The 144,179-nt window shown below is 39.8% G+C and overlaps 9 protein-coding genes and 1 long non-coding RNA gene across 18 annotated transcripts; 6 read left to right on the forward strand and 4 right to left on the reverse strand.

Annotated features, from left to right (window-relative positions):
- Positions 1–1,411: 1,411 nt before the first annotated feature.
- On the forward strand, positions 1,412–9,221 carry gpr55a (G protein-coupled receptor 55a). 3 transcript variants are annotated; one of them, XM_088617192.1, is made up of 3 exons: positions 1,412–1,786; positions 4,456–5,388; positions 9,038–9,221. In XM_088617192.1, the coding sequence occupies exons 1-3, from the start codon at positions 1,782–1,784 to the stop codon at positions 9,057–9,059; spliced, it is 960 nt and encodes a 319-aa protein (XP_088473318.1). In that variant the 5' UTR covers positions 1,412–1,781; the 3' UTR covers positions 9,060–9,221. The 3 variants fall into 3 exon arrangements, with proteins under 3 accessions (XP_088473318.1, XP_088473327.1, XP_088473337.1); XM_088617201.1 differs by having other exon boundaries at positions 1,416–1,786; positions 4,451–5,388; positions 9,038–9,219; XM_088617211.1 differs by lacking the exon at positions 9,038–9,221 and having other exon boundaries at positions 1,418–1,786; positions 4,456–5,643.
- A 2,651-nt stretch (positions 9,222–11,872) lies between these two features.
- Positions 11,873–14,668, forward strand: lpar5b (lysophosphatidic acid receptor 5b). Its single transcript, XM_088617245.1, has one exon. It carries the CDS (start codon positions 12,120–12,122, stop codon positions 13,014–13,016), a length of 897 nt encoding a protein of 298 aa, XP_088473371.1. The 5' UTR covers positions 11,873–12,119; the 3' UTR covers positions 13,017–14,668.
- A 1,515-nt stretch (positions 14,669–16,183) lies between these two features.
- LOC148677059 (uncharacterized) lies at positions 16,184–38,557 on the reverse strand. Its single transcript, XR_015929625.1, has 2 exons — positions 38,430–38,557; positions 16,184–17,391 (listed from the first exon to the last, which is right to left on the reverse strand). It is a non-coding gene; the product is annotated as an uncharacterized LOC148677059 (long non-coding RNA).
- LOC148677060 (lysophosphatidic acid receptor 4-like) lies at positions 22,543–26,728 on the forward strand. Its single transcript, XM_088617235.1, has one exon. It carries the CDS (start codon positions 24,691–24,693, stop codon positions 25,603–25,605), a length of 915 nt encoding a protein of 304 aa, XP_088473361.1. The 5' UTR covers positions 22,543–24,690; the 3' UTR covers positions 25,606–26,728.
- On the forward strand, positions 38,267–41,337 carry lpar5a (lysophosphatidic acid receptor 5a). The gene is made up of 2 exons (XM_088617222.1): positions 38,267–40,335; positions 40,754–41,337. The coding sequence occupies exon 1, from the start codon at positions 38,346–38,348 to the stop codon at positions 39,291–39,293; it is 948 nt and encodes a 315-aa protein (XP_088473348.1). The 5' UTR covers positions 38,267–38,345; the 3' UTR covers positions 39,294–40,335; positions 40,754–41,337.
- Positions 41,338–47,218: 5,881 nt separating this feature from the next.
- On the reverse strand, positions 47,219–64,198 carry LOC148677062 (integral membrane protein 2C-like). Its single transcript, XM_088617290.1, has 6 exons — positions 63,924–64,198; positions 52,646–52,783; positions 52,042–52,230; positions 51,188–51,298; positions 50,204–50,354; positions 47,219–49,054 (listed from the first exon to the last, which is right to left on the reverse strand). The coding sequence occupies exons 1-6, from the start codon at positions 64,017–64,019 to the stop codon at positions 48,963–48,965; spliced, it is 777 nt and encodes a 258-aa protein (XP_088473416.1). The 5' UTR covers positions 64,020–64,198; the 3' UTR covers positions 47,219–48,962.
- A 2,030-nt stretch (positions 64,199–66,228) lies between these two features.
- Positions 66,229–94,632, reverse strand: cab39 (calcium binding protein 39). 2 transcript variants are annotated; one of them, XM_088617272.1, is made up of 9 exons: positions 94,496–94,632; positions 73,757–73,911; positions 72,409–72,573; positions 71,409–71,527; positions 70,530–70,698; positions 70,311–70,370; positions 69,932–69,997; positions 68,922–69,065; positions 66,229–68,354 (listed from the first exon to the last, which is right to left on the reverse strand). In XM_088617272.1, exons 1-9 carry the CDS (start codon positions 94,533–94,535, stop codon positions 68,166–68,168), a joined length of 1,107 nt encoding a protein of 368 aa, XP_088473398.1. In that variant the 5' UTR covers positions 94,536–94,632; the 3' UTR covers positions 66,229–68,165. The 2 variants fall into 2 exon arrangements, with proteins under 2 accessions (XP_088473398.1, XP_088473406.1); XM_088617280.1 differs by lacking the exon at positions 94,496–94,632 and adding an exon at positions 81,169–81,390.
- On the forward strand, positions 90,618–93,625 carry her8.2 (hairy-related 8.2). The gene is made up of 4 exons (XM_088617258.1): positions 90,618–90,906; positions 91,021–91,116; positions 91,214–91,292; positions 91,869–93,625. Exons 1-4 carry the CDS (start codon positions 90,844–90,846, stop codon positions 92,243–92,245), a joined length of 615 nt encoding a protein of 204 aa, XP_088473384.1. The 5' UTR covers positions 90,618–90,843; the 3' UTR covers positions 92,246–93,625.
- A 3,248-nt stretch (positions 94,633–97,880) lies between the features above and the next one.
- her13 (hairy-related 13) lies at positions 97,881–100,050 on the forward strand. The gene is made up of 4 exons (XM_088617303.1): positions 97,881–98,172; positions 98,271–98,357; positions 98,491–98,572; positions 98,710–100,050. The coding sequence occupies exons 1-4, from the start codon at positions 98,092–98,094 to the stop codon at positions 99,165–99,167; spliced, it is 708 nt and encodes a 235-aa protein (XP_088473429.1). The 5' UTR covers positions 97,881–98,091; the 3' UTR covers positions 99,168–100,050.
- An 11,322-nt stretch (positions 100,051–111,372) lies between these two features.
- Positions 111,373–139,365, reverse strand: per2 (period circadian clock 2). 6 transcript variants are annotated; one of them, XM_088617331.1, is made up of 24 exons: positions 139,193–139,365; positions 130,387–130,860; positions 128,077–128,175; positions 127,674–127,828; positions 127,185–127,306; positions 126,660–126,861; positions 126,183–126,234; positions 125,381–125,523; positions 125,035–125,113; positions 124,470–124,576; positions 124,172–124,325; positions 123,888–123,996; positions 123,599–123,730; positions 123,120–123,225; positions 122,849–123,011; positions 122,091–122,218; positions 121,163–121,366; positions 118,850–119,104; positions 117,453–118,267; positions 116,832–116,999; positions 114,798–114,984; positions 113,937–114,138; positions 113,444–113,594; positions 111,373–113,081 (listed from the first exon to the last, which is right to left on the reverse strand). In XM_088617331.1, the coding sequence occupies exons 2-24, from the start codon at positions 130,749–130,751 to the stop codon at positions 112,878–112,880; spliced, it is 4,302 nt and encodes a 1,433-aa protein (XP_088473457.1). In that variant the 5' UTR covers positions 130,752–130,860; positions 139,193–139,365; the 3' UTR covers positions 111,373–112,877. The 6 variants fall into 6 exon arrangements, with proteins under 6 accessions (XP_088473457.1, XP_088473467.1, XP_088473439.1 ...); XM_088617341.1 differs by having other exon boundaries at positions 121,163–121,363; positions 122,849–123,014; XM_088617313.1 differs by having other exon boundaries at positions 122,849–123,014.
- Positions 139,366–144,179: the final 4,814 nt, after the last annotated feature.

Here is a 144,179-nt window from a genome sequence, read left to right on the forward strand (position 1 = left end):
AGAAGAGACAACAAACAGTAATAAAGGGAAAAAAGTAATGCAGAGCAATGTCATCCATGCCCTTATGAAAGTTTTAAAGGGTGAACTTATCAGAGACATTCTGCAATTTTGGTTAGCTTTCCCAATAGCAAAGGTTTTTGATAGGTTATTAATAGGTCTTCACAGTGCTTTGCTACACCAGACTGTAATGGGAATGGGGATATCACTAAACGTTCTCTACACATTTTTCTCACTGTATCCCTGGGCACAGTGTGTAGAGCACAATGAAGGCAAAGAAGGAAAAACACAAAACACCATTATCAAATCAATGGTTAAATCTTTAAAATCTGTGAAAATGTTTTGACAAATTCATAATATTAAGCTTTTATAATAGTTGTTGAGCTATTGGCTGAGAAAAAAAAGGAAGAGAAAACCAAATGACTTGCAAAAGTATACGCAGTCTACTTGCATGAAATACTTTTCAGCACTCAGAACTGCTTGTGAAAGAGCTAAACATCGACCTGTCTGTATTTTTGTCTTTTTGCCATCTCAAGAAGAGTCATTACCTTCAGTTCAGGCAAATAATATTTATAGTCTTACTTATAGTCAAAGCTCTACAGTAATTCAGTTGTCCCCTTACAAACAAAACAGAAGACATACAGTATATTCTAATACTAGGAGAAAGACAATGATTCATTCCATTATGTATGTATCACTGCACTTTCCCCAAAAAAATAAGCATGGATGAAGATATCCACGATATCTTCATCAAAGTTCATCATATAAGACATCCTTTTGATGAATATCATTTATCATTCAAGCGATTGACCGGTCTGAAAGACCATAAGCATTTTCCTTTAGGAAAACTATTATTTGCTTTTTGAAAATTACATGAGATAGGTCATTTTTTTTCTTATTTTTCAGCCTTTCAGACAGAAAAATGACTTTGAGAGAAACACAAGTTCCAGTTTGCTAATCTATACATTCCTTCTGTCTGTTACATCCAAAGTAATTTGACTTAATTACTGTAGTTTAATCACAGTAACGTTTTTGAAGAACTAGGGACATCAAAACACGTGCTTTGCAGCATGTGTAGCTTTCAGGTCTACTGTTAACCATACCTTAGGTTGCAGTGAATTATGGGCTCAATGTTGCCATTGTTGCTTGGTCAGACAATGCAAACATGCTAATGAAGTCTGTAAGGTAAGGTAGATGAAACAAATGTATTAGAAAAAGAAAGTATTGATTAAGGGTAATTTTTATACATCTGCTAGCTACCTCATTGATTCAAGAGACTTCTTTTCTTTTTGAAAAAAGCTCAGAGATGTAAATTTGTGTGCTATCTTACCTGTTTAAGAGAAATGTCTCACTGAATTGCTACATTAGTAAAGCTGGGCTAAGTAATGTTCACCTTCTATGCATGCATATTTCTAAAAATAGTGATGGTCCTGCATGTTGCATTTACTTAAAATACCGTTTGATGAGAATAGAAACCATGTTTCTATTCATCACCTCTGCAAGCTTTTTCAAAAAATGAATGCATGTTGTAACCTTTGGTACGTATAAAAGCAGAGATGTGAAACCTTGAAGCAGAACCAAAACCACAGAAAAAAGCTTTGCATATCATTATGTTTGCATATCATGTTGCAGTAGCACATTTATCTTTAACAGAAGGAAGTTGAACTTGCAATGCTGAATTTACGTAACTGAAAACAATTTACAATTGTGTGTGTGTTTTTCTCAATATGCCTTTCTGCAAGGACTGGTATCTGTTTTAGAACTGCAAGCCTGTCTACACTTCTATGAAGTAAGTAAATATTTCACATTGAAATCTATTTGATTTTAGAATAAATTAAATATGATGTCTCAGACTTAAGGTATTTTCTGTATCCATTTCTTTTTAAAAATTCAAGTATGTTCATTAAATCAGCTTGAAAGGTTAAAGAGCAAGTAGTCAATTACACAAAACCATACAAAGAATGTAAAGGTTTACAAAGTTTTCAAATGTCTCATTGTACTTGTACTTTAGTGTATAGGGAGTTAGAAGTAACTTGAGTGGTTTGTGAAGTTAATCAACAAATGGAAGACTTCCATCAAATTAAAGTGTGTCATAATGTGCACTGTGTGGGGCTTAGAAACGATATTTTTAAAAAGGAGAAAAGGCCAACAATGTTAATTAATAAGCTAGTTCTAAAATTAAGATTTCGTGATGAGGCATTTCTAAGTAAAGATTATATTATATTGTGCATTCTTCAGCGTTATTGGGACAAATGTGTTACTGAAAAGATGTGGAGAAGAGATATTTAAGAAATTACAAATAAGCATCTACAGTATGTTGTTTGGTTGGAAGAAAATAATTTGCTGATCACATAATAGCAATGCTTGAAGAGCTACTTATTACAAAGATTTAGAATATCTTTTAGACATTATGAGGTAGCATTAATGGAAGTCAAACAATTGTGTGATATATAGCTGGAACAAGATACCCAGCCATGTTATTGAATCTGATACCCTAGCTTCCTTAATGAGACAGTAGAGTGAGATCTTTGATCAATTAGCTACTAGCAACCCAGTAAACCTGAAGGACTGAATGACCTCTTCTTAAGGGTAACGCTTCTTGTGTTCTTATTTTCTGTGTTCCCTGAGCTAATACTATTTAACTGGATTTTGAACTTGAACTCTATTGCCATATGTAACCGGTGCATGTACTGGTACAATGGAATTCTTACTGACAGAAAGTAGACAATGTACAAGTAAACAAGTAGACAGTTCGGGTCTAAACAATGCAGAAATGTAAACAATGACTGCAGATGTGCAATAAATACAATTATAATGAGGTAGATGGTGTAGGTGTGGTCCGATGAGCATGGCCAAATGTGTTTGCTAATCACACTGCTTGAGAGCAGAAGCTATTAAAGAATCTGGTGGCAAGTGTCCGTATGGTCTGAAGAGTTCATGCCCGGGATGGTGACTGTCCTTTGTGATGTCCAGAATTCAACCATGGCAGCGGTCCTCATAGAGCTGTTTAATCTCTGTGAGACCACCGCCGATGATCTTCTGGGCCACATAAAATACATAGAACTACTGAAATGTTATTGTAACATATTAGCCTTTTTCCTTTCATTGGCTCCACATTTCCTACTTTTAACTCTGAGATATCTTGCTCTCTTTCTAAACAAGGTCATATGTGTCTGTATTTCCACAAACTAGCAGACACCTGTGAAGAGTTTCACATGTCAACCAGGCTCAGAAGGACATCACTCACAGTCAGAACATCACTTGTACATGTAGACATTTCTGAATAATTAACAATAAGTAACACACTGCTCATTGAGGAAGATCCTATCCACTTGATAAATGGCCTATGAGGATTTCCACACATTAAACTTGATTAATGTAGGAACAGGTGCACTGTGAATGGGGCCAGCCTGAACAATCCCAGTCCAGCCATGCGGTCAGGGCCAGCTTTACAGGTGGGCAGCTCCCCCACCAGAGCACCATGACAAAGAGAGCATTCAAAGAAAAAAAATTCAATTAAAAATGAAAAGAGTTGGAGTGCAAATGCATACGTCAGAATGGGAGAATGATTGGGGCAAAGGAAAGGATATGTGTTCATCTCAGTTAACAACGGCTTACATATTAAATAAATAGGCTGGCGAAGAGGAGTGCAACAGTAAAAAAAAATCAGATGTAAAAAAAAAACGTTTTTTAGGAGATGGAGTTTTCCCAAAGTTGAATTTTTGTTTTCCTTGTAGGACTTGTAGGACCTTGTAGAATTTTTGTAGGACACTACCCACAGCAGCCCATGGCTATCATCATGGGTGCAGTTTTCGCTGGGCATAATTTGCCCTAAAGCCATCCCTGTAAGAAGATACCCTTGGACACTCAGTTAAAGTACAGCCATCGGTCATGTCACTCTGCAACTCACAGCTGGCAGCCCACTGAAGCTCAGCGGGTGTGAGCCTGGTCAGTACCTGGATGGGAGACCTCCCGGGAAAAACTAAGGCTGCTGCTGGAAGAGGTGTTAGTGGGGCCAGCAGGGGGCGCTCACCCCGCACTCCACGTGGGTCCTAATGCCCCAGTATAGTGACGGGGACACTATACTTTGAACAGGCACCGTCCTTCGGATGAGACGTAAAACCGAGGTCCAGACTCTCTGCGGTCATTAAAAATTTCCCATTGGCCCTTACCAATCATGGCCTCCTAATAATCCCCATCTATGAATTGGCTTCATTACTCTGCTCTCAACCCCACTGATAGCTGATCTGTGGTGAGTGTTCTGGTGCACTATGGCCGAAGTTGCATCATCCAGGTGGGGCTGCACATTGGTGGTGGTGGAGGGGAGTCCCCATTACCTGTAAAGCGCTTTGAGTTGAGTGTCCAGAAAAGCGCTATATAAGTGTAATTATTATTATTATTATGTTACCAATGTTTGCTCTAGGAGCTCTCACGTGAACGTTTTCTCTTTCAGCACAGAATGTCTGGCGATGGAGAGTGCAGCTTGGTGTGCTGGATCCAATGGATAGTCTACATCCCAACATTTGTTGTAGGCCTTGTATTCAATCTATCTGCACTTTGGATTCTGCTTTTTAAAATACGAAAATGCACGGAATCCACAGTTTATCTGGCAAATCTCATTTTAAATGACTCCTTTTTGCTATTCTCCCTGCCTTTTAAGATCCATTCTTACAAATACAACTGGGTACTGGGGAACACCCTGTGCTCGTTCTTGGAGAGCCTGCTCTATGTGAACATGTACGGGAGCATTCTGCTCATAACATGCATTTCAGTTGATCGCTACATCGCCTTAAGACATCCTTTCCTGGCAAAAACCCTCCGTTCACCTCAAAAGGCTGCCGTCGCCTGTTTCACAATATGGATTGTCATTTTTGGAGCAAGCGTGGAAGTATACAACCTTCACGAAAAGAACGCCACCTACTGTTTCCGAGGTTTTTCAAATAGAACCTGGGAAAAAGTACACATAGTGGTCGTGATGGAGACCGTGTACACTGCCAGTGCCCTCATCATGATCTTCTGTTCGATCCAGGTCATCAGAACTTTAAGAACAATGAGGAAAAGGAAAGCAGAGGTCCAGACATTAAAGAATAACAAATCAGTTAAAATTGTTCTCTCTAACCTTGTGACGTTCTTGGTATGTTTCACACCATATCATATTGCAGCACTTGTGTATTTCATTGCAAAGAATAAAGTTACGGAATCGATTCAACCTCTCCGGGACTTCGTTCACCTTAGCATTTGTCTAACAAGCATCAACTGCCTATTTGATGCAATATGCTATTACTTTATTTTTAAAGAGAACTGGATATCTACTAAACAGGCAAATGAACAGGAACAACAATGCATGAAGAAGTCAGAAAACATTCCTACTGTCATTGCACAAACTACCAGGTAAGCCCACAGTGGTTAAGGACAACTATTAAGGACAGACCAAAGACTACATTTGTTTGGCTACTAGATAAACTAACGGTGGCGAATCCAAATAATGGAATGATGCCACAGATTCTTATTTTTCCACTAAAGTGATAACTGACATTTTACAATGAAGATGATTGTGTGTGGATTTGAACATGACAGTGCATGAATGCAAAAAACAGCAGCAGTGAAAAACGAGAAAAAGAACAATAAAGGGTATTTTCTCACCGGTCTCATCTACAGTCTGTGCTTCCTAACTGCTGTGTTTTAGGTATGATGCTGAGTAAAAGTACATTAATGGGCTTTTCATTTAAACATGTTTTGTTTCCCGTTGTGTAACCATAACTCCGCAACACTTCTCACGAATCATTTGTTACGCATCCTTAAATACAACTTGAAACAATGCAGCCCACTTCCTTTTTGCCGAATAAGCAGAGCAGGGAGGAACAGAAATCTGAAGGTCCATTCACACTAAAACATCTTGCATCACAAACTACCTTGGCAGGCAATTTCCATTTAACTTATTATTTTAGAACATGTAAAACCAAGATTTGCTGAAAAAGGAAAATACTGTTCTATAAGTATAGAATTTGTTACCAGAAAATTCTATTTTACCAGAATAGCTCTTCTCAGGTCCTCAATGAAAAACCTAAATTAAAATTCTTGGTGGAAAGGGGTTATTTATGCTTAAACTATTTTATTTAATTTGTATAGGAACATGAAACAGGGATGTTCCTTGTTACAGAAATTAACACTACATAATCATTGACCTCATTTGAATTTTAGCAGATAAGAAATATCTGTCTGGCCCAGTGTCACACGCTTTTCTGTTAAAAAATACATTTCCAGGGAGATTTCCAAATTATTTTACTACTTTTCCATTATGGCTCTGGCTCTGGAAGCTGTGTAGCTTACAGAAGTAGTTGTTCTAGGGCTCAGGACTCTTGATGTTTTAATCCCATTCACAAATACTGCTGTTTGTATCACTGAAAAAGTCGTGTACCCCTGGGCTCTGTCGTTCACCCAGCTGTGTGTGGGAGCATCAGGATTGCTGTTTTCCAGGAATAGGACTGACCTATTCACGGTGAGAAACTGAGTAAACTGTCAGCTTTACTTTGGTAAAAAAAAAACAAAGTAAACTCTTTAATTGTGTCTCATTTTGCAGGCCTATACTATCTCTGTTGCATGACATTACTGCTGTAGTCAGATGCATTTATAACTGGTCTTCTGTGCACTTTCTCTAAAGCTCCTGTGTGCTGTATAATGCAAAGTGTGACTCAAATACCTAGTCTGCGTGCTGTTGTAAATAATCATCCCCAACCACAACTCGGTCAGTTGCTCGCACGCCTTTTTCTCGTCCCTTTCGGGGAACAGCAGTGCAAGCCAGACCCTAGACTTGGTCTTTCCTGTTTGCCCGCCCTACTGTACTTCCTTTTTTCTTAATTTACAGGCGGGCTGCCTGTAAACAACAGAGGCTGCTACCCTTCAAGAACTTTCCCTGCTTCCCTGCTTTCAGAAGAAACCCCTCTGCTCCGTGATGTCTCTGTTCGTTCTAGGCGTCTCCCTACTTCCAGGCACCACGCCCTGAAATCCCAAACCTTCCTGTAATACCCAGATGTTGCAATTATTTTCTCACTGTTGAGCCTGACTGCGAGGGTCTACCCCAAACCTGCGCAGACAACCTCCGTCCGGCTCCTGAACCTTTAGAGCCGTGGTTCTCAAACTTTTTCGATGACAGAACCCTTTTCTTTCTAAGATAATGTCGTGGATCCCCAGCAACATTTTTCTTACTTTTCAGGATTAGCTATGGTGGTGTTCTGCAAAAAGCATTCAAGGACTGCTATTCAGAGGCAATTTAGCCAATTATTAAGGAAGAAACTATCGATTGCTTTTGTTTTAACTGTAACCATTGTATGAGTCCATTGAGTTTATTTCAACTAGCAGCCATATCAACAACCCATTGAAGCTAAGCAGAGCTGAGCCTAGTCAGTACCTGGTTGGAGACCTCCTGGGAAAACCTGTGGTTGTTGCTCGAAGTAGTGCTAGTGGGACAAGCGGGGGGTGCCCACCCTTCGGTCTGTGTGGGTCCTAATGCAATATGTATACTGACAGGGACACTATACTAATGGTGTGAAGCAGTGGCTCTGTGGCCAAGGATCTGTGCCTGTGGCTAGAAGGTTGCCAGTTCAAATCCCACGGCCTGCAGAGGAATCGTACTCTGTTGGGCTCCTGAGCAAGGCCCTTAAACCCAGCTGCTCCAGGGGCGCTGTACAATGGCTGACCCTGCCCTCTGATCCCAAGCTTCTCTCCCTGTCTGTGTGTCTCATGGAGAGCAAGCTGGGGTATGCGAAAAGATGAATTCCTAATGCAAGAAACTGTATATGGCTAATAAAGTGATCTTATATTATACTGTAGTGGGCGCCGTCTTTCGGATGAGACGTTAAACCAAGGTTCTGACTCTCATTGGTCATTAAAGATCCCCAGGCATTTCTCGAGAAGAGTAGGGAGGTATCCCGGTGTCTGGGCCAAATTTCCCCCCTCAGCCCTTACTGTGGCCTCCAAATTGTCCCCATGTGTATGATTAGCTTGCACTTGCCCTGCGATGGAGTGGCGCCCTCTCCAGGGGGTACCCTGCCTTGCACTCGTTGCTTGCGGCTTCACCACGACCCTCACCAGGAAAGGCGGAAGTGAAAACGGATGGATTCATCACATGATAACCTTTCTACGATTAGCACACCTACAGTTCAATAAAGCTTAATCACTGAAATACTCGTTGAGAATAAAAGAATCAAAGTTCTAACAGCCGGTTCAACCAAATTAGAAGAAAACTCGAAAGCATTCCTTCTGATTTGAAAACTTTTATTTTTTTTGCATTGTTAACAAAGGAAAAAAAACTAATAGATTTACAGAAACAGACGACACTTTATGTGGTCGAACCCTGCGCAAATAGGAAAGGTTGGCAGCAAAATGACTAAAACAAAGCGAGACAGCAATGTACTGATGTACTGGAACAAGTTATAGGTTTATTCCATGCTGAAAAAAAGATGAAAGAGAACACAACGTTTCGGCCGTGGAATAAACCTTCAGCATGGAATAAACCTATAACTTGTTCCTTTGCAACCTACGCATGCTGACGCAGCTACCCACCTGAACATGTACTGATCATGTTTAATCAACCAATTTACCTTACTAAACCCGCAGAAACAGAACAATCTTGGTGTGATGAGTGAGTTTACCTCCTATTTCTACATTTCTTGGAGTTATGGATGTGAGTTGCAGTCTCCTGTTCGACTCCGCATCCAAACTGTTGCGATACTTTGTTTTTGTGGACACGTACGACGAAAATCCGGTTTCACACAGATAAGTGGTCACAAAGAACAGCAAGAGCTTTCTCTGATAATACTGGATATTCGTTTTTGGTGCTGCACCAAAACACTGCCAACTGCACTCATTAAAAGCTGTTTGTACGGAAGAGGCTGAAATCAGGTCATTGAACTTCTCAGCTTCTTGTGACGTGAAGTCGCAAAGTCTTTTAATTGTTTTTCACATTTTTTTTCTCTCGTGGTTGCAGCAATTTCTAAGCGATCTTTCTACCTAGTAACACGCCATTTTCTCTCATCACTAGAGTCTTGAGAGCTGCCGGGTAGCGAAATGGCAAACATTTTTATCTACAAACAAGATAGAAGAGCAGAAGAGGAAATTTCATCCGACACCTTTGAGGAGCCTTCTGGCTCAAGCAGCGAAAGTACAGAAATTTATCCAGAGTTAATTTGAAGATGACGTTTCAGAAGATATGCTTAATGTTTCGTAACACATTTTTTTATTAATAGCGAATGAGAACTCACACAGAACACAATTTGAGAACCACTGTTTACAAACCAGTTCACACAGATGAACAGATGAAACCGATTCCCCAATACCATAGTGCAAAATTATATATTCAAATAAGCCGCCCTCTAGTGACCTAACCCAGTTTTGTCACTGACGCTGATCCCGCTGCTCTGTTACACCGAGTTATCATTACTGCTCTGAAACTGTTTTCTCTCTGAGGTATCTGCCTGTGAATTCCACGTTACTGTTTTAATCTGATTCTTGGTCTCAAGACATTCAATTCAATTCAACTTTATTATCATTAAACTTACACAGGTGCATAGTATAATGAAAAGTGTTTCTCATTAGTCACTCAGGTGCAGGATATAAATAGGACAGAAGATAAGACAATAGACAGTTACATAATAGCAATAACAGTAACATGTAATAACATAACATAAATAACGTGATGGGTCATAAGCACAAATTGATAATGTAGACGAATTCGGGTTCAGCGAGGAATGGAACAGGCATGGGACTCAGGGAATGGGGTTGAACAACACATTTGTTAACTCACACCAGAGAAAGGTACACACACAGCGACAGGGGCTTACAGCGCTAGACCTAAACTAGCACACACACGAAGGGAAGAGACTGTCTCCCAGCCCCACGTGGCCCTACAATAATATTTCATCAATAACCAACACTGAACATTGGGAAAAGACCACCGTAAAAAATAAGGTCTGACGGTACAAAAATAATTTTTGTTGTTTGCCTCATTCACAAATATTGCTGCTTGTGTCACTGAAGAAGGTGCTGTACCCCTGGACTCCCTCGAAAATGTTTAAGTATGTGTAGACCACATTCAAATGTTTAATTGTCTGAAAAGAATAATTAAAAAGTACGTCCGCTATCATGTGTCTACTGTCCAGTGGTGAACTGGAAAGATAGTTGAGTTAACTATAATCTGTACCCAACAAAAACCACCCAATTAATCCATAACATCCAACCTGTTTTACTGCAAAACAAAATCTCACAAAAGTTAAAAAAAAATGTCTCACAACACAATATAAATCACTCCTTGAGATTGGCAATAAAAGTTTCGGAAAGGGCCCTTATCAACAAGTCTCTGAGCTCTTTTCTGAACTTCTTAAGTTATAGATTTTCTAATTTTTTAACAAAATAAACTTTATTTCCCCAAAGTGTACAATTCTTTCAATGAGTACAACTCTAAATATGAAATCTCTATCAAATAAAAAATGTCTTGAAGGGCAATCGTCCGTTCCCAATCAATTCATTCTGCAAGTGATTGTGGGGCTGGATTTGTACACTAAAAGAGTCCCTCCAAGCCCTTCCACTTGCTTTAGTCCAAGTCGCTTTTTGCCTGTCCTGGCTCTGAAACTGGGGGTGTCCAGTCCCCCCCAGGTGCTCAGAAGAGCAGGGTTTTTCTTCCCTTCCCTGTTTGGTTGCTAGCAGGTGATCGATCCAAGGATCACATCCAAGTATTTCTTCAAGAAAATTGGAATTTCAGCTTCGGCAGGTTTTGAGCTGCAATGGGCCATAGACAAGGACATTTAAGATAAGATCACTTTATTAGCCATATACAATTTCTTGCATTAGGAATTTGTCTTTTTTTGCATACCCCAGCTTGTTCTCCATGAGACACCCAGGCACACAGAAGCTTAGGGTCAGAGCACATGGTCAGCCATTTATACAGCACCCCTGGAGAAGCTAGGGTTAAGGGCCTTACTTAGGGGCCCAACAGAGTAGGATTCCTCTGTCAGCCGCAGGATTTAAACCAGCAACCTTCCAGCCACAGGCACAGACCCTTAGCCACAGTGCCACCACTCCGCCTTTAGAAATGATATTTCAGACTTCGGCCTGCTTCAGACTGCACTTCAAGTAACTAATTCTTCCACAATTTGAAATGTTCTGCTCCTCCTTGATTTGACTCAGAATGGGATGTTTTGTAGAATTTTTCAAAGATAACTAATGGTTTATTTGAACAAAGTGGATTTATTTATATACCCATTGTGTTGTAACACTTTTCATTATATTTTTGCATGAACTGCATGCAAGAATGTGGATGGTATTAAAATTACTTTTTTACTTTTCTCCAAGTTTTATTGGTTGGAACTTTGGAGTCTGTGTTTTTGGCTTCTTTCTGCAGTCAAAGATTTAATGTATTCTTTAATATGGGGAATGACATTTTGATGGACATTTCTCCTGATGTGTTCATGAAGAGCTGTCTCAATAATATTACATATGTGTATAATGTAAGTGGTTGTTCAGGTGGGTAGCTGTCTCAGCATGCACAGGCTGCAAAGGAACAAGTAATAGGTTTATTCCATGCTGAAAGGAGAAGTAAGAAAACAACGTTTCATTTGTGCAGCCTTCTTCAGGTGTGAGCGTGTAATGTAAGCAGTGTAAACATCAAGAATGTGAAAAAAATAGATTCCATTTCTAAGCAGAGGTGTATGGTTTTGCATTTAGTGTACAATCATCAGTTGAGAAACATATGACAATGCATAAAATCCTTGAACTGAAGTTAAATTTATTGGTGGCAGTGTTGTGTAAAATCAGGTTATAAATTTTCAAATTAATTTATAAAACCCAATCTAATTTTCTTATAGCACAGCACAAGTAATTCTTGTATAAAAAGAAAATTGAACACAGATGGTTAAAAAAAGGTGTTTGGGATTTTTTTTTCTCATTGAGAACATCAAACAGAAGTGGTTGGCAGCTGAAAAAGAAGGTAGTTATAACGTACCGCAGTGTAGTGTGCTTGTACTCAAATAGAAACTTACCACTGCAAAAGGAAGAAGTGACATTATTTCATATTCATCAGCTGTGTCTGAACTTTGCCGTTTGCACAACCATTTTGAAAGACAAGAGAAATGAACAACACGACCTGCAGTGTGAATGGGACAGCACCTTACCAATACATTTTCACTGCAGTTTATACTGGAGTGATGGTTATTGGTCTGCCGTTCAACGGGATCTCTCTCTGGATTTTCTTGAGGAGACATGGGATGAGGTCTCCGCCTGCTGTTTTCATGACCAATCTGGCTACTGCTGACCTTCTCTTTGTCCTGTCTTTGCCTCTGAGGATCTATTACTATGCCACTTCGAAATGGCCCTTTGGAAAAGTCATGTGTACGATCAGCGAGATGTTGTTCCGATCTAATATTTATTCCAGCGCTTTCTTCATTACCCTGATCAGCGTGGATCGCTTCCTGGCTGTGGTTTATCCTCTGAGGTCCCGGGCAATTCGCACTGTGAGGATAGCTGGCACGACATGCTTAGCAGTCTGGGTTTTCACCATGATCCTTATCGCCATCTGGGCAAAAAAACACTATAAAAGACTGGCTAAAAATTGTGGTTGTTTTGAGAGCCATTCGGCGCGGAACAAAACAAATATATCACCAATGCCTTTGGTATTAGCCATTTTTGTATTTCTTCTGCTTATATGTAACGTATTCTGCACAGTGATGGTTTTGAAAACTCTGCACAAGACACTGACTGGTCAGCTCCTGGCTGAGAAGAAGAAGCTTATGTGGATGTTTTTTCTGAACGTCTTCATGTTTGCTGTATTTTTTGCACCATTTAGCATTGTACTGTTTTTAGCTTTCTATCAAGGCACTGTCAGCAGATTGACTTTGAGGTTTGTAACATGCTTTACCAGTATCAACTTCTGTCTAGATCCAGTCATCTATTATTTCTCTCTAGAGTCTTTCTGGGAAAAGAAAGAAAGTGTGGAGATGGACACAACTCGCACTCAAGATGACATGTGAAGATTCATATACTACACACAGCTACTTGAGACAAATGAATGATTCTGTACGTTTAGTTAGACTTCTTTAATTTAAAATGACTAAAAAGAATGCAAAACAAGGCAGGCTTTATGTGTGCAATTTTTTCATTTTCAATATGCAGATACATAGACTACATAGTATGATTTAGGATTCTTTATTTCCAAATAACTTTTTTACTGACAAAAATACTTGTGAAATGTATACTTTTCCTCACTTCAAATGTTCACATTTATTGTAAAATTATTTTGCTATGTGGATATAACTTTATAACTGACTTCCATTTGCTTAATAGAATTGCCTTGAAATGATAGAAGATCAAGATCACATTAAATTAATTTATATTTGTCTTTGACTGGATGGTTTAGCTTATGTGCAGCTTAAAGTGCATTACATGTTCCATTAAAACATTTTTGGTAAAAAAAAACATGCTTGTAACAGCATTCTATTATTCTTTAAATTAAAAAATGCAAATGCATGAGTCAAGAATTTGAGATTCAGTATATTTTTGTATGCATCTGTGCTACTAGTGCTACTTCTACTAATATATATCTATTGCTTAAGGATATCTTTATATATAGTTACAGGTAGAGGTAGGTGACAAAGATAAATTGTGTAACACCTTGCAGTGTATTCATTTCCAATTCAAGGGGTGGTTGGCTGAGAGGTAAGGGTCTGTCATATTAATATTAATAATAATAAACTTTATTATACTGTATATATATATTGCCTCTGAAAGTGCCTCTTAAAGCACTTTACAGAACAATAACAAAGTAAAAAACACATTAAGAGGAGATAGTAGATTGGGGTATGGAAAAAATAGGAATTCCAAGGGGATCAAAAAAACAGTTAAATAAAAGCCCTTCTAAAAAAGAAGGTTTTGAGTCTGAATTCAAAAGAGCTGAGGGAAGGTGACTCTCTGATGTCAGGAGACCAGAATTTGATGAGCAAAGATTGAGAGGTGGGGAGTAGGACAATAGTAACTCAGACAGGTACTGAGGTGCCAAGCCATACAGAGCATTGTAGGTGAGCATCAGGATATTGAGATTGACATGAAACATGACAGGAATCTAGTGAATCCTAGACCTGGTCAGGATTCTGGCTGCCGAACATATTGTAGTTTGTTAAATGTGGATTTAGATACCCTAGTGAGTAGGGTGTTTCAGTAGTCAATATAAGAAAAAAACTTCAGCAACAGTTGATGTTTTGACAACATGTTGTACATATCATATATCATATATATACACATATCATTGCCTAATTCTGCCCTGAGAAACACCAAACTTAACAAAGTCCAGTTTTCTAGCTAAAGTCAGCAAAAGAGACAAAGTGACAACAAATGGTGAGGTAAGACTTGAACCATTGAAGAGCAGTGTCAGTAACTGAGGTCAAAAAGAATAAGAAAAGGAACAGAACCAGAATCAGAAACCAGAAGAAGCCATTAGTGACTTTAACCAGGGCAGTATCTGTGCTGTGAAGTTTAACTGTAGATTGTATAGCATTTAGTTTAAAAGGCAGCTTAAAATGCCTTGTCTGTATATACTGTATACATTGTAACTTGTGTGTTGTATGTTTATGTTGTGTGTAGTGTAGTGTGTGTCACTGTTATTGTTAATAAATATTTGTGTAACCAAGTGTGCCTCTTTTCACCAAAGTTGTGCCTGAGAACAAATAATTCATATGCCTCTAACTATATCAACCATTCAGGTATTTACTGGCATCTTCGGAAAGTTGGGGATAATGATCATTTATATTACGTATTGAATAATTCATTCAGACAGATCCTGATATTTCATATTTTTGTAACCCTAACTTAGACCTTCACAGTGGATCCCTTTTTTTCTCTTAAAGATTTGTAAGTGTGTACAGCTACAGCGCTAATGGGCTTTTATCGAAAATACATTCACATTTGTCCAGCTGGAGATTCTACTAGAGCAATCGGAGTAGTTTGTAGTTTCAAATGCAGCTTCTCCAAACTGCTGCACCAAGGCAGGAAATAACAAATCATGCAACGGAAATTGCACAAATCAAATTTGTGAATTTGTCTAGATAGTAAATGTAACAGGATATGAAAATAGATTTAACAATAATGCTCAGAATTAATGTGGGTCACATTTTGAGATGAGTGAGGCTAACAGGCTATTATGGACGTTTTTTTATATTTTTAAAACAAAAGCCCATTAAGTGTACAATGCTTTCATAAAGCATCACCAGAAAGTGAAATTGGTTGAATTTGACAAAGTAATATTAAAGCTATTAATTGATCTTGGAATTGGTTTGTTTGAGGATTACGAGATACATCCAAGCCCAGCAGGGTTCAAAGGTGTGAAAATAAAATTGACTGATAAAACATTTTTCATCTTTTAATCACTACAGAGGTAGTTGGCCCTCCACCAGCAGCAACGTACAATTGGCAACCCACTGAAGCTAAGCAGGTGTGAGCCTGGTCAGTACCTGAATGCGATACCTCCTGGGAAAAACTAAGGCTGCTGCTGGAAGAGGTGTTAGTGGGGCCAGCAGGGGGCGCTCACCCTGCACTCCATGTGGCTCCTAATGCCCCAGTATAGTGACGGAGACTCTATGCTGTAAACAAGCGCCGTCTTTCGGATGAGAGGTAAAACCGAGGTCCTGACTCTCTGTGGTCATTAAAAATCCCAGGGTGTTTCTCTAAAAGAGTCGGGGTGTAACCCCGGCGTCCTGGCCAAATTTCCCATGCCTCCTAATAATCCCCTCTATGAATTGGCTACATTACTTTGTTCTCCTCCCCCCCCCCCCCCGACGGCAGGCGGAGCGACGCGCCGGTTGGAATATTCTCGGTCGCATTTAATGGCGACGTCGGCTCAAAGATTTGGTTCAAACCACCAAATGGAGACAAGCATGTCGACAACGCTAGGATGAGAGAGAGAGATAGTTGGCCTCCTTTATAAACTCACTACTAATTTTTATAGAAAGAAAATAGTCAAAGAAAGTAATAATATCCTAATGTATTCTCTTTTTACTAGGAAAGTAAAAAGAGAATACATTCTAAAAGCAAGGTGTGTGTGTTGTCAGGTAAATATAACACCTATTTCCGCTTCTAATTATTTTAAAACATTCTGCTAATGGATAATCTAATTGTTCAGATGCTGTGACCAACTGTAGATAATACCAAGATTTGACAAATGCTTGTTTTATGTAAAACAAAAACAGAATTCACATGAATTAGCAATAACCGATACAGCAATAGCAGATAAAGCTAAGTAGGAAGAAACTTGGTATCTACATAGGTCATGTTCACAGGTGTAGGCCACAGAGGAATGCAATTTCTTTAGAAGTAGAAGTTTTGGCTGTGTGACACCTCTGGCTTTTTCTTCGATTAGTTCAGACCCCAACAGTCTTGCCAACTTCACACTCCAGGCAGTCGAATTTCAGTTTTCAGGCAAAGAGCCTCCTCTCTGAAGAGCTTGTCTATTTGTGCTGTTTATGGCAACAAATGGGCCAATCCAGAGCTAGAGGCCTGTGTGTGTAAAATTCAGAAGGTTCCTGCAGTGAAGTTTTTCACCACTCATTCAGTCAACGACACAACACACAGTGGACTGCCTTCTGTTTGAACTAAATATCCAGCAGTCATATCACCCTGCAACTCACAGCTGGCAGCCCAGTGAAGCTCAGCAGGTGTGAGCCTGGTCAGTAGCTGGATGGGAAACCTCCTAGGAAAGCTAAGGTTGCTGGTGTAAGTGGTGTAAATGGGGCAGGAGGTGGTGCTCACCCTGAGGTCTGTGTTTGTCCTAATGCCCCAATATAGTGACAGGAACACTATGCTGTAAAAAGGTGCTGTCCTCCAGATGAGATGTAAAACCAAGATCCTGACTTTCTGTGGTCATTAAAAATCCCAGGGTGTTTCTTGAAAACAGTAGGTGTGTTACTCCGGCATCCTGGCCAAATTTCCCATTGGCCTTTACCAATCATGGCTTCCTAATAATCCCCATCTCTGAACTGGCTTCATCACTCTGTTCTCCTCCCCACTGAGAGCTGGTGTGTGGTGAGTGTACTGGAGCTCTATGGCTGTCGTCACATCACATCCAGGTGGATGCTGCACATCTGTGATGGAGGAGGGGATCCCCATTACCTGTAAAGCACTTTGAGCAGAGCGTCCAGAAAAGTGCTATATATTGTAAATGAAAGGAATTCTTCTTAATAATAATATCATAAAATTATTCATTTTAAATAGCTCACCCTGAGGAAACTACAGTCACAACATGTCAGGTGTGAGGTTAAAAATCCCAGAACAGGCTTTTCTGTTTCAGTAAACATTTTAAACAGACAGACCTGAGGTAAATGTCTGCACACTGGACTCCCATCAAGTGCAGAGTAGTCCCTAGAATAAGACAAAAGATTAGAAGCCTGGTAAACCATTGTGTGCTGGGTGAACAGACCCCGAGCCTGGGACAGGCCCAAGTCAGGGGACTTGGGATTAACATTTCATATTCAGAATTGTCATTTTATGAATTTAACGTCTGTGTCACGGACGTCCAAAGGGACTAACCGTGGGGAGCAGGAGAGCGGAAAAAGACCCATATGCGTAGCGGCGAGACGGGAAAAAGGCCCGGGCTCATTAGTGCAAAGAGTTCAGGAATGCCGTATAGAAACCTATGCCCTCAGGGAGCAGACGTGGGGTGCCCTGGTGCTAGGCGGGTCTCAGGACATCCGAACAACAATGCTGAGCAAGGACAGAGTCAAAACCCGGAAATATATAGCCCAAGGGAAAGAGAGGGACAGGAAGGACAGCAGACCGGAAACTAGGGACAGGACAGAGAAGGAGCGCCCTCTGGCTGCAGAGGGCGTGACAGTCTGTTGACATCATTGATGTTAGCTATACTGTGAACATATGTAAAAGGTCAAAGCTTGTATCGCTGATAGTGTTTTTTTATGTTTATTGCCCTGAGGACAGTATCATTATAGTATATGAATTCCTAAAACTGTAGAGAAGCTACTGAGATACATTTTCTGAGGGTATACTTAGGAAAAATTGTAACTTTGTGAAACATCCAGCTATTACAGTCTGTATCACAAAGGAGGCAAAGTTAATCAGACTCTAAGAAAATGTATTATAAGACTGATATCAAGGTTTAAAAAAGCAAAGCTCTAACCTAAGTGAATGTCGTTTACATAACTCCTGAGCCACAATACAACTCGTTAGGCATATTAATACATAGCAAAAGTAATACGTGTTGTGGCAATATTTAAGATCAAATTTAAATATCATGTTGTCTATTGTTTTGACTCATTTTTTGTTGTTAGAATTGTAGATAGTATTTCAAAACGTGTGTGTGGTTTGTTTAAACGTATCAAGCTCTGCCAAAATAATTCATTTCCTGATTGTTGATTGTTAACAATTAGTCACCAAATCATCTCAAAAGTAAGCTGGTGCCTTTCAATTAAAAAACACATTATATAATTTTCAAATTAAATTGGGAAAACATGCACACAGTGGTCATAAAATAAATCACTCACATCATGATCTTCTCTTCAAACCAAGTGTCCAGCATTTAAAAAAAAAAGTATAGAGGTATGCAGATAAATAATCATCTACTGGCCTTCCCAGTGTCATTATTGATACATTAGTAACATTATATTGATACATAGTAGCATTATTGATACATTTTACATTTTAGAGGAGATTGTAAACTACTTTTTACAGTAAATACAGCATTGCTAACAATTTTGTGTTGTGTTATATGATTCTGTATGTTTAGATTCTCTTATCTGAACATACTTTTGCATATGCAGTATATGCCCAGTGCATAGTGTGCAAAGATTTGGGATGAGTCTCAGTCACTGGAAGTTTATTTGTATTATAATAAATGCTGATTTTTTTACTTGTCATGTAAAAAAATGTTCTTACTATTGTTTGTTACTATTCCAGGTATCTAGAATAAAAACAGAAACCTGTAACCTGTCATTTAAAAAATTATTTCCAGGGGAGCAGCCGTTAGTTAAAGATCAGATAACCAAAGCTTATCGGAAAAGATGCACAGAAGTCTGGAGTTTTTATAGCTTTCTTCTCTTGTTTGCGCCAAATGCTAAATGCTAAAAAGAGATACCTCAAAGAGTTGCAGGATGTTAGATGTCAGATAAGTGGATGCTTAGCTAAAAGGCAATGCAGAAGGACAGTTTTTTTTACTTTCATAATAAAAAAGGAAATCATCTGTTTTACTATAAGTGTAGTGTTTTCTTATGACTGACATTTTGATTGCATCTTCTTCTTCTTCTTTTTCACAGCCTTAGTCCCAGACTGTCCTGGGGTCAGCTGCTTTGGTTGCTCTTCTCCATTTGTCTCTGTCGAGCACATCTTCCTCACTCACTTCACATACCTCCATATCTTTTCTCACACAATCTATCCATCTCTTTCTAGGCCTGCCTCTTCCTCTGTTACCTTCCACCTCAAATTCCATTACCCTCTTTGTTACTTCCTCAACGTCCCTCCTCATGATATGTCCATACCACCGTAACCTCGCTTCTCGCATCTTCTCAACCACATCCACCACCCTACATCGTCTACGGATTTCTTCATTTCTGATCTTATCCTTCATTGAAATCTGCAGAATCCATCTCAACATCCTCATTTCAGTTCTTCTCATCAAGTTCTCTTCCCTCTTTCCAACTGCCAAGCATTCAGCTCCATATAGTAATACAGGTCTAATCACAGTCTTGTACATTTTGCACTTTAACTTTCTGGGAATTTTCCTGTCACAGATTATTCCAGTTATTTCTCTCCACTTGTTCCATCCAGCTTTCACTCTTTGTTTTACTGCCTCCAGTGTTTCTCCTCCCTTTACCAGTTTTGATCCAAGGTATTTAAAGTCATCAACTTGTTTCAGTTTTCCTCCATTTGTCTCCTCAACATTGGTCATAGTATCTCCTCTTCTCTCCATTACCATTATTTCAGATTTTTCTGCATTCATTTTCAGTCCACCCTTTTCCAGACTCCTCTGCCATTTGAACACTTTCTCCTGTAGTTCTACTTCTGAGTCTGCCATCAGTGCCACATCATCAGCAAAGATGAGTTCCCAAGGCACTTCTGTTCTTACCTCCTCTGTCAGTGTGTCAATAATGTTTATGAAAAGGAAAGGACTTAGTGCTGATCCTTGGTGTACTCCAACTGTGATTTCAAACTCTTTTGTCTCTCCCTGTTGTGTTATCATCTTTGTAGTTGTATCTCTATAGGTTGCTTGAACTAACTTCACCATGCTTTCTGGTACTCCTTTCTTCCTCAAGCACCAATACACCACCTCTCTGGGCACACGGTCATATGCCTTCTCCAAGTCCAGAAAGGCCACATACAGCTTTTTCCCTTTCTCTAGTGTCTTCTCCTGTAACTGTCTCATCACAAAAATGGCATCTGTTGTGCTTTTCCCCGCTGAGAATCCAAATTGTGAGTTGTGGATCCTGATTATCTTCCTGAGTCTCTTGTCCAGAATTTTTTCCAGGATTTTCAATCCATGTTCCAGAAGTTTTATTCCTCTATAGTTTTTACACTCCATTGGGTCTCCTTTCTCCTTGTAGATTGCATGCTGAACAAAAATGTTTCTTTAAAGGTTATTATTTAATTACAACCTAAAAGGTGTATGCTGCACATTGGTGGTGGTGGAGGGGATGCCCATTACCTGTAAAGCGCTTTGAGTGGAGGGTCCAGAAAAGCGCTATATAAGTGTAAGCAATTATTATTATTAATTATTATTAAAACAACAATGTTCCTTTTTAAGGGAATGAATATTGTGCAGCCTAATGAGCCTAGTGTCACGACTGTAGTCCCTCCCCCCTTAAGGGCGCTCCAGCCCTTTCACTTTGGACTTGATTTTGTGCACCTGTCTCCAGTTCCCAGTCCACCTTAAAAGCCAGGCGCTGACATTAATCCCGGCTCTGCACCTGATCTCCGTATCGTGCGAGTCCAGGACCTGGATGCGCCCGGTCCCCGTTTTTATCTTGTCGGTTTTTGGATGGACCTCCCGGTTTTGGACTTTTGCTTTCGTTTTGGATTCCTACTGGATTGTTTGCCCCGGACGCACCCCCCTGAACACTAGCGCACCAAGGACACGCCCCCCACTGTTTTGATCCCTGTTTCCTGCATGGCTTTTCCCCCAGTGTTTCCTCACTATTCCGAATTGTGTCGTCCGCGTAGGGGTCTGGAAAGAACTGTTCGTTACACATAGCTCTTTGAACATACAACATTTCATTCATATGGTGAATATTGTAACGCAACGGGGGTTCAGGCGGGCGACCTTGCTGCATTAGGTCGGCCCCCCACCGTCGGGGGGAGCGACGCGGGAGTCTGGTTTGAGCCCCCGACGGTGGGGGGCCGACATAATGCGAAAAGGGCGCCCGCCTGAGCCCCCGTTGCTTTACAATATAAAGGATCCAGGTGTTTAACTACATGATAGTTTGAATACTGTTTCATTGCCAATGACATTCCTGAATTTGAATTAATTGTTCTGCTACTTGCCTCATGTTTCACTAAATTAAACCACTAGGGTCTTTGTTATATACTACCTATATCACAAGAGGTACACATATAATACCTGGTGCCATATAAAGAATGTAGTAATAACAATACTCTCAGTAGTCTCATCTGTCCAGGACTACAGAGGTTCGGTTTCTTTAGCCCTTCCAAGACTTTCCTTTAAGACTATAAAAGCTATGAAGTGTGGTAACCACATTTATACACAGTATTCTAAATGAAGACTTATTTTTAAACTGTGAATTTCTAGCCTTTCATACATTTTCTCTCTCAAAATACATTTTACCCAGGAGGTAAAATACTTGCTCTTGTACAAAATCAGGAGGCTGCAAACAACGTCTGACGTAGCTTTTGAGAAAGGGAAAAAAAAGTCCATAACAAGCGTCCATAGAACCTTAGAAGCAGACTATTTCTTCTGCAAAACACTGTTCTTTATTATCAAAACCACGTGGACATTAATGAGTCATTATTCTGTGCATCTACACACATGTAGATCATGACTATTTTAGTCACTAAGAGCGCATGGCCACATTAGACAATTACAAGTTGGAGATGAGCAAAATACGTTTCACGTCCAGTAGAGCTGTACCACAGGATTGTCAGGTTGGTATATCAAATAATTTCATTTTGAAAGATAACATCAGCTCATTGGTTTGCATTTTAACTGTCCAGTTTAAAAGTGGTTCAGGTGGGTAGCTACATTAGCATGGGTAGGCTGCAAAGGAATAAGTAATAGGTTTATTCCATGCTGAAAAGAGAAGAAAGAGAACACAATTAGAAGAAAACAAGTCTCTTGTTGAGAGAAGGGGGAAGGTGTGAACCAAGTCTCAGGATAATTTTAGCTTCTGATGTAATTCTGCTATGGGAGTTAAGAAACCCAACTTTGAGAATGCAGATGGAGAGATCAGTGTGATCGTGTCCGTTAGAGGTGAAATGAGAAACTGTGGGCTTGGAGAAATTTTTAACCTTCACAGCCCTAACATGTTCTCTGAAGCGGTCTCTGAGTCTCCTTCCTGTTTCCCCAGTGTAGATGGCTGGGCATTTACTGCAATAGATACAGTAAATAAGGTTGCTGGAGGTACAAGATGTCATCTAGGTGATCCGGAATTGTCCTGAGGGGCCTTGAATGAGTGTGCTGTTGGATGTGTACTTGCAGGTGATAAATTGAGCTCTGTTGCAGGGGAAAGTGTCTGGATGATTGCTGAGGGCGGTCAAGAAGGTTAAGCGGATTAGGTGGTCGGCGATATGAGGTGATAGGTCAAGAAATGGTCAATTAAAAAGGAACCAATGAAGGGATCATCCTGTAGGATAGGAAAGTTGTCGGTCCTGGGGATAGAGAGCGTGTAAGGGTGGTAGGGAAGCACCAAAGGAATGTGGTTGTTAGGCCAGGAGTTCCTAATCGAGTTGGTAGTCCAAGGGCTGTTTTTGGCTCAGGTAAGGGCCCTGTCAATAACATGGGTGGGCTATCCTCTGTTGATGAAGAAAGAGTGCATTTTGAGTGCTTGCTTCTGGAAATCAATCTTATCATTGCAGAGATGTCATAGCGGAAGGAACTGTGAAAAGGGAAGAGAGTTTTTAGTGTGTTTGTGGTGAAATGATCTGTATAGAAGATAGCTGTGTACAGCTATCTGAGTCTATGGGTATGTAATAGACCGAAGTAGAGAATCCGGGATGGTTAATGGATAGGTTTATGTCAAGAAACGGAAGACTAGCAGAGAACATGTAAACTGTAAAATTTGAGAGACAGGTTGGTGAAGTTGGTGAAGTGATGCAGAAAGTGCTCTAGCTGGTCATTAGAGCATGTGGCGGCATAACACAGTCATCAAGGTATCGCTTGTAGAGGTCCAGGACAAAGCCTGGGAGTGCCTGAGTTTCACCTTAGGTGAGGTTAGACCTGTGTTTACTGGGTATAGAAAGGGTCTTGGGAGCTTGATTGATGCATTAGTTAATGAAATAATCGACTGGTAGAAAACAGCCAGAGGGGGGAGTCCAACAGCTCTGTTTAGGATTAATATTGTTAATTGCATCAATAACCGGGTTGTTGTCAGCTGCCTGTGAGGAGTCATCAGAAAAATGTGTTCCGAAATGAATCCTGCAGTAAAAGTGGTGAGGTCGACTTGGGTTTGGGGGATTTCCAGCTTCTTGGGGACTGGTACAAACCTGAGGCCTCTCCTAAGAGATCGTTTAACTTTTTAAAGTGAAAGGTCAGAGGGTATAGTAATGAAAAGGTTAGGATTGGAGGTGGTAGGGGTGTTGGTGGGTGAGGGATCTGATGAGGTTATGTGATCGTCGCAGTTCCGCACAGGCTCGTGCCCCCCACCGCCCGTTCCGACCCACACACCTGGGGCGTGAACCTGGGTCTCTGGTGTAGTGCAACAGGGAACCAACCGTGTGAGCTAAAGGAGACCTCCACCAGCCCAGGCAGCTGAGGTCCCTGGTACGTGCAGTGAGGGCGCTGACGTCACCACACTAGCTCCGCTACAGTTAGTTATAAAGGGAAGATGATGTGGAGCTATTAGCGATAAAAAGTCCTTGGCTTCTTTGTTGTTGTCAGAAAGGGTAATCTGTTATTTGAGGGAGAAAATGGTAGAAGTTATTAGTTTCTTAGAAAATTGTTGTAGAAGTCTCTGAGTGATACTCTGGGTGGTGTAGGAATCAAAAGAAAAAGTGTTAAATTTCAGGCGAAATCCTTTAGGAATCATATTATAACGAAGATATCTGTAAAGAATAGGAGGTGGTGAGAAAGCCTCGTCTTGGAACAGATCGCTGTGAAGAGACAGAATGCTGGTTTAGCAAGTAGGGTGGCAAGTAGCCCAGGGAGGAAGAGAAGGAACAATGAAGAGATCAAGAAAAAGACTTAGAGGAAGGCATAGTGTTTTCTTTCTTCTGTTTTCAGCATGGAATAAACCTATTACTTGTTCCTTTGCAGTTTAAAAGTGGTTTGAAAGTGGTTTCAACTTGAGTCTAAGAGATAAGGGAAGCAGATGGTGGCCGTTGATAAACTTTGTTCTGAAGTGTGTTACAAGCTACAAGTCTGATTACATATATCACACAATTTTATGTCTTAGATTTTATTTAAGAAGCTGTTAATTGATTTATATATCTGTCAGCCACATCTGAACTTTGCCGTTTGCACAACCATTTTGAAAGACAAGAGAAATGAACAACACGACCTGCAGTGTGAATGGGACAGCACCTTACCAATACATTTTCACTGCAGTTTATACTGTTGTGATGGTTATTGGTCTGCTGTTCAACGGGATCTCTCTATGGATTTTCTTGAGAAGATATGGGATGAGGTCTCCTCCTGCTGTTTTCATGACCAATCTGGCTACTGCTGACCTTCTCTTTGTCCTGTCTTTGCCTCTGAGGATCTATTACTATGCCACTTCGAAATGGATCTTTGGAAAAGTCATGTGTATGATCATCGAGATGTTGTTCCGGTCTAATATTTATTCCAGCACTTTCTTCATTACCCTGATCAGCGTGGATCGCTTCCTGGCTGTGGTTTATCCTCTGAGGTCCCGGGCAATTCGCACTGTGAGGATAGCTGGCACGACATGCTTAGCAGTCTGGGTTTTCACCATGATCCTCATCACCATCTGGGCAAAAAAACACTATGAAAGACTGGCTAAAAATTGTGGTTGTTTTGAGAGCCATTCGGAGCAGAACAAAACAAATATATCACCAATGCCTTTGGTGTTAGCCATTTTTGTATTTCTTCTGCTTATCTGTAACGTATTCTGCACAGTGATGGTTTTGAAAACTCTGCACAAGACACTGACTGGTCAGCTCCTGGCTGAGAAGAAGAAGCTTATGTGGATGTTTTTTCTAAACGTCTTCATGTTTGCTGTATTTTTTGCACCATTTAGCATTGTACTGTTTTTAGCTTTCTATCAAGGCACTGTCAGCAGATTGACTTTGAGGTTTGTAACATGCTTTACCAGTATCAACTTCTGTCTAGATCCAGTCATCTATTATTTCTCTCTAGAGTCTTTCTGGGAAAAGAAAGAAAGTGTGGAGATGGATACAACTCGCACTCAAAATGACGTGAAGATTCACACAGTTACTTGAGACAAATGAATGATTCTGTACGTTTAGTTAGACTTTTTTAAAACAAAAGGACTAAAAATGATGCAAAGTAAGACAATAGTGTGATTTTGGTATCTTTAATGCCAAATAATACGAATTTATAAGGCATGACATCTTATTTTTTATGTCAAAAATCCATGTTAAATGTGTATTTTTCCTTATTTCAAATTTTCACATACATACTGCATACCGTTAAATGATTTTGAAACATTAATTATTTATAATTAATCTTCCAAGAAGATCATGATCTAATTCGATTAACAATTCTACATTTATATTTGTCTTTGACTAGATGATTTAGGTTGTAAATGTAAGTGTGTTATATGTTTCCTCAAAATGTAGCATATTATTGTAGTTTCAAATAAAAATGAAAATGTATGAGACAAGACTTACTTTTTTCTAGAATTTGTGATTTAAAACATTTTTTGATGCAACTGAAGAACATTTTTTAAACAGAAATGGGAACATTTCTTTGTCTTAGACTAAGAACATTCTTCTGAATCATTAAACATTTGAATATTTGTAAGAATTTATTTCTATAAGAAAGAGAAACCTTCTGCTAAGGAACCAATATTAAAAATGTTATTTTTATTTATCGTTTTTTGTTTATTTTTGTTTTCCAGAAACTGTTTTTTACTAGCTTCTTCTACTACTCTATAACAATTGCTGTATCCTCACAGATTTTTTGCTTAATCTAGTCATCTACTATTTCTCTATAAAGTATTTCTGCAAAATGAGAAGATGTGCAGTTGGACATAAGTTCCATACAAGAATAGACGATAGATGGGTTATATTAGGCTCCTTTAATGCCATACGACTGAATACTTCACAAATTAAGGCAAACATTTGCATACAATTTATTTTTTTAATGTATTTTCTTCATTTCATATATCAAAAGTTAGCACGTCATTTAATGATTTGTTCATGTAACTGTCAATATATTTACTGGATTTTTTCTAAAGCATAAAAGAACAGCAAAGGATAAATGTTTTATTATGTGTACTGTATCTATGGGCATTTTATGTAACTTAATGTATTTACATCAAGGGTATGACCAAGGATGGTTTTGTTTTAAACAGATTAAATAAATATTATTTTCAAAGAAGTTTTGAGTTTCTTTACAGTATATTCACATGAAGTACATAAAAAGCAAAGCAAAACAAAGCTTTGTCTTCCTAGAAAAATTACATATCTTGTAAGAAAGGTGTTTTTAACATTTCAACTGCTACTGCTGTTAAATTTGTACTACTGATGTTTGCTAATCCAGTCGACAGATTTATCAGATTCTAAATACAGACTGATCATTAACAGTAGATATACTGTACCGAAGGAATCAGTATGTGCTGTATGTGCTGGGAGTGATGTTTAGCACACACAAGTGATCAGTCAGGAAGTATGGAAGTATTTTTATTTGCTGAAGTAAATATCAGCTGAAAGTATTAAAAAAGTGGGTTAAACTTTTCGATATTCACCTCAGAGCAGGCTGGCTGTAAACACTGCTGTAGGGTGGAAACACCCAGTCTTACTTCCTGTGCTGTTGTGGTCACAAAAACACACAGAGTGAGGTGGCTGTAGAATCAAAATGTAACAGTTCTTTAGTTTTAAGTCACTATGATGATACACCATTATACATTATAGTGTGCATGTAGTCACCAATACAATAAGTAATGGGAAAAATTACTTTTAAAAAGTAATCATTTAAAGTTACTTGTGCACGGAATTACTTCTGGTAAAATGGTAAGAAGTTAGGAAAATACTTTAAGAGGTAAATTACTTTGTTGGTAAACACATATTACATAATGTTTCAATAATCTCACAGTCGTTCCAGATATTTCATTCACTGTTGGCTTCACAGTGGCATGTCTAACCAAGATTCTTTGCCTTGTGTGGAAGGGTGGCCTGATCTAGCCCTCCTGTTATGTAAAAGACAGCTTTCTACTTTTGATATTCATGCCCAAAATTGGGCGGCTCATTATAACTGTTTATAGAGCAATTATAAAAAAACATTATCACCTAATGTTGTGTTACACCTTTTAACCAACTTCATTCTTCATCATTATAACAAGTTCTGCATTTCTTTTTGGAACTTATGGTATATAGACCTCATTTACCTGAAGTTATACTACTGGTTTTTGAGTAAAATAAGCACAATGTATGTGTTATTTTGACTACAGTAAAGACCAGAGGAAAACATGTTGAGTGATTATAAAAGTGTAGCCAAGATACTTGTTTTGAAACCATTTCAAATTTTGCAATGGTGCCACATGAACACCAGAAACACATCCGTTGTGTGTCTGGTCAAAACTAACCAAATGATTTTATTTGCAAAGAACAGACACAGAGTAACAAATTTGTGTTCAATGACCATTTATTTTACAAACATCACAAATTCAATCAGGTTATAAGATAAAATGAACAGTTCCATTTGTGTGTGTTTTTGTGTGTGTGTTCATGCACATGAGTGGCAGTGTGTGGTAATGATGGCGCTTGCCTTGCAAATGTCATGTCAAGTCATTTGCCGAACGCTTTATATCATACGGTGTCGCAGGAAGCCAGAGTCTACCTGGCAAGCAACGAGCGCAAGGCAGGGTACACCCTGGACAGGGCGCCAGTCCATCGCCGGGCCAGTGCAAGCCGATCATACATGGGGACAATTTGGAGGCCACAGTAAAGGCCGAGGGGGGAAATTTGGCCAAGATCTTATTGTGAATTGCCCGGGGATCTTTAATGACCACTGAGAGTCAGGACCTCGGTTTAACGGCTCATCCGAAAGACTGCACCCACTACGGTAGAGTGTCCCCGCCACTATCAAGGGGGTTTAGGACCAAGCAGCTGCTGGGGAGGTAGAGCCTTCCTGTACATCCCTCACCAAACTGGCAGAGGCTGGTGTGTGGGAACACGTTAAAAATGTCCTGCTTTGCAACAGCTAAAATTAAACAGACCATTAGAATTATACATGGTTGTCGGTGAAGAAAAAAAACGTAACAGTTCCAAACGGGGTGCAATGCTGCCACCTATTGACAATAGTTGTACAATGACATGCTGCCTGGGCATTTAATCTTCTCACATAACCATAAGATCCCGAATAAAACAACCCACTTGAAAGGTGTTGAACTTACTGTGGCAATAAAACCACAGAAAACAGAAGAGTGAAATGAATGGTCAATAGAAAGTATAGAAGTCTCTAAACCAGTATGAAGCCAGGTCTCTGCACCATGAGGCATTTTTGATCAAACATTGCAAATAAACAGACTCACTTAAACAGCATATGAAAAACCTCCGTCTAAAACATTTTTTAACTTGTGATAGAAAATGTAAATTGTGCTCTTATTGTGAAAAAAAACAATAAACTTACTTTTCTAATTCCATCATGAAAACTGCCAAGAAATAAAATCTCTTTCCGTTGCAAGCATAATTAAAACCCCCAGGAGTGCCAGAGTTCCATACTGGTTTCAGATCTGTAAACTTCAGTTGGTTTCTTTTACTTTTCTCTGTCCTCAAAGTTCACCCACAGGGAATTATTCATGGTTTGAATCACACGTGCTTAAATGCCATCTTTCACTTCATCTAATAGCTGTCTATAGGCCCCAAGGTTCTTATTCATCCTTAACAGTAAAGTTTATAGATTTCATATTATAGTTAACTCCCGGTTAGGAATTGTTCCTATACCGGGAGATGTAAACATACATGTTGATGTGGAAAATGACCCCCTTGGTCATTTTCATTACTGTGTATCTTGAGACTGATGTTTCAATCAACAAACCTTAGGTCAAACACACCCTTAAAGTCATGCAGTGACCTAGTTATTACACTAGACTGGCACACAGCACTGTACTATTAGTCAGCTGACTGTTATGACTCTCAAACCACTTATATCAGGCCATTATCTTATTAGGTTTGAATTGCAATAGCCCTTTTTGACCAACAATCAAGTAAAATACATCAGTACATGACTAAACATTCTGTCCATGGTTTAATGACATGAAAGGCTCACGCAAATTAGACTGCCAGAGTTCTGAATGTAAATGGAGAGTGACCATGTTTAAAGTTTTTAAATTGCTCGGACTTGAAAGCACCATGAAGAATAAACAAATTGTATTTTCACCCTTCTCAGTTTACCATTCAGAGAACTGATAACTTGAAAAAAATCCACAATTTCTATACAGTCCTATTAATAATCTTACACATAAATGATTGGATATACTATCACCTGTCAATTCAAATATTATTTTTATAACTTTATGGACTATTTTTGCAAATATCAGGAAGCAAATACTAACAGAAAGTCGTGCTCCCGGGATGAGAAAAGCTAACTACTACTCGCTGCCATTCCTTCATTCTATCCTTCAAAATGGCGCCGATCCAATGGGTGCGTCTCGCATGTAGTTCTCGTTTGTTATTTTCGTGTTACGTGTGCGACCGATAAACAGTCCTAGACCTGAGATTTAGAGCCCTAGATTTCAATTCAGTGGAACTGAAAATACACAGCTTTGCTTCTCAAGCACAGAGCCAACAAGGCCACGAACGCAAGAGGAAGCGGGGTAAGAGAAGTAGCTTGTTAGCCTGCCGGCCCCCTCTCCACAGCATCTTGCTGCCAAATGTACAATGAGATGGACGACCTTCACTGTCGCATCAATACACAGCGCGCCGTGAGAGGCTGGTGCGTCATCTGTTTCGCTGAAACCCAGCATTCCCGATGCCGGTGGATTCACGATTTACAGAGCGGACCGCACAGCTCATTCTTCCGGAGAGGAGAAAGGAGATGGTGCACTCACGTAGAAGTTCTCTACAGATTTGCTAATCTAATCTGGAATACCTCACTATGAAATGTCGCATTTTTTAACTTTGTTTTCTACCGAGGGAATTTACGCCTGTTATTACGACCGCTGTGTACGTTTACCCGCAAGCTAATGGTGAAGCAGCACTCGGCGAGTTGTACAGCGTCATCAGCAAATATGACAACGTGCTTCCGGGAGCTGTTTCTATCGCGGCAGGGGACTTTAACCACTGCAAACTTAAAAAAGGTACTACGAAAGTACTTTCAACACGTCTCCATTCCCACTAGAGGCAGCGACACTGGATAACTGTTACACCAAAATTAAATGAGCATACCGCTCCATTTCATGGTCGCTCCTTCTTCTTGTCTACAAGAGCGCCACCTGCAGTAAAGGCCATGCTGGTCAGACACTGCTGACCAAGAACTCGCAGGCTGTTTTGAAATGACTGGTAATAATAATAATAATAATAAGAAGAAGAAGAATATCTTACACTTACACATGTAGCACTTTTCTGGATACTCCACTCAAGGAGCTTTACAAGTAATGGGGACTCCCCTCCACCACCACCAATGTGCAGCCCCACCTGGATGATGCGACAGCAGCCATAGTGCGCCAGAACGCTCACCACACACCAGCTATCCGTGGGGAGGAGAGCAGAGTAATGAAGCCAATTCATAGATGGGGATTATTAGGAGGCCATGATTGGTAAGGGCCAATGGGAAATTTGGCCGGAGTAATACCCCTACTCTTTTCGAGAAACACCCTGGGATTTTTAATGACTACAGAGAGTCAGGACCTCGGTTTTACGTCTCATCCGAATGACGGCACCTGTTTACAGTATAGTGTCCCTGTCACTATACTGGGGCATTAGGACCCACATGGATTGCAGGGTGAGCGCCCCCTGCTGGCCCCACTAACACCTCTTCCAGCAGCAGCCTTAGTTTTTCCTGGGAGGTCTCCCATTCAGGTACTGACCAGGCTCACACCTGCTTAGCTTCAGTGGGCTGCCAGCTGTGAGTTGCAGAGTGATATGGCTGCTGGCATTACATGAAATGACTGGTGTGTATTCAAGGATTATTCCACTGGCTCTGTGGCTCTGGCTGGAAGAGCCTTCCAACCTATGGCGGGAAGGTTGTCGGTTCAAATCCCGGCAACTTAAGGCGTATGGGGCAAGTCTTGCAGGCTATCACAAACTATGAAGGCAACACCAGTGGTATTTCCAGCATTGATGCATCTCTACCAGATGAGCTGAACACCTTTTATTTCCACTTTGAGGCTCAGAACACTATCAAGTGTTCTGAACACTATCAAGTGCTATCAAGGCTTCCAGTGAACCAGGGGACTTTGTGTAACAGCTCTCTAAACATGAGGTGTGTAGAGCCTTTAAGAGAGTGAAAACCCATAAAGCAGCCAGCCCAGGTGGGTCTCCCCTCGTGTCCTTAAAGCCTGTGCAGGTCAACTGGAGCTCCCCAAGGCTGCTGTCTCAGTCCTAGGCTGTACTCCTTGTTCACCTACGACTGTACAGCCACTTACAGCAGCAACCACATTATTACGTTTTCAGATGACAGCACTATTATTGGGCTGATCAACAACAACGATGAGTTCACATACTGTACAGAAGTGAGGTGGAGAATCTTACAAGATGGTGTCTGGAGAAAAATCTGGCCCTGAATATCTAAAAGACAAAAGAACTCATTGTGGACTTCAGGAGACCCAGCGGGAGTCACGCCCCAATCAGCATCAATGTCACAGCAGTGGAAACTGTCATCTGCTTCAGGTACCTCAGTCTGTTGCTCTCTACCAACTTGGTGTGGTCTTACAATGCTGTAGCCAGTGTGAGAGGAAATGCGCAAGTTCCTCATGAGCCTCATGAGGAAGTGTCTTTACTGGTAGTACTACTTCAATACAAGTCACCACAACTGCACTACAAAGGGTTGTGGAGATATCGGCACAGAGGGCTATAGGATGTGATTTGCCATCAATCGGTGAAATTCAAAGCATCCGCTGACGCAATAAAGCCCAGTCCATCATTCAGGATCCCAACCATCCTGGCAACAGACTGTTCTCCCCCTGCACTCTGGCAAGTAGTACGGCACTACTAAAGCCTACCAAAGCAGGGACCACTAAGACACTAGAAAACAGCAATGCCTCAGACTCAATACCCATCTGCACTCTGCACTTTTTGCATGGTCTACTACATATTTATTGTTGCACCACATATTTATTATTCCTGTTTTTATTATTTATTGTGTTTGTAATGTACTGTCGGTATTGTGTGGTGTTGGCTATTGTCCTGAGAGATCACGGTGAATAGGAATTCCAATGTTCATGTAAATATGACAATAAACTCCTCTATTCTATTAATCAATCAAAGTTTATTTATCAAATGCAAACAATACAGCGTGCAGCAGTAATTGCTGGCAATGAAATGTCTTTTCTGTGAGCTCAGCAGGGGGAATTAAAAAGCAAATAAAATTAAAAGTTACCGAATAATGTTACATAATAATAGTGCAATAAAAATTGAATTAAAAAAAAACTCAATATAAATAGAACTGCTACATATCCAGGGTGTACGCAGTACATTATATCCAAACAGTGCAATATACAGTGTGCCAAATACAATGGAAAACTGTATGTAACCTGACCACTTAACAAAGACCGTTGCTGAAGGTGACTGCAGCTTGGCTGTTCAGCAGTCTTATTGCCTGGAGGTAGAAGCTGTTCCGTAATCTGTTGGTCTTTGACTGAATGTTTCGATACTGTTTACCGGACGGTAGGAGAGAACACAGTTTGTGACTTGGATGACTGTGGGCCTTGAGAATAGACCTGGCCTTCTTAAGACATCTAGCTGAGTAGATATCCTGGATGTTTGGTAGCTCACAGCCCGTAATGAGCTGTGCTGACTTCACCACCCTCTGCAGTATTTTGCGATAGCCAGTCAGGATGCTCTCAATAGTGCACCTGTAGAAGTTGGTCTGGATATGTGATGGCATGCCAAACCTCTTTTCACCACGGTGTTGGTGTGATGAGACCAGATCAAGTGCTCGGTGATGTTAACTCCCAGGAACATAAAACTACCGACCCTCTCCACTGCAGTCCCGTTGATGTAGATAAGGTGTGTGACCTCCTCCCTGATGTTTCCTGTAATCCACAATCATCTACTTAGTCTTACTGATGTTCAGAGAGAGGTTGCTCTCCTGGAACCATGCTGTCAGGGTTTCAACCTCCTCCCTGTACACAGACTCTTCAAAATCTGTAAATTAGTCGTTCTAAAAACTTTACACACATCCGCATGATCAGTGGGTGTTCACCCTGGGTTACTGGAATCCTTCTGGCTGGATCTGTGTTATTGACCAGAAACCAAGCATGTACATATGGCAATAAACTCCTCTTCTACCCTACTAATTAGAATGCTGAATGATGTGCCTTTGTCTTTGGACACTGATGAAAGCACCATGTCCCCCAACAGGGACTGTTTTTCTCATTGCCAAAAAAGTTTGCCAATGTTCAGTTGATTGCCTCAAACTGTGGTCTTGTGCCCAGTCACAGTAACACATTTCCCATCTTCTGATATCCCTTCTGCCTGCACTGGGGTCATAATACTTTTCACACTGAGCACGCATGTCCTGACAAACTGTGACCTCAAGCTCAAGAATGCTTGTTCCAAGATGGCAGACCCAGAAAAGCTCAGCTGCTTCACAGAGATATCTCTGATGAAAGAGCTAGCAATGCAGGACCCCAACCTTTGATATCACAGAGGTTGTCCAAGATTTATTGTAACTAATGTGCCACTAAGTCATATCCTGGAGGGGATACAACCATCAGGCCCTAGAACCCTAGATGTACATTTGTTTTCCTCTCCTTCATACCCACTGCAACAATTCTGTAAAGTGCCCTGTAGCTAACGGTTGCAAAAGAGCTATAGCAACTAAAGTGATTGATTTCAATAATTCAAAATGAAACAAATCAAAACTGGGTTACATTGCCGTGTTAACAGATTGCAAAGTAAAGCAATTGAAAGGACATGGTGATAAACATCAATGGACAATGGAATTCGATTTGACAAACTTTGCAAATCTTTTTGCTTGACATGAGCAAAAACAGATCAATCGATCATATATAGAATCAGAAAATTTCTGTAAAAATATTAGGCATTTCATTGTCAAATATTAGCTATACCGAAAGATTGGCGTCATTTGGCTAGCTGTTGCCCTGGGAAACCGTCACAGTCTCACGAGGGCTCACGGTTTGCCAGTTCTCTGCTGCTCTGACCGGATCACTTTTCGTGATCCGTGTTAATTAGCTTATTATTCAATTCCCGCTTTTCTATATGCGTAAAGCCATGGGGCCGCTTTGATGGTACTTTGTCATTTTTTCCACGTCACCCCGAATATCACTAGTACGTCTGACACATTCTCCTATTTTTTTTCCTGCTGAGCTAGACAGTCCTTACTCTGCACATAAGCTGCAGTCTCAAGACTGCCCTGAAACCCATTTGGTCATTTTTGTTTATTTGGAGGTTGTGCGGCAGTTTTGGCCTCAAGCCTGCGTTTCACTCTGCGCAGCGGTTTCCCGCCCCAGCGTCGCCCCGTGCCCCAGTCTCTGCCGCCTCGCCCTGGTCGCTTCACCCTGTGCTGCAGCCTTCAGCCAGCCTTCACTCTGCTCATGTCTACAAAATGTCCATCGGCCTCAAGTCTGTCTTTCTAAGCCGTCCGGCTCCTTTCCCAGGAGACTCTCTCGTCCACGAGACCGTTTCCGACTGGCGTATTGTGTTTGGCAGCAGTCCTGGCTTCCAGCCTCGGCTCTCCGCATCGCCTGTGCACTAGCTTCAGCTCCTAGCCTGCGTCTTGCATCGCCTCAGATTCATCCCACACTTTCTCCTTTCTCTGGTCACTGCGTTGACCCTTGAATGTGCTGATCGGTACCCCTGGTACACCTGAGGGCTGCCCTTCTAAGCCTGGTCGGTTGCTTTTTCAGGGGTCGCGCTATCTGGGTTTTTTCCGTTCCCAAGATTCCCTCTTTCTGAAGGGCTGTGTTTAGCAGCCTTTTTTTCCACCAGGGCTGCAGTTAGCCTGGCTTTTCCTGGGATCATCATTTCCCTCCCATTACTGACTGGCCTGGGCTGATGAAGCCCTGCCAGCCAGTAACTCATTATTTCACTTTTCACCTTTCACTTTTCACTCCACGCTTGCACTTCTGACAAATCGCCACCTGTGCGGCTGTATCCAGTCACATCATTACAGGTACCTGAACAAAATGTTCCATTTAAAATGCTACAAAAAACAACCCTGTTCTCACAAAGCCATATTACTCATACTAGAACTATTGCCATTCCAACTACTGCTGTACAATCGTTGCAGCTGCAACTACAACTGTTTCTGTTCCTACTCTTACAATCACAGCTATGATGTTACTTTTATATACTGTAGGGTTTATATCCTGATGGAAACTGCTTTAGGGTTGAAGGAGGAGATCCTTAGGCATCCATCATTGAAGTACTGTGGGATTACTCTGTAATGGTACTTTTTGCCATCTATAGTCCAAAAGAAATGACAGGCCAGCACCAGTCTGTTGAGCTTCTGACAAGGCAGTTAGAGCACTGGCTGAGAACAATCTGCTTGAGAGAGCCACCAAGCAAAGACTCAGATGTTTTTTTTTTCTGGTTTGCATGACAATCTGATCAAAGGAAAACAAAAATCTTGTTTACGAATGCTATGGTAGTATCTGCAAGATGAGTGTAAAGAGTAAAGCACCTCAGGTGAAAATCGACAGAATGCCAGTACAGGAAAGACAAAATGTTTGGTCTGTTAATTAGAATTTCCTTCAGGTATTTGGGTTATTTTTGTGGGCTGCAATCTGCTAACATTTAAAATGCCTACATAAAGAACACCTGCGTACACAACGCTGAACATGTCTGCATTTATTTACGTTTAACAACCTTTCTGGATAAACAGGAACTTGTTAAAGAATTTAGAAAATTGATGGATATTTATTTCACACAAAAATCTTCTTACTCACAGTCATTCTGTGATGCTGGAGGTAAATGAGCTGCACATAATAATAACTACAGTAGTTACCCAACTATCTGCTGCTGAAACTGTCTGTTGCCAGTACTGTGGTCACACTGCAGTTATATAATCACATGCACTGCAGAAGTACATGATGTCCTCAAACAATATCGAAAAATATTTGATGTATCTGATATCTCCTTAACCCACGACATGGTAAATGATCCATCGGGATAAACAGTGTCTGCAAAACAGCCTGTTAAAGCATTTTTTGAAGTGTAAAAGAGAGGATGTGATGTGTTGGTGTGTGAAACGGCAGACTTGGTCAGCACAAAGCCAGGACAGTTATAACCATCCTTTGAGAAACCGCATTGAAAAGCATTCTCCGGTGGAAAGGGAATCCTTTTTATCCACATTTTTTTTTAAATTTAAAACCTATGGACTTGCACAACAGTCAAATTTTAACTTAAAAAAATGATATCACTGAAAACAAAACAAAATTATTTCCACACAACCTGCACTTACCAAGTACAAAATGTAGGGGACACTTCTGCTAGCTTTAGGTTGCAAGCCCCTGCATAATATTTACATCACACAATCAAAAATGACTGATCCTTGTAAATGAGAACATCACAATATTGATGGGAAAGTTTGGTGCTTACTTTAATGTTTCAGGGTTCTGAGAAACGAGAGCTGGAGTGATTCTACAGGGTCTAATCGTAAAATACATGTACAGATGACCATTTACATGGGTTTTTCTCATATGAGGACTGGATAAGAAGCCCTCTTTTCATTTATTCCATAAAACGTTTTTTTTACAACCGAACCCTTTTTAAATGATCAAACAACACATACACATGAAATACAAACATAAACTGCACGTTTACGGTATTTAAGCTGCTCAGTAAATGGGTGAAAAAGTGAGATGAGGGAAGAAACCTAGGGAAGTAATTACCCTGAACACAGAATATTTTGACAGTTTAAAGGAAATGCCACAAAGAATGTTAGATAAATAGCTTATAAAAAGAAATCCAGTAACATCACCGATAGTATATTTGTCAGGCACAGTGGACTAAAACATATAAGAAAGCAACAGGGACAGTAATTAGTTGTCAAATAATGCCAAGACTGTTTGATACATTCTTAGTCTGGCCAAATGTAGGGTGTCAGAAAAATCATCTCTGCTTGGTTGCAGCTCCCACACCCACCTTCTCTTGCAAGTAATGAAAGGCAGCAGGGTGGTGCACAGTAATGTACTTTTTATGAAAGTGTCTCAAAACCACTAGTAACTCCTCCACATTCGCAGAGTAAGACATTACTTTCCACTTCCTGCCACTGTAGTTGCCATATTACAAAAGGGGTTAATGTCTAGTTTTTCCGTTATCTGTCCTCTTAAAAACAATTGGGCTGCAGCACTTTCTTACATGAAGCTTAAAATGCAACCCGAAGAAACGCGTCTCTTGAAAAGTCAGTGTCACCTGGCATCTGAAAATGCCAGCTTTTATTGAATCGTTTAATCACAGCATCAGTTTTTGATATGATCCAAAATTCCAAAAGGTATAATGCCTCAGATATACAGTTTTATGCAAAAGTTTGGGCACCCCTGGCCAAATTCCATTTTGTTGATTTTCTTAGTGAAAAGAAGTTAACACAACCTCTGCAGTGAACAAACTTAAACATTTACATGTTTCTGCAGATTTTAATGCACTGTTACTATTCATTTGCTATAAATTCTCTTTTTATGCACTCCTGTTTTGGTTTCAGCTAAGCCCATATGCTCATCCTTGGTCATGTTACATAGTAATGCAACTTTTTCATTGCTGGAGATGTTTACTAACTGCATACGCTGAGAAAACTCACACACCATGAGAGGAAACCCCCCCTCTTTCTATTTAAGAGGAACACGGCTCGCAATATTTTTATACAGGCTTTGACCATGATTACGAAAAGACAACTTGAGAACGCAACATGCGTTTTAGATCCTTCACATTTCCGATACCCTCTATTTACAGTGACTTACAGTGCGGTGCTGGTCCTCGGCTTGCCGTTGAATGCTGTGTCCTTGTGGTGCCTCTTCAGGAGATTGAAGCTTCAGTCTGTTCCAGTCGTTTACATGACCAACCTGGCCATCTCGGACCTGCTCTTTGTCCTTTCTCTGCCTCTGAGGATTTACTACTTCAGCACAGCGACCTGGCCTTTTGGACAAATCCTCTGTATGGTACCAGGTACTCTGTTCTCCGTGAACATTTACTCCAGCTCTTTGTTCATTACTCTGATCAGTGTGGATCGCTTCTTGGCTGTTGTTTACCCTCTCAGGTCACGGGCGATTCGCACTACCAAGTTTGCAGCAATAGCTTGTGGATCAGTTTGGGTTTTCATCTTGGGGCTCAGCATCCCTGTTGCTCTGAACCACTCGACGAGCTATGACACGTGCCACAACATCACCCGCTGTTTTGAAAGCTTTTCTCCCAACAGCTGGTATTTTGGTTTCATTATTCTCTGTCTCATCACAGGAGTGGGGATTCTTATACCGTTCGTTATCATCGCAAGTTCGACACTTGTGGTGATATGGAAAATCAGAAATGAAACACACTGCTCAATGCCTGACAACAAAAAAAAGATCACCAGGATGTTTATAGCAAATCTGCTCATGTATGCCTTTTGCTTCATCCCATTTCATGCTGCATTCATTCTTTATGGTTTGTACAAACTGGACATCATTGCATATAACTTTTTAGACATCCAAACAATTACAATGTGCTTTGCTAGTGCAAACAGCTGTCTGGACCCCATCATTTATTATTTTGTTTTGAGAGCCTTTAAGAAACGAAAGGATGACAATTTGGAGCTGAGAACACTGCGAACCTCTGTGTTACAGAGGTAAGATGTGTTTGCTTGAAATCCAAGGCAGCTATTGGCACAATCAAGAGGAAAAGAAGAAAATACAGAGGACGTCATCTTCAAAAACAACATAGACTGGATGTAACACAACACCTAAAAGCTGAACTGCGGTGAGAGAACAAAAGACTTTATTCATACTGTGTCACTGAAACATAAAAGAGGAGCTACCTGCCCTTAGCTTCTGGTTTCAATGGGTCTTAAAAATTAGAAATCTGCATGAGATCTGCGCAAAGTAAGTGTCAGAAACTGAAGCTGTCACCACCCAAAACTAGGTCTTGTTCTTATAACTCACACTTCCTTTTTGTGGTTGACCTTAGTAAGAAATGCAGAATGTCTCTCAATCATTATAATGTTTTTAAAAAACTTTTTTTATCACTGTGGAAAGAAAACAGAGCCAAGCATTTCTGAGATTATTTCAGAGGTCATCTCATGTATGAACAATGATGCAAGAGTCCAGACAGAAATCCTGTGTAGGTTTAAAACAATTTTGGTTATTTTAAAAATAATTGAAGCTTGGAAGTTCACAACAATTCAAAACAGTACTTAAAACAGTAAGCCAGCAGCCATATCACCCTGCAACTCACAGCTGTCAGCCCACTGGAGCTCAACAGGTGTGAGCCTGGTTGGTACCTGGATGGGAGACCTCCAGGGAAAAACTAAGGTTGCTGCTGGAAGAGGTGTTAGTGGGGCCAGCAGGGGGCGCTCGCCCTGCGGTCCGTGTGGGTCCTAATGGCCCAGTATAGTGACGGGGACACTATACTGTAAACAGGTGCCGTCCTTTGGATGAGATGTAAAACCAAGGTCCTGACTCTCTGTGGTCATTAAAAATCCCAGGGTGTTTCTTGAAAAGAGTAGGAGTGTAACCCCGGTGTCCTGGCCAAATTTCCCCTTGGTCCTTGCCAATCATCCCCATCTATGAATTTACTTTATTACTCTGTTCTCCCCACTGATAGCTGATGTGTGGTGAGCGTACTGGCGCACTGGGGCTGCACATTGGTGGTGGTGGAGGGGAGTCCACATTACCTGTAGAGCACTTTGAGTGGAGTGTCCAGAAAATCCCTATATAAGTGTAAGCAATTATTAATTATTATTATTAATCAGTATATAACTATAATCCAACATATTAATGTTTTTTAGCTGTAACAAGTTTTAAAAATTGTATTGAAGTTTTTTTGCATCACAGTTTGTCAAACTGTGATGCAAAACTGTTTGTTTGCAAAACTGTTTGTTTTAACCATTATAAGGGATTTAATTATTTATTTCAAAATGATGCTGAGTCTAAAGTCTTCTTTCAGTGTTATTTTGCTGAAGATGATTTACATTAAAAAAAACCTGTGGAAATCCAATTAGTAAAATTGCAAAGTGAAATAAAAATTAGAATACAATGGAACAAGTAAAGGTTAATTCCATGCTGAAAAGAAACACAATGTTTCGGCTGTGGAGCATTCTACGGATGACCACAGCCGAAACATTGTGTTTCTTTTCTTTTCAGCATGGAATAAACCTTTACTTGTTATTTTGCAGCCTACGCATGCTGACACAGCTATTTACTTGAACTACATAGAATACAGTGTATCATTTACCAAGATACACACACACGTACTACAGAGACATTACTCTTGTACAGTAAACCTGGCTTGTAGGCTTGTACACAGCCTATTAGTGTAAAATAATGTAACATTTATTTTAAAGTCTTTTGAATTTCTTTTAAAATCTTTGTTTACTGTTCTACTGGCACATGAATTGTGTTCTGTCACTTTTATTAGAACTCCAATGCGGGTTAAATGTGTAGATGGCTGACATCTAAGACATGTTGTGCTCTTCACCTCGCATATTAAAGTTCTGAAGAAGGTTGGACAATCAACTCCTGTTTCAGTAAGAAGGGGCACATGAATTCAAACGCAGCATTTTGAAGATATGAGGTGGAAAGGTTGAGGTGGTGAAAATGTTACCTTTTATGTTCTGTTTTGGTCATCTCACATTTCCAGCCATGTTTGTGGAATAAAAAACAAGAATAGCTAAAAAAAGCATCTGTGTTTTTTGTAACCATGTGTATGGTGTTTTGCACCAATTACCTATGAAATAATAATAATAACAACTTTCAGTTCGCTTTATAGGTAATGGGGACTCCCCTCCAACCCCCAACCACACACCCCAGCTACAGACTGTATGACCCTCTACCATCTGGAAAACGGTACCGGAGCATTCGGGCCCAGACTACCAGACTCAGAGACAGTTTTTACCACCACACTATTAAACTATTAAACTCCCAGCCTCTCTCACCTACGATCTGAACCTCACAGTGCCTTCTTTCTTACCAAAAACTCAAACACACATTGAAATCTACCTCTACCTCACATGTCAAAAAGCTCACTCCCCATCATTTTCTATCCTTTATTTCATTCTGTTGATGCATGTGTTTGCACATCTGATGTTGTTTTGCACATTACCTGTTACCTTTTGTTGTTTTGCACACTGCCTGTTGTCTCTGTCTTTCTTTTATTATACAATTGTATTGTTGGTTTTTTTTGTACTACTTATCGTCTGAGAGCTAGCTAAATAGCATTTCGTTATACCATATACCTGTAAAGGAACAAGTAATAGGTTTATTCCATGCTGAAAAAAAGAAGAAAGAGAACACAACGTTTCGGCCGTGGAGCCTTCTTCAGGTGTGAGAGAGACGGGGCAGTAGCAAAGGTAAAGTAGCGGGAGAACAAAGGTTGAGAGGGAGGAGGAGTGAGAGGCGGGAGCAGGGGACAGAAAGAGAGGCCAATCAAGAGGTGTGAAGTCAGAATGGGTGCAGAGAGGTGTGAAATGAAACTTCCAATGAATGGAGAAAATTTAAAAGAACAGTAGTCTGTCGTTAAGGGAAGGGAGAATGTGTGATCCTAGCTGCAGAATAATTTTAGTTTCGGTGGTCTTTCTGATGTATGAGTTCGGAAAACCGTCTTTGAGAACACAGACGGAGAGATTAGAGTGGTCGTGGCCGTCAGAGGTGAAATGAGAAACAATGGGCTTGGAGAGATCTTTAATCTTCACAGCCCTGACGTGTTCTCTGAAGCGGTCTCCGAGTCTCCTTCCTGTTTCCCCAATGTAGATGGCTGGGCATTTACTGCAAGAGATACAGTAAATAAGGTTGCTGGAGGTACAAGATGCTGTCTGGGTGATCCGGAATTGTCCTGAGGGGCCTTGAATGAGTGTGGTGGTGGCTGTGTACTTTAGCTCCTTTAGCAGCAACCTTTAGCAGGTTTTTCCCAGGAGGTCTCCCATCCAGGTACTGACCAGGCTCACACCTGCTGAGTGTCAGTAGGTTGTCATTTGTGAGTAGCAGGATGATATGGCTGCTGGCTGTAAGCTCAAAATGCTTAGAAATGTAAGAAATAAAAATTAATACAGAATTCATGTCCTGAATCTTAAACATTTACTTTTTGTATTGTTAAGCTTTCCTCAGTTCAATATTTTATGCAAAGTGTTCTTTAAAAAAAACAGTTTGATACTGCAAGCAGACAATTAGAACATAAATGAATAGGCAAGGAGAAATGTTATCTCACTGCAAACAAAGACACCTCACTACCCCAATCGTTTCATATTATGACTTTGAAATGTACTTTTAAAAAAAATAGCATTTGTGTGTTAGACCAGAGTAAGATAGACTATCCACTGAGCAGTAATGCAGAATTGGCCTGAAGCAGGCAATGTCAAAGAGATGTCCATCATTTAAAAGTAAAGGATTCAGGGGCTAAACCAAGCGGTTTAACCAGATAAGATCCCTGTTCTCAGTGCTGGCTGTGACACTGTTCAACTGTTCGAGTGCTGTGAGGTGTGGTGGCTTGAAAAAGCCAGCATACCCTCAGCTCACTGTGGCCTACAACTGGCCAGATGCCTACAAGCTCGCAGTGCAGTCAGTGAGAGCTGCATAGTGTCTGCAATTAAAGCTGACACTCCTGTATAGCATGTCCAAGACGTGCGTTACATAAAACACCAAAGAGATCTTGGGTAAAGGTGTTTAATCTGAGTACAGGCTGGGCACTATAAACCGGACCTTGCATGTAAGTGCCTTGGTCATGTGATCAGCAATCCCCAAGAAGCAGCTCTGGGGGTCAGACTGTAATAAGTTGCCCAGGGCTCCTTGGCTCATGGTGACACATGGGGACCTCGTGGGGACCTGCTAGCATGCAGTTCAGTCCAAGTAGTGGAATCACTCAAACTGAGAACTGGCTGTTGATTTCTAACTGAGTAAAAGCATAAAGAAATGCTGTGTATACAGTACATATGTTTTTGATTACGTATAAAAATTTTGGATATTGATTCAATGCTTTTGGTGTCATTTTAATTATTCATAATGGACTCCAAAAATACTCAAGTGATTTTGTTGCATAAGCACTAAATCACCTCACTGGTGAGAGTTGCATGGGTACAGATGAAATCTACTAACCTACCGTATGTCATAGAAGGTGAAAAGAAAGCAAAATGCAGCAAGGAACCAGTATTCCCTGTTTATTAATACCTTCATGCTAATTGTATGTTGGAGGCCTCGTCTAAGGACTGTCACTTCCCATCTGGGGTTTTCACAGCTATCAATTTGTAACTGCCTAAAAACAACCTGTTAAAGATAGCCCATGATCTGAAAAATCACAAGTCCCACCAGCTTGCAGACTGCAATCTGATTTCCACCCTTCCTGCAGGCTCATTCTGATGTGAATACATGCTAGCTGGACAATATACATCATGTTGCAAGTGTAACGGTTGGCGGTGGCTCTGTGGCTAAGGATCTGCGCCTGTGGCGCAATCCTACTCCGTTGGGCCCCTGAGCAAGGCTCTTAACCCCAGCTGCTCCAGGGACGCTGTACAATGGCTGACCCTGTGCTCTGACCCCAAGCTTTCCCCCTGTCTGGGAGTCTCATGGAGAGCTAGCCATGATATGCGAAAAGACGTATTCTTAATGCAAGAAATTGTATGTGGCCAATAAAGTGATCTTATCTGTAGGAGAAGTATTTGAGGCTTATGCTGTAGATGCCCTGACAGCCAGACTGGAACTCCAGTGAACATTTTTAGGATAATCTAGGATGACACATGGAATCTAAGATTCAGAAACCAGGGTCATAGTAACACTGAGTACACATGCTTGACCAATTTCCATTATCTTCAGAAATTTCCCCACAAATCTTGTAATGGGTAGACTGAGGGTCCAAATACCAGGTGGGGACAATGTGGTTGCACCCATAATAATACTGTATGCTTCATTCAGATCATTCCAGTGAAATGTCTTATGGCAGAAGGCAAGAATAACCTCCTGTAGCGCTCCCTGTCGCACCGCAGATGGATCAGTCTATTACTGAACATGCTCTTCATTTCCGCAAGCACGTCATAGAGGGGATGGGAGACATTGTCCATGATGGCCTCTAGTTTGGAAACCATTCTCCTCTCAGCCACTACCTCCAGGAGGTCCAGGTCAGACCCAATGAGACTCTGATGAGTTTATTCAGCCTGTTAGCATCCCCTGCTCTAATCCCAGAGCCCCAGCATACCACCACATAGAAAATGGTCGCCACCACCGACTGATAGAACATATGTAGCATCTTACTACACACATTGAAGGACCTGAGCCTCCTCAAGAAGTAAAGTCGGCTCTGACTCTTCTTGTAGATGGCCTCTGTGTTCTTAAGCCATTCCAGTCTATTGTCGATGAGCACTCATCTCAAAGGAAATCCAGGTAATAAAAGAGAAAGGAATCAAGACTGTTTGTGTGGCAAATCAGGTCAAAAAAGGTCTTGACTAAAACCAGAACCTTCATTGAACATAACCTAATGATAGTATAGCATTCCCTGCTTAAAAAGTAGGCTTCTGTAGAATGTGAAGATAATTCTGACACAAAACAATTTGAATTGGGCTAGGAGTTCAACATAAGGAATGTCTACAATGACAGTGTTTTAATTTATTTAAATTGTTTTAGTATTGGCTGTCAGCAATAAAAACAAAATAACTTGTTTTACATATGGCTTGCAGAAGCACCTGTAATTTGTATTTGGAAATCAGTACAAACTCTATAAGCCTACAAGAAGACTGGGTGGTACTCACAACTTGCAGATAACATCAGGCTCAAGGAAATTCAGCCCATGAAAATCATGACACTTCTACAGATTATAAAACACAAACAATGGTGTGCATGAAAATGGATAGTTTCAAATCACATTTACAGTACATAACATTCATTTTCAGTTTTCCTTCATAACCAATAAAGCTGAGGAATTCTGTTTCTTTTGATGCTAAAATCCTGTACTGCCATTGCTCATGGAGCTTAATATTAAAATGTGCTTCTAACAGCACTTTTGTGCATGTCATTTAAGCTAGGATACTCACTTGTTATGAAGGTCACTTTCAGAAAACAAGCAAGGCGCTTTGAACTCCAAAAACACCTCACAGAGTCTTCCCTCCCCTCCGTCTAGATTAACTGAAATACCCTTCAGTTCAGCGTAGAGTCTTGCCAGACATTTTGGGTGCACATTTGCACGTCTTAACAGCAAATGTACTGCGGAGAGGAGCAGTTAATGGGTTAATCCAATTAGAACATATCTGACACAGTCATATTCTGGGCTATATTCAGAAGATGAAGGAGCAACACTTAATCACCCTGAACTCTGGCATGAAAATTCAGTGTTACATTGAGGGGGTGCAGTATTAACACTAGTTAATGTCCAATATGCCCCACACATATGCTTTTACAGTCTATCATTTGCCTCTTACGATGTCAAGGCAGATGTCCTCTGCTCAAGCACCAAAATGGCATATGCACTTTCTAAATTCGACATCACAAATGAAATCCGTAAACAAATGACGCGTTTCTTTCCTTTTCGAAAAGAACTGAAAATGCAGGTTTTTCACAAAGCAAGGTCTTTCTTTTTGCAGCTGAATGTTAAGAGGCTTCTTCAGAAGAGAAGGTTATCGAGTTGAGATGCACAAAAGAATCACAAATACTTTTAAATGTATCCACCTTTTTTATACATAATCCACATCGTCGAAATATCTTAACAGTTCAGTAAAACAAGAAGTCTCAAATATGGAAGCGCAGCAGATAGCAATCAGTTGTCAAAACGTTCTTCAACAATAGTAAAAGTAGGTAGCTGCGTCAGCATGCGTAGGCTGCAAAGGAACTAGTTAAAGGTTTATTAACATGCTGCAAACAGAAGAAAGAAAACACACAAAGCAAATTGTAGTGAAACTGAATGGGCATGTTGACAATGCATGCATTCATACAAATAACTGCCACTGATAGTGCATTTTAAATACTACATTTCCGTTTGAAGGACCTATGCATGCAGTGGTAATGACACCATATGGCTAACCATCTGTCCAGTTTCTGATTTGTGTAAAAAAATTATTAACGTCTGTTCTAAGCCTGCAGCATGCATAGTAGCAGTTTTTTTTTGCAACTCTGCTTTTGCAACTCAGAGAACTGAATATACAGTAAGCAATTACTAAGAATGAATTTTGTATCTATAGAATGCATAATTTCTGCTCCATTTTGTAAAGCGATTCCTTGCAACTGCATTTGTATTTGTTTACAAGGTTAGTCTGCTGTCCTGTCACCAAAACCACACATTTCATACACGTCCTGGTTATGCAGATAATTTATTTCAATTGTATCTGAAGAATGATGAAACAACAGCCTTCCTGAACAGTTGCAGAAACCAAGATGAAGTATAATGATTTAGAAAACTGGTTAAGCCACAAATTAGACTCCAAAATCTCTTCAAACTCAAAGGACTTCAGCAATCCATATAAAGTCTCTTTGTCTCTCTTGTGCCACGTATGACAGGGAGATCATCCAAACTCTTCATAGAAAATGTCCCAACCTAGAACTGAACCAAGAGCTGTCACTTCATTAGTGAAACACACAGTCCAAGCCAGTAGTATTTACTTCTTTATTAATAGATAAGGATTACTAGCAGACAAAAGTAACAGACGGGTTGAAGGTTTCATATACAGACATTTAATACTAAATTCCCTTACAATAGCAATTACTTTAGTTCATCACTGAACTAAGGCTTTTTTCCCATAGTATTATAAAATGTTCGTACAGTGCAGGATCTGGGGAAACAAACATGCAAACTGAAGAAAACCAAAGACAAAAACAAGTCTTAATGACCAAAAAAAACAGGGATAAAGTGAACATACTCAAAAAATGTACAGGGGAACATTCCCAATATCAGAACCTCAACAAGGAGTGAAACTGGCACTAGTTCTCTAAACTGATGGCTACAGATTTGTAAATGAAAACATGAAACCATTAATGTGGATATAATGCCTGGTTTCTTGCACTAATTAGGTACATGTGGGACTCCATGAACCAGGGTCTTTTGGGCACGTTCAGTACCTTATATGCTGTTGAATGCTCACCTGGTAAAATCAGAAATTTGTTTTACTTTGCTAATGCCCAGCGGATCAAACAGGGCCTGACTAAGTTCCGGTCTTAAGAGGAGGGAGGGAGAGAGAAAAGCGGTGCATTTTGAAAAGTATCAGCACGATAAAATAGGACACTAAAATCACGCAATAAGAAATTGGGGGGAAAAAATGAAGTTGGTTGACTATTCAGAAGCGGTTACAAGGATACATAGAAATAGGGGGAAAAAAACGAAAAAGGAATTAAGGGACGGCAATTATTTACTGTTCAATGGATGCCTTTAGTTTATTGAACACCACTCTTAACCAAAATAAGTGATTACCAAAGTTTTTTTTTGTGGTAATAAAGATACCAAACATTTCCCTTCAGGACATTTTCTTAGTCAAAGAAAGGATGTTACAACACCTAAAATCCACACTTTATGCACCACTATTGGCTGCCCTCCTCCTTTGACAAAAGCAAATCCCATCAATTCTTTAAAATGTAGCCACATGTTCAGCCAAATGAAAGACGTAACCAATTTTTGTCCCTTATATGTCAGTATAATTTCTTGATATATAATATATATATATATGGTGATGTAGAACTCCGGATCTAAATATCTAGAAAATCATGCTTGTTTCCCACCATAAGAAAATAATTCTGATGGATTTAATGGGACAAAGACAACTGTATAACAGGTCAATCGAGTTGGAAGAGAAGAAGGACATAGTGTTTTTTTCTTATAAAAATGTGAAAAACCAAAAGAAATAAATCTAAAAAATAAATTGTGCTCACACAAAAATTAACATTTAACAAAATGTGCTGCAAAATATGCATTGCGAATCTGCACACAGAAGAGTCTTATTACTGTCTAAAAAGTGCACTAAGTTTCCTATGAAGGAATTAAAGCAAAGACGAGAAAAAAAACAAACAAATGGAACCTTTTTTGGTTCAAATCTGACAGTGTTTAACCCTGGTAGTACAATGCTGGAATCTAACTCCTTGTTAAATTTTACAGCATACTTGTTCAACATACTAAATGTTGCTTCGAAAAATAAAAAAACACTCAAAAATGCCATGTGTGTCTTGTAACAAACTACAAAAAATAGTGAGACAGAAACAAATTCTAAAATAAGACAAACTAAATCAGAGTAGACAGAACTCCCCAAAAACAAGGTACAATACAACGCTTAAAGTGCAGTTAACAAAACACACAAGAGATGGCTACAGTATCAGTTTTTTCACATTGGCAAAAGAACCAGCAAAGTGTTAGGCCTTATCGCAGATCACAGTTTCTACCACAAAAGTGTTCTCAAAGTGACGAATCCTGTGGCATTTTTGTACTTCACGCTTATCAATACCTGCAGAAGAGAAAAGGCAGAAAATTAAAAGAAAGCCAACTGCAAGATACTTTTTTAAACCACCCAGTAAAATAGTCCTCCTCACCACTAACATTTACTAAATATAGATATCTTAAAGCTAAGTCTTTTCAATCCAAATACCCATGGTTTAGGAGCAACTACATTTACCAGACCACAAAATTCAAAAGTGAAAAATAGGGTATCTCTGGAGTTTCTTTCATTTTATCCATGAAAAGCCATTTTAACCACAGAAGCTAAAAATGTGACACCATATTCTGCTGCAGTACTGATGTCAGTTTTGAAAATTTACCCAACACTATCGAATACTAACCCTAACTATAACATGAAAAATGATATTTTACAATTCTACTGTGATAAGTATTTGCTTCTTACCTGGAAGGAAATAAACTGAAAAGAATTGGTTTATCATTGAGATCAGCCCCAATTTTAAACAGATGAATGCACGACTGATAGGTTGTGTTACAAAGACAAAGACAAAGATGACTATTTTGTGTCTTGCATGATTTGCAATTAAATATCAAAGTATACTGTAACAATATACCAGGCTTCTTAAAAAAAAAACAGCATCAACTCAAGTTCTGCTGAAAATTTAGTGATGGTTATTTCCAAATTGCCTGATGGCCCGCACTATGGATTGGGTGAGCAGTTCCTCATTCTCCCTGGTCATAGTCGATAGCAAAACAAAGTTTTAACAAAATTAAAACTTCTGATTTGGCAGAAACCATGAATATCCCAGTTAAGATTTAAATTTGCTGCACAGTCTGTAATCTCAAGTAAGACATTCCTCTTCTCTCCATCTGTGCAAACTTGAAAACACAAAGAGGATGTCTCATTTAGCTGGCTGTACGCTTCACCATTATCTATTGCGCCATCTGGTATGTAAGACTATCAGACTGTGAAAAAGGGTTTGTTGCACTTCTGCAGTTTAGCTCATGTGTCTGTGTCGAGACGATTTGTCATCCCATTACTCATTAGAACACTGGCATCGGTTCAGTCAGATATCACAGGCCTCCTGGTCAGCACTGCTTCAATTAAACAGAATTTACCCTGACAGGCAGTGGTAAGTGCTGGCCTGGTGGTAAGTCTGCCTCAGCAGATTCTCCAAAACAATCAATAAAGATTTCTTACGTCTCCTGCTGCTCCTGCGTTTCAGCCGGTAAGTCTCCTTCCCATTGCACAGACGGTAAATGAAGGCCCCCAGCTGACGCATGTTATGGACCCTCCCAGTGACGACCATTTCCTCCTGGATGATGTACGTCTGTGGCAAGTACGTCCCCTTCTGGAAAGAGGCAGGTACAATCCATTCCATCATGCGTGTTTGTGGGAAACGGCTCCCGAGTTACATGGGTGCTGAGCAGCTCAAATACTTTATAGTGAGGTTACGCTAGAAATGTCCTGGATTTTTTTCATGTGTTGAGCTCATATGGAGGGTTGTGGGGGAGCCGGAGCCTATCCTGGCAAGAAACACGCTCAAGGAGGGATACATCCTGCTCAGGACAGCAGTCCATCGCAGAGCTCATAGGCACTGGGCAGTATATAGTCACAACAACAGTTATTATCTCTTCCCAACCTAAAATAAATACCAAGCTTGGACTAGAGGGCAAGGACTGCAGACATTTTATTTGTGCACTGTCTCAGAGTAATCCATCCGTTTTCTAACCACTTTATCCAACATAGGGTCGCAGGGAAGCAGGAGTCTCTTGCAGCAAGCAAGTGGCGGAAGGCAGGATACAGCCTGGATGGGACGCCAGTCCATCACAGAGCACACACAGACACAAACATCTGTGTTTGTGGACAATTTCCCAGAAGCCAATTAACCTGCCAGTATGTCTTTGGACAGTGTATGGAAACTGGAGCACCTGGAGGAAACCCATGTTTATTCTCCTCATGTTCACAACACGATATACACACATATAGCACCCAAGGAACTGAACCCAGTGGCCTACTGCTGCAAGGCAGCAATGCTCTCCACTGCGCCACAGTGCCATGTTATTTCTATACATCATATATAGCTAATTTGCTTAGCTGCAATGTTGTCTTAGAGAAATTTTTCTTTGAAATAAAATGTTCCTGTCACTAAACATTCATGCATTTTGAAAACTATGTCTGTACCTTGACATTTATCAGCAGCTCCCAGAGGTTCCGCGGAGGCATCACGATGGTGGTGTTGAGCTCGATGACATAGCACTTGTCCAGTGCAATGTCATGGTAGGCTGTCAGACCCTGCAGGAAGAGAGAGCTGTTCAGGTTGGGCAATCATGGGCAACGCCTTAGCAACATAAAAGTCAAAGTTTCCACAGGAAAATACTGCAGATCATTTTAAAAGGAAGCTGTGATGCTACAAAAACAAACATGCAGCTGCAAATCCAAGCTGACTTGAAACGCCCGTACCACAAGGTACTGTGGATGCACCTCTCCGCCAGAGCCTTCTCCACGCACTGGGAGTGCCATGCAAGAGAGCTGGCCCTAGTAGGAGGGGTGGCACATATGTTACAGGCGACCCTGTAGGCTCACAGTCGCCTGGCAGACTACAGGAGCTGCTGTGAAACCAAAAGCCATGGGAATCTGCACCTGCTGAAGCCTACCAGCGGAGCTCAGCCATTTGTGTGCTGCTGTATAGAGGAGCCCGGAGACGAGGCGCAGATTCACACCAGCAGTGCTGCAACTTTACATCTTAACTGAGACTGCACTGCACCACACTACACTCAGATACACGTTATATCACTTGAAGCCTCCAACTTTCTCACTTTAAAACCCAAGTCTTCGAAAGCTGTCAAAAAAAGCAATCTCATGTATATATACCAAGAAGGAAGAGACAGAACACACCACCACCGAGCTCACTTTGCATTCACAGTCTCTGAAATGAAAATGTCGGTTAAACAAATTGTTACACTGTAGAAGTAAAGACTTTTCAGCAGCCAGCAGAGGAAAAGCAAGGCCAGAGGAGGGCTGGGCGAGAGACTCACCCTGTGAAAGTCGTGGATGATGTCGGCAGGATCGCTTCCTCCGAAGTGAGGCACGGGGACGTTGATCTGCTCGTAGTTGTCGTCGATGTAAATGCCCACGTTCTCTTCCAGCTCCTGACGGCCTCTGAGTGGGGCGTAGACGGAGTCCTCGTACAGCACACGGCAGTGGAACATGTTCTCCTGCGGGACCTGCAGTGCCGCACGGGAAAGAAAGCTCAGGCCCGGCCACGCCATGCCACACCGGGAGGGGAGGGGAGGGGCGGCATCCCAGTCTCGCAGGCCTCCCCACCAGGGAATTCAAGCTCCAAGGGAAGCAGTCGGCAAGGCTCGGCTTTCAGAAAACTTGTGCAAGACGCCGATGGATACATGCCTAATTGCAACATTCAGAATTTGGCTCTTACAGTGTGAAAACTTGTAAATGAGAAGAATCTCATTGAAACCACTGTAGCTGTATGCTGAAGTGTTTGTGGTGCCCTGCGCTAAAAAAGCATAAATAACATGCAAAAAATATCCCCCTACGCAACCATTGCAAAGTCTATATTTCTTAACCCCTCAAAAATGAAACAGAAAGGCACAAAAAAGGCTGGAAAGAGGCCATGCTTACCTGAGCAATGAAGTAGTACCTGTAGACATAGATGGACGCCAGCACAAGACCAGACATAAAGAGCACCAGCCCAAAGGTCAGGCAGCAGAGGCCGTTCAGTGAGGACTTTTTGGGGCGGATGGGAAGAATCAACTCTTCCTGAAAAATCATGAAAACCAAACAGATTATCATATTTGGGAACAGACATGTTAAACGCAGAAGCTCGTGTTTCTTGTCAAACTCCGATATGGAATTCTTTAACCGTGGTCAAATTCAAATTTGATGTTTAATTAGTGAAAGATCAAAAAGAAAAACAGGCTGGACATGACTGTACCTTTGCATAAGTTCTTAAAGTTGTTGCAAAAGTCTTGCTGTGGTGAAAGGGAACAAATTCCAATATACCAAAACCAAATAACCACTAATTAAAAAAAAATAGTTCCCATTTTCTGAATGGGCTAGTAAATTGAATAATATACTGTAAACCTTTTCTCACACTTTCAAGTGGAAGTTTTATATATAGCACAAAAAGGTCTTTTAACTGTTCTCTGTGGAACTTCAAAGAGTTTAAAGTACTGTATCACTCCAGCAAACTGCATGACTTAAGCTTTATTACAATACCAAAAAGCACTGCATTTCAGTTTCAGGCCCTTGACAAGGTTCAAAAGTGAAGTGCCCAGCCCCTCTGCCTCAAGCAACACAAGCACAACTTATTGTGACTCCTGGCCAATGAGCTGCTTTACATCATAGCTTGCTTAATATATGAATCAACATTTATCTACACCTGTAGGTGTGTGTTCACACTTAGAAACACCACACTCATGATTACCAAGCCTACTGCAGTTGTATCAAACAGCTTCCTATTTTTATAAAGATGGATATTTCATACCCATGCAGCATGTAACGCCCACACAGTCACGCATTAATACCAAATCCTGCTCCATGGCAAGGTGACCATCTGGGATTCTGTTCCTACTTTCTAAGCTCTGGTTGCAGGGGAAAAACAATCATATATAAAACATTTTGGATTTCTAGAAAGTAATCAGTTAGACCCAGTGCTTTAAGTGGGGAAAAAAAGAACTGTAGATACTCATTTCGCCAATCTTCCAAAATCTTAATGGTGGTAAATAATGTTCGTAAGCAAACAGACCTGTTTATCAGTTGAACTACTGGTAAAAATAACAGAGATGCCTTGTCTTTCGGGACAAGCTGGAAGGATAGAAATGGCCTTGTCGAGTTACCTTTAAAAAAAGGAAAAACTGATTCTCATGTTCAAGAAGAGCTAAAAACAAATTTCCAGAAAATCAAAATGACTGGATGGAAACAAACTTGAGAATTCTTACTGTTCTTTATCTCAACACAAGGCATTAAAACACAGGATTAACTTGCAACCCTGTACGACTGTGTTCAGTATCATCACAGATTATAATCAAATGTGTTTTGAATTGAACATGATCAGACCATGAACAGAAGTTATTAGGGAATTTAGGTCTGTGAACTGTGCACAACAACTGCCAGTACTTCCATATCTGACAGTACCAGCCAGATGCAAAAGCACTGGTTAGGCCTAGGTATCACTTTTCTCTGAGGGAAACTTCAGTATTAGAAAATACTGACACCTGCTGGTGAATAAATGGCCCTGCAATGGCTGTATTAGCTGCTATTTTCTGAAGTCATGACAAAAATGGCAAAGATCCCATGCAAAAACAGCTCACTGCTAATGCTAATTGGTAATGTCTATACAATGACAAATTACTTTGGTATCAACAGAAGTTTCTAAGAAAACAAAACGTTTAAGCACATGGGGTTCCAGATTGGCTCAACCAGCAAAGGTGCTTGCTCGGAGTGGAGAACGAGAAGGATCATGGGTTCGAGCCTGGGTTATAATAATAATAATAATAATAATAATAATAATAATTGCTTACACTTATATAGCGCTTTTCTGGACACTCCACTCAAAGCGCTTTACAGGTAATGGGGACTCCCCTCCACCACCACCAATGTGTAGCATCCACCTGGATGATGCGACAGCAGCCATAGTGCACCAGAACACTCACCACACATCAGCTATCAGTGGGGAGGAGAGCAGAGTAATGTAGCCAATTCATAGAGGGGGAGTATTAGGAGGCCATGATTGGTAAGGGCCAATTGGAAATTTGGCCAGGACACCGGGGTTACACCCCTACTCTTTTCGAGCAGCGCCCTGGGATTTTTAATGACCACAGAGAGTCAGGACCTCGGTTTTACGTCTCATCCGAAGGACGGCGCCTGTTTACAGTATAGTGTCCCCATCACTATACTGGGGCATTAGGACCCACATGGACCACAGGGTGAGCGCCCCCTGCTGGCCCAACTAACACCTCTTATGTCAAGCGGTACTCGGAACAAGGCAAGATTAGTCAGCCAGGGTCTTGGCACTCAGTAACCCCTGAGGTGCTCACAGGCTTGTGGTGCTGTTAATAATATTTCATTAAACTTATATAGTGCTTCTTGGACACTCCACTCAAAGCGCCTTACAGGTAACTGGGACTCCTCACAACCACCGCCAACGTGTAGCCTCAACATGGATGACGCAATGGTAGCCAAATTACACGACACATTAGCTGTTAGGGCACAAGATAGCAAAGTAATGAAGCCAGTTCATAGACAAGGATAATTAAGAGGCCATGATTGGTAAGGGCCAGGGGGACACCAGAGTAACACCTCCTACTCTTTTTGAGGGACACCCTGGGATTTTTAGTGACCACGGCGAGTTCTACTTCTCTGTCACTCTGTTGCTTCACTAATCAGTGCCGAACCTCCAGTGAGCCGCTGTGCTGCCTGTGATGTATTAAAAGACAAGTCGCTCAAAGATGGGACGGCCTGACACTCCCTCAGCCTCTCGGGGTTCACATCGTGACAAAACACGACTCGCTGTTCCAATTCACTGGCCTATAAAAAAAGTAACCCACAGTCCTACATCTTTCGAGCTGACAGAAATAGATTTCATCTTCGGCCATTCCACCCCTTTAGCCGTTTTGAAGGGTGCGAAAGGTAAGTCTAAGGTCCTGCAAGTCACTCCAGCGATCGTTTGGCAGCTCTGTGTGATGACGTGGATACACGACAGCAAAATTTCAACTAGGAAGAATAAATAAGGCATCCTCCTTCAGACCACCAACATAAATCATCGTCAGTAATATTATGTAAATTATTGGCAGGCTGAGAAAAGTGTGAAACTATTTTTGTGCTGCCAAATCAGAAGTCTGCTACATTTTTTTTCATCCTTGGGGAAAAAAACAAGCTTTTTTCTATTACTAATCTGTCTGGAAGGCACACAGGAACAGAACTGACATCACAGAACCGCTGATGTTTTTTTTTTTTAAGTTGACACTAAACCTCAAGTGATCCTCCAGCAAAACACGATAAAGTTGTTTCCTGCGTTAAATGCATCATTCATGTAGCCGGAAAAGTTTTATTGGAAAGTTAACTTAAAATTGCTTCCGCATTTATGGGGGAAATTGCTCAATCTTCATTTTTGATCATTTCAACCATAAAGTCCATATGACTGGGGGGTCAGTTCCATCTGTATTTTTTACCTGATCACTTCTCTCCGATAAGAAAAAAAAACACATTACCTTTCCTATTTGTAATGAAGTCTTGACGACAGCAGATAGATACGACAAAGAGGCATACTACAGAACATATTTGGGAGACTAGAAATGCCACCATACCCAATCACCTTCTGCAACGCACCACTAAATTAACCATCACAATACATTTCTTTGAATGTCAGGCCATTCCATATTAAAAAGCACCTGACTTCCCTCTGTAGAAAATGTAATTAAGTTAGCAACATCATTCAAGGAAGAAGAAATAAAGTGAATAGCCCTTATTTCTGTTCCCTATTCTACATCCACTATATAAATGAATGATAATAGTTTGAGTGCACAAGCTATCAAATTTAATTATGCTCAGTATTATAACAGAATATAGCATGTACGTCTCCTACATTCTAACCACTGAATCCAATAATTAATGTTCAATTCAATTTCAGAGATACAGCTGAGCTCACAAAGTTCCAAATTGAAGAGAATCCATACACAAACGCATTCTGCTCCATAAACAGACAGGCTCTGGAAACACATTCCAGGCTACGCTGTCACGAGCAAAGAAAGCAAGGATAGACCTATATCCTGATATCAGCTGGTTTTAAACCTGGATGTTTGTGAGCTCAAATGTGCAGATTCAGTGTCCGTGTGCTAAAAAAACAATTAAAACACTTGCCTGCAAGCATAAATGTTATAGTGGAATAACTGTGGTAGAATCAGACTACTTGGCAAAAAGATTACCACTGTCATCAATGCACTCAATATATATCCAAGCTCTAACGGTTTTGTGGAGGTAAAACAAGTGCTTTGGGCAAAACATCAAGCAAATAGTACGCGTCGCTAAAATCTCAAGTGGCATAACTTATATACAGTAATAAAGAAGGATACACATGTAGCTCTGCCCTTGCCAGGATATGATCACACTTGCTCATGGGCTCAGAGAGGACACAGTGCCACACTAGACAGCAGGGAACACTGTCTAGTTTTAAACGGGGGCGAGATGCTGGAACTTGGTCACATCGGGATGAGCACGCGGGAGGGGCAGCCAGCGATGCCCTAGACGCGATCAAGGTAGTGCTGTACAGGCAGGCTGTCATCAATCCTTGCAGGTGGAGCTCTCCAGCTACAAGACACTCCTGCCTAGACCATGACACAGGGGACCATCCCATGCTGTTCCACACTCACCAGCATCCAGCGGGGCTGTGTACACAAAACCTTGAGTCATCCCTGTAGAGGACTTGGCTCCACCGCTAGCAAATCCACATGAGATGACTTAGTCATGCCTCCAACATACTGATGGACCAAAGGCACTGTGATCTTGACATGCGGGGTATATTGATTCCTTTCTTTGTTTATCTTCCTAGATCTTAACTAGGCTCAATGTACCACAGCTCAGTGATAATACCTCATCACCTGCTCCAACCAGCTCTTGCAAATGAAGTGGTTTAGTGCTTATGCAACAGTCCCAAGTCTCTTAACACTTTTAATCAAAATGACATCAAGTATCCAAAATGTGTATACTTTATTTCTTTAAAAAAAAACATGCACAAGCACGGTGATACATTTCTTTTAATGCTCACTATATCTATGGGAAAAAACAGACTCTAAGCCATTAAAGAATTGGCTCTACTGAGCTCACTAATTCAATACAGCTTGCAGAGGCAGTGCAGGGTACAGTCTGTTCAAAATCTTCCCTCAGCTTCATATTACAGCTTGCAATACAGCTTCAGTAGGCAAATAGCTTAGGAGCACAGTCAGAAAGGCTCTTTCAGGATGACGCTCAAGTCCTGCGTTTGATTTTGGCAAAATTGTTCGTAATGGAATGGTTATGTAACCTCTATTTTTTTTCTCCGTATTCTCTATAGAGGAATTAAGGTGAATTACGTACTGTATTTTCTTTTCAAAATGCTCAGTGTGATGTAGTTTTCAACTGTGTTTCAATTAGAATTTGAGCCACATTATTGGGCTTTGCTCATATCATTTTAAATTAATACTGAAAAAGCCTCATCATTCTTTGGATGGCTGTGTACATCTGTACCTTTTCTAAAATGTCATTCTACAATTACCTTTTCTTTTTTTGTACATTGTAAAAAAAATCAAAGTATCAATTTTGGATATATAATCCTTCAAAGAGCCTGTTGTATTACAGCTAGTGGGAGGTGTGTATACAGAGGCTTTCTGTAATCTATCTATAATTAAAGGTGGGAGTATTTACTTGATCCCACCCTTCAGCCTTGAGAATCATGCACATTGTAAATGCTCGTTAACACTTCAGGGTATTTGCAATTAATTTTGATCTTAAGTGAGACCATTTTTAAAGATAATAAATTTCATGTCATTAGTGTTTTCAGCATTTCACAACACATCTCCTTTTTAAGGGCAATTAGCAGTCATTATGTCTGGGCTGGATCCCAACATGAAAAAAAACATATCCACTGCTTTCTCAGTGCGGGATGCGCCATGATCTTCATTATAATTTTAAATAATTATTATGAACAACATCCCCAGTGTGTTGGAAAGAATATTGTTGCATCTCACTAGGCAATAATACACTTACAATGCAAGTTAAACAGGCACTGGGAACAGTGATCTGCATGAGAAATAAATCACTCGGGATCTGGTGTCGTTTTGTAACTAGCAAATATAGTATTCTTAATGGTGAAATGAAATTGTACTAAGTTTAAAAGGATGTCACGTGATAGACAAATAAACAGAAAAGGCCCTACAATGATTATTAACACAACACCAAGTCGAGCACGGCAAAGAAGCAATGTTAAATGTGAGGGGTTAGACCTTCAGTATACATGGTTATATAATGTCCCTCGTCTGATTGTGCAGTTTTTTACATGTGATTTTATTTGAACAGGTCTTTAGGAGACTGAGAGTCTTTATTATCCCCAAGAGGCAAATTGTTTCACAGCAGCAGGCAAAATAAAGAAAAACAAACAATACACATATACAGTACATGCACACAAAAAAATCCAATGTTGTGGCCACAAGAATGAATGAGAACTTGAACCTGTCTGTTTTTAAATGTGGAAATCCCAATCCGGTTTCTGGGGGGAGTCACTGTAATTCATGAAACAAATGGCGTGAATGGTCCTCTAGGAATTTGATATGCTGGACCTGGGACAATCCCAAAGGATCAGCACCAATGACTTCTTGGCACAGTCCGACAACACGGCCCAGTGTGTTCTTACTCCCCAGACTCAGATCCAGGATGACTTGTCTAGGTAGCAGAGGTCACAATTAAATACAGTATCTTGATGTTGACTTATCTGGTTAAACATTATTCAAATATTGCAGAGATTTTTATTCTAAATCCAATTAAAGTCCTTCACAGTCACTGGCAAATAATATTCATTGTAAACCACTTTCTTTTCTCGGCTGCCATTACCATGACAACAGTCTACACTGCTTTTGATGTGTTTAGTAACATTAGGCTTGAACACATGGTCCTTGACTATAATCAGAAATTAATACTATATAAAGACAGACAGTCAAACGCCCAATTACTCGGCTGTCAGTTCTAAAAAAAAGACATTGCACACAAAAAATGAGAACAACGTATTCCGGCTCTGAAACGAGCAAACAAGGAAGAACCCAGAAGCTTTGAGGCAGCGGTTTTCATGGTAACCCTTTTGCTTCAGCTCAAGGACTTGAGCTCTGACAACAGCATGGATCCCCAGCCAATAGGAGACAGGGTTACAACATATGAGCAAGCTAATGTACTGTATCAAGGTAGAACATCATTTCCATGATTGAAAATAGAAACTCGAGTCCACGGTGCATGCTGGTATTGCAGAATTCTGCCATGTATTCCGCAGTGGCATTTGCCTCTGTCTGACCAAATATACATTAGCGCTTATTAAATCATTTCACATTTCTAAAAGACTGTATTAAACCATTTAAGAGAACTATAATCAACAACATTATTTTAAAAGTCGTTTGTTAGAAAGCGTGACAAAGTAATGCAGGACAAATACCCACAGAAAGGCTCACATTCTCAATGGGTACGTGCTTAAAGAACAGTTAAGAATAAGCCATGAAGGCATCTGTTACTTATAAATGGACCGTTTTAGTGATGTACTGTGTAGATTATTGAAAGGCAAAGCTGGGCCAGGGATACGCGATTACCAAATGAAGCCTTTATTTTCAATTTCACTGTATACAGTGCTTCCTTTTAACAAGAACAAACCTTTTTCTTTGCCAACTGGCCTATTATGAGAGGCAGCTACAGCAAGTCCCACATCGTATAACCCAGTGTTTAATTTGAATGGTGTCATGTCCTGCTGCCCTTTGAGCCAAGCAGTACCACGACAGGATTGATCAGAACGACTTTCTTAAGAGGGCCTTCCAATTGGCTCAAACGTCTGGTGCTTGCCCGAGCCCAGTTTTATCTCTGAGGTTGCAGGTTCGAGCCAGAATGTGACTTGATCCCTGAAGTGGAGGTACATATTCTTCCCAGCGTCACCTAGAGAAGAACAAGGTCATTCACATAGGGCTGTTGTGGCCTCAGAGACACAGCGACCCCTACTGGTGTATGAAACTGTCAACAAAAGATGTGCGTCATCTCCGTTCGATGATGAACTGCTGCCCCAGGGCTCTGCAGCCCGTGATGTGTGACAAGATTACTGTCTTGAAGGTGGAGTTTACTAACACTCTCTCATTTCCAGTGCACAACTGTGCAGTGTGTAGCTGCAACCAGCGACACGACAAACAGTTCCTTATTCCAAAAGAGGGGGGGGGTTAACAACTACAATCACCAATGTTTTTTTTAAATAAATGAGTTGTATGACCTGGTGGAACCCAAGTGGGATACATTTAAATTCACACATCACAGAGGATTTTTCAGATCATGAATCCTAGTGAATCCAGGGGTGGGGGAAAAAAGTAAAAAGTACTGTAATAAAATGCTGTAATTCAAAATTGAGAAAGCATCGTGTAAACAGGCTGTAGTAATTAGTCTACTATCAATAAAAATGAGCTAAAACAAGAGCAGGAAAATTTAAAACAGACTGATGGAGTGGGAGTGAGAAAACACTTGCAGCTTATTTCTATTTCTCAAACCATTGAGCCATGCTGCCTTAGGCCGGGTGATAAATGTGCTGCACTAAGGAATAATCAGAATGTGCATAATTATGATGAGTGCATATAATCAAGTACTGTATGTTTATTATTGCACTATTGTGTGTATAACTGAGTTTTAAGGATAAGAAATACAAGGAGCATCCTTCCTTGCAAAAGAAAAAGAAACCCAGAATAAGAGGCACTGGTCTTAAAGCACAGTTGGCGATTCCAAAATCAGTGGGCATAAAAAAATGTTTTGGGGAAAAAAAAAACTTTAATATCCAATATTGGGTTAAAAGACATTCCCCCTATTTCTCACCCAGGTGGTCCCATGTATCTTTGAAGGCTGACATTTACAGCGGTGAAAATCTGTACAGTATAAAGATCTAGAAAATCAATCACTGAGCTAGAGCACTGGTTCTCAATTCTGCATCTAGAGTGCTTTCAGCTTTTAATTAAAGTGAAAGTGGTCTGTACGTAATATGAACCCTGTGCTAATTAGAGAAATTCACGACTGCCATGAACCCATTCAACTTAAGCAGAAGGAAAAGCACTTACTCGCTGTGGGTGATGGCCAGTACACGGTCATTTCCACCTGTGTTCATCAAGTGATCACTTATTAAGAACTATCTAGTCAAAAAAGGAGCAGTTAGAAAGCTGTGGGGGGGCTGCATTGAGGTCTGTGCTAAGGCAGTTGGAAATAGTGCTTTTAGGGTATTTTTGCAAAAAATAGTGCAAAAAATTGAGTGCAAAAAAAAGTCTAAACCTGTAAGCAGATCAGATACAGATACCAATCAGCACAAGTGATTAAGGGCCCAGAATAACAACCAGCACACACAGTGGTACTACAGAACCAGGATGAGGAATCACTGAGCTACAACATGGCCAAATATTCACAGCCATCCATCTGTCATCAGAAAGCAGTTTATTCCAGGAAAGGCAGGAAAACACCCTGAATGGGTGATACACGCGCAAAGGGACACTTTAGAGATGCCCTCTAACTTCGCCAGCATGTATCTGGAATGTGGAAAGAAACCTGAACACACAGGGAAAATGCCAAACACACACAGACAGAAGGTGCCCCACTCTGCAATCGAACCCAGGACCGGAAGAATGCCAAGGCAGCAGTGTTCAACACACCACAGCAGCACGATGCCTTAGTCACCATCATGTTGCAAAATGCCACAATTATGAAACCTCAACCGAGTATAAGATTTTATATAAAGCATCAAGCCGTCTATTTGCAGTGCTTCCTGTGTGGGTGTAGTTCGGCTGTCTTCAGGTCCCCTGCAGAGAATGACAAGTCTGACTCGTTTCTTCATGAAGGAACTGTTTACTCAGTGTGATTAAAATTGTTACAGACACAAGCTGACATAATGAGGTCTTTGTGAGCTACTTTAATGCTTTATTCACTGCAGTAAGGCTGCTACACTGCAACATTTACACATAATAGTCACTGTAGTTTTTTTTTTTACTTCTGCTATACATCCATTTAGGTCACTATGATTGGATATAGTAATACACATAATGTATGCTACAACTTTCAAAAGCTAAGGAAATACTCAAGCAGATTTCACAATGTACAGGACAGAGTATGTCAAGTCTTATTAGTAGGCCCTGCAGCTTTGCTTCAGTTTAAATTGAAAATATGATTAACAAACGACAACCTGAAAGCAAATGTGCCCACTCCCTTATCTCCCAATAAATCTATTATCCTATAATGAGATGACAGCTGCCCATCAGATATAAAAGATCAGTAGGTGCTTCTTTAAAAGTAACCAGTCTCTTACCGTTCCTCTAGAACCCTTAACACTTACACAAGAGCATTTACAGTGAAGATCACGGGAAATTCAACACCCTCAAGAACAAAAACAATGTAATGAGGGCAAATAAATGACGCAACCAGACGTATTTTTGCCCTTTTAGTTTCAAGCTCAGTGTATATTAACCGTTTTCACAGATATCTCGTCACATTAAAAGGGCCAAATGTATGTTGTCAGTAAGACAGGCATTATCACTATTTAAACCAGCAACATTTGTTGACTGCACCTAATTCGGTAAAACGAGCAATGTTCTAAATCCGAGACTGCAAATCAGAGTAAAAACTGCACTTACCATCTGCCATTTTGTCTGCTCTTCCTTGCAGTTTCTATTTATTTTTTCGGTTTGATAACAGTCAATCTCTATTACTTTCCATTTTAAAGACTTTAGTGAGAATAGAGGCGGAGTCAAGCCTAGTCTTTGCAGCCAGGTATAATAATATTTGACAGGGCTAATTTACTTAGTTGTTGCAACTGTTTTTTTTCTAGTGTTAAAATGCATTGCCTGTACTAAAGAGCATTTCTTTGTTTTGTTCTCGCTGTTTGTAAAAGAGCATCAGTCATCACAAAACGTGCGTTCAACCTCATTTTCAAAAGTAAGACTTTAAACCATCCTTCCTTTATTTTACATTTTATGTTCGAACCAAATAACATTTTTAAATTCAGAGATGAGTATACTGTTCTAATCCCACCGTGTTTTCGTTTCATAACTCCATTTAATTAAGACGATAAAACAGATTTTATTGAACACAGACGCTCTGCAGTACACCAAACGATTGAAAAAAAAATGAAAGAAAAAAAACCCACTCACAATAATTAACTTACATGCGGATGAGGTATGAGAATCTCCGTTTTCTCTCCATCTTTCTCATCCTTCTCGGTTTTCTGGCCAACGGATGGCTGAAAACTGATCTTCACCATGTCTAGCGCCTTCGGTGACCGACCGTTTCGATGAAATTGTTTCTTCGACTGCTGGAGATAAAGACTGAGGGATAATTTAATCTTTCTATCTCTCTCTCCTCACCTCTCCTCTCTCACCCTCTACTTACTAATTCTTGTCTCTAGGTTCGCTTTTGCTTTGATCTACCGGAAGTTTCAGGGTTTTTTTTTTAAAAAAATCCTCTTAAAGAGACAGGGTGTTCAGGAAATGGATCCGAGACTGCGTAGGCGGAGCTGTAGAGCTCTTCCCTGGAAATACTCCATAGATGGAGAGACGGAGAAGAAGCGGGGTTTGTGGAAATCTTGCAGCCTTAGGACTTCGCTTTCATTTTATCACACAGGGTTCGTAAATATTAATACGAATAATGCGAACCGCAGTCAGGAATTTCTCTTTCCTAATGATAAATGTTCCCCATAAGGCTAGATACGTTCATTGAAAAAAAGACAACAATAAGCGTTACCAATTAAAAAAAAAGATTAAGGGAAAAAATCCTTTAGGTACGTTCACATATCGAGGAGGGATGCCAACCTTAAAAATGGCTTTTGTTCTGATTTACCGACAGTAAACCCGTTTTTACATGTAACAATTGCAATTATATAACTATTGCTGCTTTCCGCGGCGGGTGTCTGGCAACGGGTTTTTTTTTTCTCCCAGGTGGGTCACAGTATGACGATACATTTCTTCATTTTCACTGCGTTTTTTGCTTGGCTTTATGTAACCAGCGGGCCAGCTCCTTAAAGTACCGGCCTTTGCTTCAGATATTACGGACAGTTTTAAAACGGGACTTTTTTGCCAAAAGTCCGTAAACAGAGAGGCGATTGGCGATTGGCGAGTGTGATAGTGGACAGCAGACTGCCGGCACACCGAGAACTTGGAATCACAATCCAGTTGACAGACTAACCCAGATGACCCACCCACCTGTTTTCATGTGAGCTCAGTGGTCTTAGTTCGGCGATACGCTGGAAGTTGCCTTTTAAATATTGGGTATCATATGTACGTCTCCACATTTACAGTAGGAAAATAAACTTTAAAGGGATCACAGCAAGTCACTGGAACAAATATGAGCAGCTTTGTGGTTCCCAGGATCAGGGTTGGGAACCCCTGAACTGTTTTTCTCCACTCTTACAATTTTATACACTTGCGACTTTGCATAGTTACTGTGGCAATGTCCATATCTCTTTTGTTTTAAAGCTACATGTTCAGTAACCCACTTTTTATACCTGTATTAAACAGAAAATATTAAATATCACAGAATGGATAGTTCTACTGTAATACTCGACTTTTCATAGATATGAATCGTCTGATACTGTGTGTAGTACTGTGTTTTTCAGGCAGCACTTCATTTTCAGGCAGGTAGACAACAATAGCTGTAAATTCCCACTCAACACTGCAACTTCTCCCATTATTCTGGAGCTTCAAAAATGCCTTCACCCCCCACATCACTTCTGCACTCAGATTTAAAAAAAAAAAGTTAGTTAGCCTTGATCCTAGAAATATTTTTAAAGATTTAGGGTTAACTGGTAAAATGAGTTCCCCGTATCCACATCAATACACAGAACAAGCACAAAGCGTCTCATTAGGTGTGATGTATAAATAAAAATAGCTATAACCAGCTATTCTAATATACCATGTTGGCCCATAAAATCAAACTTCTAGCTGTTAGGAGTGAGGGAGGACAATTATTCCGGAAATAATTCACTTATGGGCCTTTACTAACAGCTTTTATAGATATGCCTTGGGACAATCATTCTTCAGAAGCTAAGCAGATCCAAAACCTCCACAGCGTAGGTTGCCTGTTTTAAAAGAGAGCCTTAAACAGCAACGAGGTTGGAGGACACCCGGCAGAACACTTTCACACAAATGTGGGCTGAAGCAATGAGTGGTACTTCCACATTTAGGAGAAAAAAAATCATTGGACACCACATTGATAAAAAAAGCGTAATGGAAAGAACACTTCCACCTACGTACAGCTCATTAACATTGCCACATAACAGCAAAATAATTTCACATGGAGTAAAGCAAGATTTTAAATCCATTCGAAACAGGCGACGATAACTGGAGTTGCCCCCTTCTCTCTCTGTTCTAGTCACACATTAGCATGGCATTTAGAACACTATCAGACTGCATATGCGATATATTGCAATTCACCAGAAAAACAGGACACAACAAAGAAAAACAGGATTAAATCAATTTGAATTTATTCAAAATTTATTTTTTGTAGTTGCTGTTGGGACCAGCCAGATTATTGGACAACTGAATAAATGCACTTTTGTACCTCCTGTAGAGTCACATCAATACACTGCAGAGTTCAGTGAAAAGTTAAACTTTTCTCTGAATTTATCCATTCTCCGATTTCTCACCACAGCTTGTAGTATGTAAAAATATTCCAGTACAGCAATTCTGAGAATATCATGCTATATTCAATTCTTCTGTGGAGCATGCTATTTAAATGTGCACTGTGAAATACTTATTCAGATCTTTGCTTTTTTTGCATATTACATACATCATGTTTCAACTGAAATATCTTAGGTTTTAACCTGTACGTTTAAATTTGTTTTACAGGCTTATCTTTCACTACATAATCAGTTTTTGTTCATTTCTGTTAAGATTGTACAACAGAAAAAAAATCAATAAATAAGTGTGGTATCAGTTTTATAATTTCAACTGTTAGTATCTTTTCTATTTTTAATAGTAGACTTTTAAAGTCTGGCTTATCAAACATTTCATAAACATCTATTTATTTCCCATGTTGGTTTGAAATAGAAAATGTGCTCCTTATCTTAGAGAGTAATGGAATATTTAATTTTAATGTAAAATTAACATTTCAATTTGAACTGAACACATTTTCTTATTTTTGGAAGTGCTCAAATGTCTTAATACTCCATGCAGTAGATTAAGTTTATGTACTGGAATTTTTTACGGTTTTCAATTAGAATGACACATGGAACTGAAAGTCCTTTTTGCCACTGTAAAACACTGACACAGGAGAACTTGAAATACTTTTATTTAGGGACTATTAAAATGATAAAATAAATGATTTGGGCTTCATTTGGGCCTTGTTAGGGATCCAGTTTACTGGGTTCCAGTTTTTATTCACCTATTCTTAATAATGGCACCCCACAACCTAAGCAAATGCAGATGCTTCACGGTCACTAATTCTGTACCCCTCAAAAGCAAGTCAGCACCCTTTGCAATCTGCAAAAATATTCAATTATATATGCGCAGTCATTTGCAAAAAACAATAGGTTAATAGTTACAGACTAATACCATAACATTCTTCTGCTGTACAAATTTATTAATATCTTAAGAAGTTATGAGCTGTCTAAGGAGTTATGTACATAGGAAACCAGCAAACACCTCTGTAATGAAACGTAAAGTCACTGCTATTTCTACTGTTTGAAAATGGATTCAATAAAAATAAACAAAAACCCTAAAAAGATTTCAGGTAATATACTGTCAATCATGACACCTTCAAAAAATACCTAGAAAGCAAAAAAAAAGGCATATGTACATGTTCAGCCACTTCCCCCCCCCAACTTTCAAGATGTTCTTCTAAACACGTTTTATGAATTTTACCATTTTTTTCCCCAAACATACATGGTAGCTGCATGTTCCCATCTAATTACATTAAAGCACAATCTTACTTTAAATCAAGGCATAGAATTGCAGCTATATTCATACTGTAATGCACGTGCATTAAGGTTAGCACAGGTCACATGTGCTTAACGCTCGGCAAAAGAAAGCAGGTGCGAGTACACCGACATATCAGATTTTAAAGGCATGCAACCTCTCCATGTTCAGCTGCCAGTACCCTTCTTTTAGAAACCCCATGCTACCTAGCGCTGTGCTTCCAGACATCTACGAGAGAGCATTCAAAATATAAAAGATGTCTACTGTGCTGTTTGAATGGCAAAATTATTTTAGGAATATGTCCACATCGTGTTCTAATGTGCGATAAAGCAGCATCTATATTTTCTGAAAGTCAAAATAAGATGAAAAAGAAAAAAAAAACGTTCATTGAACAGCAGATTAGCAGGAATATTCCTCATGAATTGAATAAGGGTGTTTAATGTTCAATATCTTAACAGCAGCTGCTGATTTGACCGTTTCCATAATTAAATGGAGCTCTAAGCTTCCTGGGGAGCAGGTCTCTTCAAATCCCTGATTTGTTTCACCAAGTAGGTCTTTTCATCGTTGAACTGTTCGTCTTCGGTCCTGTCATTCTGGAATTTGCTAAGAAACTCAATAAGTTTTGTCTGGTTCTTCAGCAAAATGTCTAAGATAGGCTGAGTCTTGTTTGGATTGGCTACAAACACCTGTATAAAGAAAGAGAAAAAAAAGTTAGGATTTCCCAATATCAGTGATACATTACATAGTAAGGACAATATCATTAAATTTGCAGAACTATTAAACATCATCTGAAAACATTGGCATCACTTAGCTTTATGGGGAAATTGTTATTTTTCTGTAAAATTTAGAATCATTTTAAAAATTGATATACAGAGATTTTCTGAAAATAAGGAAAACTGTAAAATAATCTAATACAACTAAGGTAATGTACAATACAACTTTATTTTGCATCAAAATATATTTTTTGTTATGTACACATAAGGTATGAGACCAAAAAGTGCTCTTTTTGGACAGAAGTTTTAGAAATGTTGTATGTCGCCACCTTGTGGAAATTGGGGGGAACTGCAGGAGTTAACTGTTTTTCACACCATTTGTAATGGCTAAACACCTCTATTTCATAGTGAATCAATAAGTACTTTCTGAAATATTTAATTAGATACAGTGTCAAAATGTGTAATAGCTTTCTTCAAAACACAGTTTTCATGAGAACTGAAAACTGTGCAGAGAAAACTGCCCTACATTCTCCTTGCTACCTTAAAGACATGGAAGGCCTCAAACTGGATGTTGCGACTCTTGTCTCGTAGTAAATTCATCATTAATTTCAGATTCTCCGGTTTGCTGATGTACTTCGTCATGATGGTGAAGTTGTGTCGGTCTAAAAGAAGTTCACCCAGCAACTAGGGAATTTAAAAACAATTCAGGCAAAGATAGAGAATGCGGATATGTCTATATAACGCCACCTTAACAAAATTACCGTTTACTATCAGTCCATTAAAATGTCACATACCAACTGTACACAACTTCATTACATTCTCTGAACACACTGCTGTTAACACTCTTAAATTATTATAAATCATTTAAATAATGTCCTTTCATGACATCTCAAGCTTTTCATAATATAAAGCCAAAACAAATATGTATATACATATTAATAAATAAAACAATTAACAACCATTGTATAACATATAACAGTTTTAAGACAAGAAATGTTAGCACAAGCGGGCTAGCAAGATCTAATTTGGGCCGACAGAAGATTCCACAGTCCTGGAGCAACAGAAAAGAAAGCTGTGTCCCAATCGATGAGAGCCTAATTTTGGGATTGCCAGAATGCCAGAGTTCTAAAAGCGCAAATGATGTGTACTGTAAGTGTAAAGGGAGTGTTAACATTTCACTGATAGAGACAGAAGCCAAACCACTTAAGCCCTTATAAGGTGAGCAGCATTTGGCATTTTATTCTTAAATTTACAGGGAGTCTGTGCCAGCAAACTAAAACAAATGCTACAGTATGTGCGCATGCATTGCAGTTTTAGTACAAATCCCTAATTAAGCTAATTTCTCAATCAGAAATATGCAATCTAGCTTTTATGTTAAAACTAGATTATCTTAAAGCCTTGAGTATAGCAGGGCTGCATTACCTCCATACTCTTTGTTGCTTCTACTTACAGCAAGAAAGCACACACAGAGCAACACAATTCTATAGTTCTTTAAAGATTGAGATACAGTACACTGAGAGAGTAAATTAATCTTGTAACAAGTTCCTTACCTTTAGAGACTGCCTCTTAGTCACATAGTTTTCTGAATGGAGCAGCTTCTCATATTCACTAAAGAACTGTTATACATAAGAAAGGAAAGCATTATTTAAGACAATGGAATGATGTATAACAAACAGAATTAGCATTTGACTCCTGTATTTATACACAATGTAATAAAACACTTGCAATTTCAAATATCTGGCCGAAAACTTATTATTCTGAATGGAAACTGTGCAATGTAAGTATAAATACATTACCCTTTAAGACAAGATACAATTTATAGCCATTCCTAAACTTAGTTCTGATAGCAACTTCACCACCAGAAAATGGAAGAAAATGTGTCTTCCGATATTATGCAAGCAATACGAACATAAAAAAACAACCACTTACTCTGTCATAATGCTGTTCCAGAAACTCGGCACTCAGTAGCTTGTGTCTTGTTAGTAAATCCTATAAGAAAATACAGGACTAAAATCAGCCATCCTATCTCATACTGCTATAGTAAATGTAAATAAACCGTAATAGGAAATGTATTAAATGTGGTCGTGTAATACTACTTTGTCATAGAAAGGGAAACATTTTAAGCAAACGTAGTACACATTTTCTTACTTTAAAAGTGGCAAATGCATCTGAAGCAATATCAAATGTTGACATTTCAACGTATCTGAAGAAGTCGTAGAACTGCTCAGACCATAGGATGATTTTGGCCAATGGTTCATGTCTGATGCACTCCCTTAGCATTATTCCACAATTCAAAGCAATTTCAGGAGATTCATACCTGTGTAAAAAATGAATGCAGAGCTCAGGAAATGAAATTAAGATAAAAAAGAAAAAAATCTGCACACAGCAAGATGCTTGGCAATATCATTAAGAACACAGAATTTCTAAATTAAGGAAAATAATGTTATACAAATACAATGCATTAATAAGATGTAATTTGGAATTCTCTGTTCTGGTCACCACACTGCAGCAGCTACTAGTTGATAAAATGCCTCGGTCATTAAACGTCAAGCTTATTTTATAATAATAATAATTTTTATTATTATTATTATTATTATTATTATTATTATTATTATTATTATTATTATAATTGCTTTTCTGGATACTCCACTCTGCTTTACAGGTAATGGGGACTCCCCTCTACAACCACCACCACCAATGTGCAGCATCCACCTGGATGATGCGACGGCAGCTCACCACACATCAGCTATCGGTGGGGTGGAGAGCAGAGTAATGTAGCCAATTCATAGAGGGGGATTATTAGGAGGCCATGATTGGTAAGGGCCAATGGGAAATTTGGCCAGGACACCAGGGTTACACCCCTACTCTTTTCAAGAAACGCCCTGGGATTTTTAATGACCACAAAGAGTCAGGACCTCGGTTTTACAAATCACAAATAACAGAACAAATATGAAACTTGTCAGTCTTTCCTTTTAAAAAGAACGGAAACTATTTAAAAAAGTGAAAGTACAAGATGTTTTAACACACCCTTTTAACAACATGAACAATATATTCTGTTGGGTACAGATGTATTCTACTGTAGGGGTCCTTGTACCAATTTGTCTTCTGAGAATGTTGTTGAAGATCTGAGCAACATCTTTTTTACCCTGTTTTAAGAAAAAAATAAAACAGAAGAGAAGAGAAGAATATGAATAAAACTGTGGTTAACCATAAGTGGCATAGTTCTAGGAAATTTATTTTGTCTGGCACAAGTTGAATGTTGTAGAAGCAGTACAGTTTCAGCACATAACTTTTAATATTCTGCAATAAATTAAATGGCAGCTAAATACTTTCATATACTTTATTTTAATGGTACTGACATTTTAACTGCTTCCCTGTTTGTCCAAGCCTAAATGTGGTTACAATGCATCTGAGGAAGGAATAAGTAAGAAACAAAGATCTACTCAGAAATGACACATGAGTTAAAATATAGAAAGGGGAAGAGAACATATGAAAACATTCAAAGCCTGAATTCCATAAAATAGAGAAGGAATTCTGACAAAATATCTGATGTATAGCACTTACAAGTTTAGGCATGAAGTCAATTAATACATTTGTTTAACTTTAACTTTAGTTTTAACTAAAACACTCCTTTGTAAAAATGTAGCATTATTCAAATATCCATTATTCAAAATGGGCAGCTGCGTCAGCATGCATAGGCTGCAAAGGAACAAAAAGGTTCATTCCATGCTGAAAAGAGAAGAAACAAAACACGTTTCGGCTGTGGAGACTTCAGGTGTCACCTGAAGAAGGCTTCACAGACAAAACATTGTTCCTTTTCTTCAATTTCATGGTCATTAAAACATTCTGCATAAAAACATACCAGACAATAATGAAACAATGAATACCTCAATATGCTTAGACATAATTTTAGAAATATTATAATATGCTAATGTTAATATAGAAGTCCTACTTCTTATTAAGGAGATCCCTCATGCAGTATGAACAAAAAGGCATGGAAATGTGGAGTTCTTTAAGTGCAGTTTACCTCGAAGTCGATGAGCTGTAAATCTGCTATTAAAGTGCTAAGAAGGCCGCTGTTGTACAATTCCTGGGCAAGCTGTGCCACAGCTTCTGTCTGAGGCTCCTTCTCATTTGTGCCATACAGGATTTCTTTCATAGCCACAAGATTCTTTGAGACCTCTTCTGTTGCCTAATCACAAAAACAAACAATCGACAAAAAGAATTGGGTAAGTAACGATATCAAATACTAACAGAATTTAGATCTAAACAAAATTAAAAGACTTGGCTAACAGAGAAAAAAACAACACTGAAATGTATTTTTAAGACACACAACACTGCATGCAGCCTTTAGAATTCTAGGTTTGGCTTTCAACTCTGAACTGTTCCCATTGGTTTCTAAGAAGTAGACCTCTTGAAAGTTAAAAGAAGTTACATCAAAACACTGACCTTGATGGACCTCATTCTGCTCTCCACATGATTGTTTAATTAAGTTTGCACAAAGGGATAGCTTTCACTTAATTTGATTTAAAATCATGCAATGACAATATTATTTTTTATGAAGACATCAGACATCAGCGCTCGCAAGAAGGACTGAAAGGCAAAGAAGGGAAACCGATTCTAGGCGTACAGCTGACATTTAACTAGTTCAAAACATGTTCCGTAGCAGTCTGATGTAACTGATGGTGTAACTCCCAACAGATTTAGAAAGGGAAGATCTTGTTGAATTAGCTTGTTAAAATTATTCAAAGGAAAAACATGAACATTTAACAATAAAGCACACAAATATCGTATTTAAAATTCCATGAGGCTAATGATAACTTCCCTCATAAAATGTTTATTTTTTTAATTGAAAACCTCTGAATTTCAAATTAATGCATGCACATGGATTATTAACAAACAGGAAACAGCAAATCATTTTAAGGGGCATCTAACCGGGCAGATGTAAGCAATGGTGTACTGCGGGATTCACTTTAAGACCATTGCTCTTCCTGATCTATGCCAATGATTTGGACTATCAGTAACCAAATTAGATAAATTAACATATATAGACATATCTATAATGCATACATAAAATTACACTAATTGTTGGTATGAATACAATCAAAAACACACTCATCAGACATAGGGTCCATCTACCCTCAAAGCTGAATTTTCAGTGATTATATACACCTTTTACTTAAGACTGGCTTTGAAACTGCAGACTTCAAAAGAACAATGAATTCTGTTCAGCTGCATTCATTTAACATTCTTCAAGAAAGTCTTTGGAATGTAATGGTTCATTTATCTAGTTAGAGGAGACCAGTTAAACTTCTTAATTTTGCAAAATCTTTTTAAGGTATGCACAAGGTAAGACGGCACTGTTTTTACTGTACCTTTTCTGCCTTTTTGTCCGAGATATCTTGTTTTTCCAAAACGGACATACTGTCCTTCAAGTTTTTCACAATGTCTGCGGGAGACTTGTGAGACTTGCCAAAAGGGAACGGCATGGCTGTCGATAGCAGAGTCCTACTAACAGCACACTGTCCACCTGTGGAAATGGGAGCCCAATAAAACAGACGTTAAGCAAGACGGCATCAAGAACAACTGTCACTGTTAAGGATGAAAAATATTCTATCAGAAAGAACATGTTGACTATATAAAACAGGTATTATTCAAACACAAGAAACATGATGGATTTAGCTTTATTTCCTGATATGTGAAATCTCAAACTATGAACTTTAATCAATTAGCAAAGTTAACTGGGAAAAAATAGGCCAACCACAAATGCTTTTTCAACAAATATGAACTTGTGTTGTGGTATCTTCCACTCACAGAAGACGAGTGATTTTCTATCAAAAAAACAATTTATATGGCACAATAACATCTTCAACTTATTAATATTTTGAGGAATATGTCTTATTTCAGAAACAAAGTAGAATTTGTTTAACCACCATGTTGTTTGTATAGTGTACTATTTTTAAAAAATATATTTTTTTTAAATAACATTTTAGTAAGCACAGGCTTAAAACCTTACATTTTGTACTGTTCTGTTATGTAACGCATGTTATTCTTCATTAGTGCATTCAATCTCAATTTAAAGAGTTCAGCTGTGGTTATTTGTGGTCATTGCCTTTCTCAATAGCAAAACCTCCATAAAAGTTACATTGTAATAACAAATCAAGTCAACTTGAGACATTTTGATGAGAGCCAATACTGTCGATACTTTTCATTTTTCAAACAATGATTTTAAATCTAGGACTATATATGTTTTCTTAAACAGTTTCAGAACATGAAATCTTTGTTAAATATAGAAGATTAGTATTTTTTTACCACTTTTTAAATTCAGGATATATAGGCTACATTGCAAAATAGCCTGATTCTACAAACCACAAAAGAGTGGGTGTTGAACTCTGTCCCTCAAGTCTCTGCTCCTGGTTTGGATTCCAAGGGTTACAGAACATACTAGTAATCAGTTACTTAATATAGGAAGAACAGGGCTTTAATAAATCATCTCATCACATGGTGGTTATTACAATTGAAACCTCATGCCTTACTCCATCCGCAAAACAGAGTTCTATAATTATAGCAGCACTGCAAACATACTGCAAGTAAACAAACTGTGCAAATAACTCAGTCTAGGACATCATAACATTGCATTTTGAAAAAACAATCTTGGAGGACACCATACATTATCTGAGCAAAATATGAATATCTGACTTGTGAAACATGAGAACTTCAAAATGACAGACTCATAATACAGGATGATATCATGCATCAAAAAAATTTATACTTTAAAAACAAGCCTCGAATCTCATTTTTGATGCACTGTTTCACACTTACAACACCTTTTCAAATTCCTTTCGAAATCTCTACACATGGCCTACAAGGAAGACTAACACTCCTTAAAATAAAGAATTACCAAATCACTTATTTCGAAAAACATTAATAAGATTGTAACCAGTAAAATAAGATGAGTCTAACTTAGTGCTTTCCTGGATAACATCAGAGACAGAATGCATCACTTATATAATCTTAAAACACTAATAAACTTACTCTAAAAAAATACTGGCAAGTGCAAGCTTAGTTATACTGTATGTTTCAGCTTACGGGTGCTTTTAATTTGATATTTCAACATGGCTGGTGCTAGCAGTTCCTCTTACACAAACCAGGGCTTGTTCAACAGAGAAGTTTACCTGTGATAAAACCTCCCCTCTACGATTCTATAATGTCTTTGATAAATGCAAGAGCATTTTAAAAAATCATCTTACTATTGCAAGTGACAAGAGGGGGTGGGAACTGAAATACATTTCTAAATATGGTTAATCTCTGTCTTCACAATGGAAATGTGCCTGCTCATAATTATTAATATTATCTATACAAGGTTCGGCTACACTTTCATTAAAATAAAAGAACCGGTATTCTTTAAGTCAACATTTCTTTGGTTTAATTACACAGTCCAAAATGTAATGACTGTTGACTGACCAATACATCAAAAATGTTAAGCTGATGTTTTATAGAACTCACTCCCACATCATTACAAGTTGTGAAGTATTCACAATGACCCAACATAAGAGCAGAATGCTTCCACTGAGATTACTCTGGGTATCCCAGTGGATGTTAGCAGCTCATTAATCAATACAGTGACTGCCCAAATCTACAAGTTAGTCAATCATATTTTAAAAACCTGGACTTCCAATATATTCTTTAAATAGCTTGACAGTTTGTATATCAGAAAGCACTTCAATCAACTAGTCTCATCAAGTTGGGAATATCAGGCAAATAATCATGATTTATGCTTATCGTGTTGCAAGATGAGTGGCAAAAAGCTTTTGTTACATTAAGTAAAACGTATTTCCATAAACATAAAATAATAATCACATTCCATTCAATGTGAAGATATGCTGATAAAAATAGAAAAAATGCAACAGTTCAACTATAAATCTGTCAACTGGTGATAAAAACTGAACATTCGCCACTAACTCCCCTTTTTAACATGTGCGGCAACGGTATGGATTATGGATTATCATTTCAACCATTTACAAAAAGTACATTTTATGCATAAAATCTAGTTAGCGTGGGAGGAACTCAGTAGTTCCTCACAGCTCCATTCTAGGATAAAATCTTCAGGCTCTTAGGTGAACATAACCTATCACTAACCCTAACTGGTACAAGAACGTGAGAAAACAGGTTTCCTACTTTTTTTGTTTTACAAGGAATCTTCAAATAGCAGCATGGCGATCATGATGGAAAACTATTAAAATGTTTCTACTCCACTAAAACAAAGAAGATCAATGTTTTTAAAGCATATGTCATAAACAGTTTATAACGCACTCTGAACTCTCAAATGTTATATGTGCTTCACCATAAAAAAAAAATCAACAATACAAAAATATAAGATAGCTGACAAATGACAGGACAGCTTTCAATCCATTGCATTTGTTTGGTAGCTGTTTTGGATCATTTTGGACCAGCCAACGGAGAATTCAGCCCTTTCTTGAAATGTCAGTGATGGTATCAGCTGGGTAAAGTTTGTGGAAATTTACAGAAGGGAAAACAGTCAATCAATATCTGATTTAATACTGGCAACAAGAGATTAAATCTAATTAATCTAAGGGGTTCTCTATTTTGTCTGTCGAGATATTAAATACCCCAAATGAGCAATCTAGGACAGAAAGATGTTGACCCACACATTTACTGCAGGACACAATGGGTTCAATGAAAGCTGCAACGTGCATAGTACTGTATGAGGTCACCTTAAATATTCTCTTGATGAAAATGCTTCTCTGTGAATCGAGACAGCTTTAAAAATCACTCCGAAAAACAGACCTGTATTCCAGGGACCTTCTACAAGCAGGCTACATAGTATCATCACAGTCATCCTCATCATCAAATTGATACTTATCTCATTCCCTATTACTCTTCCATAAGGGTCTGTTTAGCAATCCCCTTAAAGACTGCCTGTCACTCGATTCATACTCTCACCAACTTTTCTCATGAATGCGAGTCTGAAATAGTCAGTCAGGGTATGAATGCCTCAGTGTACAAATCCCATAAAACCGCATAAATATACTGCACTGAAATTACCAAAACTTATTTTGAGTAGCAGTCAACATAGTGGAGTGGTGGTAAAAACCTGGATTCTGTTCTAGGCTGGGTTACCTACTGTTTAGAGTTTGCATATACTTTTTAGGTTTGTAGGAGTTTTGGACAGATGCTCAATTGCCCTCTCACTGTCCCCAAACATGCTGCCTGGGTTTTCTGTTGACTCTATAAGTTATTCCTATGTGGATGTAACACCTGGGACAAAGACGCACCATAGTGCCCTATGTTTCTAGAATAAACCCCCAATTGTCAAGTCCTTTACCAGCCATAAAAGGGTTGGTTTCATATTATGCATGGATGGTTTTAAGTAACACAGGAATGCATTACCAAAGACAAGAATTTCCTCAAGCATGCAATTATGCATTTATGGAATACTTTGTAGAAAAACTGCTTTTTATTCATACTGCTTTTTGAACATAAAAAACAAAAAACTACTTGAACCCAGTGTGATGGGCCTCAAACACAACTAAGTGCAAAAACAGACCACAGTAGAAAACAGGTAAAATGTCTTCCAATAGGATCCAAAAAAATACTTCCTTTTAATCTGAGTACTTTATTAACGTAATTCCTTATCTACAAGAGCAACATGTACTTACAAAAGAATTAACCAAACTGCATCTTTAGATATTGCAATACTGGATCTACTATTAAAGATGTAAATGCAAGGATATTCAACATTTGTTTAAAAAGGTTTTGCCCAGAATTCTCTCAGTGTGCAATTTTTGTATTGACCACCAGTATCAAAGGATCACACATTTACAAATGCAACCAATTACACTTATAATAATGTTATTGTATATGATTAATCTTGTAAACTTTAGTGGCAAACTGTTAACCAACTGTTCAGTCTTCTGGAAATATAGAATATATTGTGAATCTTTTAACGAGATAAAACAGATGACAAAATCTTATAATCTTTAATGTTCTTTAAACTCTTAACTGTGCAAGCTGTACGAAGTTCAAGATAAACAACAATCAATTCAGCACCCAAAAGGCATTCTGTAGCTGCAAATTGATTCTCCGTTGTTTTCACTGAACCCCCACAGGTCCTGCTTTAAAACGTATTACTATGAGCATTATTATGAGGCTATTTTCTGGATAAGGACAGGCAGCAATTAGAATTAAGTTGTATGTTTTGGAAAAATAACATACCATTTTTAGGCTACCAAAACAAAACTGCTTAAAAGATAAACTCATAATAGGTCCAGTGGCTATTTTAACTAAATTTTTGCATGCTTATACACAAGCTGAATCATGTCATGCAAGTTTCACAGAGGTGGTGATAGAGACTGGTTTTCCAAAATGCACAAGACCACTTCTTTACTGTAGCCTCCAACTATATGCTGAAAGTCAGTACACACAGAATTGTACATTCCTACTGTAAAAATGTTGAGACAATTAAACCAGGAATGGCCAACTGTGGCACTCAAAATAGCAACACCCAGTAGCATTTAACAGATCTGCAAATTACTTAATTAAATAAATCACCTGCTTAAGCGGCCAGCACAATTATTCCAAGCATTTAGAAACAGCTGATATAAGGATGACCCATAAGACCTGCTGGACAGTTGTATATCAAGGTTGTCAACCTTGATATTAACTGAGCATTTAACTTATATGGGCTTCATTTTATTTTTACCATTTGTAATGTTCGTATCTAAAGGAACTCTTGTGACATGTTTTTATCTATTGAAAAGATGCGATTCCTCTATAACATCTAATAGCAAATAGAAACGTATAACTAATGCTCATGATTATAAGCACCCACAAATGTGTGCAGCATCATTCCTGTGTACTTCATAAAGGTCCAATTATCTTTAGATTAATACCCAATACTTACAACATTTTTGCATCATATTTCTGAATGTGTACACAGCTAGCTTGGCTTCTTTTACATAAAAAGCTTAGGCTTAATGTGTACAATCTATAGGCATGTGACAGGATGTTGGTCATACATATGGCATAATGGCATAATCACTTTGGTCTTCTATTTCAACAAATTAATCTGTTATAACATCAAATCTCTCACTGGATATTTTGCCTTTATCCTTACAGATGGAGGTCATTTATTTCAAGATAATCTCTTCTGCTTCAACGCCTCAGTCAACACAATCAAAAATGTCTTGACTCAAAAGCTATATGAGCTCCCATTTTAGTTTACAAGTTCTGTGCATTTTATTTTTGTATGAGCTGACATTTACAAAATGGAATAATTATAAGTGTGGTTTTGCTCAAAGGTTATTAAAACCATAAATACCACAACAGCAAAACAACAAGAAACCTCTTATCATTGAGTTCAATTAGTCACTCTATAATATGTAAAGGGGGACAACCACAATTACATTTCAAGTGTAGCACAAAATCATACAGGAACAAGTTATGGAAATGGCATAAACAAATAGAAAGACTAATGACTGCTTCAATAAGATAACACATTAATCTTTGTTATATGCATTTCAAATGACTGTACCACATAAGCTCATTAAAATCAAGCCTTGATAGGTTTTCGTTCTAGAGTGGTATTTAGATAAGACTTGAAAGCAGGATGTCTAAAATGACACCATTTATTTTAATCGTTTAAACGACATTCCACGTTGTATAAATAACATGACTTCATTTTGCCTTTGAATACAAAACATACGGCACCTCATTTACTGCTACCAATAGGCAAGACGGACAGAAAGTCGAATTTAGCTTGCTAAACCAATTATTCCTACACCACGGCCTGAACTTTGAACCACGAGTGTTTGGTTTACGCAAATCGCTACATTTTCCTTGCCTGTTACACCCTTTTGCTTCGTAGCGTTGCACAACCTCAACTTCAAGCTCAAAAGCAATATGTTACGCGTTCAGTTTTCAGACGGTGGCAGGTAATTTGACAAATATGGCACTGAGTTTTCGTCCAGCCCTAGACAATTACAAATCACAGCGGAAGGTGGTAATCAAAAGATGACCACGTACGCATATAATAAATAAAAAACACTAAAGGAAATGAATTCATACGAAGGCTACATAGGTAATGAAGGAGCTATGTGCTGCATGTTCGCAGTATGTACCAGGCTTACCAATCGTGCTCGGTAGTCATTTTAGCGAAAAACAGAAATATACACCTTCAACGCTAAGTTGTTGCACCCTAGCAGGAAAAAAACACACACAAAACAGAAATTGGAGACAAGATGTGACAGTCGTCTCTAAACAGCAGTAGCTGATACTCTGCTATCGGTTTGCTGTGGTTTATTTCACTCCAACAGCTGATTTGCAAATTCGCAACTGTAAGAAAAACAGCCATTTGGTATTGCATCGCCCAGAATCGTTAACTTATATGAATACATCAATCACAACACAGGAAAGTCCCAGCAGTGCACACTGCACCGTGTGCTGGATCCAATCTGACCAGCAGGCCTCAAGCAACCGGGCCTTAAGAAAAAAAATGCTCTGCTTGTTTAAATCTCCGCACAAAGACAGCACAACTACAGACTGTTACTTTTTCCATCTAAATGATGCGAACACAAACCAGTTTATTCTCCAAAGTGAGGACTCACGGGCATAGACCCGCTGCGTTGTTTTTTTTTACACCACACAATTTTCCTCTTTTCTCGCCTAAAAGAGCACACTGACAGGCCTGCAAGACGAGAGAGAGAGAGAGAGGGGGAAAAAAACTTCGCTGTTTGCATGAGATAGTAAATATTACTCTGCAACAAACCTTGCAAACACGACCCGTCTTCCTTGGTCTCCGAGTGTTTTGGAATCGCAGAAGCAAGTGAGGAGAATGGCAGGGGTTGATACCGCCCGGTTTTCCTTAATTTACTGCCCCTCCGTGATTATACTTTTAGTTTATTTCCTAGTTCTCCCTGCAGCTGGATGTAACTGTGTGCGAATTCTCAGTGCGGTGCTGTTTCTATTTCCGCTGTGATACCGAAAAGGCCGCTCTCTGCTGCCATCGCTCGCCCGCCAGTGTCATAGCAACAACACTGCGCAGCCACCGTGGGGTCTGCGCCGCCAGTCTCTAGTCGAAAGGTTTCCTCATTCCTCGAGTACTACGAATGCCAGTATGACCCAGTCCAGCAAACCTTTATTGTTTGCAGGCAGTTGAGGATTTTGATATTTTATTGAACTGTTTAATAGGAAATTTGGAAAAAAATTGGTCATTCTGGGTGAATTTCACATTCATAAATCAAAACGGTCTAATAATACTCCCCTTTTTAGTACTTTTGAGGTGGAGTTGAAACACTAAATTCGATTAAAAAAATTGAAAAAGGCTAAAGCAAGAAAACATTTGATATATGTAAAAAATACTATTTGATCACATAATTTACTTTATTACCTCCGGCAGTTCATTGTTTTTTTTTTCTGTTTGTGTTTTTTTTCTCTTGTACCTGTTTCTGATCCTCTGGTTGTATTTGTAAATTCTGCATACGTTTAATACATTTGTTTAATTTTTTTTTTGCATTTTTGTTTTTCATAGGAAACTTAAGATAAGTCACTTCCCAAGGCTTTTGTACTTTATTCCGTACAGCAAGACCAGACAGAACGGGATTAGGGTGGAAATCTATTTTGATAGAACGAGCACAACAAAACAAATGATCAACAATAGTTTTTTTTTTTTACCCTATCGGCGTATTCCCAAACAAGAGTTAATTGAACCATGTTACATACAGTATACAGTATGTAAAGAGACATGACAGAACTATATTGTATGAGAAGCAAATGAGGCCCTACAGTCAAGTAATTAGCATACAACCAGCTAGAAATGAGAAATATCACAGGCCAAAGAAACTTTGTGTAGTTAAATAAACCGCCATGATAAGGTGGCTGACAAAAGAGGGAAAATTACTTTAGGCCAATGGGACATTTTTAAGGGATTCTGTATTCCCATGTGAATTTTTAACTAGGTGATGATTTCAGTTTTAGAGAAGTATGGGGACAGCAACATATACATTGTGTACATTAAGCCAACAGAGTGGATCGGTAGAGCTGTAAAGACCAGTAGCAAAACATGATGAGTAGTTACAAATTGTGTTATTCACAGGAACAAGGTACAATTATAAGAGCAGTGAGATATAAAACCCCACCCCCCTTTAATCACAAAGTCACGAAGTCACAAACTGTGTGGCACAGCACAGATGCTATCAGGTGCCCTGGCCTTCAGGAATGTGGCATGTAGTCAGACAACTCCAGCATTTCACACCTCTCAGAAGCCTGAGAACCAGAGGGCCTGTCTCCCAATAATGCTCAATATGTTTACAGTTTATGTAAATATTTTCTGATATGTCATTTGTTGTTTAATGTCTGTAATATGTCTGTAGATTTTATTTTTATTTTGTTTCATGGTAATTGTATTATTTCCATGTGCTTTGGCAACACTGATTGTACCCATCGGTCATGCTAATAAAGCACCTTGAAGTGAATTGAATTGAATCGAATAGTTAACCATTTATCTTCTGCAAAGTACATCAGCTTTCTCTTGGCTGCTGTTGCCTTGGTTCTAATACCCATACAATGCAGAGATGGAGAAGAATAAGCCAGGCAGATCACTGGATCTGATAGCATTTGACCATGTCAGTGAGCCTCTATTGATTTACAGTATCTGGGAAAAAAATATTTTAAATCTTGTGGTTGGTCAGCAAAAAAAATTAAATTCTTCTGCCTTGAAATATTATTTTTTTCACATTAGCAGTTAAGGTGTATTCCATACAGTATATAATGTGTAATTTATACAATCTTGATTACTAAAGTAAAGATTCCAAATAGAACTAACACTAGAGTTACGACTTAACCTTGGATAAGTGCTTTGGCTGTGTCTACTTCTAGGGTTTGAGGTAGGGTTAAAGCTGTGGCTTATGGTCATGACTGAGGTTCCCCAGAAAGCTAAAACTAGACTAAGGGTTAAGGAAAAAGATAGATTCGGCATTAGGTTTTGAGAAAGAATCACTTCATTTCCTTGAGAAAATTCCCCAGCTGTAATTTTGGGGTTCTCACTGGGAAGGAGAGGAGCACTGGCCTTCCAATCTCAGTTGTAAATTTAGGAGTCCTTGTCGTTTTCCCCTTTTGACATGTTTTATGTGTGCGTTCCTGTGATGTTCTTACATTTAATCCCATGGGGAATTCTGTGCCAACCTTTGGAACCCATTTCTTACAGGTTCCTGTTTGTCAGGTTCTGTGTGCCTCTGTGGCACTGTTGTTTGAAGGCTCTGTCTGCATTGGTCAGGCCAGTTCTTTTCCTCTGGGGCTGAGTCCTCCCAAGTGTGTGGGTGGAATTGGGGTTCAGGGTGCGGTTAGGACAGGGAATGTGGGGAGACCCTTTTTCCTTGTGGGACTCTTCCATCTTATCTCCTTTTGACTTCCTGCTTGTGTTTTTTCTGGGGCTCTGAGAGTGAGTGTTAGCTCTGAGCAGGTTGACTCTACAGTGGGCTCTACAGTACTCCTTCTCCCCTGCATACCAGCTTCTGGGTAGGCTCGGAGATTCACTGTTGCCTCATCTAGACTCAGCAGTAAGCTTGGTTCATATCAGGGCTTTCATTGTGGGTTTGTGGGATTTTTTGGGGCTATAGTTAGAGTTAGGTTAAAATGTAGAATTAAGCCTTGGACTAGCACTAATATTGGGACTTAATTGTCCCAGAAATCACCACTGACCACTATTTTGTTCAACTACAATGCCGTATCTACACACAAGATGGCGCTCGAACTCTGAATTTATCTTATTGAAAAGGGAGCATAGAAGCAGGAAAGGAATTGTGCCTATCTTAAATGTTTAATTCTTGTTTTTTATAATGTGTGCGTTTAACGTACGGTATTTGAGTTTTATATGATGTGTGATCTGAGTAAAGTAACCTAACAGTTTTATACACTGTTTGAAGACATTTTCGGTATATTTGGAATCCGTTATAATTCCAAATATCCAATAATATTTGGGCGATAATTGTAATCCAACAGAATCATTACAATTGAATTTATTATGAGTCACAGTTTGGAATGATCGGTCAGGAGACCACCTGTTTCTAAAAATTGAGAACAACATGATGAATTCAGCAAGTGATCCATTTAGCTAAGAGATCACAGGACTGAAGGGAACTCATAGTTTGTTTCAAATAAATTAGAGATTCCGCAATATATAAAAACACCTCTTTAATTAATCTCAGAGTTTCAACTCTTTAGATATTGGTAGTTTAATGCTGACATATAAAATTTGCTGAATTTGGGCCTCCACAGGTTCAGGGTACTAGAACCCTGCTATATGTGAACCAGGTACCCCAGAGGTGCACAAGTTTTGAAAGACCAAAAAGCTTCTGGATTTGTTTCTGCCTAAACTCTTAATGGCCTCGATGAACTCGTTATTTCCCTCATCGGACAATTCTTAAGAAACTGGAGACCGAGACCTGTCAAATCTGTTGAATTTTGAGGACAGGAGATGGCCATCCCTGAAATATACAGTAATTTCTGTGGGTTCAGCGACTAAGTTAACATTTTCCCAGTTTTTGAATTTTTAAATGAGAAAGTATTCATGTAATAGACTGAACAGTAACGATGCATTACGATTTTGAAATTACAATTTTATCAATTTCACTAGACAACATTTTTATATCATGCTCAACATATTTGTAAACGTAATATTTTTTTGGAAAACAAAAACGTATTTCTTTTTCTCCCTCTACCATACAGTGCACATCCATGGACACATTGAAACAACAAATACACATATTTCTTAGCTTTTAGTCTAGAAATTCATGTCTAGATCATCTTCCCCGAACCGCCTGTGCAGTTTCTCTCCCCCCACTGCCTCAGCGCGGACCTCCTGACTCGCCGTCAGCGCCACGGTACAGCGCATCGCCCTGAACTGTGTTTACCATGTCAGGGATTAATTAACTGAAACTGAACCTAGAGTCGGCAAGACAGAAAAAAACAAGCCAGCGTGACGATTACGTCCAACCCGATTAGTAACCCAGAGGTGGACAGGGCACGGATCTGAAAGAAACGGTGGGCGGAGAGGCACATTGTTGCTCCGCCACTCCCAAGCGAATTCGTAGGTATGAAGACGCGTGGCCAGATGGTAAAGAAGTGTCCACAATCCTCAGCTTCCTGTCGCAGACTTTGTATAAAACAAAAACGATGTTTTGACTTGAATGCCTGCTGCTTCGACACAGATCCGCCTATGCTGTTCAGTCGGGGATCGCTCTTCTGTAACGCGTAATTATTCTTCTCCCACGTTCTCAGTGGTGCGCAAGTTCTGTCCTGGGTGGCCAGAAGTTTTCTGAATGTCCTATTCATCCTCACATTTTCTTTCTTCTTCATCCAATATAGGATCGTGGGAGAGCCGGAGCCTATCCCTGTAAGCAACAGGCTCGAGTAAGGATAGACCCTGGATGGGATGCCAGTCCGACATGGGGCACACACAGCAACACATTAACACCACTAGGGCCAATCTTCCTACAAGCCAATGAACCTACCAGCACGCCTGGCGGAGCGGTGGCTCTGTGCCTGTGGCTGGAAGGTTGCTGGTTCAAATCCCACAGCCACCAGAGGAATCCTACTCTGCTGGGCTCCTGAGCAAGGCCCTTAACCCCAACTGCTCCAGGGGTGCTGTACAATGGCTGACCCTGAGCTCTGACCCCAAGCTTCTCTCCCCGTCTGTGTGTCTCATGGAGAGCAAGCTGGGGTATGCAAAAAGATCATTCCTAATGATCTTTTAAGGGTTAATAAAGTGATGTTATTGATAAAAAAAAATGCCTTTAGTCTGGTGGAAACCCACATGAACAAAGTGAGAACATACAAACTCCATGCAGACAGCACCCCAGAAACTGAACCCAGGACCTCAGCTCTGTGAGGTAGCAATGCTGACTACTGCACCACCATGCCATCCAGTTTCTGGATTTCTTCTAGTTGGAGAACTAGAGTCCAGCAGATCTTGCTGGACACCCGTCTATCATCAATCTGTAGACCTGGAACACGAGTTCCCCGTTTTGTTTCATTTGCAGTAAGTAAATCAGTTCAGTTAAGTCGGGAATAGTTATTTGCAATATTTGAGCTATTGCTATTTATTTTTTCCAAGGAACGTCTTAATGGAACAATTTGACTGCTGAAGTGGTCAATGAGCGTGTACCGAGTCTCTTCGGGGGTTAAGAGTGACCTATACAGACCTCTAGACCGTAGCTCGACAGAAGCAGGATTGACCAGGCCTGTCCTGACATGGCCTTGAGGAATAATCCGGCTGATCAGGGGGTGAAGGGAACTTCGAGGAGTATTCTGCAGGTCTTCTGAAATATATATTAACTTCTCGTCTTAAAATATGACCTGAAACCACAATCTATCGTGGACCATTACTGTGTGAAATCAAGACATTTATTAGCTCCTTAAACTACTTTTTTTTAAGATGCTGAAATTCTTCTCGTTTTATTGCTAATGAGGGCTACAAGTCAATTAGGCACTGTTTTAATACGAAAGGGTGTTTGAATTGCATTTTTAAAAGGGGGTAAATGGATCACATTATTCGCGCTTGTGTTGCTCCTTAAAATGCTTTTCGTTAAACCTGTCAAATACTGTTCACTGCTCTCATTCTTCTTGAATCACTGTTCAAAAGTATGTTTTTTTTGCGCAAGTATCGTGGTGCTTTGCTACATAAGACGGCTAATAAGTACTCGGCTGCTTTGAGTATATTTAACATTTCTATCCTTAGCTCAAACCGTACTCCTGACCACTACCCCTGTCCCTAAATCTGCCTGTACTCTAAAAATATTTTATATTGGTTGGTAAAACATATCCGGCGTGAATGAAGCATAAATCAGGATTTAAGAATACTGTTCGTTCATTATTAAAAAAAAAAACCCTGAAAAGTATCACTTTGAAGCGAAAGTTCTCAACTACTATCAGGATTTAACGTTAATAGCTTTACTCAAACTAGAAAAGTGTGGCTCTGTGGTTAAGGATCTGCGCCTGTAGCTGGAAAGTTACCGGTTCAAATCCCACAGCTAGCAGAGAAATCCTACTCTGTTGGGCCCTTGAGCAAGGCCCTGAACCCCAACTGCTCCAGGGGTGCTGTACAAGCTCTGACCCCAAGCTTCTCTCCCTGTCAGTGTCTCATGGAGAGCAAGCTGGGGTATGCGAAAAGACAGATTCCTAATGCAAGAAATTGTAAAGGGTTAGTAAAGTAATGTTAAAACCCATATTAATAGCAGGATTAGCCTAACTACCGTGCAAATACAACATATAGGCATTTTATATTTCATGCGTAAATGAACCAACGTTCAGAATGTAGGGGAGATGCCTCTCATTAGCCCATCTGAAACTTTGCTTTTCCGCTTCTGTGGGGCTCGACTAGGGACAAAGCAGGAATGTATCCCAATTGTTCTGCAGGACGCTTTCTGGATCTGACTGCGTGCGAGTCGCGTGGCCAGATGTCTAGCTGTTCATTGTGCTATCCGCCTCCCTCAGTTGGCATGCTTTTCAATCCCTGTTAAGTCCTTTTTAGTGCTGCAAATAAACCTCTTCTCCTTGGACTTAATACATCACCAGAGGGTGCTCTCGGAAAAAAATGAGTTGTCTTTTCTCTTTTACGAATCGTGATTTACAGGTATTTTGGAAAGCCGCGACGGTTTCTCCAACAAAAGCGAAGCACGTGACGTCCGCCACCTGCCTGCCGTCCAGTGATTTCTGTGTCGCCAAACCCGCCATTTGTGTCTCGCTGCTCCGTGTAATTTGGACCATTCCAAAAAAAAAATATACAGCACGTGCCTTCTTGCCTACTTAACAAGCACGTGTCATTCGGGAATTTAGGATGCCGATTTCTTTATAGATCAGCTTTTTAACTTTTTAAAACCATATATCGGGGCATAATTATTTGTGAAACTGTCGTTAATTCCATCATATCAGCGGTCATTCTCGTCAAAAACATAATTTTGTATATTCTTATACAGTCAATTCAAGCATAGTTGACTTGATTTCTTTTGACCGTGTTAGTATGTCGAAGCATTAAATATAAACTGACTTTAAGTCGCATGTTGTAATATCGCGGGTTCCTGCTTAGGTCTGTGATCTGTAGCAAAACTTTAGGTCAGTAAAATAGGTGCATTTTACTACTCTCAACTAACTGCTAAATCACACAGCAATCGAAGCGGCTCCATTAAAGCGGCTCCGCAAAACTTCGGTGAGGCATTCACAAGGTGCATGTTGTTAGAATAGGAAGAGAACAAAACAGTAATTAACTCGTCTGTAAAACAATTAGCTCCCCTAATGGACCGCGGTTTCAAGGAGTAAAGTGGGCGTCGTATTCGCTGTTTTGGGTATCGTGTAATTAAGGCATTTCAGGTCCCATAAGAACAAGCTGGGCAAATATCAGAAACAGGAAAATGCAGCGCATTCAACGACATATGTTTCGAGTCTACTCTGGTTCAGACAGGGCAGGCTCTACAGTGTATTTTCCTGTAGTAAAGCTGTTGCAAATCTTTGAAGCGTGAGAAGGAAGGGTGGGGTGTACGGGTTTTTTTTTTCGGGGGGGTGAAATGTGAAATTCTGCGATACTTTATCCTATAAAGAACAATCGAGCCGTCTAATTGCAGAGGAATGCGGCGTGCTTCCTGAATAGAGCCTCTGCCACATGGGCTAGCATTGTAATGGCCGCAGCACCTGTCGCTGCCCAGAGCACGGATTGCGGTTACCTGCACCTGCCTCTCACGACTCGCGAAACCCCCTTCCGTCCTAGCGGGTGTGGAGAGCTCCAAGAGAGCCTCTGAGCTTGCTGTCCACTGCTCCGCGGGGTCATTCAATTCTTCACGGTTATTAGATTTGAGTGAATATAGGCCATTGTTCCGCGGAGTTTCCCACGTTCCAGGATTCGCCTGGCAGTCGCGTGTCTTAAGTCAAACAGAGCTGTTGCCATGAATTCCAAAAGAAACTATTTTTTAAGAAGGACATCTGCCGACAGCTCATATACCGACATCTGCCGTGCTTTCTCCCCAACCGGCTTCTTTGTGGTGATCCCAGCCACGTTTCACGTTTTTGCAGCACAAATAAAAAGCAGAATGTTTACCAAAAATATCTTCTTGTTTTTATAAAAAGACCCAATTTAAGAATCAATTATTATATTTGTTTTTCTAAGCTAATACCGTTGTACCGGGCTTTTACTCCTCTGTAGTCTATTTTTGTAATTATTCAAAGTCATCTTTAGTAATGAGGTGGGGTATCCGAATTTGTATCGTTTTCTGTTTCCGTTTTTGGCAAATTAAATATTATCACATAAACCTGCATATTGCTGCAAATTTTAAATATTGTTAAAATTAAAACATAAACCTGTACCCAAAAATGGTATCTTTCAAATTCGACTAAAGGAAAACAATTTAAGTATACTACTGATGTATCACCTATACACAGAGTTTAAACAGTTGTACAAAGGAATCCGGACAGCGTAGTTACATTGGGTTCGCAAAAAAAAAAAATGTAAACCGACGATAAACTTTCATTCTGTCCTAATCTAAACATTTTAATTGTCAGGACAATGCATCTTAAAAAAAAATGTTCTTTTAAGCTAGGATGGCCGGCGTTTCAAGAACTCGCTGAACTCATTTTTGTTTATCACAAGTGGGATACGCGCACCTGGAACGAGATGTTATTGGGGACTAAATGAGGTCATGTCTGTTCGGGGCTTTTTGACGAGAAACGAGGTTTGTGACACCTCTTACATCAAAAAGCAAGTGCATTTTTTTAGGCTGTCCATGTCTTTGATACTCGCATTAGTTCATACCCTTCAGTGTGACGAGCACCTCTTTTGAGTTCTCCGTTAGACTCATTTGAGGACTTAGCCAAATAAGCACAGAAGCCCTCGGAGCCACTCAACTTATTGACCCATCATCTGCCACTGTAAAAAAAAAAAGCAATCCTACCCTCCTTTTCCATGGCCTACAAATGGGCAACATAGGGTGTTAAATAATGGACATGAGGGGATATTAAGTACCACTACAAGGGTTAGGTTTTGCCTTTTTCAGGTATTGTCGTCTCAGTTCATTCGCATACAAAACCCTTAATGTCCCAGGTGTAACAGAAGTAATAGCAGACTCTTGTTTCTCCCTGGGAACGTCACCCTTCGCATCCGAGCGCCCATGTGACCTGCTTTAAGGGAGAAGAGAGTTTCGCTGGGGTGCAGGTTTCTAGGCTGGACATCTGTCGCTTCTTTTGGGCGGGCAAGTTCGCTATTGAAAAGAAGCAGTGACCTGTCGGGCTTGATTGATGGGAGGGAGCCTCTGGGATCGCCCCCTTGTGTGGGAAAATAACGCAGCCAAGGAGCGCTCGCTTTCACATGCTAATAGATCTGTATAAATAGAGGGACTCCGGAGCGCGGAGGCCTCAAAGATACTCCAGTTTTCAAAACAGAAAGATCTCACGCCCGCAGGACATGGCTGCCACCACGATGGCACACAACGTGGAAAAGCTTTCCAGTGCTAAAGCGGAGAGGAAGGTAGGGCTGAGGGAAATCAGGAAAGTGCAGTCGGCAGCATAGGATTCCGCGTTTAATATGAGCATCTTCAGGATTTATTTTAATTATATACCCGTGTTTGTTTTTCTGTTCTAGCTGAGAAAGCCGCTGATTGAGAGAAAAAGACGCGAAAGAATCAACAATTGCTTGGATCAACTGAAAGAAACTGTGGTTGGCGCCTTTCGGCTGGATGTAAGTTTTTATGATCTTGGTATGTTAATTAAAAAAAAACAACAACCGTACAGCATTGGTACGGGGAGATTTAATATATATATATTCTGTTTTGCAGCAATCAAAGCTGGAAAAGGCCGACATTCTTGAAATGACAGTAAAACACCTTCAAAACATACAAAGTAATAAATTCTCCGGTAAGTGGGGTTCAGACTGTACTGTGGGTATAAATGCAGTAAATGTGAGGCACTGCGGATGAGATTTTGTTTTTGTGGGGAAAGGGGAACAAGCTGTGAGCTCATGCTATTCCAGCCAGTGTGAGAGTGTGGGTTCGTTTCCGACCGCTAGAGGGCAGTGCTCGCCGCTGGACGAGGCTGCCCTGCTCTGGCGCTCCAAAATCCCAGTTGGACTTAAGCTTTTATGGAACCATTCAGTCTACGATATTTACGCCCAATCAAACCACAAACAGTTCCGTTCTATACGGAAACTATCGAAAGGTCTAAAAAATGCGAATTCACTCAATCTGTCTTTGCCAGTCCACATCTGTCTGGGATAAACGTTCTTTTTAGTCCTGTATAAGACTTTATAGTATGTACGTCGCTGACTAACGTCATTGTGAGTTTACATTTTTAAAATACTGGAGCGACAAACAAGAGCTTCACTGCACAGGCGGGAATCTAGGCAGAACGGTCTCTTCTGAACGCCACCATGTTTCTTTAACCACAAGGGGTCGCCTCCAAACAAGCTTTAATGAATTTGTTGTGTTTTTACAGCCGATTCTTCAATGGGACTGGAAGCTCAGCAGAAGTACAGCACTGGATACATTCAGTGCATGCACGAAGTTCACAACCTGCTGCTAACTTGCGAGTGGATGGACAAGACACTGGGGTCTCGCCTGCTTAATCACCTGCTTAAGTCGTTGCCGCGTTCCACCGCGGAGGTCCAGTCAGCTCCAAGACCGCTTAGCCCATCGTCTCCCTCGCCCGCACCGCTGAGCGAGGGCCACCGCGCTGCGCCGGTCCCGGGACACACGCAGAAAGAGAGCCGGGAGCTCTCCGCCTGCTCCCAGCAGAGAGCGCGCAGCCCGCAGGAGAACCGTCGCTTGCGCAATCACTACATGGCTTCACTAGACATGTGGAGGCCGTGGTAAAACACTGGAATCTCGAACGCTTTTTGATCTACACGTAGACATTTGTTATATGTATCTTATAGATATGCTTCTCAAAATCACGTGTGGGGCTGTACTGTTCCAGTAGGTGTACTAAAGACCTGGTTACTTCCAGCTGAAGTAAACTCTCACGTAGCCTGCATTGTAGAAGGCTGTTATTTTATTTATTCTATTAACTTTTAAATTATTAATTAACGATAACACCTGGCATTTAGATTTGTGTACAATTAATATAGTGTGAATGTTTCCTCTTCCTTCATACTTGTAATTTAAACCTTAACACGATATTAATAAACTCATTTCTTTTCAATGAAGTTCTTTTAATTCATAATTGAATTGCCTTCAGTAAAGATCATTCACCATATATACATGCATACATATTGCTGTTTACAGGGATGAAGATTAAACCTTCTTTTAGCTATATGGTACTAATGATTAACGCACACACTGGGCCTGCTTAAATAAAACTGTAAGACTTTTATTTCACGTGAATAAATGTTTGTTTACAAAGTAACATTACGATATGTATTCACATTCTTAATTGTAGCTCATTTTTAGGGATTTTTGGAGTTCATCCAGACTAGACCTACACTGATTTACTGCTTGTGATGTTTTTAGAGACGGAGTTGTTTTTAATCTTATTACGATCTTCATAAAAACGTGGTCTCCTCACATTCAAAACTACAACATTTGGCGTCCACATACCCTTGAAAGAAGTTTTATTATTCATGACTTCCTACAACAAACATCACACGGTGTCATTAACCTACTTCAGAAAGGTGCAAGCCCATTTTTTGGCAAATCGTCTTTGATGTTTGCTTGTTGCCACCTCGTTTTAGCGCCAAGAGCCCATTTTCCTTTAAGCTGATTATCTCGCAGTGGGAGGTGATAGGTGCCACACCAAAGTGCCACGCATAATGAGATCTGGTATCCCCGTAAAGCACCCCAATAAAGGTTGGCTTTCAGGCCAATGCTTCGAAATGATATTTTAATAAACAGACAAAATATATATAACTAATAAAATGCCTAAACACGAAAGACCAAAGCCGTTAATAATTCAATGCTGAAAAGGTAACAAAAAACAATGAAATATAACAAAGAAGAAACTGAAATCATTACCTTGCCACACCTTAAGCACGTTTCTAGTCTGGGCGTCTTTCAGTTTACCTGTAACCGTCTGATCTACTCGGTTTTCATATAGAACCGTATATTCATAGGTACAATGGTTCATTATTGAAGATGTGCAGAAAATTGGCTGTTAGTTAATGTTAATTAATAATGTTAATGCATAATGCCTGTATGTGATGCATTCTGCTTACGTTAAATTGTGCATTGAATAAACGAATGCTGCTTTAATATGAATTTATAGTGTTTATATTGCGGTATGGTTGTAAATTTTGCACACTACAATTTTCATACATTTTTCTTAATCAAGGTCTACTGACGTGCCTAAGTTCTTATTCATGGTTTCTTTAGTGGTAAATGTTGAGCTTCATATACCGGTAAAACAAATAAAAAGAACGGAATAAAGTTGTTCTCACGGAATTCAACGCGATGTCATAACCTTTCTTACTTTTGTTTAGTAGTGGCAAAATGTGTTCACACAAAACACCCCTTTTTGTTTGCCATTACTGCATTGGAACAGGCATTACGAGCTCCTAAGATCACGTACAGCGAATGATCTTCTAAAAATCGAACACGGCGGATATACAATGGTGCCATGGTTCATACTAGGAATCAAGTACTGTACAAACATCAAACTGAGCTGTAAACGCAGCTACATCGTTATGATAATAATTTCACTTTTCAGATACACACAGGTTGTGCACCAGATCTAGGAAAGAATACTCACGTGAAAAAGAACGTGAAAACACTAGACTGACATAACACCTCAAGTATTCAATAAAAGTGATTCTGAAAGTGTCACACAACTACAGACCTCTCACTATGATGTTTTGAGAATGGTTAGACTAAACAACTGAAGTATGAAAGGAGACTGTTTACTTTTGAGATTTTTTCAGAGAAATAATACAGTTTTCTGGCTGAAGGTGTTGTTTAAGTTTTTATATTTTACACATGAGTTTAAGTAACCCTCTGGTCAGATGTTGCCTTGCTTACTGTTCAAATAAAGAGAATCAGACATACTGAATATGAAAAAATGCTTACTCTTCTTCAGTTCAAGACCACTTCAATTTACCAACATCAACGAAGTCAGACAAAGTGTTGCATTACCTGTCACACCGCACAGTTTCTTGGTGGTGTCGTCAGACATTTTAGCGAAAAAAGTGCAGTCAAAAATAGAAAAGAAAGTTTTAAATTTTCGATCAAAACTACACGATAGTGAAAGCGTTGACTCAGAGGTCAGCTGGAGCACTCTACTGCTTAATGATGATTGCAGGGTTTCTTTTACTGCAAAACAACTTAGCAAATCAACTATATACTTCATGCAATGATACCCCTGAACTACGTAGGCATAGCAATAATCAGTTTGTTCGCACAACACAAACTGCATTCTGAAACAGTCAACCTACAGAAGGCCACAGCGATTCTCTGAGGGTAGCATTTTGTACCTGCTAATCTGCATTGTGCTTTTTCAAAGTATTAAAACAGCATACATTAGTTTATAGATTTAACAAGATTACTAATGTCAAATAAAAATAGTAACGTTGTAATCTTCTGCACAGTTAAAAGGGCGGTACATCCTAGGTGTTGCTTCAAATAACAATCACCCCATCCCATTAAATATCGTGAACAGCATTGAAGGGGATTACAGTACTTTCTCCGATATGGATATTTCAATCAACCTGCAACAGCGCCACTGTCGCAGTATGACTTTCAAGTGTGTCGCGCCCTCACGTCCTTCAGAATGTCCTACTGTGCGTTAATACGAAGAACAGAATTGGAGAAACAGATGAAAAGTTGCTTCGTTTTTTTATGTTGAGAGTGTCAGATATGAGCCTGTACTTGGACAATAAGTAAAAACATTTTATAGGAAATGAGAGGGTAGAGACCAGCGTCAGCACGCGAGCTGCAAAGGAAGAGGTAGAGTATTTTTCTACTATGGAAGGTAAAAAAGTGAAAATAGGAACAAAAAAACATATAAGCCTCTACATGTGTTCCTACGATAATGCTTAACAGCTTAAAAGGCTGTTTAGAATCTCGTGTTATAAACGAAACAACCCAGTGTGTTCCAAACGTCACATTTGCATTGAACAAAAGGTGTACACTGTGGCTTTGAAATACGTCAGGTGTATTGATTGTATCTCGTGGACTACACTCTGGCCATCGGGCCTTGCTAGATCCGCTTGACTTCCTGACTTAGGCCACCAAGTAAAATACAAACTTCCGGACAATAGGCTTCGTAATATTCTGTATCTTTCCTGGATCTGTAAACACGTGTAACACAATTCACGACCGGTATAGTCTTTCTTCTGTTTAGTTCCATGCGGGCTACACCTTGTGGTTCTTTTACAATTGCACTAAGGATCTATGTGATGCATATGAGTGAAGCTTTAGCACTAGTAGGTTACTGTCAGCTGTTACTGGCATGGCTTTAAACAGAGAAGCCAGGATATTTCAGATTTCTTCTTTCCGTTTATCTTAGAAATCTGTACATTTTTATGTCGTTCCTCTCCTAATAAACGTGATTTGCATTACTTATGTACCTACCAGGTAGACGGTAAATGATTGAGCGGAAGGCACACAAACTTACAATGAACCCTTTTCTCTCACTAGTGAGTTTGTATCAGTCATATCTATGTAGCTGCTGGTTGTCTTATGAGTTTTCTTTTACTTTGTAAAAAAAAAACACGTCAAAACATTTTATAGCCTTGAATATATTATAGGGAAACAGATGGCGAATCCAACTTTTAACACACACGACATAAATTGATAAGCTCCTGGTGTACATGCATACTGCTATCATTCAGCAATCCATGAATAGCACTAAAATGGTGGTGAAGGAGAGGGAGGGTTAGGTACTTCTGCGAGAAGTGAACAAAGGCAGTCACAGACAGCTGCTAGATCTGCAGACTAGACTGTTAAGAATAGTTGAAGCAAAGCATGGCAGGGCGAGGTGCCAAAACCTCCCACTTCAAAGCCCAGAAATATTGCCTTCTCTTCGGTAGTGTAGCTGTTTTATTGCTCCCCTATTGCCAGCCTGCTGAATTAGAGGGGAAATTTAGTGCGTAGAATTTGTGCTTTTCTGTTGATTTACCTGTGGAAATTGCTAAGTGCCTCTCTGAACTATTTTTAGAGCCAGGCGCAAGTTCCCCTTTCAATTGTACAGCGGCATCTGCGTAACAATACAATCCCTGCACGTTACACGTGCGATTAAATGAGAAACACACACCTCTAGTGCCTATGAACAATATTCCAACTGCTTTCAACCCTTTTACCGAACTGCTCATTATAGATCGTCAGCATCATAATACATCGCACCTCCCAAAAGGGCAGTTTAAATAAGGTCTCTTTGTATATGTGTTTTGTGAGCTTTTCTCCGAGATTCGTACTGATATGAATGTGTTTCACTCCAATACTCCAGTACGAGGTTGTTTTGTGTGTGTGTCCCCTGCAGACTTTCTGAGCTCCAAGTTTGTGCAGAAGGAGAATGAGTTCTAGCCTTTGGATCATATGCGCTTGCAAACCACCGAGAGAACCGAACAACGGCGAACAAATGAAGCGCGAGCTAACACCTGTCGTTTTCTTTGGGGACGGGTCCTTAATTCTCTGACTTGATTCATTTAGTCCAAAGGGGCTGCAGCTGCCAACTGTCGGCATCGTGTTACATTCACAAGGCCGTACAGAATAGGTCTCAGAGTAACAGATCTCGAATAGGAGGTACAGGAAAGAAGCAGGGCAAAAAATAAAATAAAAATAAAATGAAATTCGCATTAGCTGTGTTCCCATGCCCTTACAAATAATGTCCCTGCAGCTCCAATTGTATTTTTTCTTAAATATATGATCATTTAATTGTATAAAAATCACAATGTATTTGGAATTTATGTGCCACTTTTATAGAGTTGCATGATACAATATTGTCATTTTAATGTAACAGTGCTCCATAATATATACGGGAACCAACTAAATGAACCATTGAAACGTCTCCCTATAAGAAACATGCTGTCTTGTCATAAAGTAATATTACCCAACACTACTTCCGCCCCGGAACAGTTTTTTTTTTGGTCAAAGAACAAAAGTGTTCTTTCACAGCTTTTCCCATACTTTTCCCTGTGTTTCATCTTCTATATTCGAATTGTCTAGATGGATACGATGTGAATAATTCCGATTTGTTTCAGGACTCAATGAATACAGATACACTCTACAGTAAAGTTATTTTTTTTAAACAGACTGCATGAATATCTAACAGTGCATTGTTTCATTGCCCTGGAGCGTCCGTGGTTTATAATTTTCCTCCCAGGCTCATGAATGTTTGGGGGGGGGGGGGGGGAGAAAATCGCCTCTGCCGGCACAATAAACCACAAAAATAATTTCCTTGCCCATTCACATGTCCGCGCAAGCGAGTCCAGAGAGTCTGTGCGCGGAGACAAAGGGCTGCTTCGCGATTGGCTGAAACGGGGGTCGCTCCGGCGTCTCCGAGTTCGAGTAGCCAAGCCTCTCATTCATATGTAAATTAGACCCTATAAATACCTACCACAGCCATCCAGTGCCAACGGCAGAACTCGTTAAGGTTACACAATAAACCCGGGCTTGTTTGCTTATACTGTATAGATTTGCGTCTGCGTCCGCCTTCCAGCTGCCACTTTGAAGGATAGTAACGCAACTGTGGATTACACACTGTTTTCTCTTGTTCTTGGGTTGAAACCAACATGGCCCCCTCATCTCGACCCAGTAAAAATGGATCTAGCAGGGATGAGGAGGAATACTATGGGATCAAAGGGGACAGAAAGGTAATTATCTGCTCGTTTCACGTACACGTTTCTGTAAATGCTGTCATTTGCACTCAGGGGCTGTGATTGAATCCTATTTTTTTAAACCTCCACTATAGGCAAGGAAACCTTTGGTTGAGAAAAAGAGAAGAGCCCGTATCAATGAGAGTTTACATGAACTCAGGGGGCTCCTGGCAGATTCGGATGTAAGTTTTATAGTCTTTTACATTGTTTTTTTTATTATTATTTACCAATATACCTGGAATACCAATACTTTTATTGCGTTCGTAAGTTTTTTTTAAAATGAAACGTAATGGCATCCTGCTTTTGCTTTTATAGTTCCAGACAAAAATGGAGAATGCCGAAGTGTTAGAAATGACCGTGAAGCGAGTTGAAAACATTTTGCGGAACAGAGCAATAGGTAAGAAATGCTTTAACGCGGTCTGAGTGCCATTGATCAGCCTGCATTCTCGAAACAGCGCACGGAGCCATAACGCGTAATTCCCCTTCCCAAGATGTGTGCATACCTAATCTTTGTTTTCCCCTCTGTATTTGCAGAAGCAGATACTCTAAACCGAGAGGCCAGTGAGAGGTTCGCTGCAGGCTACATCCAGTGTATGCACGAGGTGCACATGTTTGTGTCGAATTGCCCAGGGATTGACGCCACGGTGGCTGCGGAGTTATTAAATCACCTTTTGGAATCTATGCCTTTGAATGAAGACCATTTCCAGGATATGCTTGTGGATTTAATGTCGGACTGCACCAGCAACAACAGCACTTGGCCTGGTAGTGATGGGATGTGCCCCTCTCTGGTGTCCCCCGGAGGTACGAGCTTGTCCGGCGCCCCCTCCTTGCTCTCTCCGGCCCCCTCCACAACATCAGGCGAGGACATCTGTTCTGATCTGGACGAGACTGACAATGAACAGAATCAAATTTCGCCAGAAACCCTGGAAAACTCGGGGATCCAGAATATGCCCACTACTACCTATTCAAAATCGATGTGGAGACCTTGGTAGACGTCTCGTCCGACCCTGCCTTTTTTTTCTCAATGAAAATCACGTTTTATTTTAAAACCTACCTACTGATATGGCTTGTGTGTATTTTGAGGTCCGTTAAAAATAGCCCGTATAATTGTGGGGAAAAAAAGGGTCCACGGGTGTTGTTTCAGTAATGTATGGCACTGTTCCTCTGACTGCTACTGATTTCCAGTCGTCTTATTAGAGCTCTCCTCTTAGAGGCGAAACTATGTGTTTGTAAATATCTGTTCGTTAAGTGTGGACATCGCAGAAAAGCTCTTGTAAAGCACAACCTATCTGGTAATGCGCTAAGTGTTTCAACTAACTACAGATGTCCACTTAGAAATAAAAAATAGTGTTTTATAAAAATGAATATTACCAAGATAATTGTGTTTGTATAGAATATTGGGTTTTAGTTGTACATTTTCCCCATATTCCTTAAAGGAATATGTATTAGTTTTTTTAATCAGTTAGGCGTGTACTTTTACCTTCAATGAAGGAAGGATAAATTAAATGCTAGATAATAAATGTCAAAATATTGGCAGCAGGGTTCCATTAGGGGAGGAAAGTACATGTACGCGCACGTGAAATGACTGTTAGCACATTAGTGTTTTTCTGTCCAATATGTATTTTTTTTTCGTAATCTGGATTTTTGTTATCACTGTAATTAGATAGACCTGTTTTTGGATGTGCTTTACTGTTAAACCAGCGTGAATGTATTGCTCAGCTGTTTCCTGAGAACAGTCTTGTCAAGCTCGGCGACTTTGTAATCGTTCATCGTGCCTTACGTGTATCGCCTTCCACCCATGCTATGTGACTTTAGAATGTATTGCTGTCTACCTTGTGTTCAAGCGATTAAAGATAATGTTATTTCCCTCCCAAAGTAATGTGTCCTTTTTGGAACAAATCAATGTTTGTCGACCACGTACTCCAATGCCGAGAAGGATAATATTTGTATTATCAAATGACACATTAAAGTGCATTAACAATTTTATCAAATCCATTTTCAATTCATTAAATCACAGGTTTTAAGTAAAGGCTACAATGAAATTGACTGGAATACCTAAACATGACTATAGGTCATAGAGGCTTTCAATACACCTTAGGCATGTGATTAACTACCATACCCAATATGAAATAAATTTAAAGGGTTAAATAGAGTAATAAGTGGAGTATCGCAACAGAACATGTTCATTAACCTACAGTCAACTGATGTTTCACTACAAATCATCTGGGTGCAGGAAGACCACATGTTTAGAAGTCTTTCAGAGTTGGCTTCGCCCGAGTGACCGATTTTTAAATTCCCTTTTGTTTCTGCAGTGTCAGTGTCAAATATGACGCTTCGTCTTCAAAGCAAGGGGGTCGCCGCTCGCCACCCTGTGAAGCTTTTTTGATTTCTGCCGAATGTGTGATGTGCAGACTGGGTGTTAGTGGCAAAACTTTCGAACTTTTTTAAAGAATATAATCCCGACATTTTTTTCAATCAACTCTATATTTCGAAAGTAATGTATATGCAATTAGTAAATGAAAATAAAGAAAGCTAAAAAGACAATCTTTCCTGTTATTCAATAATGTAATTCTGTCACACAACAGTTGCTTGCTACAGTAGCCAAAACACATATACTTACAGTAGAGGAACAAACGTCTGATTTATTAAATATGATAAACGTTTGCTTAAACATTTTATTGTCTAAAATAAAATAAGCTTTACTGTAGGTTTTGGTTCAGCCCCTTTCTATATGCGTTTTTACGTACTTATATGTATTACATTGATGATCTCCGCGTCATGGCGACATATTAAAACTAGGTCATTTCTGATTTTAGAGCTTTATGGGTATCACTACCTTCTAATGCTGCTGATTGAGTATACTAAATTTAACGTGACAATTTAAGAAAGTTTATATGTCCTCAACGTATTCTTATAAACAAAGGTGTTTATCTTTGCTATATGAGGTGCAAGGGATCTTTTCCTTAGTGTGGGTCACTATTCACTGCTCTCCGTAGTTCTCTGCATAAGAACTTTCCCACTTTTGTTCGACAGGAATGAAAAAGCATGTAAGTGAAGAGTTAAGTGTATACCTAATCGCAATAGGTGCATTAAATACTAGTTGTAAATAAATATTTTTTATACTTACATAATATAAAAGTTATTTTTATTTGTTGAATGGCCAGTTACAATGTCAAAACACAGAGCTAGGCTGTGAAAGATTTTTAGAACTACTGTAAAGAATTGAGACCTTTCAAATACTAACATGTCAGTGCTTATAAATATATAACGATGGGAAGGATTTTCTCGTTATCCTCCCATCATCTCATTATTGAATGCAGTTAATATACTGTGCAGATCACATACCCATATTCGGGTCTTTTGTAAAGTGGCTTGCTGAGTTTTCCAAGCTACTTGTGTTCTACAAAGAATTTGCGTCAGGAATTCTCCCGTCTGCTCTATTATTCTAACCCACACATATTTTTAAGCATAACATGTGCTTTATCTGCTAAGAAATAAAACGGCCTTGTTTCATACAACAGTATTGAATAGTAGTAAAACTATGACTTAAAAGGGATATCTTTCAGAAGCGAGGAGACTACCTCGCTGGCGCGTCGTGGACTTCTCACGGAGAAGATGAAAGAGCTCTGTTGCTCAGGAGGCTGCGTCTCCAGCCTTGTAAACACGGTCACCTTTGATGGCACTGTGAAAAGGACGTGTCGATGACAACACCACCAGGTACGGAAACAATTGCTTTAGTCAACAGGAAAATGCTAAATCCTGTCCCCAAACAAAATGCCAGGCAGTACTACAAAGAGCCCTCTTTTTTTCACTCGTTCTCCCTATTCCGTCGATTATTACAAAATCTTAAAAGGTGGCGCCCATAAACTTTGCGCAACCTAACAGCTTTTACTATAAAATACCCCCAGCCGAATTTTTTCAAATGTAAATTACAATGCAGCGTATCATTTAGTAATTTAACAACATATTGAAGAAGAGACCTTAACGATTCGTCAGGATTTTAACATTTCAGTTTTATATTGTGTCGAGATCTGTTCCGAATAAAATAGAATAGAAACTCAGATTACGAGTTCAGATTCTGACATGCAGAACGAAAATGATCTATATATAAACATATCATGATATATAAAGGTATATATTCTATTCACTGTCTATTTTCAGTTTGTAATCGAGGTTTGGTTAACAAGAGCGGATTAAAGGAGACTGTGGAATGGCCCTCCCTGCGGGGGATCCTGTCAGTTTTCACAGCTCTCACTCAAATTGGGAAATGTGCAAATTCAGAGGCATGTCTAGTGATATGCAGACTTGATCAAAGCTGGAAAAGCTCCTCTTGACAGTCTGTTTATCCACCAGCATGGCATTCCTGCAAAGCACAAAATTCAGGCCTTGTTAGTATCCGAAACGGTAAATCGAAAATTAAGATTTCCTCGTTTTGTACAAATCAGCCTGTCTTTTTATACCACTAAATAGCACGCTAGAGTAAGGTACAACCCCCCAAGGAATTTATTTGATCTAGTTTCTGTTTTCATTTTGATAGTTCAACATCCATAATTGCAAATCCCAAAATAATAAATAGGTCAATCCATTCATCCTTCTGGGTCTGTCTTATGTCAATAGTTTTAAATTTGTGATGCTGTCGTTGATGTATTTGGATGGTTGGTTGACCATCTTCGTAAGAATGTAATTTGAGAAATGTGCATTTTAAAATCTACTGCATTACATTATTGTGTATATTTGAAGAAGAACCTATGCTGGCGCAGTATCCGGCATTGCTGTCTTACAGCACTGGGGGCCTGGGTTCAATTCCAGGGGCACTGTCTTTGTGAAGCTTGTATGTTCTCTCTGTGTTTGCATGGGTTTCCTCTGGGTGGTCTAAAGACATGCCAGCAGGTTAATTGGCTTCTGGGGAAATTTGGCCATAGTTGGTGTATTTGTGTCTATGTGTGCCCTGCCCTGTGATGGACTAAAGCCAGTCCTGGGTAATCCCTGCCTTGTGCCCATTGCTTGCTGTGATAGCCTCTGTAGCCTGTATTGGATAAAGTGATTAGAAAATGGATGGATGGATATTTGAATAATAAAGGCCATTTCAGAGGCAGCAGTGTGAAATACCACATTGGACTCTAGAATATGGGTCCTTAGTCCTGGCCCCAGAGGAACACCATATTTTTTGGTTTTTGCTCCAGTCTCGTTTTTAATCACAGGATAAGTTTTTGCAGTTTTCTATGTAGGGCAGTTTTATAAATTTGTTCTGATGGGATTTATATTTGGTATCAAATCATTTCTGAGTTTGAGAACTGCCCTCATTCAGGTGTGCGTAATTGATCAAGTAGGAAGAGCTCTCAAGTTAACAGCCATGCTGTGGAGAGGCTGTGTAACATCCTGTGTGTTGAAGCTGTAGGAAACAGTACCCTTGAAGTCGGGTGTTTTTGACACACAGGACAGACTGAAAAAACAAGTTAAATAAACTCAGAACAAGCAAGCCAGTCAATTAAGTGTCAAATCAGTGTGCACAGGAGCTGTAGAGCTCAGCAGGATAGAAAACCAGCAGACACTGTGTTTCTCCTGGACCAGGGTGGGGAACCAGTGCCCTAGACTGACTGGAGTTACTGGAAGCTTGTGGGTCTAATCTCTTTTTGGGTCATTGCAAGGTAGTTCACTCAATTTGCTTCAGTAAAAAATCCAGCTGGAGCAACACATGCAAACACTATACAAGTTGCTGGGATTAAAACTGTCAAACAAATTAACTGATAATACTGATGAGTATCTGGATATATCCGTTCAATAATTTGTCTCATCCTCTTTTCAAAGTGCCATGCAAGGCTTGGTTATAGATGTCTGAAACCTCTAGTGATTTTAGAATTCAAAACTAATTCACAGTGGTCTAGATGGCTATGGTTTAATGCAGTGTGAATTTAAAGGGTAATTTCTCTCCTTCATCATTTGGATTATGATGATCGTGATAATGAAGGTAATTTTAAGCATATGCATTTATCAGCAAACTGTTATTCACGGTAAATGGCAACAACTAGATTGTGAAGTAGATTCTGAAAGAAACTTGGCTGTGTTTCCTGTGAAGATTTGCTCTATAAATGCAATGCAGAGAAGAAAATTAAATTCGGTCAGTCGAGACCCCTGAAAGAACATGAACATGGCACATGATTGTGTTGTGGTTGTTAGAAGAAAACTAAAAGAAAAGTCTTTAGTTTTTTACTATGGAATGCTGACTAATTTAAGAGGAGTCTCCCATTTTTCTGGAGGTTTTGGTAACAGTGAAACTATACATGCATGATTCTTTAGATCTGAAATGGAAGACCCTAGTCCTTTGGCTCTTGGGTGAGGGGGGTACTCACTCAGACTAGCTGGACATTGCATTAAGGAAAGGAAGACTGCTTTACTTAAGGAAGCTTTGGACTTGACAGAGGACTATCACAATGACAGGGCTGTACCTCAGACCACCCCAGAACTCACTGGTTTGATTATGTCCCCTTTGCCCAGTCCAGACCCTCAAGAGCCAAGTAAGAGAGACTGACAGACCCACGACTGTCCTCAGTAGAGACTAAAGAGATGTGCAGGTCCACACTGAAGACTCTATATTTTCTATTGTTACTGTCTCTACCTGGAGAGAGTTACTGGCAGTGAAGCACTTACCACCTTACCAGTGCCTGGAGGTCACTGTATTAACCATCATTACTGAAAAATCAAGGAATCTACAGCACTAGATATTGCACACTATCACTGTGGATTCATTTATTTTGTAAATGGATGCCCTTTCGGTGATTAAAGACAAACTGCATTTCATTGCTTTATGTACTGTGCAGGGTTATAACCTCTGTTTTACTAAAGTATCTAAATGTGCAGTTCAAGGAGGTACTTTTTATATATGGTCATTTATTTTAAAGCACACACATCTAGAAACCAGATCTCTCTTCTTTTATCATTGCGCAGACTAAATCTGCAGTAATAATAAGTCTAAAATATAAATTTGCTTACTTTTTAAGCAAAATGAATGCAGAAAGTAGCATGTAAGATGAAAGAGGATGTACATTTACATACAGTTCCAGATGGATTGGACACTTTTTAACAACCACAGCATTTCTCTTCAGAAATGTTGATGATGAGTCTTGTGTTATTTTTTGAATGGTTGTTTGTTTTCCCAATTTTTCTATTTATTGAGCTTTTTCCCTTTTGTTTTGTGAAGTATTTGTTCTTTGGTAATTCTGGTAATGTATTTATGGATACTAGTTTGTATTGAAGAGAATAATAGCTCACAGCAAATTTGAAATCTAAATCTATCAGTTTTTCTGTCAGCCTGCCTGCCTGTCTGTGTAGCCATATGCTCTTTCATCTGCTTCATCCTCTTTTCAAAAGGCCCTCCAAGTCTTGTTGCTGTAAATATATGGGGGTTGTCTGAGACCCCTGGGGATTTTAACGCTCAAAAGCAAATCCCTGTTCTTAACTGACACTTCTGAACAGGGTAAACTCTAGACCAGGGCTGTCCAGTCCTGTTCCTGGAGGACCTGAGTGTGTGTGGGTTTTCTTTCCAGCTCTGTGTTTAACGAGCTAAACCAACTGGTTACTGTCTTAACTGGACTAATGATGGAATTGCTTTTCAAGTCCCTATGCCCAAGACTGGGGCCCAGGCTGTGTTTGAACGAGGAACAAGTAAATGTTTATTCCATGCTGCAAAGAGAAGAAAAGAAACAGTGAAGAAGAAGGAAGAAGGCTCCACAGCCAAAACGTGGTGTTTCTTTTCTTCTCTTGATGTAGCTCCCCACTTGAATTACTCTGTTTGAGTAACCTCATTTCATTGGAAAGGTGTGCATAATGTGAATTGTACTAATTTATTCCACCTTGGCTTATTAACAAACACCCATTCATCCATTTTCTAGCTGCCCTTTCTAATTGGGGGTCACAGGGGAGCCGGAGCCTGTCCTGTCAACCAGCAGGCACAAGGAGGGACACACCCTGGACGGGACACCAGTCCACTGCAGGGCAGACTCAGACACAAACACAGACACACACACACTCACACCAGGGGCACATTTCCCAGAAACCAATTAACCTCCCGGGATATCTTTGGACTGTGGGAAGGAGCCAGAGTACCTGGAGGAAACCCACAGCAAACACAGGGAGAGCACAAACTCCATGCAGATAGAATTGATCAGTGCTCTAATCAGCTTTACTAAACATGATCATGATCATTTTAATGTTACCCTCAGTTTTTGATACAGACCCATTAGCTATACGTTTCATCTGTTTAATTTTAGAAATCAAAATGATTACTCCAAATCATTGTGCCCATTTTAAAATGAGTTAAGCAAAAAAGCGTTACTCATTGGGAGTTGCATGTAAAGAATAACATTGAATGCGTGTGCTTTCCCCCACAAAGACTAGTCACCTTTTAACACACTTACATGACCCTAAAACTACGTGCCTTTATTTATGTGAAAGATGATACGTAGGGTCTTCGGCCATGATAACTGGTGGCGCCTAAGTGCGGATCTGAATCACAATTCCCTTTAAGATCTTTAACAAAAATGCAAAACTACAGAACTAGGTGACAGCAAGCGCATCAAAGGCGTAACCATAAACACGGTTCTTTTCTCAATCCTTGCAAAACAGAAAAACACAACAACAACAACAACGGCTGTCTTTGTTTTAAGGAAACGTGCAAAGAACCACGTCCTAATAGTATACAGTATATTTAAAATATACGGTAGATAAAAAGTACGTGTGAGTAAAAGTTCTATAAGAGAAAGTGCAAGTTGAAATGGTGCAGATAAAACCACAATGGAATAAAATCACGTTCTTCAGAATAACCTCCTATCTGGGAGGAGGAAACTGCGTTTACGCCGTGAGTATGAAAGCAACATTTTAATCCAACAAAGGTTTCAAAGAGGAAACGGTAAAAAAATAACACAAATACCCGACCAGCCAATGCATTCGATGGGACTATTTAGTGCTTCAAGTTAATAGTTGATTTATACGGTTATAAGTTATAAAGAAATGATTCGAGTCGGTGGTGTACTTTCATGCTAACCTATATCATAGTCATTTTTTAAAAAAACGAACTGAACTGTCTTTAAGAGCCTTATACTAATTTGTTTTTGTTAGACAGATACTTTATTGTCCACTACTGTGGAAATTGTCTTCGGCTTCTCCCATAAAATTACAAAAACACACAAGCAAAACATAAAAGTCACATAAAATCAAACCAAGTACATGAAATCACAACAACAATATGTAATACATAAATAAATAGGTAGAGGGGGGATTACTTTTACAATAATTAATTGAGCGGTTTTATTGCTGAGGGGACAAAGGGCTTCTTATAAATGTTTTTATCTGAACTCGGTACCCTATACCGTCTTCGTGGTGGGAGTATTATGAATTGAGAATGGAGTGGGTGTGTGATGTTCCTTATCATTCTGAGACCTGTATTATGATATAAATCGCTGACCTGGGGCTGTTGGAGATGTTCCCCCATGATTGTTCCTGCAATTTTCACAATCCTGGACAGTTAGGTTTTGCTTTTCAACCCCAGGTGTCCATTCCGAGCTGTCATATTAAAGGCCAAGATGCTCTCAACGCGCATTTTATTTAAATAAGAACAAACATTTCACCCTTTATGGACACTTCCATGGTAAATACGTATAGGTCTTAAGAAAGCACCGTTCTGTCCATGTAACGGTTTTCCAGCAGGTGATCTATCCTGGAATTTCAATCCAGCAGTCGGTGAGAAAAACATGTTTCAATAAAACATGATATACTTCGTGTCAGGGCACGTTTTAGGTATGTTTTTAATTCGGTGTAAATGATAATACGGCACAGAATAGTAAAGTGGTTCAGGCTGAAGACAGCTAAAAGAGAGCTGAAGACGCTTTGAAAAATCGAGCTGATCCCTTTCTTACCTGGGTGACATTAAACCTGGCGCTATAACAGCATTGCCTCACCTATGGCCACAGTCATTTAATCAGTGCCCCGTTTTCTAAAATAAATACTACGTGGAAATGTGAGGACATGGCATACACTCATTTTGTTCGCAAACATTCCAAGAATAAACATTTAAACATTTCAGAGCTTTTTAAAACTTTTAAAGCCATCTTAAATTCCGTGGATATACTGCCTGGCAGGGCAACGTACTAAAACTCACACGTATTCAGGTTTCCCTTTTGTAGTGCTAATTGCACCTCTGGGCAGTTTCGCACCTTTCTTTTGCTCTGGACACAGGCCGGAATTGAGCGAAAAAACCTGGAAGAGATGCAGATTTCAAGGCACTTCGTTATTTTGTAAGGGGGAGACCTAATTAATTATAAAAACACGCCGTTCACCCCAAAGACAAAAAAAAGAATCAAATTCAAAAAGATTCTGAAGCCACCTCGTGGTTATTAGAGGTAAACGTATTAAACTGACCCCCCCTCTCCCCGGCGTATTTTTGTACATTGCTAAGGGTTTATCTAATAGTGGGAAAACGCAGTGTGATTAAATTTGAAATTCGAAATCTAGTTAAAGTCAAAGGTTACGTCTTACACATAATTTAGTTAGGGTTTTTAGCATTCCTGTTCTTTTTTATGTTCTGTCATTCGTTTAAAAAAAACGGTTTTTATCGACGAAGGTCGTTCGCTAATAACTCATTAAAGCGACCAGCCATTATCAGTAAACGATCACTTGTGAATGAAATCATCATCAAAAGTGAGTCATTTTACATTCTTTCTAATGAAGACGACGATACCCCCTTTGTGTGAAAAACGAAAGACTCTACGAGTGCTCGAGTGCTTCAATTCATGAAAAAGTACACAAAAGACAATTAATGGGACTCATTTGACTAATAAGTCTACAGAATATTTCCGGGCTCCGTCTTCATCACATTTCTAAAATAATCTCTTGCTGTTTTGCCATGATGTGCTGTATATCTGTTCCACGCAGTTGTGACTGAAGACACGATGTTATGATCATTATGATAGAATACAGACATGATGGAAACTGCTTTAAAAAGAAAACTAAAGAGACATATTTGCCATATTTGTCATCTAAAGCTGACATTTAATAATTTATCACGTGATGAGTTACCTGTATGTCTTTAGAAATGTTTCATATGTTGCATAATGACATAAAGTGGTATCTGAATAGTTACTGCCGACTTTAAACAAAGTGCGTTTTATGCCAGCTAATTATTAATTTAAAAATATTGAATTACTAGAAAAATATTTGTCCCGAAAACACTTGGCTGTGGCTTGCGTGTTAGATACTATTCACGAAATTGGTGACAGGTCCCACTTTGCAATGCGGGCATTTCTTGTTTGTTGCTGGAACAACACCGCCATCTATTGGCGAAACTCTGACAAACAGTGTGCTACAAGGCGCAAGGAAAACCTCAGGGCAGTGAGACAATTCACATCTGAAACTAGTAAACCACACCAGTTTCTAAGGGCAAGGAACAATTTAATTGAAATAATTAAAGCAGGAGGCTAGTTAAATTAAGTAATTTAGAGACAGTTGATAAATTAGACAGTACATTATTTGAAATAGCTTTCAGTCCTTAATGGATAGAGCTTCTCTATGCAGTTTAATAAAAATAATTTCCTTAATTTTTATATAGCACTTTTTTAGAACACACCCATCGAAATACTTTACAATTAATGGTGACTCCCCTCCTCCACCACCACCCTTGTGTATCCCCCACTTGGACGATGCAACAGCAGCCAGCATGCTCCAATACGCTCACCAATTATTAGATGGGGATTATTAGGAGGCCATGATTTTGAAAATAAAAAACAGGGAAATTTGGCCAGGACACCGGGATAACACCCCTTCTCTTTTTGAGAAACACCCTGGGATTTTTAATGTCCAAGGACTGTCAGGACCTCTGTTTTTACATCTCACATCTCATCAGATAAACGGTGCCCTTCTACAAAACTTTACGGATCTCCTGAGCTACTTTCAGCAACACTCTAAAAAGGGATGGCACTTTGGTGCTGTGGTTTGCATTCCTGCCTTGCAGTGCTGGGGCCCTGAGTTCAATTTCTGGTGTGCTATCTGCATGGAGTTTGCATGTTCTCCCCATGTTCACACAGGTTCACTCTGGGTGTTTCCTCCCACAGTCCAAGGATATGGGATATATTCTGGCACCCTAGTGACCATGTGTTGTATAAAGCTATTAAAAAAATGAACTGATGAACCAAGAGGGTAATAATCCAGGGCTATGTGCCTGAGTGTCTGCAGATTGTTCTGAGTTATTTCATAATTGAATCCCATTTTTAATTCATATTTTACTACATAAATAATTTGAAATTGGTTTGATCTTTTAATAGATTTTTATTAAACTAATCTTTTAAATAAATTAATAATCAATAAATAACTAATTAAATTATCTATAATTAGTCATAAAGAACTTGAAAGTAGGGCAGAAAGCTAAACATGTTCAGTCACATCAGATGCTCGGTTAAGAGCATAAGACCCAGTACTGTCGAACTGGTTTAAGAGTGGAGCCTCGGCTCACAGCGTTTGCTATGTGATATTTTCAATAAAATGGCTGAAACCATCACAAGTGTCCTAATGTGTAACTCATTTGAACCCAACATTATGCAAAATCATCCCAGAGGGTCCGAAATCCTACAGATTGTCTAAGGACTCCACTGTGAAAACAAACAACTGTTGTGTGGCCATTTTTGATGTTTTAGAGTTTTTGTGAGGAAAACCTATACTTCTGAAACTACTTGCAAGTGCAACTGATTTGTAAAGGTGTGTTTCCATTTCCATTTTACTTTTAATGGAAGGAAAAACAAAGATGGTGTTGAAGAAAAAGTTATTTTGCAGGTGTTTTCTAACAAGTGAAGCAGTAGTTTCAGCCCAAGTAGGATTAGCAGCTGCTACTGTTGGAAGACATTGGAACACCTACAAATCATAGAAGGCTGAATTGTTTTCTACAAATGATTCCAATGTAATCTCTCAAAGAGGTGCAGAGTGTTATTTTTGGATTTTTCTTATCCTATGACTTCCTTTTTGTTCTGTGACCTGGTACTGATCAATTCAATAGAACCAAATAACCTTTATATGTACTCTGTTCTTTGAACTTTAAATATTGGTGATGCATTTCCCTACCTATTTGCTTACTATATCCTATTTTCTCTTCTGTATTTCGGAAGACCCCAGTCAAATCAATGTACCAGTAGCATAAATCATAACTCATACACATAGTCTTAAGTGAAATGTTTATTACAGTACTGTGTGAACAGTCTGTCTCACAACACAAGACAAGTCTTTTTTTCCCATTTTCTACAAAAGTAAGACAGTAATAAAACATACCACTCATTGGTACAGGGGCAAACAGATAAAACAGTAAAAATAGAAAACAGAAGTTTGACTGGAAATTTACATTGACATCAAGAAATAGTTTTAGAGTGCTGACATTGTCCACAATCATTAAAAGTCTATTTTTGTATGTGCAGTAAAGTCCATGAAGGCTACCACTACAGTAACTGAAATGGCTGTTAATTTTCTGCTATGCCATTCTGATTTAAAAGATCCTTCTAGTCAACCTTGTTGGATAGTTATTTTCTTTTCAAAGTAATAAACAGCTGTCATGCTCTCTGGAGTCCAACTAACATACTAATGAGGGCAACATGTTTTCAATAGTTTGCTAATTTTTGTTAATTAAAACTTTTCAGTTTCAGAGGAGATTCACATCTTGAACAACTTGCCTTAAAGTTCAGAAGGTTCTCTCAAACCCTCTCCAAGCTCAGTGACTGGTCTTTGGGTAAATGACTACTTGTGCTAACTGTTGTATAATGCATCTTACATCTGTTAAACCTGTGAAAATAATCACTAGTTGAATTTCGGTGACCTAGGCTCAGTGACAGCCAATCCTTACACACAATTAAATACAGAATATCCCATCATTTGGCCTGAAGCTACAAAAATAAAATAAAAATATTTCTTCTTAGAGCATTCTTTTGGTCTAACTACTCAGTGTCAAAATAAAATATGTACATAACTTTTTTTTGTCATACGTCAAGTATGACACCAATTTTGTGTGCAGTTATAAAAAAATAGGTGATCCCAATCAGAATCATTTTACATCTTGAAAACATAACTCCATTTCCTATGATATTCAGTGTATTGAGATTATCTTACATTTTAAAAAAAGCTCTTGCCCTCATCAGCTAAAAAGATTCATTTTCCTTCCAGTATAAAAACACTAGAACTTTTGCCACAACCAAACTAACAAATCCAAGTGCAATCTTTTCAAATGGTCACTTAGGATAGCTCACTCGACACTAGGACGCCTCAGCTCCCGAAGGAACATCTTCTGCATGTAGTTCTTAAAATGTGACCTATGTGACGTGAGTAACAATTAAATATTTTTTTATTTAAATATAAAAAATATATAAAAAAAGATTAAAAAACACAGCTCAGATAAAATTCCAGTCCATTCAAACTGTGTTAATGAGCAAAACGGACTTTACAACAGAAACAAAAGTGGATCCAGGAAGAGAGGAGGAGAAAAATGCCACAGATTAATAAGTGCTGATATGTTCGACAAAAATAAGTATGTCAGTGACAACACTGTTGCCATATAAATGTTTAAGCACAGTCTTTTTACAGAATTCCAATTCAGTACAGACAACTGAATTCAATACACAGTATCCATCAGGAATGTTTTCCAAAGAGCCCAAGCTTGTGTCAATGGAATGGCTGATGTTTTACACGGATGGTTTCTCCTCTTTTGCCAGGTAGCAGTCAGTCTTTGTAGAGCAGCTCTCTTCTGCTGGTATTTGCTCTTCGATGCCTTTACTCAAGGCTTTTAAATGAGTGTCCTCGCCAGGGTCAACCATGGCTTCAAGTTCAATGTCGGGCATGTCCACCTCAAATAAGGCTGATGCTCCATCTTCACAGCAAACACATTCCTAAAGTAATAACACAAAGAACATAGTGATTTGAAAAGGAACAACACCAGATCAATGGAGGTAAACACAAAGAAGGCTCTGTTTGAGGCACAACAATCACTACACAAATCATGGACCTCAGCTGTGTTGATAAAGGAGAGACAACGGGAAAGCACTTCAGAATGAGGTGGGAATAGATGCAGGTCAGGAAAGGGTTTGGATTCAATGGTTACAGTCAGCCATATCTCACAGCATTAAAATTATTTATGGGCAATACTGCTGCTGCTCAAACCATTTAGATGTCTAACACAATAACAGATTGTCCAGAGGCCCCCGCTCTGTCCCTCATGTTAAAAGTCCAAATTCGATTTCAGGAATCTTACCGTGACATCGATAGCCTTAGGCAAGCCACCCTTCTTCATCCAGGGGTGAACTTCCAACAGCTCTTTTCTCTGCTCTTCCGTGAACCTGGGCTGCCTTTTCTGCATCTGCTTCAACTTCTCCCGGTCTTCTTTGAGAACGGTCTGCAAATCCCTGAAGATTACAGAACAGACCTGTAACACCAGTGTATCAGAGTGGTTCCAATATAAGCCAAGGCTTACTCCACTGGCTACTCATCTGTCAAGAACACTTATCAGTGTACCAATTAATAAAAGCCCAAGTTGCCTAATTTCCAAAACCATTCTTGTGCAATTTCTATGATTGAAAGGATCTTCTGTGCCTTTGGGTATAAGAGATTCCAAGAACATACAACCTGCCCCGACACATGAACCAGAATATATATCAGGCTGCCTCTGTGGTTGTAAAGCTGACGTGCAGTAATGCAACACAAACAGGGAGAAGACGTAGTACTGGTGTTAACCTTGGCGCACTCACCTCGAGGGAATCTGATAGGTCATCATAACCTTCTCATCTGCGTTGGCCATCATCAGCCAGATAGGTTCCTGCAGGACGTATTTTATGAGGTGGTCGCTTTCTTCCAGCTCCATGCCCCCTTCCCCCTTCTTCGTTTTGTGGTCGTTCTCCGAAGAATCAATGCTTCCAAAGTACTTGCTGGTGTTACTCGTTTGGCTGCTCCCTTAATGGAAAGAACAGGACTGGCTCGAACTTGAATTGATCCACATTCAATTATCAGCTGATTAGGTGCAAGTTAAAGCTACGCTCAGGAGTACGTTGTGGTTTTTTCCTCCCCCACGACAGACATTGTATCCTAATTTAAATCATTATAGTCCCAGATATTTTAGTGCCTTAAATTAAGTAAATAAAGTATTCTTGTAAGACACTCAGACTCTTGTTTCACTATGTTTCAGAAATTAGGTTAATTAACAACAAACTGCATTTTATAAGTACAATTACAATCCAACAATGCAAATCACAGAGAGATCTGCATATCACTGATGACATTAGAGAATTTATGTAACCGATCAATTACAGTCTGACTTTTCACAGATTCTTTGCGAATCAGTACAATTGTACTGAATGATACAAATAGAGATGATGTTCGCATTCATCTGTAGTAACTGTAATTACAGCAGCTCAGCAACATAAGAGAAACTAGACAAGAGATTCAACACAATGTCACTGTAATTAATGAGTCAGCCAACAACAACTGTGCTGTAATTACAGCTTTCAAACTGCCTGATACAGGCTCACTTCTTGCACCAATAAGACGTTCTTAGCCCTTCCTGTCAAAGGGTGGCAGCTTTCAGAAGGCAGCGACAGGCTGCCTCTGCTCACCTGTGCCGCTGGCCGACGTGCTGCAGCCATTGGATCCGGAGCCCAGTGACCCCGAGGTGGCGGACCCGCCGCAGCCTGAAGTTGCCGAGCCTGTCCCGGAGCGCGAGTCCTCCTGCAGCAGGATGTCCAGCAGGTCGCTGGAGGTGGAGTGGGCGTCGCTGTTCGGCCCATCCCCGGGCGACCCGACCTGCGAGACAAGAGCCCACCGCGCTGTCACCACCCAGCCGGCGCTGTACACGTCGCTGCATCACGAGTTACACTGCATTGTCTCCTCTCCTTGTGTGCTTATTTCTTTTCCTACTGTAATGCGCTTTGAGAAGCCACTTTAAAAGGCACTATATATTATTCGGAGCCGTGGTAGCTCAGACAGCAAGGGCATCTAGCTCCTGACTGGAAGGTCCCGGGTTCAATCCCAGGTAGGGGCAAGCGGTGTAGCTCGCTCTAATTCCTTCCAGACGGCTCCCAGGTCAACTCAGCCTGCTTTCCAAATGAGTACCGGGGGTTAATCCTTCCGGGGGTAACAGGCCAGCCGGACCGTGATGCTGACCACATCACCTCCACCTCCAGTGTCGGATGGTCGAGAAAAACAGTGGCCCTTGCCCCCATTCCCCCATGGGCCTTTATGGCCTGAAAAGGGACCTATATATTATTTATTATTATATCAAAGGACAGGTAATGGCAATCAACACACAGTGAAAGAAAAAAATATTCTACCAATGCACCACTACGTGCATTTCTACTAATGTCACTGAACTCTGCCTATGGCTGCAAAGGGTAAAAAGTACAGAACACTTTTTTACTAACTCGTGCTGATTACAGATGGACTCAATATAAAGTAATTCCCATAAAAGGGAAGAAGAGGAGGCAAAAGGTATAATTCAGAAGCCAGGAGAGTGGTGTTAATTCTAATAAATGTTGCCTTTTTTCTTTTCCTTTTTACATGGAATAAATCTTTACCCGTTTCTTTGCTGCCTTTTAAAATGGTTTGTTAGGGGGCAAAGACCCTCTAATAAGCATGAAATAACCACACTAATAGGAGATCACTTTATAGGAATGCAGATCGGATTAAATGATTCACAAAAATCGTTGATGCAATGCATCAGTGTCATGCTCATGACCGCAAGACTACCAAAAAAAACAATACCACTTAATTTCCTAGAATAAACTTTTTTAGGTACTCCAACTCCCAGCATGCAATTTCAACAAATTCAATGTATTTTTCAAAGACTCGATAACTGAAAATACTGAATTAAAAAATTAAATCATTTGGTATGAGATGTTTTTGTGTTCATGTACGATTAATTACAACTTCTGTGCTGCCTTTTGAGATCTCATAAGTTTTATTGCATGTCAAATGTGTATGAAAACTGGAGTTAATCTTATTTTACAATTTCTCTGCAGATTAGGAAAGATGTAATGTTTCTTTCAAACAACAAGAAGCAGAAGCCAAGTTTCTCATTTTCACAAAAAGAAAATGGTGTCTGCCTTGAGAAATTTGAGATTTAAAGAATGTTTTCAAGGCTACTCTGTCCAACTAGTTAGATAAGGTTCCTTGTGTGAGAAATTTCCAAAAAGAATAACAGCACTGAATAGTCCCAAGATTAAAAATAGAATAATGCTGGATGAAAACAAAAAAAAAAGTTGTGACTTGCACTGCAGAAATGTGAAATATATCAAACAAATTATTTATTCCTTTAAAAAGTTGTCTTTCAAAACCTTAAAAATATCTCTTAAATACACTGTAAAGTTTCGCAGTGCCCAAGTAGATATCAATTGTGTTTCAATTTAAGTGCTGATTAATTTGTTTTTGGTAAAAAGAGCAATTTCCAAATACCACAAAAACCTCAAGAAATACCAGGATATACATGTTTTGGTACATCATCCCAAACATGTTAGTTTCCACTGTTGTTTTCACTTCACATAGATTACCAAATAAGAAACAATGAAAATGGAGACAAAAGTTTAGCAAGACCAATAACTAAAGGAATTCAATCCTATTAGTTTATTGCCCACGTTGTTGCGATATTGGCCTACCTCAGTGTTGCAACAACCTCTATACCACACTTTATTCCAAACGAGATTCTCTTCTGACTTTAACATCAATAAACTGAGTGTATCCTTGGAAATAAAGGCTCTTGAGGTAAGAGGTATATTGGCTGATGCTCCATACGAGTTTACTAGACCAGGAAGACTGAGGGACAGCTAAAAGGTGTAAGGACACATTGATTAACATGAGTTTTCTAAACAATTAACTACTTTAACATGGAATAACTATAACTTAATTTAGTCATCTAAATGAGCAACATGGATTCCATGATGCTTACAAAGATAAAAAACACCCACTCCTGCAGCTGTTAAGTGACTAAATTAAGCTGCAGATCAAGATAATCAACTGTTCTATTTTTTGCAAACTATCATTAGGTATCACCCAATGCACCAAAGCTTAAGAAGCACAAGTCCTTCTTTAAAGACTTTCTTTAAGGAAATGTAAAAAAACAACAACAACCCTGTTTGCATTTTGTCATGCAAAAAAACAGAAGAACTCATGTTATACTGAAACACCCGCAGCTTCTGCGTGTTTAAAGGAAGCTGCTGGAGGCGGAGGTTTCAGAAAACGCAAGCAAAGCGCGGGAAAGGCAGGCCGACGGCACGTACGGGCTGAGGCTCCTCGTCAGGCTTGGCCCCCCCCTTGTCTCCGGCGGCGTCCGCTCTCTCCACCGAGCGGGGGGCCTCCTCCAGCTGCAGCAGGTTGAGCTGCAGGGGGGAGCTGCACCGCGACTGGAACAGCGGCGGGGAGGCGGGGTCCCGCGCCCCCACCGACTGGGGGGTGGACGAGCGCGACGGGCCCTCCCGCGGCTCGGCGGCGGCGGGGGTCTTCGGAGCCTCCGGCGGGACGCCGTAATGGAACGGCTGCCCCGGGAACGGGGGCTGCACGGGGAAGGGGTTCTGGGGGGCGAACTGGGACGGGCCTGGAAAGGCCGAGTGGGCGGGGAACGACGGCTGTTCGGGGTAAAAGGGCTGGCAGGCGGAGCCGTTCATCTGAGGGAACATGTAGTTGGGCAGCACAAATGCCACCATGGGAGTGACCAGAGGGGTGGGGTAGGCAGGGGGCTGCACTGGGCAGCGGATGTCCTGGGTATTCTGGCCGTCCCCGAAGCCGGACATGGCCGGGTCAGCGCCCGGGGGCACGGCCCCCCCAGCAGGAAAGACCTGCATCGGGTAGGCAGGCATCACCGTCGGGAAGGGCATGGCAGGGAAGGTGGACTGAGACGTGTCCGAAGGGGACCAGGAGGTGTGGTTGAGGCCCACCAGAGGGGGCCTGTGGGGCTGTTTCCTGTGGGAGGCGGTGCTGTCCGACGACTCCTGCTGTTTGATCCGTTTGGACTTCGTCTTTTTATTCTTCCCACTTTTCTTAGCGGCGGCCTCACCGCCGCGCCCACCTTGCCTGGCCACACGTGGACCAGGAACTCCTGAAGTCAGAAAAGCACAGAAAACACTCAAACTAAACACGTTGAACTGCTTGCAAAATGTATTTTCTTAAGCAGTTTTACGCACGTAGAATAATCCGTATAAGGGGATGTAAAAAATGCAGGAACTCAAATGTTTTACGACATCAACATTGCTTCTGTAGTACTGTATGTGCAGATTGCAGTTTAAAAATGTTGCTCTGTTTTCAAATGTATTCAGTTCCTTCTTTGGAGGATTGACACAGACAGTTTTTGTGTAATAAAACGCCCTTCGGTGTGGAGATCTTTACACTCATTAGGGCAACTTAACAGATAGCAGTGCTGTATACTTATGCAGGCCACGTTAAACTACCCAACTGTTTTCCAGGTCTGGGACAGCCTTCCGGTTTCCTATCTAACAGTCTGATACATTTTACATTAACTTGAAAACCTGATATTAAAGGCACTATGGCAAAACTGCCTATGGGTGAAAAACTAAAAATGTCCTTTAAACATCCCTCTAGTATTTAGCACAAACAAAAACAGTAAAATGTCCATTTGGATTGTCTGTTCTGCGGGAAAACGGCACGGGGCAGTGCGTTTTACCTTCTGAACGCTTGTTTTTCTCTTGCAGGTAGAAGCCGCAGGTGGACTCCACAGTGGCCGCCCCGCGCAGCTCCCTGAACCGGCTGAGAAAGGCCTGCTCTTCCTTCTGGGTGTGTGCTGCCAGGACCTGCTTCGTCAGGCCCAGCTTCTTGTAGGTCTCCTTCTCCTGGCTCAGTGGCGATACCGCACTGGCAGCCGGAGCTGGGGGCTGGCTCTCGGCAGCATCAGCGCCATTGGGACCGTCCTCAATTATTTCTGAGACAGTGAGATATGACATCCTGGATTTATTCCGAGCTCCACAAAATTCCATTGCTGTCTTTATATACAGCATATCATCCTTAGATTTGGCAATTCAACTCTACTTGCAAATCAATTAATTCAACATAATCAAAGTTATGCTTTTAATTATTAACTGTTAAAAGTCTGGCAGATTTCTTTATTACATGTTTTCTTCTGTCTGATGCCGAGGAGCTTTATGTTATAGTACAATAAGCCTTCCGCTAAAAAAAATGCACAAATCAATAGTGTGAAGCAGTTGTAGGTCTGCTTTAACACACCGGATAAATAGATCAGCCTAAAGCTCATGTAAGCAAACTTTTAGAACAAAAACAATAAGAAAAACATTTAGTTTACCAGCATGCTCCGAAGAGTAAAATAACATACAGTATTCAAAACGTCACATGATCAATAATAAAAAGATCTGATTAGTCCCTCCCTGCATGTATCTGGAAATTGGAACTGTTTGGCAAACCATGTTCTTTTTTAAATAGTAGTTTATGTACATAATCAAAACATAATTTATGTGTTAATAATCTACAGGTAGTGGACAAAAATAGGAAGAATCTGGGTAAATGAGGGTCGCCAAGTACTTCTCCACAGTTGTGGTTCATGTATTAAGCTAAAAACATTCCAGTATGCTTAGGTTCATGTATAGAACTGACCTTGTTCCCTGTAATTATGACTAGCATGGCTGCAAGGGAAGACTTTGAAAGAGGGGTAATTGCTGAGGAATGCTTGGTAGGAACTTCAGTGTCCAAGACAGCTCAAACGCTGCCGTTTCAGAAGCAATGGTGTCTAATGCGATGTCAGTATGGAACTCCAAAGAAAACATAACATATTAACATCACTTTATTAGCCCTATACAATTTCTTGCATTAGGAATTCGTCGTTTCGCATATCCTAGCTTGCTCTCCATGAGACAGACAGGCAGGGAGAGAAGCTTGGGGTCAGAGCACAGGGTTAGCCATTGTACAGCGCCCCTGGAGCAGTTGGGGATAGGGGCCTTGCTCAGGGGCCCAACGGAGTATGATTCCTCTGCCGGCTGCGAGATTTGAACCGGCAACCTTCCAGCCACAGGCACAGATCCTTAGCCACAGAGCCACCGCTCTGCCCCTTTGTTTTAACACTTTTTTTAAAAGACATCAGCAGCAAAGGGCAACAAAGCAATATCCATGGATTAATTTGAAGCGCAAGGCGAAACAGGCGAGCCACTGCAGATCAGTTAGCTGCAGATTTCAATCTGGGGTACAAGCAGCCAGTTTCATCAGGAACAGCTCCACAGAGCGGGACACCAGCGCAAGCACAGGCGACAAAATTCAGAGCCGTGTGATCCTTCTCTCCTTCACCATGTTCTCAACGTATGGGTGCACGTATCCCACCATCCTCAAGAGCGCTACAGCTCTGAGCGCTTGGCTCCAATGGTGACACGTTTTGGGGGTGATCATCTTCACCCCATTTTGCAGCACCTCTTTCCTGCTGGGAGGGGTGCCTTCCGGGATAACAATGACTCCCAACCATGGAGCATGTGTGGTCCCCCAAAGATTCGATGGGCACGACTTATGTTGTCCACATATCATGGCATTGACTTTCTGGTGGCAGAATGGTGCCGCGTCCGTCCTGCAGAATACCACAGGCTCCTAGACTCTATGCCACATCGCATCCAGCCATACTAGCTACACGTGGCCCCTGCTAAGGGACATTACACTGGTGTTTTTGTCCACTACTTGTAACTCTCTCTATAAGGATTATATTTCAAGTTGTACGGACTTGAAAGTGGCTAGCATCAGTTCAGCCAAACTGAAGTGAGAAATAATAACAAAATATCATATTGGGATGCTTCACTTTCATTCAGGGACCGGTAAGACAACCCAAGTAAGAAACAGCTGTAACACTAACAGCATACACTGAAGTCTCAAACAGCACTACTGTCCAGAAAGAAATTGACTGTACATCACTGAAGACTGAATGACGTTTCAAATGCAATAAATAAATTTGTATCTTAAAAAACCAAAAAGGCTATGGTGAGGTCTGTACCAGATTCAGGTTGTGGTTTCTTGTCCCCAACGTGAACAATAGTGCTACTGTAGCTGCACTGGCTGGTAATGGACACAACACTCTCAGCCTTGCTTGGCAGAGCAAGTGGGGTCAGTGAAGCGCCAACAACCGCTGCTGTAGCCGTTTTCTTGGGTGCCTTCAGGGAAGGGAGACCAGCTTGAGCCTCTAACACTGGGGGGGCTGCTGAAGCAGAAAAATCATCCATGACTTCAAGTATCCAGGTAGAGAATGTACAGCACACGTCTCGTAACAATATGTAAATCGCCCTTCTTTAGAACCGCAACACGAAAATCTGCCATAGGACTAAAATATTTTTTTGTACACTGCACTTTACTGAAAATATTTTCCGTTGTGCGTGAAGCTTTTTTATCTTTGTCTCTGCATTTCTTTTAATGAAACTGCAAAATGGAAAATTAAACTGCATAATCTTTGTTTAACACTGGTTATGCTTTTCAAAGATCATAAAACCCTCCCCCCACACAAAAAAATAACCTTTCTGCTGCCAATCTGTACATACCCATGGGTGGGTAAATTTAGAAAAGATGCCAACACATCTAACACATTCAAAACTATTTACAAACCTTTTAAAATAAGAAAACAATATTGTTTTCCTTATTATTTCTATCATATGCATAATTGGAGAGATCCAAAACTAAACTGGATTTTGAATTGACATCTGGCAGAGATTATTCTGTTTAAACTAAACAAATCAAGCCAAAAACTGTTTGGCTACAAATATTAAAAGAAAGTACCACCACCTCTAGGTACTAATTCTTTACTAATTTCACTGTTGATATACACCAGACAGGAAAAAAACAGTTAAACCTAAGTTCAGTAATGTAGCAAAAATTCAATTTCACCCTAAGACTTTGTCATTGATTAGGAATTATGGAAAAAAAGTACAAACCTTTTGAAACTTGCATGTTGTCATCCGCAACTTTCTGTTTATCATCATCGGAGTTGGATGATGTGGTGTTAGAAGAGGATTCACATTTCCTCTTAACTGTGATGGGGATGTTACAGCTCTCTAGATACCTTTAGGCAACAAAGCAAAGTAGAAAACCTTAATGTTTTTTGCTGTGCCAAACACCAGAACCCACTTTAAGCCCCTGAAAATTTATTAAACTCCAAACGAAAAAATAAAGTTAAAAAGTCTAAGGGAAGCGATTAAACAGCTATCATTCAGCACTATATTGGGAGATAATCCCATTTACTTGACTGCAGTGCTGTTTTCTTTTTAATCAACCTGTTTTTAAGGTCTTCACAAAAATAGTTTCAAGCCAATGGGGAAATACATAAATACAAGAATAATCCCACCTCTCCCTTATTTTCTTTCTTTACTTTTCTCCCTTTCCCCAGTCACCTTCTCACCCACCTCCTCCCTTTACCCAAGCAGTGCTTTCCTTGTAGTAACACCGGATTGTTAAAAACTGTGCAGTGCAAAAACGCCAGACTAGGCCTCCTTCGATTCACGATGATTAGAAACTTTAGAATGCAAGGAGGATGTCACTGCCAATACAGTTATTGTACACTAAAGCAATTAAAAACCAGTTGTACATAAACTAACAGATGTTCAATTACAACATTCTATGCAAGACGAGACTAAATTACGCTTTTGCTTCGGAAGGTTTTTTCAACACTTTATCATTGCTTTCTTTTACTTACCTGATAACACTGTCCAGGCAACTCATCTGCTGGTATGAATACACAGTCTGATCTTTGTAGCTTAGTTCTTCATGAGCTGATGTTTTATCATCAAGGTTCAAATTTTCCTTCCCAGTGATCACAGGAGAATCTTTGGCTCTTGTGTTCACGCTCTTCGCAGATTCTGCTATAAACCAAAAAGAGGTCAGTCGTGTCAAAAACAAAGCTACACAGCCAGAGATTTATAAAATGTCTGCTGATGACATGCATGGAGCAAAAGGAAGGGACTCACCACCAGAGGCTCTCTTGCCCTCTGGTTTTGCTGTAGACGTAATGAACACTTGCTGCCCTTGATTCTTCAGCATCTGCACACCCTTACAAATCTCTTGGAACGTTCGCTGCGAGACAAAAAAAAGGATGAAGGAAGTAATGTAGGACAGGTACAACATGCTGATTGTGTTTGTGCAACATAGGCTTGCGCTTGAATCAGTTTTAAGCTGCAAAAAAAAACATGTAGCGCACAAACACAATCAGGTGCATGGAAAAAACAACAACAATGAAAGACAGAGTAAACACTTGGAAGTAAAAGACAGTTTGTGTGACTTTCAACTGACACTGACAAAATACTTAAAGTATATCTGTAGTACACAACCGCATAAGGCACTGAAGTACAGTGCATGTCTTTTTTTTAAATAAATGTAACACAGAAGTGCCCAGTGCACCATGTGTTAAGTGCGGCGCACGGTGTATACCGTTTCTGAGCAGACTTACAGGCTTCAGCTTGCACGAGTCTTCATTGGCATTCCCGTTGCTTTCACTTGAAGACGCCACACTCATTATGTGCTCATGTGAACCATTGCTTCCTAAGCTTCCATAGCCACTGGAACCATTATTGTGGACAGGCTTAAAAAGAGACAGTAATTCATTAAAATTCTTCATTAAGAAAAACAAACTTGCGTCCATTTTATTTCCCCTAAAGCAAAACAGTGCTGAACGTGTTAATTTTTCCCGAAGTCAATTCTGAAGCTCTGTTTTACAATGCAAAGCGTTTCGGACGCACCTGGAGCAGAAGTCGGTGAATCTGTTCTGTAATCTCCTGAATGTCTGAATCAACGATTTTGCCCTCCGTAAATGCAGGGGCTGCAAACACATCCTCGTTGACAGGGCCTCTGTTTTAAAACAAAAAGAAATCAAGAAGACTCTCAAAGCTTTGAGACTAATGACAAACAATGTAATTCTTAAAGAGAAGCTTGATTTAATATGAATAGAGCTGGATTGTGTTACTGATATGGAAAGAGAGCTGCAGCATGAACAGGGAAAAGAAAGTCAGGGTGGTAGACGTACGTTCTGACTTTATGTCTCCCAATAACGAAGGACACCTTCCTGCTCCAGGGATTCACAAAGCTTGACCAGCTGGTGTCGAGTGTCACATATTCTCCATTTCGAGCACAAAACCGGATTGAGGAGTGATCAAAGGGCTGGCCAGCATATTGCAGGACTTTAATTGAGAAAAGAACGACAACAGTGAGATTCTCAGTTTGGATGCATCACACCTTTTTTTTTTCCCAAAATCAAACCTGCAGCAGCCCCTGAACAATCAACAACTGGGGTTCACAAACTCTTATCTTAAGAATGAACTTACTTTTTCTGTGAATGGCTAACATCAGTGGACGATCATTGGGGTGCAGATGTAGCAGAACTGGTGTACCAATCAAATCTTGAGGCAGATACCCCAAGAGAGGAACAGCTCTGATAAAGATAAACAACATTATTTTTTTTTTACTTTTATATTGTCTATTAACAAAGCTGAAGGGTTTGCTTACATTTTTGTCATTGTGAACGAATAGGTGTCCAATAAGATAAGCAGATATATGCATACAAGTGGACTGTGAAAACTGCGAATCATGGAACAATTAAATTTGGTGAACGCAGAAATGGGACCTCAGGGAAGTTTCTCCTATGGGCAATAAACCAGAGGGCACTAAATCATATTGAATGCCAAACTTTGTGTCCATGATGGAGGCTTGCATGGAAGTAAATGGAACAAAACTGCAAGGACCCGTTCAGCATCCAGTGCTGTCATTTATGCGAAACTGCATGGTCCTATATAGAAGTATACTAAACTTTACAGGTTCCAGTTTTCATTAACTTCCAGTTTCATTCATTTGTCAGTGAAAGATGACAATTAAAAAAAACAATCCTCCCACCTCTCATCCACATCCTGAAACACACAGCTTGGGGTGTGAGTAGTGGTAAATATCCTTTTATCGGTTGGAATTCTGGGTGCTGTAATGCAAATAAAAAATACCAAAACATAATTAACAATAATCATACTACGTAGCCTTCCAAATGACAAATTATACTCTTTTTATCCAAGCAATTGATCGTACGGCCATGAAGGACCACTCTCCTGGGAATTTCAAGAATAACTGACTGTCGTACCTTAAAGTTTAGAATTGACTAGTAAATTTCAAAGACAGATTTTTCACATTCTGTCCATAATGGAACTCTATTATATTCTAGATGTATGTGCGTGCTGCTCTGGTAGTTTACCTTCATAGCCAGAGTGAACCCTTTCAGCGAGCAGCAGGCAGCAGAACTGGTCCTCTGTGTGTTCCGTGTCCTGGACTTTCATGAGGTATGGAGTCATGCGGAAAGGGTAGTAGTGTATGTCCCCGTCTCGCTCCCTGCCCCCGCTGTGAGACACGCAGCGCACAGTAAGACCACACAGCCGAACCGCGCACACAGCACAAGGCAAGGATGCCAGAAATGAACGGCAGCAAGAAAATAAACTTTTCCGGCAAATAAACGACTGCTGATTATTTTATCTTGGGATTTTTAATTGGCTGTTCTGGTTTATTTTAATGTATGGGAGAAAATATGTCCTGTACACTGCTAGATTTTTTTATTAATGAAAAATTACTTTTAAAATCGTACCTTTCTTTCACTACGTTTTAGCTCATGCTTCACAATACACATAAGTGAAAAAAGCAGTAACTCAGAGCTCTTAAACACTTTTAATAAAATAAAACAAGCTGGGCAAAGTCATAAGTGATGGAACAGGACTTTCCCTTCACTACGCAAAAACGATGTAATTACTTCATTTTCCATCAGGTGGCACAAATGAGCCACCACTTTTTTACAATTAACACTAAAAGAGGCTAAAAGAATGGGATTCTGTAAAGCACAAAGTACTCAAATTTGTACAACTGACAGGAAGCAGTGATTTTAAAGAACTTTAAAGTAAACGAATCAGAAAGTCTTAGAAAAGAAAGTGATTTAAAGTGCACGACTAAGATTCAAACAATGCAATGATAAAAGAAAAAAATGGTTTAGGTTTAAGTTTAACACGCACCTTATGCGGCAGAAAAAAGACTTTTCTTGTACACAGTCTGAAGGAGAGGATTCTGAAAAAATAAAAACAGAATAATGAAAATGCATGCATTTATTTTTCAATCTGCATCCACAAATCTATCTTTTAGAAGCAAAAGGCAATATTATTACACGAATTAAATTTGCATAGAAAACTCAGATAGCAGCAGTATTGAAACAACGGAACAAGTAAAGGTTTATTCCATGCCGAAACGAGCAGAAAAGAAACCCCCCCACACCTGAAGAAGGCTGCACAGCCGAAATGTCGTGTTTCTTTTCTTCTCTTCAGCATGGAACAAACCTATTACTTGTTCCTTTGCAGCCTACGCATGCTGATGCAGCTCCCTACTTGTGCTTAAACAAGGGACCAGCTCAGGAACACATGGATGCTTCCTCACTGTGAGCAGAGCCCTAATTCTACATGGTTTAAGAAGAGCTGCGACGTCTCTGAACATGTTACCTGCACCAGTGCACATACTCCATGAGGGCAGTCGGTAAGGAGTGGTGAAGCTGTAGAACACGCTCACATCCTGCGGGGTGAGGAACTCCACGAACTTGGTGTTTTTGAAGACATCTCTTTTACAGTTCAGGATGGAGGCGGCTTGGTCAGAGATGTAAACAATCTTCCCTGTGATCAGAGAAACTGCCACTGCAAAGATGTCCTGTTTGAGAAAGAAAACAGAGGTTCCGTACTACAATGAAGTCAACTTCTTTTATTTAACTATGCACTACAGCACACACGACAGGAAACAAGGATCAACTCAGAAATGTGATCCAATCATTAATTTACTAGTTAGCTGCGCAACAGGCTTTTAGAACACTACACAGCATTACAACTGTCACAAATAACAGTTATCAATTTTATGTTAATAAGACCCCCTAATTGTAAATGATGCTAAATTATTCACAGCATATGTATGAAAAAAAACACTATTTGTGGAACAGGGAGTTCCACAGATATTTCCTTATAGTACAGCATGCTTACAGTGTTTTTCAATGTGTACTCCGAAGTAATGCTGTCTATCTCTTCAATTGTGTAAGAGGAAACATCAAGGCCTGACGGCTGGCTGTCATTTATCATAAGCAGTTGGTAGTACTCTTCATTGGCTGCCAACACAGACACAAAACTTGTTTTACTTGGAGAAAATGCACACGTTCCCATATATTAATCATGGATCCTTTGCTAATTTAGGAATTCTAAAAAAAGCACAGGTATTCAAGCACTTGCACAATAGGTACTAATTGTTCTAACGAATTAGAACACAATTACATATATATTATTTAAACCCTTTACACTAGCATCTAAGGCTAGCTCACATTCAAACCCTGCAGCATGTTAAAATCCATGGTGCTGCACACTGCTGTGCCACATTCATATTACTGTACATCCAATCTTAAAGTTCAGTCAAATTGAGCATACATAGTTCAGCGCTACTTGCGGAAATATCATGAAAATGCATTGCAAGCCTTTTACCTTTGACCTGTTTGACACAACGCAGCGCGTACTTCAGGGTGCTCAGTGTGCTGGACTTTCCCTTGCTTCTATTCTCCGGAGGGAGGTGCACTTTGAGCTCCTTAAGCGTCTTGATCAACTCTTTCTGGGTCTTGGCTTTGGCAGACTGTTCGCTACTGCAAGGTACAATTCAGAGAAAGGCATGGTAACTAGAGCGAGGCTATTTGCGCTGTAATTCAGATTCCTCACGCGAAAGAAATGCAGAACCGCAAACAAAAGGAAATAAACAGAAAATGTACACTGGGGAACATGAAACACAAACAAAATATGAAGATTGCATAAACCACTAGCAGACATAACCAAACTTCTAGACAATCTGCAACCTCACTTGAACTCTTCCTTCATAACCTTCAGAAACACTCACCTGCAGCCACTTGTGGAGGGGTTGTCAGGCTCGGAACTGGCACTGAGGAGACTGAAGGCATTTGAACTGCTGGGCGGAGATGGACTCTGAGAGTTCGAACTACGAAGACAAAATGAGGACATTCTTGTTTACTACACAAAACATTGCATGTTGGTTTCAATGGCAGCTTAATACACAACAAAGGACATTTCAGTAGACAGAATTGCAGAGCATTTCTCTTCGTAGATTTAAGAAACAACGATTGGCAGACATCTTCAAAGCACTTCAGAGTACCTGAAGGGCAGTTTTAAGGATATGTGGGTAGTGCTAGAAAGAAGTATCAAGACCTTTGTAAACATGTAGATGAGCCTGACCTAAGATAACAAAAGCACTGAGGCACCTTAATGTTGCCATCCATGAAGACTACACTATTTGCTAATAGACTCAAGAGATTATAATAATTTCTGTGTGTCCACTATGAACTGTAAATCCCCGCTTTTCTGGACCATAGCCTTGGTCATCCAGATTAAGTATTAAGAAATAGAAGTGCTATAAACAGCAACCATCTATTTGCAGTACACTACTTAGCAGTTAGCAGAGCTATTTAGCCATGCAAGCAGCTTATTTTAGAAAGCAACTTCACAAATAATCCATAACAAGAACAAAACATCTAAAAATAACTACCTTTGCTTTTCTTAAATACACTGTAAGCTAATATTATAGTGTTTATCTGAGGATATTAATGATGGAACAACTGTAGAAGATTTGCAAGTGGGTAAAAGTCTGAACAGGCTCAGAGTGACACAGTTCCATACATATTGTCTAGCGTATGTATTGTTCACCAGAGCTTTGTGGGCCCCTGAGGTTTCTCAAAGACCACCCAAAGGGTCCCTAGAAACAGATAGTGGGCAAAATCACACAGCTTGGACAGCATTTACAGGGGACCTGACATTTCCAAATACAGTACATTTTGCTTATTTTACAATTAATAGCAGCATGATATGTACTGATGACCTGCTTCAATTTGATTTTTATCAAGTGGGACTCCTTGAAAAGGTTTAGCCAGCCTATGATAAAAAATTCAATGTGACATGAAAACATTCTGAAGGGAAGTGAAAACCTGTGAACATTATTACAATCTCCTACTTCTCTCAAGAATTAAAATTCAACTGATTTTTTTTGCACAGCTAGAAGGACAAGCACACGCCTGTTCAGCCCCTGTGTTTTAGATTTTGAAAAGTAACTTGGAGAGCAATACTGGTCTTACTACATACAAACTGACGTCTTTATACACCCATACCACACGCTAAAGGCTTTCGCTGAAGGATGGGACGCGTGACGTCAACATGTGAAGAACATCAATGGGTGTGTGCTCAGCTGGTGTTTCGCCAAGTATGTTCTACGGGCAACAAATCCAAATATTGTTTCACCGCTGCACATCAGAACATGTAGAGGAAGGGCCAACAATTAATTTAGTGCAACTGCAGCATGGGCGTCCTATGATTACTCATATACACAAAGCAGTCTGTTTCTATGGGAACGGACTGTGGTTCACAATAGGAAAATTATTTTCCAATTTTTTTGCCGGAAGTGTTGACAGAAGACAGGAATATGATTATACCCAGCCACACAGGCCTACTGCTCTTGATTCTGAAAGGGTCTTCTCTGTTTGTTGAGCTCTGGCTCCTTCACTGTACAAACTGTAGATTTAAAGATCTACAGATTATAAAGATGTAAATTTTATATCAATTCGTCTAGTATCTAGGCAGTCTCGCCTTAATGACAAAGCTAATACTGCAAAAATACTTCACGCACATTACAAAAAGGCAAAAACACTGAAAATAAACTATATAAGAAAAAATATATTATATATAAACTAAATAAGCACAAGAATTTAAGTTTTTAAAAAGGATGTCCAGAATTAGATTTTCACAATTTAATTACCAATGTTTGGCCTCCTAACAAAACAGCAAAATGGGAGCATTTTCAATGTTTCATAGAAAGCAGACAAAATTGGATATTTACAGTAAAAAAAATGAATGCCTTTTTTGTTAAGCAAGAGGCTCAAGAAATAATTGAAAGAATGAGGCCTTCCTACAAACCAAATCAAAATTCACACAAAACAATAGGCCTGTTAAGAAGATATTGCTCATTTACTTCTCAGAAATTGGACTATACTGGTAGTGACACTGCAGAGTGAGAAGGAAGCCCAGCGTTAGCTGAACTTCACCGCAAGTGGCGTCGTCCTGTTTCACACACTCCGCGCCACTTGTGAAAAGTGCAACCAGCCCCGCTTTAGCGCCGGCGCGAGACGGGAGTCAGAGCGGGCACCTCTTGTGGCTCTCCGACGACTCCAGGAGGGCGGAGTCCTTCCCGTGGCCGTGGGAGCTCCCCGGCGACTCGTGCCCGTTGGAGTCGTTGGCGCTGGAGCCGCTGCTCTTCATCTCCACGTCCTCGTGCAGGGCGTGCGGGTCCCGCCTCCCGCCGGCCCGCTGGTCCTGGCTGCTGTCGCTGCCGTCGGAGTGGAGGGCCAGCTCCGCCTCCCGCCGGCCCGCGTCCGCAAAGCCGCTCATCCTGTGCCGCGGCGGGGCGGGCGAGCGGCCCGGCGCGTCGTCTCCGTAGGCGAAGCGCGGGCTGGCGGTCTGCTCCTCTAAGGTGGAGTACAGGTACCTCCCGGTACCCTGATCTTCAGACATCGGGTTCTGCAAAGGTCGGATTCCGCACGAAATTAAATCATCCCATCTCCCTTCTTGCGGTGTGCCGGCGAGAAACTCAGAAGGCTGTCGGTAAGCAGGAAATCGAGTCCTGTGCAAAAAAGAAACAATACATTTTAAATCAGTCAGAAAGACTAATACACTGGTTGCATATGTATAAGACTTTCATCCCAAAGGATCCCAAAGCACTTTACATTGAGGAAGCAACCCACTTTATACTCCAGAGAAGGGCAGTAGCCCCCTTATAAGCTTTATTAAAGATACACCTTTACCAGCCTCAGGAAAGCATTCCTCTGCTGTATTGTGATGAACAAAAAAATCGAAATGAGGCTGAATAAAACTGCAACATATCCTAACTTTATACAAACATTCATCTGAGGCCAATGGATGCGAGTCTAAATTACCATTTTAAGAATAAAATACAGACTGTGCTGTCTAGGTTTGAAGCTCTAGGTCAACTGCAGCGCAGAGCGCCTTGCGTTAAAATCATAGCCAACAGGTCGCAAAAAAGGCTCAACCAGAAAACCAATGATTGGCAAGAAAAATAAACACTTCTGGTAAATATATGGTTTCACAATTTATTGACAATTATAAAGACCACCTTCAGTTAAAGCCAAAAGCCAGCACATGAAGCAGCAATGCTTTATCTTCAAAGAAAGATCAGTGAACGGTTTATTCTACCTGTCCCTCTGTGCCCTTTACCAGAGCCGCTAGGTTCAAAGACTAGACAGAATAATTTTAACTTGCTTTCTTTTGTATCTGTGTACTTATTTTCAAATGAATCTGTCTGAAACAAAAAGGTCACAGTAGTATGGAGAACTGAAGGCCTTGTACTCCACAAGGGGATTCCAGGCTTGTTGATGAGGAGTATAAAGAAAAGCCAGTGAGACTAAATAGAAAAATAAATATATCCCAACACAAAGTAAAGCTCACAGAAGCCACTTGAAACATACTGTACAGTAGCAATTGGACAGTTGCTTAAATTTGGGTTAGTAATATGTGCTACTGTACAACATGTTAAGAGTGATTAGCAGCTGTTTACTTCAGTACTAAATACGATGGCAAGATTACTGTATCTACAAATAGAAACAGGCTTCCTTGCAATTTGAAAACAAGCTTACAGTAGGTCACAGGTTTACAGAAGTACTCCAGCCAGTTAGATGGGAACAAAGTAGGGGAAAATCCTCAAGTTGAGGCTATGTTTAACGTGAACTAAAAAAAGCATGAACTAAAAATACCCAAGTATTTTTAGAGACACATTGAGAACTGCAAGGAGACAAGAATTAACACTCAGTTTACGGGAACATTACGTCCTGCACAAATATCCATGTGCCTGCACACCAAGACTGTAGAGGTAAAATGCAAACAGCACACAGGCCAGCGAAATTGAATTCACTTCAGTTTACTCAACTTGATAACCGCTGCTTCATTGTTCTGCAAACTCAATCTCTGGTACAAAGTCAAAAGTGGCATATGGAAAAAGTTCAAGAGGCATTCTGAGGTCACACACAGAAAGGCTATACTGAGCATCAAACCATGGAGCTCATTCGTGGAGATCTGCTGCCAACCTGACACGTCACAGTCAGTCGTCACTAGCTTTTTGAAAATGACTCAGCTGCTTAACCATGTGGTTGTCTGCCGTGGGCGAAGGTGTCATTGAATAGCCTTCTGCAAAACTCCTTTTTGTTTCAAAGCCCTAATAACCAATATATGCACACTTCTAGCCCACTATACACTAAATTGCACATACCAAATCCCCTCCCCAGAAAAGATGAGACAATGACAGAAATAATTCAAATTATATAAATCTATATAATAATTGTGTAGTTTGTTCGATTCACAGTACCTACACTGTTTCATTATACTATCTCTCCTACCACAGGTGAAACTACTGGCTTTATTCACATCTTCACCTTCTAATGAGTAAACAGTCTCACCAAAAGGGCAACATAGCACATCTGTACTCAATTAGTGAGATGACACATACCTTCTATTAAAAATATGAATAAAGTGACCTGTGCAGATTGAATTCGGGCGATATTCAAGAGAAGCCATTTCATTAAGTGAAGACTCCACTCCATGCCAAGTTTTGACTATGAGCAGCTGCACTGCTTTGTAAGATCAGAAGTTTCCTGTGGCAATGGAAAGACATGACTTAAAGTTTCTCTAACATCATTATGACAGTCAGCTGTTTGAATGTTCCCAGTTTAATCCAATCAGAGCCAGCGAGTTTCCTGTGCAAGCTGCAGCACAACATCCCTTTTTGCACGTATTACGTTTGTTAGGGTTTTTTTGCTATCACATCCTTAGTGCTGAATAAAACCAATTTACATCTAACAAATTTAACAGACATCAATATTTTCTCATTTCAAAAATAATTCTGAATTATTCAAACATTTAAAAATAAATCTATATATTTGTACTACAGTTACTTTTAAATGTGACCTGGGAGACAAAATATACATCAAATTTCACTGTTTAATCTTTTACGCAGCCATAAGAACAGTAGGACATTTATCTGTGGGAATAGTCTTTTCGTACGAGACCTACGAAAACAATCATCTGTATCACCAGTTTCTGGAAACACCACCTTCACCAAAGGCATTTTTCTCACTATGATTTTGTGCCCCAAATGGGAAGCAATGATTCAGAATAGGACTTCTCATCTCTCCCATTACATGTACAAAAAAAGCTAATTGCCAACTTTAGCTGCGATACGTGTGAATGACGTCCTAATGTTACTGCAACAAGCTGCAGTGTCTACAAACACCTCCCAAGGACCTGAGAAAATGTTTCTATTTCCAGAGAATTTTCATCACAAAAAAAAACATCCAAAAAATTTCAGCTTTGTCTTGGCCTGACATTGGTCTGGTTTTTGTATTAAATGGAATTAAATTCTGAGAAATTAAAAATCTTTGCCTCTTACTCCTGCTACCATCAGGCTAAACACCAAAGAACTAAATACCTTCCGAATGAAAACAAAATACTCTTAACTCAGCTAAAGCTCCCATAGTATCACAATAAAAATCTATTTATTATTAAATCAATAAATTTTAAATCAATCAGGTTAGAAAAAACAAAGGTTCCCTAACTTAATCTTTCTAGGGATGTAGTACAGAAGGTTTTCTTGGTCTCTTAAGTGGATTAATATTGGGGGACCCTACATTTTTTCAGTGGGTTTCCTCTGGTTGGACAGTTTAACTGGCATATCTAAACTGCCCCTGCATGCCCTGTTATTAATCAGAAGCTACCAGGACAGACTGCAGATTACTAGTCTCCTACCAAGAATGTGCCACTTTCTAATAATGGATTAATGAAAAAGACCCCAGAAAAAAAACAGTAACCTGGTCTGAAGAAAGCTTACCAAAATGCTGAATGTCTTGAAAATCAGCACATTGCTGAGTAAGACGCTTATTATCTTTCCTATAAATACTGGAAAAACAAATGATAAATGAGGACACACTGATTTAACATGATTTTACTGTAAGTCATTATTTTTGAGGAACAGGTTATTTGATGATCTCTCTACTGTACCTATATTGTAGTTAGTACTTTTGTAATGTCTCCTGGAAATGTTTTAATGTATCCTGTAAAGGTAAAGTATACTATTTTTGCTTATCTGAGGTGTACTTTTAATTTGATTAAACTCAGGCTTCTTATCCCCCCCCACCAAGAGTTTCATAACACAGTATTGTATTCAAGACACTTATATAATTCAGAAGTACAAAACTAAACTGAAGGCTCCATTTATATAATATGTTACATAATTTCAGTGGATACAGATAAGAACCCAACTTGCTTTTAGCACGAATGCGTAGCTAGATACACAAAATAAGAAAATAAATATAATTTTCGCAATGCTGTCTGTACAAGGCACCAATGATGGGTAGGCTATTTATACTGCTCATATAACTTGAACCTTCCTCTGAGATCTGGCCCAAGGCTCCAAACCAACAATTACTTTCGACGTTTACTTGTAAAGAAATGCACAGCACCTCCTCTGCATTCTGGAAAACCACCTGAAACGAGTTTCCATGCATTCGCCAGGCTAGGCCACTTTACCGGAAGTGAAAATATAAATGAATAGACTGTACAAGAGAAATTGCTTTTGCCTCTCCCCCGCTATTTGTAATATGATTCGAGAGTGGGTGGTGCACATCTGTACATCACGATGAATATAATCATTACAATAACCCCTGGCAGGCCTGTGTGTGCGTCATCACTGCCAATGGTGCACTGAGCTTGCTCCTTCACTTCACTGTCAAACACAAGTGCCCAACAGGCTTCCTGCATGACTGGGTGTCCCCTCATGACAACCCACTTGTGACCCCTTCAGAAAAGGTGCACAATTTTAAAACAAAAACACGCTTTTTTATTCAGATTCTGGCTCATTTTCCATTTTGAGTAGGTTTTCTAGCCCATCCTCTGTAGTTCCCAATTGTAGGACTCAACAATTTCTGTACATAAGTGTCTGTGGTACATTTATAACAACAATAATAATAATAACAATAATAACAATAGCTTACACTTATATAGCACTTTTCTGGACACTCCACTCAAAATGCTTTACAGGTAATGGGGACTCCCCTCCACCACCACCAATGTGCAGCCCCACCTGGATGATTGATTAAGGTACTATAATAGGCTTAAACTGCTTAGATCTTCAGTCAGTCTCTGTTGCCATCTCCTAAATTTACTCCAAGAGCCAAAGACGAAAACTGATGGCCCCATCCTTACACAAAACGTGCCATAGTCTTAAGCTCTGAATGTGTCTCAAAGATGATCTGTAATGGCGCACTCCTACTGACGGTCACTTTCCCCGCAACCATTTTCCAGTCTATTTCAACACACAACCCAGATGATACATCTATTTATGGCACACGCTCTTTGTAAACCAATCAATATTACTCTTTCCATACAAACAACAATAAAAAGTTCTGCTTGAAACAGAATGCAATTTAAATTTTTGCTCTATCACAAGGACAACCAAACACTTTCTTCTGCATTAAAATTCCTTTAAGGTTCTTGGATTTACCTACTTCCCTCTAAGCAAGTCAATTTCCTTCACAAATCTAAAAAAAAAAAAAACAACACTGGTCCAGTTTCATAGCAATCTCACCTCACCAATGTCCAAACTCCTCAATGAACTAAGTTAAAACTAGCTTGTCTCATACCTTTACTAATTATTGTAGGTTAATAGCAAGAAACAAAAGATACAAACCAAGCGTTGTGACTAAAATATGCCATCCATTCAAATTTACAAGTACTGCAATAGATTTTTTCTTTGCCATTCCTTCACACAATACCATGATGGGACTCCCAACAGTTGGTTCACACGTTTAATTTTGCTGTTTGTTTTCTTCTGTATGCTTGATGTGTTTACAGTGTGTCAGTGGAAAAGTATAATATCTAAGGTCAGCAAAGTCCAATAATTTTACATTCTAGAACAGGCTGATATGATCTGCATGCAAACCCCAATTTTTTTAATTCCATTTGTGACTCCAAAAGATCATCTTATGAATCGAGTGAAGATTCTGCTCTTCGTCAGTTTTTCCAGTCAAACCAAACAGTTAGACTCATTAAATGAGCCTTTTCCTATCAAGCTGCCCTTCAGTAACACTTACATCTTCAGCTTTCCCCCCACCAGCCTCTACAGGCAGCAGATAAGCTTCAATATGAAATTCAATACAATCTAAAAACTGAATGCAACATCTATAATAAGTACTTTCCGCATGGTATTGTATTCAAATAATTGAAGATAGTTTAGCCTTGGCTTTTCAATACAAAAAAAAACAACTTTCCTTCGAGTAGCAGCAGATCAGGACAGAGTGTGAAGCAGCATTTAAGTCCCTTGACTCTCAACTTGAAGGCTGTGGGTTCAAATCTTGGGTCTACGCCTTGAGCAAGGAGCTTGACTTAAATTGTTTCAGTAAAATGCTCTGCTATATGAATGTGGACAGATTTGGTCTCATCCATTTAAGTTAATTATAATAATTCCACTTTCCCTTTAAACTAATAAAAATGTAATGAAGTTTGATTAAACTGAGAACTGCATTTGATCTCGTGCTACTACAACATGTGGAGGACTTCAATTTGTCTTATATTATATGAATTATTTATAAAAGCATGATTGAAAATTAAGGGCAGATATAAAACCCCTCTCATTTGATATGCAAATTAAAAGCCACCCAAGTATACAATCCACAGTACACTAAAACTGGACATTCATCAACAAACGACCTACACGAAACATGTTCATATCATTTTTATTTCTGATATTAATCACATTTCTACCTGGATATACAACCTTAAATGAATATGAAGATTCAACTTGTTTTGCAATCACAATATATTATACATGTTTAAAAGGAGAAAATAAAAATTTACCCTTTTCACTTACCAAGATCAGGTAAACTGTAATGAACTTTGTAAAACTAGCTAGATGGAACCAGCTTTATTCGATATGCTTCAGCAGTTCTCCTTTATCATGCAATTAGGGTTCAAAGATTTATTTGCCTGGCACAGAGGCTGTTCAGAAAATTAAAGATAAGGAGGGTTTTAAAACCTGATAGAAAATGAAGATTGATTTCAAGGTGGGGAAATCATTTCATTTCAAGTTTCATTATTCCCAGATAATAAACTTAAACCTTTTTTGTAATTCTGACAATTGATCATCTAAATCCATAGATGTACAGTAGTATCCACAGGTAGTCCACACACCCACAAAAATGTTACATCAATAAAGAAATATGGAAATATGCTGTAACACAACCAAACCATCTCAAAAACAATGAACATAATGTTTAAAATTCCTTACAACTCAGATATCCATGCAACAGGTCTGACTGGCAACTCAGCATACTGTATACAATAAAGAGGCACAGCTCAGTAAAGCCAGCTTAAGGTATTTAGGGCATATAATGTAGGAGAAACTATCATGCTGTATGTCTAATAACCTGTTTTCAGTGGGACAATGGGCTGTAGGGATATCGCATGAAGCAGACCAATGCTAACCCTTAACAATCTCTTAAAACCGGCATATCCAATAAACGGACTAATAAATATTAAGGAGTGTATATTTGTGTCATCTAACATGTCGAGACAAACAAGGGTGAAAACGGAATGAAAGCAGAATATATCAATATAACAAAAAACTGCGAAATCTCTGTCAGTTGATTTGGAATGGTTGCACTTTCAGGATTACACAGCTTTGTTGAATTACACCCACGCATAAGGCATTAGTTCGCTTTCCATTTGAAAATTAGGAAGAAAAAAAAAGATTTTCTCCCTATCACGCGTCTAGTCAGCAACTGGCTACACTAGCCTACATCCTCCTGTCGCAACTGACCCAGATAGCGCCACCAGAAACTTGCTCTTAAATACCCCAACCCTTATAGAGAGCACACTGCATTGGTATACCCCAGACGAGTCATTTCACACACCAAACTATATATTACTGTATCAGTCGAATGAGCGAATTAACTTGTTAACAGGCTTATTCGTTCTAATCGGAAATGCAATAATGGTAGAAACGCTGTCGTCATTTTAAGTGCAAGAATAATACTATATTACAATCAAAATACTTTTTATTTACAGCATATGAGCCTCCATGGGTCACGAAAATATATCACTTCAAACGAATACAAGTATACTGGTCGCCACACTGGAGTGGACCTAATATCCTGGCTACGACAGTAAACCGGCTTGATATGATACCGAGTGAAGCTCTGAAAGCATCTTTTTCCAGCTCCATGTTAGTTTTCCCCCTTTCAATCTTTAATATATATAACCCATCATTAAGAAATAAGATGTAACAATAAATACTTGCCTTATTCACTTAAAAACGACAAGCTCACGACCAGCAGGGTCTGCACTGACTGTAGCAAAGTTGCACGGCTGGTAACTGGATCAGCGAGGTCAAAACCGAGAGACAGGACTGCAGATAAACTCTCTGAGCGCCTGCAGCTCTGTCAGCCTCCGCGATGAGGCAACTTACTCGCGTCCCCCAGCTCTTTCCGTGCAGGAAAATGAACCAACACGACTATGTACAGTAGGCAGGGCAGGTGCTGTCAAGCAAGTGCTACTCCAGTGACCCACCGCAATCCCAGAGGAGGAAAAAAAACGTTGACCCACCGGTGGTACGCTTACATAACAGACCCCCTTTTTTTAAAAAAAAAGTCGCTAAATAAATCAGCGCGGCGAACAATTCTCATCTGTGAGAATGCAATAAATGCATTAACAGACTGGGAAGAGCAGGCAAACTTTAGAGCACCGCATCACTCTTCATTTCATTCAAGCTAACAGAATCGCCAATCCAAAAGCGTGTCACCCATTCTCTAGTGTTACACAACCAGCTAGCGGGCGGTCTAGCACAGTAACACGGATAACTCTTCAGCCGCAAGAGCACATAAGCAAAGACAAACCTTGCGCGGAAACCCAAAAAGTAAAAAAACGGGGCTCAGCTCGTCCCTCCCGTTGCTCTCCTGTGTTTGGTTTTACGGCAGGTAGCCTCCCGTTTGTGTCCTCAGGAACATTTGCTGCGCTCCAGTTCCTGAGTCTCGCTCGGCTCCACAGCTGCCCCGAAAACCTGGAGTGCCAAAGCAAACGTGACCTCAATACGGGCTCCGCCCCGGCTCGGCGCCCATTGGCTCCCAGCCCCGGGTTTCCATGGCAAATAGTAGGCGATGAAGTCAGAGGACGCCAATTGGCTCGACGCGCCGCCAATCTATTTATGTAAGGCTGTCATAAGACTCACATGGAAAACCATGTTTGCAGGCAATGTGGGCGATTTCGTAGTAGAGTAAGCCCTGTGCTAACTGAATGAACGCTGCTGCTGCTGGAAGGAGAGGGTTTGGTATTGGATGGCGAAATTTCGTTGACTGTTATCTAAACTATTATACAACTATTTTTGTGTGTGTGTGTTTCGCTGGCATTCCCTTTACTAAACACGTACGGTAATAGTCTGGGGGTGAACCTTTCTAAACTACTCTGTGGTGCAGTTTTTTCCAAGAGGGCACGTATGCAGAATTATGTAAGTGATTACGGCATTTGTCAACTTGCACGTCTGGATGATGTTGCGTAGAGACATTTGTCGGCTGGCACTTACCTTTTTAATGTTATGAAATAGCGTGGTGGAGACACTGAAATTCATGCATACAGCAGTACAGCAGACTTCTGATTAATCAATCAATCAATGCTTATTTATCAAATGCACAACAACCATTAACCATTTTCTTTCCTTACCAGATAAATGAATTTGTTTGAATAAAGTTTAAGCATGTATAAAAAGAAGGTCTACACAATGCAGTTCCTTTACAAATCGTTGATAATTGTATAATAATTCTATGGATTACTCGTGCAGATACTCCGTTTTTTTTTGGTTCTGGGATTGTGTGGTTGTTGCAGATACCGCATCTATGGTTGTGTCCATGCGATTTTGGAGTTTGTTTTGTTGTCAGTCCTGGTGACTGTTGTGTAACGCCAGCGACACCTGCTCCGTGGTCTCATGCTGTCCGTGTGGACGCGGTTTCTTCACGAAACCCGGTTCGGGTTCTGAGGTAACAGGAAGGAACGCGTGCACGTGCTGAAATTCAGTGTGTTCCACTGATAGAATTCTGCATCGGGGCTTAAATGGCGAAACCATCCCACATTTTTGCTAAATATCTTCTGGGGATGAGGCATTGTCCTGTACTGTATATAAAAGATACATTTAAATTATCAGATAGAGGTTGCGTCGAGGGACGAAAACCGTTACTATAAGACTTCCATTAATCCCACGTTAAGTTGCTTTTTATGATGAAACAGGGCTACTGCCGTATATCATTTTTGGACCAGATCAGTCATGAGTGAAAGCGCTACGCTGTGTTGACAGGGATGCTGTTTTAATTGAATCGTTACACAATCACAAAGATCTATGTTTTCCCATTACATAAGGCGACACTGCGGGCCACATTGTCGTACGGAGCTACGTTTTTATTAAAACACCTGCAAATCAGACGGTATTTTTGAGGCACGGCTTATCTCAGCATTTTTCACGTGGATTGTGCTAGTCTTTCTCTTTTATACGATTCGTTATTCGATAAAAACGTTAGAACCGGCAAAGCGGCAGAATAAAATGTATTAAGTTCTAAGCAGAAAACAGAAAGAAGTCGTTTACTACATTTAGAATATTGTCATTTAACTACTGCTAAGAGGAAAACGACCTCCTTTGTGCTTTAGTCTAGAAAGTAGTACAGTAGAGTTAGTAGAGCAGTAGTTCCCCTTTTGGGTGGGGCATGTGTAATTTTTATAACATTTTATAAGTGCTTTAGTGTCATGGGGGAGCCAGAACCTTATCTGGCAAAGCCATGGGCACAAAGCAGGAAACACTCTGGATGACTCTGGACTGTGGAAGAAAACCAGGGCACCCAGAGGAAACCCACACAAACATGGGGAGAACATACAAACTCCATCCACACAGCATCCCAGGACCTGAACCCAGGGCCCCAGCGCTACAAGGCAGGAACGCTAACTGCTGAGCCACCATGCTGCCCCGTAATGTTATAGATCCCTTAAAATTCAGATTCTACACTTCAGTGTACAGTTCTTACATTTCAGTGAAAGTATCCTTCTGTAATGTGCGGTAACATCTTTTATGTATTTTTAAATGATTGTCTTTTGAGGCCCAGTGTGTGGGGCAGGAGTGGGTCATGTTCATGTGTTTATTACCACAATGGCAAAAACATTTTTGTTACAGGCTTGCACTCAAGGAGCACCAACATTTCAATTCAAAATACTTTATTCATCCTCGCAGGAGCAATTTAAGTGCAAAGCTTTTTAATGCCCTAGTTGTACTGACTATTTTTCTCTACTATAATTATTGTAAAAACTGCAGTTATATAGTGTGGGCCAGTTATGAAAAATAACACCCCTAAAATTCTAAAACAATATGACAGTTGTTAGATTTGACTTCTTTTTACACTGTGGATGTCCAGACAGTCAAAGAAGGATGTAGTGAACATGAGTCTGAGAATCCATCTTGGTTGCAAGCATGTTACACTCACTACTGAAATGTCAGTCCCTCTCACAAGCCTCTTGCTGGATACCTAGGTAACGTGTGGGCAGTTATAATGCACCGCCAAATCAGGTAGAGAAGTGAGAAATTACTTCACCGATTGAATTGAGAAGACTGGACTTTGGCCAGGGCACCGAGAGAACAACTGTTTCTGACAGTGCTGTCAGGTCTTGACTGGGCAAGCAATCAGGATCACAGGTTGGAGGCACATCCGAAGGAAGGAACCTCTTGCAGTCCAACGGTCCTTGTTTCCATATTTGAGGAACAGATTGGAATTCCCAGTGTAAGGGTAAGAGTGACCCTTAATGGTCCACCCAATAAATATACTTGTGCATCAGCTTGAAATTCCTATGCTGTGAACATTTCACTAGCTCCCTGTCAGAGTAGTAAAGTACATTACTTTAACCTGCTAATTTATAAGGCACTGAACAGTCTAGCTCCAGATTATCCTAAGGAGATAGTTTATACATGGGTTCATACTTCATGCATGAATGTAGTCCAATTCCCATTCTTAGTCTGAGATTCTTACACTACCAAAGCCCAATTTCCTCATAATCAGGCAACAGATCTTTTTGTGTATAACACCATATCCACAACTATTTGTTTTCCTCGAGCCCAGTTACTATTGATTTTAGTTTTTGCATCAGGTTTTGAGTGTTTGAGTTTTACTGTGCTTTCTTTCTCAGTTGTTTACTTCTGTTACATGTATTTTATTTTTGCGTTATATTACAGTACATTTTTTTTGTGATATTTGCTTGCACATCAAATTGTATTCAAATTCAAACAACTGCATTCGCTTTAACATGAGGGCACAGTACCAATAAACTCTATGAATGTTTAAATCTACCATGCAACAAGATATAAAGTATGCACTGTAAGAATTTTCACTGTTGCAACAATCAAAATAAAAGTTTTTATCAAAGAAAATTGAACCGTGCATTTTCCAGGAGGAACATTAAGGAATTGGGAGCGACCTTAAGATGACTTCCAGAATTGGCACATACACTTTGGTTAACACAAGGAAATGCTGGAGAGACAAATGACGTAAAACTTCCATTTGCTAAAAAAAAATCTTGGCAAGTATTCCACTAGAAAGGAATGTCTCTGGGTACTTGGGCTTACACATAAAAAATGTTTTAAAGTAACAGCAGGATGTCTGGTGGAAAAGTCTTACTCTGACTAAGAATTACATTATTTTAGTGATACAGCCTGAGACAGTTAATCCTTTAAAACATAATTCATCATAAAGGAGGTTTTGTTCCATGAAACCTTACATTACAGTAGGTATATTCTTAATACCTGATATACCTGAATTAACATTATAAGCCCAACTTCACCACAGATTGGAAAAGTAAACTAAAACAGCTGTACATTTTGGAAAGTTTCATTCATGCCCTTTTCCGAATTTATGCCTCAGTAGGTTTCAGTCATATGGAAACATTCGTAAGAATCACTGGAGAATTACCTTGGAAAAATTCAAAGTGAAATCCTTTTGAACCTTTGATGAAGTTGTAAGTGATCTATGCAGGTGCTATTTGGATTACTTCTTTGATACGGACACAGTGGTTAATTCTTACAAAAGATAAATATAGTGAATGTCATTTCCATACGAGCTATGGCAGAAATACCAGTGTACAGTCCAAACATTAATTGCACCATTGAAATTTCAACAGCTGAACAATTTAAATAAACTTTTAAGTATTTTGACATTACACTTTACAAGTTACATTACTAAGACGACATGTGAATATACAGTAAATAAAAAGAGTACTGAAGAAGCATTTTTATAGCACGAAAAAAAATCCATATTCACAAAACTGTTTTTATTACTATCTTTTAAGGTTACATGAATATCTAATAAAGAGCTGAATGTTGTTTGTGTTAAAGAGAGTTGGAACACATAATTGCTAGCTAAAGGAAGCTTTTTAAAATGGCTTGCTAATATTATTTTATTGTAAGTGTTTTTATCACAAGCACCAAATTTGCTTGGACCAGAAATTTAAGAAAAATGCCAGGAACTAGAGATATGTTAGCTCAGGATATAGAGGTTGTGTTGTGAGGATTGTAGATAGAGCTGAGGAGGTACAGTGAACTGTTTAAAAGATGCCTTCCCTAATTTCTACCATGAAATGAATCACTGCTCACTTTTTTCAACACCATCTCTGACTGGTTGGGGAGAAGTGATCTTATCCAAGCCTGTGTGACATCTCTACCTTTTTCAGCAAATACTCCTTCCAGACAGTAAAGATTAGAGGTTGTCTAAATCATCTTGGAGAACACTCAATGATTTCCTGTCTAGTGGCCAATACGTCTTCAGATGTTTTCCCTTTGGCATCTGGCAGAGGGAATGGCTGATG

This window comes from Lepisosteus platostomus, chromosome 2 (genome assembly GCF_059453375.1).
Source record: "Lepisosteus platostomus isolate fLepPlt1 chromosome 2, fLepPlt1.hap1, whole genome shotgun sequence".
Classification (NCBI taxonomy): Eukaryota; Metazoa; Chordata; class Actinopteri; order Semionotiformes; family Lepisosteidae; genus Lepisosteus; species Lepisosteus platostomus.

Coding starts and splice junctions, on each gene's coding strand:
- LOC148677060 (XM_088617235.1), top strand. CDS start 24,691: ATGAACAACACGACCTGCAGTGTGAATGGGACAGCACCTTACCAATAC.
- LOC148677062 (XM_088617290.1), bottom strand. CDS start 64,019: ATGGTGAAGATCAGTTTTCAGCCATCCGTTGGCCAGAAAACCGAGAAG. Junction 52,231..52,645: donor GGTACTACTTCATTGCTCAG/GTAAGCATGGCC, acceptor GCGGCACTGCAG/GTCCCGCAGGAGAACATGTT. Junction 51,299..52,041: donor TCATCCACGACTTTCACAGG/GTGAGTCTCTCG, acceptor CTCTTCCTGCAG/GGTCTGACAGCCTACCATGA.
- gpr55a (XM_088617192.1), top strand. Junction 5,389..9,037: donor GTCATTGCACAAACTACCAG/GTAAGCCCACAG, acceptor TCTCATCACTAG/AGTCTTGAGAGCTGCCGGGT.
- lpar5b (XM_088617245.1), top strand. CDS start 12,120: ATGAACAACACGACCTGCAGTGTGAATGGGACAGCACCTTACCAATAC.
- her13 (XM_088617303.1), top strand. CDS start 98,092: ATGGCCCCCTCATCTCGACCCAGTAAAAATGGATCTAGCAGGGATGAG. Junction 98,358..98,490: donor GGCTCCTGGCAGATTCGGAT/GTAAGTTTTATA, acceptor TTGCTTTTATAG/TTCCAGACAAAAATGGAGAA. Junction 98,573..98,709: donor TTTGCGGAACAGAGCAATAG/GTAAGAAATGCT, acceptor CTGTATTTGCAG/AAGCAGATACTCTAAACCGA.
- cab39 (XM_088617272.1), bottom strand. CDS start 94,535: ATGTCTGACGACACCACCAAGAAACTGTGCGGTGTGACAG. Junction 73,912..94,495: donor GAAACTGTGCGGTGTGACAG/GTAATGCAACAC, acceptor CCATTTCCACAG/GTGGACAGTGTGCTGTTAGT. Junction 70,699..71,408: donor TTGTTCATGTTGTTAAAAGG/GTGTGTTAAAAC, acceptor TTTTTTACACAG/GTATGAATCTCCTGAAATTG.
- her8.2 (XM_088617258.1), top strand. CDS start 90,844: ATGGCTGCCACCACGATGGCACACAACGTGGAAAAGCTTTCCAGTGCT. Junction 90,907..91,020: donor GTGCTAAAGCGGAGAGGAAG/GTAGGGCTGAGG, acceptor TTTCTGTTCTAG/CTGAGAAAGCCGCTGATTGA. Junction 91,293..91,868: donor ACAAAGTAATAAATTCTCCG/GTAAGTGGGGTT, acceptor GTGTTTTTACAG/CCGATTCTTCAATGGGACTG.
- per2 (XM_088617313.1), bottom strand. CDS start 130,751: ATGTCTGAAGATCAGGGTACCGGGAGGTACCTGTACTCCACCTTAGAG. Junction 124,577..125,034: donor TTTCAGGATGTGGATGAGAG/GTGGGAGGATTG, acceptor TATCTTTATCAG/AGCTGTTCCTCTCTTGGGGT. Junction 113,082..113,443: donor CTAAGGCTATCGATGTCACG/GTAAGATTCCTG, acceptor TTATTACTTTAG/GAATGTGTTTGCTGTGAAGA.
- lpar5a (XM_088617222.1), top strand. CDS start 38,346: ATGATTACGAAAAGACAACTTGAGAACGCAACATGCGTTTTAGATCCT.